The 144,179-nt window shown below is 41.2% G+C and overlaps 3 protein-coding genes, 1 long non-coding RNA gene, 3 other non-coding genes and 1 pseudogene across 12 annotated transcripts; 3 read left to right on the forward strand and 5 right to left on the reverse strand.

Moving 5' to 3' along the window:
• The first annotated feature begins 4,803 nt into the window (after positions 1-4,803).
• LOC117962983 (zona pellucida sperm-binding protein 3-like) lies at positions 4,804-9,037 on the forward strand (annotated as a pseudogene).
• Positions 9,038-23,457: 14,420 nt separating this feature from the next.
• LOC131702049 (zinc finger protein 883-like) lies at positions 23,458-35,890 on the reverse strand. Its single transcript, XM_059003614.1, has 2 exons — positions 35,251-35,890; positions 23,458-26,465 (listed from the first exon to the last, which is right to left on the reverse strand). The coding sequence occupies exon 2, from the start codon at positions 26,427-26,429 to the stop codon at positions 24,618-24,620; it is 1,812 nt and encodes a 603-aa protein (XP_058859597.1). The 5' UTR covers positions 26,430-26,465; positions 35,251-35,890; the 3' UTR covers positions 23,458-24,617.
• A 5,361-nt stretch (positions 35,891-41,251) lies between these two features.
• On the forward strand, positions 41,252-48,689 carry LOC117971410 (uncharacterized). 2 transcript variants are annotated; one of them, XR_009309259.1, is made up of 7 exons: positions 41,252-41,458; positions 42,497-42,724; positions 43,882-43,978; positions 45,854-45,958; positions 46,318-46,406; positions 46,821-46,922; positions 47,202-48,689. It is a non-coding gene; the product is annotated as an uncharacterized LOC117971410 (long non-coding RNA). The 2 variants fall into 2 exon arrangements; XR_004663144.2 differs by having other exon boundaries at positions 41,252-42,724.
• An 8,606-nt stretch (positions 48,690-57,295) lies between these two features.
• LOC117432369 (oocyte zinc finger protein XlCOF26-like) lies at positions 57,296-94,540 on the reverse strand. 5 transcript variants are annotated; one of them, XM_059003616.1, is made up of 2 exons: positions 94,315-94,529; positions 57,296-60,759 (listed from the first exon to the last, which is right to left on the reverse strand). In XM_059003616.1, exon 2 carries the CDS (start codon positions 60,722-60,724, stop codon positions 59,630-59,632), a length of 1,095 nt encoding a protein of 364 aa, XP_058859599.1. In that variant the 5' UTR covers positions 60,725-60,759; positions 94,315-94,529; the 3' UTR covers positions 57,296-59,629. The 5 variants fall into 5 exon arrangements, 4 of the variants coding, with proteins under 4 accessions (XP_058859599.1, XP_058859598.1, XP_058859600.1 ...); XM_059003615.1 differs by lacking the exon at positions 94,315-94,529 and adding an exon at positions 73,541-73,703; XM_059003617.1 differs by lacking the exon at positions 94,315-94,529 and adding an exon at positions 73,406-73,534.
• A 1,397-nt stretch (positions 94,541-95,937) lies between these two features.
• Positions 95,938-106,536, reverse strand: LOC117971397 (zinc finger protein 501-like). Its single transcript, XM_034919646.2, has 2 exons — positions 106,453-106,536; positions 95,938-98,808 (listed from the first exon to the last, which is right to left on the reverse strand). The coding sequence occupies exon 2, from the start codon at positions 98,752-98,754 to the stop codon at positions 97,426-97,428; it is 1,329 nt and encodes a 442-aa protein (XP_034775537.1). The 5' UTR covers positions 98,755-98,808; positions 106,453-106,536; the 3' UTR covers positions 95,938-97,425.
• Positions 106,537-134,976: 28,440 nt separating this feature from the next.
• On the forward strand, positions 134,977-135,058 carry trnas-uga (transfer RNA serine (anticodon UGA)). Its single transcript has one exon. It is a non-coding gene; the product is annotated as a tRNA-Ser (tRNA).
• A 165-nt stretch (positions 135,059-135,223) lies between these two features.
• trnai-aau (transfer RNA isoleucine (anticodon AAU)) lies at positions 135,224-135,297 on the reverse strand. The gene has a single exon. It is a non-coding gene; the product is annotated as a tRNA-Ile (tRNA).
• Positions 135,298-136,657: 1,360 nt separating this feature from the next.
• Positions 136,658-136,872, reverse strand: LOC117971413 (small nucleolar RNA U3). Its single transcript, XR_004663146.1, has one exon. It is a non-coding gene; the product is annotated as a small nucleolar RNA U3 (small nucleolar RNA).
• Between the last annotated feature and the right edge of the window lie 7,307 nt (positions 136,873-144,179).

Consider the following 144,179-nt stretch of genomic DNA (forward strand, 5'->3'; position numbering starts at 1 on the left):
TAATACCTTCGAATTTCATGCAGTCCAACTAACCTCTCCCTGTCAACTCCTGCTAATTGTACTGTACCGTCCCCCTGGACCTCTCGCTCACTTTCTAGATGAACTCGACTATCTACTCTCCTCCCTCCCCTCTCTGTCTACCCCAACTGTCCTGTTGGGTGACTTCAATATCCATCTCTCCAACCCCAGCCACTCTGCTGGATTCCTCCCTCTCCTTCACTCCTTCGACTTCTGTCTCTCTCCATCCCCTCCTACCCACAAAGCTGGCCGTCAACTGGACCTCACCTTCTCCAGAGCCTGCTGCCCCTCCACCCTCTCTGTCACCCCCCTGGACCTCTCTGATCACTATTTCATCTTTTACTCTGTCTCTCCCCCCTCTCCCTGCTCCTCCTACTCCCACTTTCATCTCTCGTCGTAACCTCCGCTCTCTCTGCCCCTCTGTCCTTGCCTCCACTGCTCTCTCTCACCTCCCTCCTATCGACTCATTCTCACAACTCTCCGTAGACTCTGCTACCTCCACCCTCTTCTCCTCCCTCATCTCCTCCCTCGACTCCCTCTGTCCCCTCACCTCCCGACCTGCTCGCCCCTCCCCTCCCCAACCCTGGCTCTCCTCTGCGCTCCGCTCAGCAAGAATCACGCTGCGATCTGCTGAAAAGAAATGGAAGAGAACCAAACTCCCTGCTGCCCTAGACCTTTACCGCACTCTCCTCTCCTCCTTCTCCTCTACTCTCTCCTCTGCTAAATGTACTTATTTCCAATCTATAATCCAAGCCTCCACTAACAACCCACGTAAACTATTCTCTACCTAATCCTCCCTCTTAAACCCTCCCCCCTCCTCCTCCCTCCTCTATCTCCCCTGATGACTTTGCCTCCTTCTTCTCTTCTAAAATCTCAGATATCCGCAAACTCTTTAACACCTCTCCATCCCCCGCACCCACTCCTGTTCCAACCCCTACACCCACTGCACCCCCTACTAACTCACCCTCCTTCTCCACCTTCTCACCCCTCTCAGACTCTGACCTCTCCTCCCTGCTCCAGGGTCACAAACCCTCCATGTGTGCCCTGGACCCCCTCCCCACTCACCTCTTTCAAGCTGCTGCTCCTGCTCTACTTCCCTTCATCTCCTCCCTTCTCAACACCTCTCTCCTTTCTGGTCTCTTGCCCTCTGCCTTCAAAAAAGCCTCTATCACTCCCCTCCTCAAAGAACCTACCCTCGAGCCCACCTCCCTCCAGAGCTACCGTCCTGTCTCCCTCCTACCCTTCCTCTCCAAAACCCTCGAGCGGACTGTACGCCGCCAGCTCTCTGCTTTCCTGTCCAACCACTCTCTGCTCGACCCTCTCCAATCTGGCTTCCGCTCTGCTCACTCCACTGAAACCGCCCTCCTGTCTGTCACCAACTCACTAAAGTCTGCCCGAGCTGCCTCTCTCTCCTCTGTCCTAATTCTCCTCGACCTCTCTGCTGCCTTTGACACTGTCGATCACTCTATCCTACTATCTTCTCTTGCTGACCTGGGAATCTCTGGAACTGTTCTGACCTGGTTCTCCTCCTATCTCTCCAACCGCACTTATCAGGTAACCTGGCGTGGAGCAACCTCCACAACTCGCCCTCTCTCAACAGGAGTCCCCCAAGGGTCTGTCTCTCTACACCCACTCCCTGGGTCCCCTCATCGCATCTTAAGGTTTCGAACACAATTTTTATGCTGATGATGCTCAGATTTTCCTCTCCTTCCCCACCTCTGACTCCACCATCCCCTCCCGTATCTCTAACTGTCTGTCTGCTATCTCCTCCTGGATGCACTCGCATCATCTCAAACTCAACATCTCTAAATCTGAACTTCTTTTCTTTCCCTCCTCCTCCTCCCCCTCCTCTGATCTCTCTATCTATCTCTGTTCCTCTGGAATCTACCACACTCTCTCCCTCTTCCTCCGCTAAGAACCTCGGAGTCACCCTGGACCCCTGCCTCTCTTATTCCCAGCACATCTCCACTCTGGCACGCACTTGCCGATTCTTCCTGAGCAACATCCGAAGAATCTGACCCTTCCTCACCAACTACGCCACCCAGCTCCTGGTCCAGGCCTTGGTACTCTCCTGCCTAGACTACTGCAACTCCCTCCTGGCTGGCCTCCCTGCGTCCGCCACCCGTCCGCTTCAGCTCACCCAGAACTCCGCTGCCCGCCTGGTGTTCCATCTGCCTCGCTTCTCCCACGCAACTCCATTGCTCCGCTCACTCCACTGGCTCCCGATCAGCGCTCGCATCCAGTTCAAGACTCTTGTACTAGCCTACAGATGCCTTGACCAGACTGCACCCAGCTACCTCTAGACCCTCATCTCTCCCTACACCCCCACTCGACCTCTCCGTTCCGCCTGCACTAGAAGACTGGCTCTACCTCCTCTACGCTCCCCTGCCTCCAGAGCCCGCTCCTTTTCCACCCTCGCCCCGCAGTGGTGGAATGACCTTCCTACAGATGTCAGGACTGCCCAGTCTCTGACCACATTCTGGCGCCTCCTCAAGACTCACCTCTTCAGAAAGCACCTGTAGAACTCCTCTGTTCTTCGCCTGGGACACTTATCACCCTTTCTTAAATGCGCTTTACTTGCTCTTATCTGCCCCCTATTTTACTGCATTTAATCCTGTTCGTCAGAGTACTGTAATCTGCCAAGTGTTTAATCTGTAGTATTTTGTATTTAATCATATCCTGATGTAACTATCACTGACACTTATCTGCTGTATCATTGAATTGTATTTTGTCACACTTGTACTTGCTTGAACCAAAGTCATTGTATTTATCTTGCTCTTATTGTATTACTTGTACTGTGATACTTGAAATGTATTTGCTTTCGATTGTAAGTCGCCCTGGATAAGGGCGCCTGCTAAGAAATTAATAATAATAATAATAATAATAATAATAATAATACGTCCATCTTCCGCTAAACTCTCAACAAGACTAAACTGCCCGCCAACTTACAGCACACGTGTCCCGCACAAAAATGAAACGTCACAAACACCAGCCTGACGTCCCCCGTTTCCCTGGAGATGGTGTACAGTCCTGGCTACCTGCTCAGTTTGCATCCCCAGAGTTTTACACATCGCCTCTTCCCTAACTTGAGAAAATACTTTTAGTTTTGACACGTTTTAAAGCAGCATATTGTTCCAGAGCAGACGCGTCCGGTAGCTTTTAAACACGCCATCGGAGAGTTTCTGAATCCCGACCTGTATACAACCCGTCCGTGTCACAGCTCCTCAATGTCTCCTACTTGAATTACATGCACTTTTCATTTGAAATGAGCACAATATCGTTTCTGCACCTTTTTAACCCGGGCTGCATGCAATAACCAATGTCTTTTCATCAGAGAGTATATGAGCTATCCGCGGTCCTGACCGTTTCGCAATGTGAACTAACACTAGGAATAATGCAGGAATCTATCTATCTATCTATCTATCTATCTATCTATATATATATATATATATATATCTCTCATATCAAATTAAACGTATCACTTACAGTATATCTGAGCATCCATTTATTGTGCTGATTAACAATTGACATCACGAAGATGCTGTAAAATGATCTGTCGATCTTGGGCAGGTGTTGGGACTCTTGCTCTCCCAGTTCGTGGCCTGTCATTGACAGAGTGTGTCTGGTTATACCGTCTCACCAGGTTTGAAATTGCTGGCTGCGAGCACCGAAGAAGGCGAGTCACAGTACGCTTCCCTAGTCCATCCTCCAACATGCCGATTGCACGAAGGCGCTGCTCTTTTTCTGTGATTTTCTTTATTGCTTTTATTCAAGCTTGCAATTCAACAGCTGAAATCACTCCATATCCAGCGTCTCACTAATTAGGTGATTAAGTGAATATGCTTCAGTCATAGTCACTCAAGCGTGTCATGGTCAAGGATGAATGATCGAGTGATTTTTTTTCGAAAATGAATGTGTTATAACACTGATAAGTTTATTTTGATGCTACAATATATATATATTAGTGATCTTGGTTCTCGCAGGCAGGCGCATCACACAAAGCAAGGCAATCCACACACAAATGGAGGGCGGGCGCAAACCCGGGATCTCTCGCACTGAAGCATAGCGCCGATATCGCTGTACAAAAGAGCCGGCTCCCTTGCAAGGAGCGTATACGTCACCTACCAGCATAATACAGACATAAAACAAGCAATGAGAACTAACACACTCAGTGCACAGTCCAGGCCACGCCCCCCTGATAACACAAGCAATGAGAACTAACACACTCAGTGCACAGTCCAGGCCACGCCCCCCTGATTGTTTTGCAAACTCCTATTTTCAATACATGTTTCATAGCTTACATGACAAAACCGAATGTCACCAAGTAGATAATATAGAGTCCATGTAAGAAAGGTTCTTAGAAGCACCTAAAAAGGTCTCCCCACAGCGGCAAAGCAAGGTCCTAACGAGAGCCTTTACTTCTAGAGTGTAGGCATCATTCAAAGAAAGGTGGAGGATCCTGCTCGCTACTGCGTATGCGCAAATGCTCTACGTTTCGATAAAAATAAATCCATGTAGGCTACCCAGTTGAATTAATCAGAATTGTAATTGGATTATCTTTTCCAAGTCATGTAAACACAAAAAAGTGTCGTTTTCACAAAACCAATTTGCTGATTCAGTACCCGAATATGCCCTACATTCGTTTTCTAAAGACTTGATCTCATGTAACCGAATGCGTGTCCGTGTATAATTGTTTAATTACCCAGCCAGGTTTAACACTTTAATTAATTCCGGGGAGTATAAAGGTGCTGGCTACGCGCTTATCGGTATGCAGCTGCAGTGTTTGATTCTGAACTGAAGAGTTTACAATGGGGACGCGCAGTGTTCAGACAGCGCTTTCGCTCGCTTTGATTTTACTTGTGCAGCTCCACGGAGCGTTTGGATGGAAATGGTCGGATCAGCCGGTTTATAACCCAGTGCTGTTTACCGCGCCGAGAGCGGTATTTCAGCCGATGCCCACCCCTCTCTCCGTGCAGAGAGCTGACCTGTCGCTGTTGAATTCGGTCACCCTGGACTGCAGGAAAGACGCCATGGTCGTGACGGTGAACCGGGACTTGTTTGGGATCGGCTACCTGGTGAACAGCGCCGACTTGAGCGTGGGGTCTGCGGGCTGCTTGGCCACCTCCTCCGACAGCTTTGCCAACACGGTTTTGTTCAGCATCCAGCTCCAGGACTGCGGCAGTATTTTTCAGGTAACCCTGCGTGTCGCTCGCATTTGTTACTGCGGTAGCCAGTAAAGTGAACTGTCAAGAGGGTAGCCTAGCTTTCCTTATTGCTTACACTTCCCTGTGAATGTCTCGCGTACAAGTAGTGCGCACATTTATTACATTAACTCAAGACTTGTTGTTTGTATTCTGCTGTACATACCTACTTGCATGAACACCTCGGTCTGTGAAGTTCAATTTAGTCCCTAATCCTTATAGGTGCTGGTATGTGGAAAGTGTTAGGCTACTTTAGGCATCTTGAAATTCTGGAGTTGTGCATTTTAATATTTCTGTGGTTCTCATTTTAAGCTAACTACTTGTGTGGCCTATTGTCAATTAACTTAATCACTAATTTAGCCCTTGACATTTCTCCAAGATTTTGTGAGGTGCATGAAATGGGGGTTCAGTTTTACTGACAGGTTGGAACTTGTCATCCAAGTTATCAGTTTCCTTGTAACATTCAAGCGTATTAAACTGCTTTAACAAGCGCTCAATTCCTTGTGTGCCTTAAAGTGTTAAAGCACAAGACCACTTCACATTTTTTTTTTATAATCAAGCATTGAAGGGTCACATTTTTCAACTTCTCTCCCTAGGTATTCCCAGACTTCCTGAGCTACACAAACCATCTCTATTACAAGCCTGCCAGCGTTGGCATCATCACCAGGGTTAATATGGCTGATATTCTCCTTGAATGCAGATACCCGAGGTACTGTACCAAGCAAACGGGGACCTGAGGGGCCGTATCTTTGAACTTCACACAATCACTTTGCTGCTGGTCACTCGCTTGTACCAGGGTTCTCAAGTCTCTGCTGCTGTAGTATACGATTTGGACTCGATTCTATTGAAGCCAACATTTCTTTTATTCCTGTGTTCTCTTAAATAGGATGCCAGTGATGCATGATATCACTTACAAGGATGTAGTTTTTATTTCTTTCAGAAGGTGGAATGTCAGCAGCAGCCCCATAAAACCAACCTGGGTGCCCTTCACTTCAACAGCCTCTACAGAGCAAATCCTGGACTTCTCCTTGCTGCTCATGAATGGTATGAAGGAAAGGGCTGGGTATGTGTAGTGGGTGTTTTTTTATTTTTATTTTTTTAATGCTGGTCTGTCTCCTTGCTTCCTGTTCCAGATAACTGGAGTGGTCCCAGAGTCTCCAATGTCATCTACCTGGGTGACATCCTACACGTCTAGGCTTCTGTTGACGTTGACAACCACGTGCCGCTACGGCTCTACGTCGACAGCTGCGTCGCGACCCTGAGCAACAACAAGGACTCTGAGCCCAGATATGTTATCGTGGACAAGCTTGGGTGAGAACTGGAGTTACTTCAAACACACTGGCTCGTGCTGCACTCTGCTTTATTGAACCTGTTTCAATGCTGTGTGTTGGCGGTGTAACCCTCTCCTCATGCTTGTCTCCTGTCTCTCCCAGCTGCATGATGGATAGCAAGTCTCCAGACTCCTCCTCTTCGTTCACTAGACCTGCTCTGAACAAGCTGCGCTTTGACATCACTGCTTTCAAGTTCCAGGGGGATTCCAGGAGCATGGTAAGGCTTGTCTAGACCTGGGTCCATCACTAACTTTGTCTTGTCAAAGTGTACTATAATGACCCCTGTGCTTTTCTGGTACGTTGGTTTGCTGTATGGTGTGTTTAACTGCATTCCCATTGTGACTCCTTCCCCTCTTGTTTCAGATCTACATGACTTGCACACTGAGAGCAGTCAATGCTGACAAACCAGCTGATGCCTCCAACAAGGCCTGCTCCTACCAGAAGCAAACCTACAGGTAAGCTCTTGCAGTGCAAGAGTGATCAGATCCTCTATGCTGAACAGATTAGTCTTAATGTGGACCCTGCCCCCTTCCACCATGCTATTGTTAGCAATTGGCTTTGGACCTTGGTCTACCTTGTCGAGCACAATTCCCAGTTATCAATCCAGATGAGCATGTGTGAGATGAACTTTGCCACTGCAATCATGGCAGCCTACCTCTGTGGCCCAGTTGCAGCTCTTCTGCAAGTACAAACCCTGCAAGACTCTTGATGTCTTGTGGAGTCTCGGCCTGGAATCAGAATTGCTGTCTTATTGTCCTAAGGGGTTTAGCTTTATTTTTCCCTCCTCGGTCTGCTTTTAATGTTAACGTCCCTTTCCCTGCCCATGCCTCTGCTTGAACCTGTGTGAAACTTTGCATTTAGTGGCTTCCTACAGTCCTCTTCATATTAAGTTTCATATCCCCTTGCAGAAATACTTGCTCCTCCCTGTGTACTGGTTGATGGTACTGATTTTTAGTGGCGGTTGTGTAGATCTCGTTGGCTCTGCACAGTCCTCGTATCCTAGCTGGCTCTCCTGTCTCCTGCCCCCTCATGCCATGCCTCCCTTTTTTCAGGTGGGTCTCTGAGGACGGTTCCTCTGCAGTGTGTGGGTGCTGTGACGCTGGCTCGTGCTCTGGGACACCCCGGTTCCTCACAGGCCCTCTTCCTCCCTGGCAGAGTAAGAGCTACAGGATTCCTGCCGAGATCAACCAGCCCAAGTGGAGCGGAAAATGGCCGCAGAAGAGAGCTGCTCCTCTTGATCCAGGTACTGTCTGAACACCCAGCCTGGGCGAGGCCTTTTCGGAGGACTGGAACTCTAACCAAGCTGTATAAGTACTGTCACACTTGTACTTGGCAACTCAAATTAATTTAGTCTTAATCCTTTGCTGCCAGTGTACAATATGATGGACAAGCATTAAATGGGTATGGGAACTCTGGGCATTTGGAGTTCTAACCAATGGTTCAAAATTCTCTTGTTGCCATTGTAACATTTAATGGATGACCTTTGCAGTAGGTCAATTGGTCTGATTGGATAGACCATTGGTGTGAGTTTTCACATATGAAGTGATTGGGTACCAGGAAACAGCAGCACCTTGTGTTCCACAGCTGCATGTACAAAGCTTGCAATGATACTCTATGATACTGATACTCTTCAATGGAAGAAAATGGGGACCAGTGACTTTCTAGTGCTAAAGCATTTCTAACCTCATTTTGCCCTCCTTTTTCAGTGGAGAGTTTGACCATGTGTGCTTCCCTTCAATGGAGTTGCATTGTGGAGTAGCTCAATCACCAGTGCATTACTTGGCTTCAATGACACTAACCTTGCCCTCCTGTCTCTTCCCCCCTCTGTGTAGCTGGCCTGGACCCCCAAGTGCATGTAAAGGAGATCACCATCGGCCCCCTGACCGTGGTTCATGTAGTCCGAGACCATGCTGTCGTGCTCAGTAAGGAGTCCCTGTACCACCCCCTGCAGCTTGTGGAAGAAGTGCAGGGTAAGTAGCATTGAGAGCTGCACTGAGCTCTGAACCAGCTTGCTGTCAATGGAGGGTTAATCTGTTTTATCGAATCTCAAGAGTGTAACAGTTGTCTGTCACTTAAAATGAAAGACTTTGTTTTTAATACTTGTAGTCTGCATTGTTATCTACTGTTCCATCACTCCTGTAAGAATGTTAGACTGTACTTTTAGCAGGACCGGGAAACTGAGCCTTGAATGACTTTTGCTATAGCTGGTTCATTGGACTACAATATCCTCCATTCCCAATGTAAACCCCTACTCCTGAGTCTTCAATGGGTGTAGCTTCCCTCCCGTGTTGTCCTGTTAACCCCTCTGTCTCTCCCGTCTCAGACTCTGCCTCCTCTGTCCCTGTGCTGGCAGTCTCTGCTGTGGCTCTGGCTCTCTCCTGTGCTGTCCTGTTGGCCATGTTCCTGAAGAGGCGCTCCCAGTCTAGTGACAAACTGCTTGCTGTGTCTTCATGATGTGTTTGAATAATAAAAGCCTTGTTAAGCTAATGGAGTTGCTCAGTGGTCTTGTGTTCAAGGTGTTTTTATTGTGTTTCACAATATCTGTTTGAAGATCCATGTCCTTTAACCCAAGGTCTCATCTCTTGTATAGTGAGACATGCAATGTGTTTCATTTATATTTTTTTTTAGATGTGTTTATCCAGGGTGAGTTTGTTACAAATGTGAACAGTAGTAAATGGGAGTGAATTCAAGTAAGAGAAAATAAATACAATAACATTTAAGAGGAGTTAAACTTGGTAATATTTGCTTGAGTGGATTCCATTAAGTAGTAACTACAATAAATGGATAAGAACGATTTCAAATGTGACTGGTTACCATTTTAAAAGCAAAATAAAGTACAAGATGTAAAAATGATAATTGAGTAGTAGCAGAATACAGCAAGTTTGTGGAGGCCTCTTAGTACAAGGGTGATGCAAGTACTGATAGAATTGAATGCTGTAGTCCAGGGTCAAAGTTTTACAGGTGTGTGTTGAGGAGGTGCTGGAAGGTGGTCAGGGACTGAGCAGTCCTTATCCATGGGCCAGTTGTTCCACTGTTGAGGGGCAAGGATGAAGGAGCGAGCTCTGGAAGTGGAGAGGGGGTACAGCTAATCTGCCCATGTAGGGAGAAATAACCTAGAGATAGGAGGCAGCAGAAACATCAAGATGGTGATAGAGTACAAGAGTTTCATGTTCTGTAACAACTTGCAATTCTAGATTGTAACCCTCCCTTGTAGCCAAACTCCCTATAACTATCACTCCAGTTCTTCTAGTTTCTTAACCAGTAGGAGGGTGTAACTGAATATCCAACTGGCATATTAAATTGCACGCAGACTACAAAGTGCTGTAACTTAAATAGAATACTCTATTTGTATTGTCTTTACCTGAAAACAAACATTTTAATTTATCGTATCTGAAGTAATCTCCATTCTTGGTGCTGAAAAGCAATCGGATTACTTGTCTTAAACTGCACTCTACATGTTGAGATGAAGTGGTTGCCTTGGCTTCATCCGCTGTTCAGACCTGTGATTGTGCCTTATACAGGCAGAGTGTATTAAAGGCAGCCCTACAGACACATGTGGCCAAGGAAAATGAATCCAGCGCTGCAGTAGACTGTTGCAAAGTGTTGCAGCCAAATCCAGTCAGTTTAAAAAGAAGAAACATTTTGAGGGGTAATTAAAGTATTAAACACCAACAGTGGCTTTCACCATTTGCTTCCCTTTCCTTTGATCCATAACCCCTTCAGTCACTGTGTGTAGTTGTACCGTATAAAGGTTTTTTTTATCTATTTTATAATACATATGTTTCCTTCAAAGTTCAAGCAGGGCAACTTACTATACTCCATAGAGCTCACACAAGCTGTTTGAAATATTTTAAATAAAAATAAACTGACTGTGGGATAACTATTAAACACACCACATGGTACAGAATTTAAAAATATTAATTCAAACTCAAATGCAGTGACAAATGTTTTGACAAGATTCAGGAATCCAAGGTCAGGAAAAGTGGCTCTCTATATCTCTCTATCGCTATATTAATTATATACAGTGCCTTGCAAAAGTATTCAGACCCCTGACCAATTCTCTCATATTACTGAATTACAAATGGTACATTGAAATTTTGTTCTGTTTGATATTTTATTTTAAAACACTGAAACTCAAAATCAATTATTGTAAGGTGACATTGGTTTTATGTTGGGAAATATTTTTAAGAAAAATAAAAAACTGAAATATCTTGCTTGCATAAGTATTCAACCCCTGTGCTGTGGAAGCTCCCAGTTTACACCGATGAAAGAAATTGCCCCAACGACAGCCGACCGTGGACGGGAGCTCCGAGGGGGCGGCGCTCAATTGGCCGAGCGTGGCCCGGAGGGAGGGAGGGTTAGGTCGGCCAGGGTGTCCTCGGCTCACCGCACACCAGCGACCCCTGTAGTCTGGCCGGGCGCCAGCGGGCTTGCCTGTAAACTGCCCAGAGCTGCGTTGTCCTCCGACGCTGTAGCTCTTTGGCGGCTGCACGGTGAGTTCGCAGTGTGTAAAGAAGCGGGCGGCTGACGGCACACGCTTCGGAGGACAGCGTGTGTTCATCTTCGCCCCTCCTGAGTCAGGGGTGGTAGCGGTGAGCTGAGCATAATAAAATAATTGGGCATGTCAAATTGGGGAGAAAATAATAAAAACGAATTGGCAGTGACTAAATTTAAAAAAAAAAAGAAATTGCCCTAACGAGGACACAATTACCTTACCATTGGCCTCCACCTGTGAACCATTAAAGTTTTCTGTTACATTTTCTGGATAAAAACCCCACTGTTGAAGGATCATTGGTCAGGCTGTGAATCTAAAGGAAAATGAAGACCAAAGAGCATTCTACAGAAGTTAGAGATAAAGTAATACAAATGCACAGATTAGGGAAAGGGTACAAAATAATATCCAAGTGTTTGGATATCCCAGTGAGCACAGTTGGATCAATACAGAGTTCAGTGGCTGGGAGTGGAGTAATGGTGCACTAGTCAACCATATCAAGAGCTCTGCATAACACTGGACTGTATGGGAGGGTGGCAAGAAAGAAGCCGTTACTCAGAAAGTACCATCTGAAAGCACGTCTGGTTTGCCAGAAAGCATAAGGGTGACCCAGCTGCGATGTGGAAAAAGGTTTTGTGGTCAGATGAGACCAAGATAGAGCTTTTTGGCCACAACTCAAAGCGCTATGTGTGGCGCAAACCTAACACTGCCTATGCCTCAAGACACACCATCCCTACAGTGAAGTATGGTGGTGGCAGCATCATGCTGTGGGGATGCTTCTCATCAGCAGGGACTGGGCATCTTGTTAAAATTGAAGGAAGAAAGATGGAGCAAAACACAGGGAAATACTGCAAGGGAACCTGCTTCAGTCCGCTAAAAAACTGAAACTTGGGAGGAAATTCACCTTTCAGCAGGACAATGATCCCAAGCACAAGGACAAAGCAACATTGGAGTGGCTTAAGAACAAAAAGGTTAATGTCCTACAGTGGCCCAGTCAAAGTCCTGATCTCAATCCCTCAATTTCTTTCAGATTCACAGCCTGACCAATGATCCTTCAACAGTGGGGTTTTTATCCAGAAAATGTGACAGCAACTTTAATGGTTCACAGGTGGAGGCTAATGGTAAGGTAATTGTGTCCTCGTTAGGGCAATTTCTTTCATCGGTGTAAACTGGGAGCTTCCACAGCACAGGGGTTTAATACTTATGCAAGCAAGATATTTCAGTTTTTTATTTTTCTTAAAAATATTTCCCAACATAAAACCAATGTCACCATACAATAATTGATTTTGAGTTTCAGTGTTTTAAAATAAAATATCAATCAGAACAAAATTTCAATGTACCATTTGTAATTCAGTAATATGAGAGAATTGGTCAGGGGTCTGAATACTTTTGCAAGGCACTGTGTGTGTATATATATATATTTAAATAAAAGTGAAATGTATCACTTATTTTAAGGTTCGTAGCCCTTTAAAATCAGACCAAGACACAAGAATTTGAAGTTTAGCACTTTCAAGCCATTTTATTAATCACAGAAATCAAAGCCAAATGAACAAAAACAAAACAAAACCGAACTCCGTTTATGGAGCGCTATCTAAACTGTTCAGGAACCTAACTAACAACCTGAACAGCTAACCTGTTTACCAGTTACAAAACCACTTTTACACGATTACACATGACAACAATACACAACCTGTTTACACAGTACCTTTTCATTACTGACAGCCTCTTTTCAACACTGACTGCAGACTGCCCAGAACAAACATTTTCCCTGTTTTAAATACCTGCAGGCTAATCACAGGCAGGTGGCATTTATTTATTATTAGAGCCAGGTGTACCCCATCCTGGCTCCCTCCCGTGGCATTCTGGGGGATGTAGTCTTTTGGCCCCTCCTTGACTACATCTTTTCCCCTTCCTCCCCCTGGTCTGTTACAATATATACCAAGCATCAAAAGAAACTTATCACTGTTATAACACATTTATTTTCAAAAATAAATAAGGTATATAAATGATGGACATTGACAAAATATTTCTGGTTTCTTTTTAATCACTCGATCATTCATCCTTGACCATGACACGCTTGAGTGACTATGACTGAAGCATATGCACTTAATCACCTAATTAATGAGACAGTTGATTGGACACTGGATATGGAGTGATTTCAACTGTTGAATTGCAAGCTTGAATACAAGCAAGCACATTCATGATGTCATTTGTTAATCAGCACAATAAAAAGTCACTGCACCTGTGCTAAAACAGAGTTTGTCATTTTTCGATCACATCTATATATATATAGTGATCTTCTAGGGGATGTCTAGTGTCAGCAGATCATACCGACACCATTTCTATAGAAACAGAGCAATCTTTCCAAAACACACGACACTTACTCGCAATATTATCAGGAAATACCAAGGAGGATTACATGGGTTATTTTTCTTTATGTAATTAGTTGTGGTTAAGTAAACACAAGTATCAAATGTGAAACAACTAAATACGACTACTAATAAATAATAAAATCAATACATAGTTAGAATACATAAGCTGTGTAACAATATAGGTAATATTTCCCATGTTGATTGCGGTGTTGCTTCATTGCAGAAATCCCAGAAAACTTTATTCAGAAAAGCGTGTACTCAAGGTATTCTAAAAGGTCACCTGAATCACAATGCAGGATCCACATAGTACTGTGACATTTCATCAAGTATGTCAGGGTTATTGAAACTGAAACAATGGGCCTGTCATATAATAATTAACATTGAATGTAAAGGTCCACTATTTCATTGACTTACTTTGAATGGAAAATTGTGACGCATGTCTTCTTAAAGTCTGCTTCTGCTGCTTGGAGTAGGATTGTGGATAATTGTTACCAGAAAGGTAATTTTACATTTGAAGCAATCTATCATCCATGGCTATCTGTGCTTTAAAAAACAGAGACATAACGATAGATTGCGGATGCAACCCCGGTTCCCTGAAAGAGAAAATAACCATCAAGGTATGGGACATTGCCGTCAGGCAGTAGGGATTGGCTGAGCTTTATGTCAAAGCTGCCGATAGGCCTCCGCGCAAGCTGCCGTGTAAGCCCGCCCCCCTGGGAGCTTACTATACGCAGTGCGCGGAGAGTCACTTCCTCTTTTGCCCTTCAGGCCGTGAAGGCCTCCAGAGCGACCTCGCGGCTTGATGGTTATTTTCTCTTTCAGGGAACTGGGGTTGCATCCGCAACCTATCGTTCCCTTTCAAGTCGAAAATAACCATCAAGGTATGAGAACAGTGTACCCAAGCCGTCGCGAGGGAGGATTCTCGGCAGTAGGACAGCCTTACGTCATAACGCAACTGCGTAGGCAGTACATCTACACATATGCGGAGCTGCGCCTCAGCGTCTATGCTCGCAATGACACCTGTCCCAAGGTGGAATAGTCACACCATATTGTCAACCACTCTAGACGTCCGCAACCTGAGGCGTCATAGAGTGCAACACAGATGCTCCAATGACGGAGCAGAGGATTCCAGTACATTTAAACGGTAGAACCTCGTAAATGTATGCGGTGTAACCCAACTGGCTGCAGCGCAAATGTCAGACATCGGCACCCCTCTAAAGAGGGCCCAGGATGTTGCCATACCCCTAGTGGAATGTGCCTTCAACTGCCCTGGTGGCGGAAGGCCCATAGAATCATATGCTAACTGAATAGCATCCACTATCCAATGAGAAAGGCGTTGCTTAGACAACGGCTGACCTAAAGTTCTAGAACCATGGCATATGAACAGCTGTTCTGTTTGCCTCACAGTCCTTGTGCGATCAATATAACACCTCAATGCCCGCACAGGGCAGAGCATGTGTAACCGCTCTTCCTCTGGGGAAGAAAAAGGAGGAGGATGGAACGCCATCAACTCGACTGGTTGGTTCATGTGAAACGGGGATATGACCTTGGGTAAAAAGGCCGGATTTGGATGCATGGAGACCTTAGAACCGTCTCCTGCGAAACGAGTACATGATGGATGCACCAAGAGTGCATGTAACTCGCCCACACGCTTTGCTGATACCACTGACAGCAAAAACGCAGTCTTAATAGACACGAACTTCATATCCACACTGTGGAGAGGCTCGAACGGTGCCTTGGTAAGGGTTTCTAGCACCACATCAAGGTTCCATGGCGGTAAACTGGTCGACCTTGGAGGCCGCAAGCGTCTTGCGCCTTTTAGGAACTGAGATGCCAGGAAATGGCAACCAGGTGATAACCCGTCAATGCGTACATGGCAAGCCGAAATGGCGGCTAAATACACTTTAAGTGTAGAGGGAGATTTCCCCTTATCTAGCAGCTTCTGCAGAAACTGTAATATCACTGCCATAGGGCAGGAGACCGGGTCATGGCCCTCAGCCAGATACCAACTCTGAAACAATTGCCACTTATACGCATATTGCGACCGAGTAGAGGGCGCTCTCGCACTCTGAATGGTGGATATAACCGCCGTCGAAAGCCCTAAGGCTGACAGGCGCTCCCGCTCAGGGGCCAAGCCCATAGCTGCATGAGCTTGGGGTTCGGATGCCATAGCCCTCCTTGGGCTTGGGACAACAGGTCCGCTCGCAGAGGGAGCTCCCTCGGGCGACCGTGCAACAACTGCACTAGACTCGGGAACCATATCCTCCGAGGCCACCGAGGAGCGATCAGGATCACTGTCGCTTGCTCTACCCTGACCTTCTCCAAGAAGGCGGGGAGCATCGAAATCGGTGGAAATGCGTACAGGAGCCCTGGCGGCCATTCGTGAGCCAGTGCATCGACTCCTAGGGGGCTGTCGAGGTCCTTCACCGAGAACCATAGGGGGCAGTGCGTGGTCTCTCGCGAAGCGAAGAGATCGACTTGCGCTGTGCCGAACCAGACCCAAATGCGCTCTACCACCCGAGGGTGAAGACGCCATTCGCCTGCAAGAGGACCTCCTCTGGACAGGAGATCCGCTGCGTAATTGACTCTGCCCGGTAGGCGAACCGCCCGCAGAGAGGCTAAACGCGGTTGAGCCCAAAGCAACAGCCGTGTTACCAACCGGTGAAGACCGGGGGGCCGCAAGCCGCCCTGGCGGTTGATATACGCCACTACCGTGGTGTTGTCTGACCGCACTAACACGTGCTTGCCTAGAAGCACTGGCAAGAAGTGCCGCAGGGCAAGGTCCACGGCTCTGAGTTCCAGAGCATTGATGTGGGCCGACCTCCAGGGTCCTGACCACACTCCGCGAGTCCCCGACCCATTCCAGACTGCTCCCCAACCTTGGTTGGAAGCGTCGGTCGTAATAACCTCCCTTCGGAAGATGGGACCCAAGCGTACGCCCTGGCGGATGTTCGACGGAACTTTCCACCAGCGCAGTGCTTCCCAGCAGGTTCGGGATACCCTCAACCTGCGGTGTTTGTCTCTCCGCGGATGCAACGCGAAGGCATTGAACCAGGTCTGCAGAGGTCTCTGGTGTAGTAAGCCCAAAGGAAGGGCTTGCGAGGCGGCAGCCATCAACCCCAGCATGCGCTGACACAACTCCATGCTGACTGTTTCTCTCAACCTGAATAGGGAGAGACACTGCTCCAGTGAGGCAACTCTTTGTGTCGACAGGGTCGCTTCCATGGACACAGAGTCCAGATGCAGACCCAAGAATTCGGTCTGTTGGCTCGGCACGAGGCGGCTCTTTTCTGAATTGACCTTCAGACCTAGCCGCTGAAGATGGTCTGTAACCATCACTGTGTGCTGTGCCAACTGCTCCTTTGACTGCGCGCAGACGAGCCAGTCGTCCAGATAGTTCAGCAGTCGGATGCCTTGAACCCGCAAGGGGGCTAAAATGGCGTCCATACACTTCGAAAAGGTTCGAGGAGCTAGAGACAGGCCGAATGGCAGGACACAAAACTCGTAGACCCTGCTCTGAAATGCGAAACGTAGGTACTTCCTGTGACCCGGACAGATGGGAACGTGAAAGTATGCATCTGTGAGGTCTACGGTGGTAAACCAGTCGCCCTGCCGGACAGACTGGACAATGTGCCTGTGCGTAAGCATCTTGAACGACAACACCCGTAGGTATTTGTTCAGTAGTCGCAGATCTAAAATAGGGCGGAGCCCGCCGTCCTTTTTTGGCACTAGGAAGTACTTGGAGTAGAACCCCTGGTCGGTCAGAGCAGGGTCTACTAGTTGAATGGCACGCTTCTTGAGCAATGCCTGTATTTCTGCATTTAGAGCTGAGGACTGAACCGAGTCCTTCACTGCAGTTACCACCACTCCCCTGAAGGGGGGGGGGTTTAACCGGAATTGAAGGGTGTACCCGGTGAGTATAGTCTTGCGCACCCAGATGTCGTTGGTGCATTGTTGCCAGAACAGAAGCTGTGGAACAGTGTAGGGGTGGGTTAATGGCTGCCGGGGTTTCTCAGGGCTGCTTAGGCTGCGCTCGCTCACGAGGGGCCTGACCAGAGCCACGAGGGCGTGGTCTGCTACCTCCTCTGGGGCGCCACCCTCCGCGCTGCGGTCTTGCAAACGCGGGTTGGCTGCGTGCTGAAACCCCCAAAGGGGCGGTTTTACTGCCCTGTGGGTGCGCTTGCTGCTGCGGCGGCGCCCTGCGCCATTGGCGCTCCTGCGGCCGCCTTGGCTGGAAAGGCTTGCTTGGCCACATCTTAGCCAACTGCTGCGACGCCTCACGCGCCTTGACGGAGCGTTGCAGCATCTCCTCCACCGCTGGGCCAAACGTGTGCCCCGGGGATATAGGAGCATCTAGCAATGGGGCCTTATCAGGCTCCTGTACCCTGGCCTGAGAGAGCCAGAGCTGTCTCCTTGCCACCACAAGGGAAGCAATGCTCCTGCCCTGTGCTCGCGCATTCAGCTGAGCCAGCTTAACCAAAAGCTGCGCAACTGCACCCAGCTCGGTCCTAAGTCCGACAGATGGGGACTCAGGCAGATCACGGATCAGCGCCGCCTGGTAGACTGTCAGGAGGCTGGCCACATTAGACAGCCTAACTGCCTCCGTAGCCGCGGCATAACCCTTTTTCAGATGGGCCTCCGTAGTCCTACACTGCCTGTTAGGGCAGGAAGGGTCCTTAGCCAGCCCCGATAATGTCGGCGCCTTTACTAGCGCGGCGAACGCGGCGCCCACTGGCGGAAAGGACGCTAATCCAGCTTCGCTCGCCCGTGCATGGTAAAAGCCGAAGCCTTGCGAGAAGTCGCCGGGGCGGAGGCCGGGGCTCCCCATGTGGACTGCACCTCCTTAATAAAATCCGGGAACGCCGGGAGCATCCTGGACTGAAGGGGCGGAGCTGATGGCAACTCAAATAAAGAGCGTCGTGTTGGCTCTGACGCAGGCCAGTCCATGCCTAAGTGACGGGCTGCCCTCTCCACCACTGACCAGATAGGGTCATTAGTATCCAGCACTTCAGGGTCGTCCTGCCCAGAGTGCTGGGATGCCACCTCAGGCTCTGTGTCCTCAAAGAGCGGGTCTGCATCAGATGCGTCCCTTGAGACAGCATCGGCGTCCCACTCTACTTCCTGGGGCACTGGTGGAGGAACCATCAGCTGACTAGTGCTGGGTCCGGTTACTAGCTCTGGGGCCCGAGGCGCCACATTTGCTAGGGTCATAAGGAGGGATTGTTGTCCCATCATGAGCTCCATAAATTGTGACATCTTGGAGGTGAGCTCAGCCACCCCAGATGTGTCCTGGTAACACCTACCCCTCCGAGGGGAGCGAGAGTGCCTTCTCCGGCGAGGCGATCGAGACCTGGATCAAGACTCCCGACGGGGGTGAGCCCCGCGAGAGGAGGGACTGCGGGAACGTTCCCGAGCACGCCTGGCTGGAGATCTCTGACCAGCTGTAAGCTGGGAAGATGGGCTCAGAGGGAGCTGAGACGTCGCCAGCAGCGACACGACCGATGACGGTGGGGCCGAGACGGTGTGGGACGAGCCCGAGGATGGGGAACGACCTCCAACTGCCTTCCTCGCTCTCTGGCGAAGGGTGCGTGTCTGAAACCCCGCACATAGCTGGCAGTATGCCCTATCTGCCAGGGCAGATGCGGCATGGTCCGGCCCCAAGCATGAGAAGCAGTCTTCATGAGGGTCGCTGGCAGGCAACTTGGCCTGACAGGTCACGCAACGGTGGAACCCAGACATAGTAGAACGCAGAAGCGTCTAGTATTGACGTCAAGTACCAAAGAGTGTGCGTCGAGCACTGTCGCGTCAAACGCCGAGGTGCGCGCGTCGAACGCCTAAGCGTCGGACACCAAGCGTCGAGCACCTGAAGTGCGTGCGTCAAGCGCCGCCGCGTCGAGCGCCGAGGTGCGTGCGTCAAGCGTCGAGGGTGCGTGCGTCGAGCACCGAGCGCCGAAGCGTCGAGCACCGAGGTGCGTGCGTCGAGCGTCGAGGGTGCGCGCGTCGAGCGCCGAGGTGCGTGCGTCGAGGGTGCGTGCGTCGAGGCGCCGAGTGCCGAGGTGCGTGCGTCGAGGGTGCGCGCGTCGAGGTGTCGAAGCGTCGAGCGTTGAAGCGTCGAGCACCGAGCGTCGAAGCGTCGAGTGTCGAGCGTCGAGCGCCGAGGTGCGTGCGTCGAGGCGCCGAGCGCCGAGGTGCGTGCGTCGAGGCGCCAAGCGCCGAGCACCGAGTGTCGAGCGCCTAAGCGTCGAGCGTCGAGCACCGAAGCACGGAGCACCGAGCTGCGTGCGTCGAGCGTCGAGGGTGCGTGCGTCGAGGCACCAAGCGCCGAGCACCGAGCGTCGAGCGCCGAGCGTCGAGCACCGAGCGTCGAGCACCGAGCACCAAGCGTTGATGGAACGTGCACCGAGCGTCGAGCACCGAGCGCCGAAGCGTCGAGCGTCGAGCACTGAGCCCCAAGTGCAGAAGCACTAAGCTGCACAAAACGCCGAAGCGCTGCACCAAGCGCACAAGCGCTGACATCAAAAGCGCCGGAGCGCGAGCGCCGAAGCGCGAGCGCCGAAGCGCGAGTACCGAGCGTAGAACGCTAGCACAGACGCCTAAGCGTCAGCTGACCCGCCAAGCGGAGACGCTAAGTGCTGGTACAGTGTCTGATGCTGTGCAATACCTACCTGAAAGGTGCTGGGGATTTTGCACGTTGGTGGTTGTCTTACTCTGTATAGTGAAGGGAAATTTTTTTTTTTTTTTTTTTTGGAAGCTGCAGAAGGTAAGGGAGTGTAGTGCAATACCACGTGGCGGGAACGCGCCGCGGGGGGGGAACACTGCAGAGCAGACTACCCGCACACACACACATGCAAAATGCGCGTGGGCCAAGGCCAACGCAACACGCGTCCGAAAGACAAATATAACAATATATATAAAAAATATATATATACAATAATACAAAAACCCAACACAATAATAATAAAGAACAGAGGAAAGACGGGGAGACCACGAAGAACGCGATGCCGAAGCAAAGCGAAAAGGAATATATAATGTTAAACAATATATAATCGTAAATAATAATACAATAACAATAATAATAAACAATAATAACTCCGGAGAGTATAACTGAAATAAACTCGGAGAAGGGGATAAACCAGCTTCTCAAGCCTAAGCTTTAGTGAGTACAATCAGTTAAATAGCTCTAAGTCCTACCGCTACTGATGCTGAAGGCAAAAGAGGAAGTGACTCTCCGCGCGCTGCGTATAGTAAGCTCCCAGGGGGGCGGGCTTACACGGCAGCTTGCACGGAGGCCTATCGGCAGCTTTGACATAAAGCTCAGCCAATCCCTACTGCCTGACGGCAATGTCCCATACCTTGATGGTTATTTTCGACTTGAAAGGGAACTTATAATACAAGAGCCCAGTGGCGGATATAGCGGTAGCAACTGTAGGCATTGCCTATCAAATTATTCCACTTGCCTACCAATTTCCCGGGGTGTTGAAAGCGTTTTGAACAGAGTGCACACACTGGAAAGCATCAGTGTTGCTGACTGCTGCTCTGCTCGCTCCCATTGTATTGCAAAACAGGCACGTCTTTTTAGAATCAACTGCACCTACTTATCCTATAATAGTCCTATAATGGTAATAATGGGCATTCCATGATATTTCCATACATGTGGAAATACTTGAGGAGTCTTGTGTCATTACGCATGTCCTATAATAGCCACTAGCACCCCCCCATTCGCCGCTGCAAGAGACCCTTTTCTTAAACATCTACTTGGTTCGACAGAACTAAATAACCTACATCCGAGGGGTAGTAACTTGCCTGAGTTACGCGACAACAAAATTCGGTCCCCTGGTCTCCAGGCTGGTCCTGGTCCCTGGGCTGGTCCTGGTCTCCTGGGTTCCTTCTGAGCTGGTCCTGGTCCGCTGGGCTCCCTCTGAGCTAGTCCTGGTCCGCTGGGCTCGCTCTGAGCTGGTCCGCTGGGCTCCCTCTGAGCTGGTCCTGGTCCGATGGGCTCCCTCTGTTAAAAATAAGTAAAGCTTTGGGAGGAGAAATTATTTATTTTTCTTTAAGCATTTCAATGATCCCAGGTGACACAACTTGTCATTTTATAGCAAGAAGTTTAAGGGTTTATTTATTTATGTTTTTATAATAATACTTCTGCTTTTTTTCTGCTCTCAATTATATTCATACATTTTTGATCAATTTTTTTACATTAAATAATTCTTCCAGATTAAAAAAAAAAGGAACTACCCGAAAATCAGAACCCCCACATAGGCCTCCATTATATAGCTACTTACGTCAATTCGTTTCTCAGTTGGGGTCCGTGATTAGTACTGGGTTTGAAAAGGGGTCCGATAACAATAAAAGGGAGACCCTGAGACACTTGGTTTAAGTTCACATTTATGTATTTTTTCATTATTATCCTGAGTGGAATACACAATGACGATTGCAAATGATTGTACTTTCTCTATGGAAACTGAAACTTTTTTTTCAATTATATATATATATATATATATATATATATATATATATATATATATATATATATATCTCTTATTATTATTATTATTATTTATTTCTTAGCAGACGCCCTTATCCAGGGCGACTTACAATTGTTACAAGATATCACATTTATTTTTACATTACCCATTTATACAGTAGGGTTTTTTACTGGAGCAATCTAGGTAAAGTACCTTGCTCAAGGGTACAGCAGCAGTGTCCCCCACTGGGGATTGAACCCACAACCCTCTGGTTAAGAGTCCAGAGCCCTAACCACTACTCCACACTGCTGCCCTCTTAAAACACAAATTATTGTACCTTGTTATGGGAGCGCAAATTCTGAAATTCTGGAGGGGTGCCATATGACGTCACAAAATGGACGTGCACATGCACAGTTTGTGAAGGTAGCCCATTTGGAGGGGAGGCTCAGATTTTCAGAACACCGTCCGGGTTCATGAAGTGTATAAACAATGTCGAATCGAGGTATTTTCTTGGCACAGGTTTGTTGCTTTTGGTTACAACAGTAGAATACACAGATGAGACACTTGCTCAAAGTCCCCCGTGGCAGCGATCTCTCTCCCTGGTCCCCAGACATAACCTAACTCAAAACAGTCCAGCAGCCACGTCACAGTGCAGGAGGTCTTTTTTTGCTGTTTTAATTCTAACAACTAATAATTAAGAGCCTTTGATTCTGCTAAAATCAGAACTGTATTTTTACTTTCAATATTTGTATCTGTGGTGGACACATTAAAACATAAGACATAAAACATAATTAAGACATTTGCCTCACAGGCTCCACTAAATGTCTTCAAATCCCTGAATAGATAATTGTCTACAAATATGCAAAATATTTTAATGAGCAGTCTGTCCCACAAGTGCTGTGGTAAACCAGATATGATCTGCCTATTAAAAATGCAGAATGACTCGATATTCTTTCTTCATTTGACCCTGAAAAATAGGTTTGTGGCTAAAGACTGCCAAGGACAGCACTGCATTGAATATTGTACCAGTCTTGACAGTCATCAGTCAGGAAAATCGTGTTTGGGTAAAATAGAGAACAAATGCACCACATGGCCATTCAGCATTGTAGTAAATTAATCAGATTTAAGGTACCACTGAAGCATATTTTTAAAGAAGAGATGAATATCGATTCAGGGACAATAATTTATTTAGCAAGTAAAGGGTATGACTGAGGAAAGATAGGCATCAAATTGTCACCCCCAGTTGTTCTGTAAATCATTTGTTGTTGAAATCATTTGTGTTGGTACTTTGTTTGCCATTACCTTGTGAATAATGGTCCAACAGGCAAAGAAATCCACACCTGCACAGAAAGCTTACTTTCCAGTGCTGCAGAAACAAGAAAGGGAGTTGTTTCAATCACAAGTCACAGCTCCTCTACGCTTTACAACCAGTGAGTTGTTTTTGACACAGAGAACTTAAACCATGTATTATTTGTCTACTATAATTAGTGTGGTGTTATGGTACTAATATGATTAATTTTGTACATGAATTGTACAAGAGTGGAATGGAATCCCAATCAAGCATACTCAAGAAACAGGAACATTTAAAAAAAAGTTTTATTAATACGAGCTAAACGAAGACAGAAATCATTAAATGTATTGGCCAACTAATAATACATGTATATTAAATCTGTATTAAAGACAACAGCTCGTAACAAGAATGCAAATAAAGACTAGCTCTCTACGTCTGCAATGTGAACTTAGTCTGCACTTTAAAAACGACATATTACTGTCATATCATAGAGCATTGTAAAGAACTGCTCCATTATTTGCAAGTCATAAACAAACTTTTTAACCTCGAACACCTTCACAGGTAGCAATCAGTCACTTGTAGCAGCTGGACGGACACCTAGACTTGCCACACCACTTGCTCTCAGTTAAACAGTGTACACTAAATCAGCCCCATAGCCTCACGCATGTGAAAAGCAGCAACTGGCTAATAGGAAGTGTGAAGACTCTAGAATTTCAGAAAGCAGCTTGGTACCTCAGTAACCAATCACTGCTTTGCAATGTCTTTATGTAGAATGCAGGAAGGTGGCAGTGGAGGTGCAGCATTGAGATATCTACAAGGAAGGTCATGACTTTAAAAAAAATCTAATCTACATTAACTAATAAAACCATGGGACCAGCAAAATTATACTAATGAGATTCTCATACGAGGTAAGATCGATGTACTTTAAGAAGCAACATGCAGACTTGAGTTAAGATCAAACTAAAATTTGAAAGAATTTTTTTTTTTTTTCCTTCAGGATAAGCATTATTTGCAATCTTCAAACATACACAAAATATTTATTCTGGAACCAACTCTGGTTCTTCATTGAGGCACCATGAAGCCAGTTGCGGCTAGGGCAGAGATAGCCAAGCTCAGCAACTGCTGAACAAATACATGTCAGTCATGAACAAGTCCAGAACAAAGTTTATATTGAAGTTCATACTTATTGATCTTAAGGAATGTGTAGTGTGTGGCGCTGGAATGATGATTCTTGTTGGATTAGTATTGTATTCGTTTGACATGTTCTGCTTTTGAACCTGTGATTAATCAGCTGAATGAAGAAACAGAAATACTGTAATGTGTGGGTTCTGAGCAGCAAAGGGAGTCTTCCCTGAGCTTGTCATGTGCAGGAGTGCTCACACAAGTGATTCATGGATCACCTTTCAATAAAGTGTATGCACCATGCCCTCGGTTCCTGTGGACTTTGCTACAGCACAGGGGCAGGGTTCTCATCTGTGTGAACGTGCTGGTGTTTTTCAAGTTCTGCTAAACCAGTGAATCTCTTGTCAGGTGCAGTACAGTTGTATCGCTTCTCATCTGTGTGAGTTCGCTGGTGTTTTTTAAGGACCTCTGAGCGAGTGAAACTCTTTCCACATTCCATACAGTGATGAGGTTTCTCTCCTGTGTGTGTTTTCTGGTGTCTTTTAAGGGAACTTGAGTCAATAAAATTCCTACCACATATAGTACAGTGATAAGGTCGAACTCCTGTGTGAATTCGCAGGTGTGTTTGAAGGTTTCTGAGCTGACTGAAACTCTTCCCACAGTCATTACAGTGATATGGTTTCTCCCCTGTGTGAATTCGAGAATGGTTTTTAAGCTTTGATAACTGACTGAAACTCTTTCCACATACGGCACAAAGATGCGGTTTGACTCCTGTGTGAATCTGTTGGTGATCTTTAAAGTGTGATGAGCGAATAAAACTTTTCCCACATTCGGTACACAGATATTTTTTTTCTCTTGTGTGAATTTGCTGGTGACTTTTAAGGGTTCCTAAGTTATAGAAACTCTTCTCACATTTAGTACAGCGGTAGGATCTTTCTCCTGTATGAGTTTGCTGGTGTGCTTTAAGGGAGGCCAAGTCATAAAACGTCTTCTCACATTCAGAACAGTGATGCGGTTTAATTCCTTTGTGAATTCGCTGGTGTTTTTTAAGATGCCCAGAGACCCTGAAACGACTCTCACATTCACTGCAGTGATATGGTTTCTCATCTGTGTGAGTTTGTTGGTGATATTTAAGGTGTTTCGATTGTCTGAAACTCTTTCCACATTCAGTACAGTGATAAGGTTTCTCTCCTGTGTGAATTTTCTGGTGTTCTCGAAGTTCTGATAAATTAATGAAACTCTTTCCACATTCAGTACAGTGATGAGGTTTCCCTCCTGTGTGAGTTTCCTGGTGTCTTTTAAGGGCACTTGAGTCAATGAATTTCTTCTCACATATGGTGCAGTTACAAGGTCTTACTCCTGTGTGAAACCGCTGGTGTTTTTGAAGGCTTCCTACCTGATCGAAACTCTCCCCACACTCAATACAAGTATAGGGTTTCTCTCCTGTGTGAATTTGCTGGCGTACTTTAAATTGGGATGACTGACTAAAACTCTTCCCACTTTCATTACAATGATAAGGTTTCTGTCCGGTGTGCATTCTCTGGTGCCCTATAAGGCTACCCATCTGTCTAAAACTCTTCTCACATTCACTACATTGATAAGGTCTTTCTCCTGTGTGAATTCGCTTGTGTACTTTAAGGTGTCCAGAGCGACTGAAACTCCTCCCACATTCATTGCAGTGGTATGGTTTCTCTCCTGTGTGAATTCTGTGGTGCTCTTTAAGATGTCCTGAGCGAGTAAAACTCTTCCCACATTCATTACAGACATACTTTTTTCCCCTTGTACCAAGTTCCTGGTGAGTTGAACCTGGGTCAGTCCCCTCTTCAGTATTAGTATATATGCTTTCCTCTTCTGTATTTAATATAGGTTCAAGCTCTGATTCTGCAGGTTTATTGTGGACAGGTTCTAAGACAGGAAACTCCTCTTTAATGTGGACAGGTTCCTCCTCTTTAATGTGGACATGTTCCAGGACAGACTCTTCGTCTTGAATATGGACAGGATGCTCCTCTTTAATGTGGACAGGTTCCTCCTCTTTAATGTGGACATGTTCCAGGACAGACTCTTCCTCTTTAATATGGACAGGATGCTCCTCTTTAATATGGACAGGATGCTCCTCTTTAATGTGGACCGGTTCCATCTTTGATCCTCATTAAGATATGTCAATTTGTCTACCCTGACAAAACAAAAACAGTAGAATCTTTACATCTACAGTTAAAAAGAACCTATTTACAACTGAGTAATTCAAGTATTTATACATGTAAACAGGTTATCCAATGTCATTTTTACACCACATTATGAATTTATCAATATCAAATCTCACACCTGTACCAAGTCTGTATTGACTTTAATTGATTTACCCTTTCAAAGAGATCCAGGCAACCATAAAAGGAAAACAGTTTATCCTAATCAGTTCACTGCATATTTAGCAGGGGCTTGATGCTCACATTGCTGGCACATGATTATTTTATTGTATTATTTCTAAAATGGTTGACCTAGAAATACCTTTCTGTACTGCCATAGGGACCAGCCTCCTAAAGAGATGGTGTGGCAGCCTGACACTCTTCTGTCCTCTGAATGCCTTTTATTTTGTTTGTTTTTTAAACCATTTAAAAAGTAAAACCATAACAAAACATGTATTAATGAATTTATTTTTATTGATGTATTTTAAATGGAATAATAATTTGAGCGTGTTCCTAAAAACAATACTGCGCCGGAGATTTGTTTCATGTTCTCACCTCGAGAAAGAGAAAAGATCGATCTTCTATTGGTCACACTCGACTCGAGCACGACGCAACCAATGAGCTCAAGCAATGAGAATGTGTGCACTTTGTTTATACTAGGTAGCTAAACATCCAGCAAGGTAGGCAGCTCCTCAGACTGAAGCGCTCTCTGCTAAGAGGGAGTTCAATAGAAAACGCTACTGTGGCACTCTGGCTATTGAACGCACACCTGGACATGGCTGCGAAAAACATATTGCATTTCTTTACACCTTTAAGGTAGTTTAGCTATTAAGTCATATGAACCTAAAATGAAACCTTAAAGTTAGTTTTAAAAAAATGTAGGCGCCAATGTATCAGCTGATTAGACCAGAACAAAATTATGTTATTAATAATTTCTGTGACTATGTTGTGCATATGAGACTTTCTTTCTTTAACAAAACCTTTTCTTAAAAGCATTTGAAGACAGATTCCATGGCCAAAAATGGCTGTTTAGGCATATTACTTCTTACCTTTTTTGCATATTATTTTAGATTTAGATTTAATGTTTAAACACAATTCTGGAATATATTAAGAGTGAAATTACCGTGGTTTTCTCTTAAATTACTGCACACCCATACTTACAGTGTTATACTTTAACATTATAATGTTTCCAGAAAACACTGCCGCAAATTATAATATGTAAAAATATATAATGATACAAATACTAAATAAAATACTTGTTTGATTGTATTATTATTTTTCAAAATAAAATACATACTGTAAATATGATGATATTTTTATTTCTGTGTTTTTCAGTGAAAGTGCAGGGAAAGAATGTTGCCCTCCCAAAAAAACAGTGCCCAGCTGCTAGCCATTGTGAGGACAAGAGCTCAGGTTAGTTAGATGAGGATAAATATAGCTGTATAATTTACTACAATGTTTTTTTTTTATAAAATAAGTAATAATAGAAGTAAACAAAAGAAAAAACAAACTTGTCTTTGCAGAATTAGATGCTGAGAATAGCCATCTAAATGACATTGGACTACATAAAAACACACTTAAACTTGAACACATACAAAGTTATGAAGTTATTCAGCAGTTGATGATTGAACCTATTGCAAATACTGGCTGATTTTTGGCAGAACAGGAAAAAATGCAGAGAAACTTGACAGGTTCTACACAAGTCCTTTAAACATCTGGGGATCAGCTGTTACAAAACTGAAAGAGCAAGAAGAAAAATCACAATTCCACAAAGCAGCAGTAATATCTGGCAACGATTTCACATCTGTGATGCAACAAACTACAACACCTGCACATCAGCAGTTGAATTCAGCTTATAGAGAACATGTGGAAAAAAAAATAGACAGAAGATTATAGTGAAAACAGTATCTTTAAGGGGTCACAGAGATGATGCAACATGTGATGCAGAGAATGCATCAAGCAATACTGGAAATTCCCATGCCCTGATAATCTTTAGAGTTCACACAGGTGACACAGTCCTGGAGGAGCACTTCAAAACAGCCCAGAAGAATGCCACGTATCAATCCAAGACGATACAAAATGAAATCATTAGTGGATTTTGGATTCAAACAAAACTGGCCAGTGATATACAGAAGTGTGGCCCATTCTCAATTCTTGCTGACGAAGCCACGGATTCAAGCAATTTTACGCTACGTTGACCAAAACAATGATATCAGAGAAGATTTTGTGGGATTTTTGGGAGTGTGAAGATGGTGTCTCAGGGTAAGCAGTTGCAAACTTGATTTTAAAAATAATTAGGAATCTTGGCCTGGACATGACATGCTGTGTAGGTCAATGCTATGATGGAGCTGGAAACATGCAGGCAAGTACAGAGGTGCCTCAGCTCTCATTGAGAATCGTATCCACATGTTTTATACACACATTGTTTTATACTCTGTGCTGTGTAAGTGGTTGCGGGGAAAAGAAAATCAAGACAGAGTTGTTCTCATTTCCAACTAATGAAGGGACCTGCCCACAATTATAGCAGCACTGTGTTATTTCAATATACGTCCCCAAAGCCTTAGATATATCTCCAGCTGATTCAGAATGTTTGCAGAATGGACATGTATCAAATAAACTAGCAAATGAGATCTGGAAACAATGCATTTCCTTTAGGAATGAGGTCTTTGAGGATGATCCGATCTAAAAAAAATAAATATTGCATTTTTTCTTCCTTTGTATTGGGATTTAATTTACATTTCCTGACAACACATGCACAATCGTCTACACACCGTTGAGTTGGAAAGTCAAATTTGGCCACAAATTCCATCTCCCTATCAGTTTCTGAGAACCCACATGTACATTTAGAGGAAAGAGAACCATTGGCTTACATTTGAAGTGATTTTTAAACCCAAAAGTAATGACTAAAGCGAAGGTTTACAATTTTAGAAAAGCAAACTATGAAGGTATGAAACAGAGACTAAGAGAAGTAAATTGGAGTAAAATAGAGAAAACATCCACAGAAAAAGGATGGCTGTTTTTTAATAAATGTAGTACTAGAGGCGCAAAACAATTACAAATCTAAATCTAAAACAAAATGGTTTAATAGATCAATTAAAAAAAATATTCATCGAAAAAAGGCACTTTACAGAGCGTTTAAAAGGGACCAAAAACAAAGTACACAGAAACAGTACATGAACTGCAAACACAAGTCAAAAAGGAAGTTAGAAAGGCCAAGAGAGAGATAGAAATCAATATTGCTAAGGGGGCTAAAACCAATTCCAAAATGTTTTTTCCAATATTATAACAGCAAGAGAACATTCAAAGAGGAGGTTAAATGTCTAAGAGACACAAATGGCAAAATCATAGACAAAGAAAAAAAAATAGCAAATATATTAAATGATTACTTTTCACAGGTTTTTACAAAGGAGGACACAGACAACATGCCCCACATGTCAACCTGTTCCTATCCAGTTTTAAATAACTTTAGCATGACAGAGGCAAAAGTGTTAAAGGGACTAGGAGCTCTTAAAATAAACAAATCCCCTGGGCCGGATGAGATCCTCCCAATAGTACTAAAAGAAATGAAATAAGTTATTTACAAACCGATAACCAAGATCATGCAACAGTCTCTTGACACAGGGGTTGTACCGACAGACTGGAAAATAGCAAACGTAATACCGATCCACAAAAAGGGAGACAAAACCGAACCAGGTAACTACAGACCAATAAGCCTGACTTCTATTATATGTAAACTTATGCAAACTATAATAAGATCCAAAATGGAAAATTGCCTATATGGTAACAAAATCCTGGGAGACAGTCAGCATGGTTTTAGGAAAGGGACATTGTGTCTAACTAACCTGCTTGACTTCTTTGAGGATGCAACATTGACAATGGATAATTGCAAAGCATACAACATGGTTTATTTAGATTTCCAGAAAGCTTTTGACAAAGTCCCGCATAAAAGATTAGAGGTAACCTCAAAATGGAGGAGAAACCTCAAAATGGAGTGAGGTAACCAGTGGTGTATCACAGGGATCAGTATTAGGTCATGTGCTATTCCTAATCTACATTAATGATTTAGATTCTGGTATAGTAAGCAAACTTGTTAAATTTGCTGACGACACAAAAATAGGAGGAGTGGCAAACACTGTTGCAGCAGCAAAGGTCATTCAAAATAATCTAGACAGCATTCAGAACTGGGCAGACACATGGCAAATGACATTTAATAGAAAAAAATGTAAGGTACTGCACACAGGCAATAAAAACGTGCATTATAATTATCATATGGGAAGAAGGAATCTATAAAAACGACCTAGGAGTTTATGTTGACTCAGAAATGTCTTCATCCAGACAATGTGGGGAAGCTATAAAAAAGGCCAACAAGATGCTCGGATATATATTGTGAGAAGTGTTGAATTTAAATCAAGGGAAATAATGTTAAAACTTTACAATCCATAAGTAAGATCTAATCTAGAATATTGTGTTCAGTTCTGGTCACCTTGTTACAAAAAGGATATTGCTGCTCTAGAAAGAGTGCAAAGAAGAGCAACCAGAATTATCCCGGGTTTAAAAGGCATGTCATATGCAGACAGGCAGAAAGAATTGAATCTATTCAGTCTTGAACAAAGAAAACTACACGGTGATCTGATTCAAGCATTCAAAATCCTAAAAAGGTATAGACAATGTCGACCCAGGAGACTTTTTCGACCTGAAAAAAGAAACAAGGACCAGGGGTCACAAATGGAGATTAGATAAAGGGGAATTCAGAACAGAAAATAGGAGGCACTTTTTTACACAGAGAATTGTGAGGGTCTGGAACCAACTCCTCAGTAATGTTGTTGAAGCTGACACCCTGGGATCCTTTAAGAAGCTGCTTGATGAGATTCTGGGATCAATAAGCTACTAACAACCAAACAAGCAAGATGGGCTGAATGGCCTCCTCTCGTTTGTGAACTTTCTTATGTTCTTGCTTTGTAAAGATAGAGCCTTTTCTTTTTTGGGGGGACATGTTGCATCCATCCCGCCTTGCAGTGCTGTTCAGGTGTCTCATCCATATTTGTTTTTGTGTTTGAAATAATGTAGTGAATGTGAACAGTAACATTAATAAGGTGATTGTACTTCTAGCATTTGAAGATAAAGTTCTAATGTCCATGATGCAAGCTTACTATTCTTTACTTTCTTATACTGTATTATCCATCGTAGGAGTGGAGTATTACATTTAAACCTTTCTACCACTGCTACTTTTAATTTCAGTAGACATTCCCCAGGTTTATTACTATATAGAACGTCCTGAAAAGTTAAAAGTGCATCTGTCTGTTTAACCTCAATGCAGTAAAACCACAAATCCACTAAATTAATAGGATTCTATCTGTCTGTTTAAACTCAATGCAGTAAAACTACAAATCCACTAAATTGGATTCTATCTGTCTGTTTAACCTCAATGCAGTAAAATCACAAATCCACTAAATTAATAGGATTCTATGTCTGTTTAACCTCAATGCAGTAAAACCACAAATCCACCAAATTAATAGGATTCCTTACTTTTTTTTTGTAAAGATTACATCGCTCACCCTGACAAAAAACAAAACAAACTGATCATCCATTAACCACGTAAGATGTTCAGCTGTGGCCAAAACCTTCACATCACTTAGCATTTTAGGGTCGAGACAATGCGGTGTGTAATTCAACACGTAACGTAACCTTATTCAGCAGATTTCAATCGATTTTATGAAGCAGAATTAGTTCATTCTATAGGGTGAAGCAAAACGTTTGGCCAGCGCTGTATGCATAAAAACATGTCCTCAACAGATCCATGTTTTCACTGTTTCAAGATAGATTGTAAATCACATTCTGGCAATTATTAATATTCTTGTTACTCTTGTAATTATGACTCATTAAATTAGGATTCTATTCTATTGAAATTGCCACTCATAGTCACACATTATCATAGACCAGCCCATAAGGAAACAACAGCTTTTAAATGAAGGTACGATGTATAAATATATAAATGAAAATGTGCTTCATACCTATTGCACCACCCACTCGATATATCGTGGGTGTCGGGGTCCAATACAAATCAGCTATATATCGAGGGCCGCGATATAGCGAGAGACCCATAGAAAAACAAATAGGCTAACAAATACTGTACAGCCACTCCCTCGTTTTATCGGGGGCGTCAGGGTCCAGTATAAATCCTCTACGCAACCCGCTTGTTCTCATTTTTTTGTATAAAAAGCAGCACACCGTTTTAGTTTGTACTGTGGAGGGTAATTGCTTCTCTTCAACTTCAGTCTCCAGTTAATTTCATGAGTCTTCCTCTCCTTTCTCAAATGCACAGAACCAACTAAAAGGAAATGTGGGATTACATGACCTTGACCCTTGTAATCTCTCATCAAAATTTAAACTAGAAATTAAGAGTTCGGGGACCATCTTTGATCCTGATCTCTCATTTGAGAATCATATTAGGGAAGTTACTAAAATATCTTTTTACCATTTGAGAAATATAGCCAAACTTAGACCAATTATTTCAGTATCTGACGCAGAGAGACTAATGTAGAATTGATTATTGTAATGCACTTTCTTCTGGTGTCCCAAAACGTGTGGTATCCCGCTTGCAGCTTGTTCAGAATACCACTGCTAGAATTCTGACTAAAACCAGGAAAAGGGAACATATTACCCCTGTTTTAGCCTCTTTACACAGGATCCATGTGCAGTATAGAATTTTAAGATTTTGCTGTTAATTTACAAGGCCCTGAATGGATTAGCACCTAGTTATTTGCAGGAGTTACTGAGCCCATATCTTCCAAACCGCACTCTGAGATCACAGTGTTTCTTGGCCATCTTCCCTAATAAAAACTTTTATAAAACATCTTACCACTAAAAATATTTTTTCCCCCAGCTTGCCTCATAAAACAATGTAGAATACCCAGCAAACAAGCTGGCATATTCCCACAAAATAATAATAAATGAAATAAAATAAAAACAACTTCTTCTTCTTCTGGTTAATCTATAGGGCGCATTCCATCTATTATTTTAGAGGATTAGCGCCCTCTATCTGTAATCCTTTGTCTGTCTTTGTTTTATTTTTCTGTCATCTTTATTTATAATAACTTTCCTTCTTTTCCTGTTTCCTTTATATATTTCGTCAGTACCCTTTCTCTATTCAGTCTCCCTTCCTCTTTCCCTTTTCCCAACAAGTTCTTTATATTGACTTCATATACCTCAGTTTCTCTTTTTCCCCAGCAAGTTTTTATATTGACTTCATATACCTCAGTTTCTTTTTCCCAGCAAGTTCTTTATATTGACTTCATATACCTCAATTTCTCTCAGCCTCCTCTCCATTTTCCTTCTGTGCTCCTTATATTTCTCACACTTCAATAAATAATGTTCTGCTGTTTCAGCTACTTTACATTTTTCACACTTTCCATCTTCATGTTTCCCCAGTCTTAATAGATGTTCATTTAAAGAACTATGCCCAATCCTTAACCTATCCAACGCTCTTTCCTCTTTCCTTCCCAATTCTTTGTTCACCCAACTGTTGTTCACCTCTTTCTGGATATTATGATAAAACCTTCCTTTTATGCTTTCATCCCATCTCTTCTGCCTTTCTCTTTTACTATCATTTTTTTCACATGGCCTCCCATTTCCTGCGATCCCAGAGGAATCACCACATCAATTTCCTCTCTTTTTAACAGATTTTTTGCTGTCAGATCTACCATCTCATTGTCCAGAATGCCAGTGACCAGGAATCCAAACTAAAATCACTTTGATCCCCATTATTGTACATTCCTTATATCGTTGCATTATTTCAAACATGATATCTCTTCTATCATTAAACTCCCCTTTTAATGCAATAAGAACACTCAATGAATCTGAAAATATGACTGCTTTTTTAGGCTTTATTTCAGCTATTTTAACTATTGCAAATAGTATAGCTACCATTTCTGTTACATATAATAAAAACTTATACCCATGTTCCTAGTTAAAATAGCTAGAAAACAGTGATTTCAGTAGCTGTAGTGTTCTTTGGCATTGACAGAAACTAGGCATTGCCATCTAGTATATGGAGGATTTATTGCAGGCAATCATCCCATCTTCCTTTTAGTAGGACCCCAGTTTACTGTACAGTATTTGTCCATGCGTGTAGCTGCCACAGTAAGTAAACAAAATGATTGTGTCCAATGGGTCCTCTTTCAGCAATGATAAAAGGCAGATTTTCTGACTGAGGTCAAGCAATTGCAGTTCAATATACATTATTATACCGACAGAAATATTATTATTATTATTATTATTATTATTATTATTATTATTATTATTGTGGTTTCGAGTGCGGCATTACGCTGCGTAGCATTTTCAGCAGTTTAAAGGCAGCTAATACGGTTTACAGGCATAGTGTGGCCAGGGCCTTTATGAATTGAGAGCGTCAGAGTGTTTTGAAAGTACTAGTGTGTTGTTTTGAACGTAGAAGTTGCGTATTATGAACGTGACTTGTGTTTTGAAAGTGACTGGTGGAGTGTTTTGAGCGTACTACACCTGTACAATCTAATAAATCACACTCCTCTCACTGGAAATAATAATGACAACAATAGTAATATTAATAATACTGATAACACGTTTAATATAAATTAAAATGGAAACAACGCTTCACATATTGCTTACTGAGACCAAATACAATTGAGGCTTAGCTACCATCAGATAACTAAATTAATCAACGAAACAGAGCAATTACATCCGTCCAAAAGATTAAAAGCAAAGCATAAAGCAATCATTAATTAATGTTCCACTGCAACTCACCAACTCGCGCCCTCCAGAAGCTGCTAATAACAACGAGGCGTTCTTAATTACCGGAAAGACAACACGTTCTACTACATTTCCGGAAGCCAGACTGTACACGGGAAGGAGCCCGCATCACGTGATGAGGTAGGATTTATTTTATTTTATATTTTTTTAAATTTCTAATGTAGTCGGTTCTATATAGGGGACGATATACACCTTTATAAAATGGGTTGAGAGATATCTGCGTCCTGGTTGGCTGATAGGCATTCCAAGCCTTTGAATTATTACAGTATAACCAACGGGTAAAAACAAGTCCCACGTCAGCAACCTCTTTCTAAAAGAAAAGAAAAAATAAACAATGCCATACAAAGTATATTATCTGCTACTAGTCTTTTAAATAGTTATTTTACAAAATGTAAAAGCAGTATCTATGTTTTATGCAGCGGTATAGTCCTAAATCTGAAAGTAGCACAACGCCAATAAAATACAGATTTTCTTGAACAAGCGGGAGACTCCCAGGTGGGCCGCTGGTCTACGTTTGATTTATAATTATTATTTTTTTCTTCCCATTACATGCTGAGAATTGTGCTGTTATTAAATTAGCAGTCTCGCTCTCTGTCGCGCGCACACATCACCACACCAGTCATCTCTTGGGTAGATCCAATATCGCAATATCTAAGGGGGGGCGAGGAGTGGCCACTCCCTGATTGGACTTGCCCGGATTTTCTTAGAACGTGATTGGTCAACCAGATTTTGTCTTTCGTTTGAACCTCTTGTATTGATAGTGGATGAGTGTCAGTGTAAAAAATTGAGAGAAAAAGAAAAGGTGAGGCAGAAAAGATTAGAGACAAACGGCAACAGTCTCTCGAGGCAGATGCCGCAAAATGCACAAAAATAACATAAGTTATATAATAAATAATAAATAAGGAGGCTGTGTGGTCCAGTGGTTAAAGAAAAGGGCTTGTAACTAGAAGATCCCCGGTTCAAATCCCGGCTCAGCCACTGACTCATTGTGTGACCCTGAGCAAGTCACTTCACCTCCTTGTGCTCCGTCTTTCGGGTGAGACATAATTGTAAGTGACTCTGCAGCTGATGCATAGTTCACACACCCGAGTCTCTGTGTGTCGCCTTGGATAAAAGCGTCTGCTAAATAAACAAATAATAATAATAATAACAGACATGTTCTGCAGGCCGGCTGGAAGTAGGGAGAGCGAGGGACGTCAGGATGCCAGTAATCAGCCGACTCTGCCTAGGGAGCCCACTGAAGAAAATGACACTGGCAGAGTCGACCACAGCAGGTACAAGGAGTAGAGTTCATGGTTGCATTAAAATAGATTAGACTCGGCTGTGCCTCGTACCTAATAATGCCCTAGCTGTGATTATATACACAATATATCACGGCCTCTCGTACCTTATTGCTTTTATAAAACAGTTACACCAATATTTGTAACGTTAGTCATTTTTTGAGGTCTAGTCAGCTACGTATATCTATGCTAAGCTCGGCTAGCAAATCGACTAGCCGTCCTATGCTAGCTAGCTGGGTTACTAAAAAAAAAAAAAAAAACATTAGCTCAAACATTTACCAGGTTGCTTCTCTCTCTCCACCATTTAGCTGGTTACCCCTGATATAAACTGAAACAAAATCATGGCAAGCCGAGCTGATGGTGGTATTAGCCAATTTTTATTTATATAACTATTGACATGTCATTTGGCTATAGTATTGCCCCCTACTGGACACTCGCATCGTAGATTTCACATTGCATGTATTGTATCACACTAACAAAATCCCAAATTTTAAAGCAATCGTTTCACATGAATTTGATTGGGTTTGATATTTAAACCGATGTTGATTAGGTTGCTGCGCAAAGATATAGTTTATGGAACAGTGAGAAGGCCTAACAGCGGCCTATGGTTGAATATAGCACGGCTGGATTGCTGTTTTGACCAATCAGAGAGGAGGATCGGAACTATCCGTTTTATAAATTAAACAAGCCATGTTCTTGTGAGTATTCTTTCAAATTATAATAAAGTTTGCTAAAGGTATTCATTAAATTGATTGCTGTTGTTATTTTGTGCATATTAAAGCTGATGCAGCTGAGTTTGAGGAGCGAGAAAGGGACAGAATGGATGTTGTTGCAGAGTCCAGTGCAGAGAGAACAACAGCTGAGGAAAGAGAAGGAGAGAGAGAGACAAGATGCAGGCATTTGAAGTGAATGCGGGGGGCGGGGGGGGTGGGGGGCGGGGGGGGGGGGGGGGGGGGGGTTGGGGTCAGCTAGTAGCTTTGATTACTTCACACGCCCTCAGTCCAAAGAGCTGGACACATTTTTGTTATCACCCTAACACAGTGGGACAGACTGAAGATGTCAGCTTTGGATAGATACAGGGTCAGAACAACAAGTGAGATGCCTGAAGAGGATGGAAACAGTGGACCATGTGAAGAAGAGCTGGAGCTAGAGAACAAAACTTGCACTTCATGCAAAACTGCACAATATGTTGCTATTTGATTCTACCCCAATACAATTTATTGACTGATGCCTATCATGTAATTGGTTTGGGCTACACATTTCTCCTGAATTTGTCAGTAACACAAGTAGCATGTCAAAGGTGTTTCTCTACTGTGAAGTTTGTCAAGAATAGACTGAGAAGCACTATGTCCCAAGACCACTTGGAAGGGTTCATGCTAATGTCTACAGAGAAAGAGATACTGATGGCCCTGGACAGTGATGGAGTTATTGACAGGATTGCAGAGAAGTGTGCACTGCTGCGACGTCTGCTGGCGACGTAAGGTAGGACAGTCTCGTTTACTTGTATTTGAGTGAAGTAGTTGACTGTATTTTGAGATATAATTAGGGGTTCTGATTATATTGTAATTTTGGGTTGCTATTGGCGCTGAGTGCTGCAAATGGTTTATAGAATTGCTAAATATGAGCCAACGTGTTTAGAATTTACAGTTTTTTTTTTATTAGGCCTATTGAGAGACCGCAATCTGTGTGAGGTCGGTGATGGTTTATAGAGTTGATAAATAAGATATGTGTTTATACTTTACAGTTTATTATTAGGCCTACTGAGGTTGGTATTGGTGTGCGGAGAATGGTTTATTTCTGCTTGATAAATGGGCTACTCATGTTTATTTGCTTACAGTAAATACAAATACTAAATAATAGCCTACCAACTGTCGGCAATCTTGTGTTTAAAATAGTCTGATATGCAATTAGATCTTAGACCACTGATTACTGTAAACAGAAAATTGTAATTGCATACAGCAGAGCCATCAATGAAATAATCCGTGGTGCGTAAACTGGACAAATTGGCAAAAGAATCTAGCTCTGATACAATGTTGCATTCACTGAAGGCAAAGCGGTGGCAGACAGAGAGACGTGAGGAGACAAAGAATAATGAATAGAAAAATATTTTGTAGACGGAAAAATCTGATATTTTCAATAGGATAGCCTATTATTTGTGACTTCTAGATCATGAAGCCATGGTATGGCAACTGCCATAGCCTATACTTTGCCATACCTAAATCGCCCCTAATATGTCTGAAAACCTGGTAGTAGCTATAGCCTAGAAGTTTTAACCTAACAATTTAAAACTATTTTTTTTTTTTTGTTTTGTTTTGTTAGATACTTCATCATGACGGTGCGCTGCGTTATTTCATTTTTATTATTTCGGTATGTTGATTTTGACATAAAAGTGGGCCGGTGGACCCGAACCCCGGCCGTTTAATCCCAGTCCGCCCCTGGGCTACTCCCCCAGTCAGTGCTGCCAGATTGGCGGTTTTCCAGCCAAATGTGTTTGTTTGGAAAGCATCTTGGGGGGTAAATACTGTTTGGTTATTTTTGTCGTGCATGTTCTTTTTAATTCTTTTTCTATTCCTTTCGATTATGAGGCCATCACCAGGTCTGGGTGACCAGACATCCCGATAAAATCGGGATCGTCCCAAAATTAAGGGCTTTGACCCGCGTCCCAATTGAGGTACTGTCGGAACGCCATTTGTCCCGATTTTGAGAGTAAACGTTGAAAACCCAGTCGTAAAATGTGAATTTTTTTATTTTCTCGTTAGGAAATTCCGTATGCTGTACTGTCTCGCGGTGCAACAGCATACTGGTTATGGGCGTGTTGTTTGAGTGAGTTGTTTGCATTGCATCTATGAGTCTATCCAATCACGTTAACCTGCAATCATATGATGCTTTATGCCTCATGTGTTTTACTTGGTGCATCTATGAGGCGCCGTTCAGGAAAAAAAAAATCATTCATTCAATGGTCATTCATATTGGTTTGCTAGCATATGTATTGGTTTAATATGGCATATGTATGGGTTTACTGTGGCATATCTATTGCTTTAATGTGACTATATTGGTTTGCTGGCATAAGCATCGGTTCTCTCATGCATGCATTGATTTGCTGGCGGATTTATCGGAAAATAACTCTAAGCAGGGACCATTTAGACAGCCTCTGGTCCTGCTTCATTAGCACAATTTCGCCCTTGTTTTATTTATTTATGTACTGTTTTCCTGTGGGACATACTGTAAAACTGAAATCAATATTTCACATTTATTAAAAGACACTGAGGTTTTTTCTTTTTAAAATATTATTTTCCTCAGGCAAACACAATGGACATCGAAAGCCGGTGCACAATTAAAGCGAAAGGCACCACTTCACGTTTGCGGCTGGCTACCGGCTAGCACAGGGGAGAAGTTTGCCCCGAACTTCGACTGGCAGGCAGGTCTGCCTATTAGGCAGATAACACTATGTAACACAATTTTTGTTCCTGGGTAGTAAGTGTTATTTCCTAATTGCTTATGCCTCAAAAGTATAGAAAATGGCTATTATTCCCCAAAAACTTTGCTTTTGTGACCAGGACAGTGATATTTTGAAATTTACCTATTTCCAATGAGAAAACGGTCGAATTTGTGTCTTTTCGTTCACATAAAGTCAGAAAAAACAACATATGAATCCAAATTAACATGTATTTATACTAAAGTAATACAAAAATGACTACAAAAGATTTAGAAGTGAGTAGTCTTTTTGGTTGGGGTAGTATGGGTTTCTCTCCTCAGCTCCACCTCTGAAATTGTCATCTGGATCTACAACGTCTTCCTCGCTCTCTGACTTGCTGCTCTCTTCTAAAGACGGCTGCTCTCTATCCGGAGGAGTGGGTACGGGGAGCTCATGGCAGTGTGGCACCGGGGTGATGGATGAAGGAAGGTCCGGATACGTGATAGCAGGTGCATTCTTGCCAGTCCGACGTTTGGAAGGGTCCACCATGCAGAAGTAGCAGTTGCTTGAGTGGTCAGTGGGTTCCCACCAAATTCTTGGGATAGCGAACTTCATGGCTCTCTTTTCCCCTCTGTACCATCCTACAAAAATACATTTATTTCACCCATGACTAATGTGTAAGAGATTCTCACAACATTTTTCATATATGATATATTTTTTCAATAACATTGAAAATTGTAAAACATTTTAAAATTAAAAACTTTTACAATTTAAAAAATTTTAACAAATTTTATAACATAAAATTCCGAGCAACAATTGTCCATCTTACCTTCCAGAGTTTTTTTGCAGTGCTCGCAGGTGAAATGAGGTGCCCAGGGTTTGTCTTGATCCCCGACAGGCATGCCGAAATATGCCTTGTAGGCCTCACACATCTTAGCAGATGCTTCCACGGAGTACTTTTTCGTACTTGTCTTGATAAATTGGCCGCAGACATAGCAAAATGCGTCAGCCGGATGCTTGCAGCCTCTTGATGCCATCTCAGAAAAATGCAGATATGTATCCACTTAGGCAGCTGGAACTAAACTGAACTTGTGGGCTTAAGGCCCCTGTATTTATACTACTATTTATATTACTGGAAAGTTCTAGAAAGTTCTAGAAGTTACTCCAAGTTTACTCAGCACTGAATCTATCTGGAATGTTCTGGAAATTTCAAAATATCACTGTCCTGGTCACAAAAGCAAAGTTTGTGGGGAATAATAGCCATTTTCTATACTTTTGAGGCATAAGCAATTAGGAAATAACACTTACTACCCAGGAACCAAAAAAAAATAAAATAAATTGTTACACGGTGTAATAAAACACCTCTCTGCGAAAACCCTCCTCCTCAGTTACATCACAAAGGACACACGCCTTCTAAGGGCAAAAGCTGCCTGTTTCCACGCCCTCACATTCAAACTGAAAACTGCGCGCCAAGGTTTTGCAGCAGAATAGATTTGGAATGAAAAAGGTAGGATGTTTTATTCATCTTCTCAAAATACACCGTTTTTAGCACAACGTATGCACACAAAGGCATTAAAATATGTTGAGTTACGCCTTAAATATGAATATGAATATCTTCTTCTGTTAAGTTGTATTATATACTGTTTTTTTTTTTTAAGTGTAGCTATCATTTCAAATATTAGTGATGCTTAATCTCTACCTTTGTCTCGTTTTGTTGTTCAAACGTATATTTTAATTATTCACTTTATGTGCAGCGTAGTATTTATGCTGTACTGTGTGTGCAAGTTGTTCACAGTGAACATTCAGTTACACATAATTTATAATTGATTTGCTGTTAAAAATGATAATACAAAATATAATAAACTTACCAGGCATGTCAGCTGAAGTTATGCTACTGTACTATGTCTTAAGCAAATATTGGTAACAGAATAACAAGGTTGGTTACTCTAAACTAAATTATTAATTTACCAGCTGGTAAGACTACTGTAGTTAAAACACAGAGGCCTTAAAGGCAGATTTACAGTGGGTGTTTATAATGGGCACTTGCCTGGCAGGCTGGTTTATAATGGGCACTTGCCTGGCAGGCTGGTTAATAATGGACACATGCCTGGCAGGCTGGTTATAATGGGCACTTGCCTGGCAGGCTGGTTTATAATGGGCACTTGCCTGGCAGGCTGGTTAATAATGGGCACTTGCCTGGCAGGTTGGTTTATAATGGGCACATGCCTGGCAGGCTGGTTTATAATGGGCACTTGCCTGGCAGGCTGGTTTATAATGGGCACATGCCTGGCAGGCTGGTTTATAATGGGCACATGCCTGGCAGGCTGGTTTATATTGAGCACATATGTCTGGTGGCATTTGATGGGCACTGTGTTAATGTTTGCATAAGGCTATTCTCTATGTTTTATTCTTAGGAGGTGAATTGATGATGTACGTTAGAAGGTTCCTTTAAATGTGGGTCGAAATCCAACTTTTCTGAGTGATTTGTTACGGAATGACACACATCACTGAGAAATTGTTTAACGTTTTTTTTTCTTCCTTTTAGTGAGATAATGGAACGTTTCTGGATCTCATCACTTGAAGACTCTCTGCGCAAGGAGTCTGGCGCACGTGTGCAGAGAACGATACATATTGTAAAACGAGATTCAAGAGAGGATTTTATGCAAAATCACTTGACATGTCTTAAGGAGAATGGAACTGGCACATTTGTAGCTATCAAAAAAAGGGGAAAATCACTTTCAGTGGCGATGTGAAAGGTCCAATAAACCAAAAGGTAAATCCTCAGGAGCACCTTCAATAACTCGTGCCAATAGATGTGGAGCGTACGTTTCTTTTACATTTGTGAGCAACAATTCTACACAAGGGTGCATTGTGCGTTTAATGCAAGAGCACTCTGGCCATGATCTAGAAGACCCTAAGGAGAATGCAGTGAATCGTATTGATGAAGAACTAATGGGTTACATTCATATGTGCATATCCCAGGGTCTATCAAATGGCGAGATCATGCTCAAATGCAAAGATTGGTCACAGAGTTTACAAAAAAGTGACATCACAGACAGAAGATTCTGTGTGGCACCAGAGGACATTAAAGTAATAAAGAAGAGCTTTTATGCACACACACGAATGGATGGAAATGACTGCATAAGTGTTGACAAACTGATTAAGTCCAATTTGCAGGATAATGTTGTGTACTATCAGCCTCTCTCTCACAATTAAAAGCAACCCTTGATAATAGTATTTAGTTCTCAGTGGCAAATTGAACAGTTGAAAAAGTATGGTCCAACAATGATTTTCCTTGATGCAACATACAAAGGCATAACTCAGTATGATTTTGCATTTTATGCTATGCTAGTGAAGAGCAACCAAGGCCGAGGAATACCTGTAGCATTTTTTATTGTGAGTGAGGAATCCAGTGACAGCTTGTCACTGTGTCTGAAAAAAGTTCAGGAAGCTGTTAGAGAGTTTCAGCCAAGGTATTTTTCAAAATTCATAGTTGAAGTTTATGTATGAAATGCAAAGGATAAACAGATTAAGATGAGTAACTTACATGGCAATGGTATTTCATGATTGCATAATTTACAGCTTATACTTTAGAATGTTTGGGGTGGTAATGTGTCGTTTGATATAAAAATTATTATGAACATAAAATGTGATATTTGAAACAACATAATGCCAATATAGGGTTTAATTTAAAACCGAGTTTAATCTGGTTTATATAGTTATCTTATTATGTAGAATTTTGTTTAAAAAGAAAATTAGCAGCCCATCCAGTAAAACTACAAGTATGGCAGCAATCAACCACTCCCCCCATCTCACGCTACCCGATTTGGCAGCCTTGTAGCGGTACAATCAGCTTTGTATGCAGCTCTCTTAATTTACAAAGTGATAGACAGATTAAGTACTACTTCCTTTTTATATTTCTCTTTGCAGGTGTGTCATGGTAGATAGGGACATGAAAGAAATCAATGCAGTACACACAGTATTTCCTTATGCAAAGGTGTTGCTGTGCTGGTTCCATGTTCTTCAGGTAAAAAAACAAAACCACTTTCGGTTAGGGGTCATTCTGGGTTGATTGCAGTGTAGCAATGACTTTGGTCCGCACCAAGTGGATTAAAATGCAGTCTAGCAAATGCTGCAACTTAGACCTGATTGCACCGTACCAAAACAAAATAGTTAATCATGTGAACTGGTTCAGCTGATGTGAACATGCAGAACACGTTAGACCGCCCATGTGGACCAATATCAGAAGCAATGCAGAAGATAAGTCACATCAAACTTTTAACAGTTTAAAAACCCTACAGTAGAATAAATGTCATCTAAAAGAGTTCCAAAATTTTCAATAGAGGAAAAGATGTATTTAGTACACCTAATTAAAAACTACATTAACGAAGTTGACAGCACCAGCAAAGAAGACGAGAATGTTGTATTACGTACAATGGCATGGAAAAATATTGAACAGAATTTCAACTGTAGTCCAAAATCTCCTCATTCCACTAGTTCAGGGGTGGCCAACCCTGGTACTGGAGAGCCACAATCCTGCAGGTTTTATAGGTCTCTCTAAATCATCAAACACTAATCAACTGGCACCCATGGGAATTAAGACCAATTAAGACCAATTAATAATGTCAATTAAGTTATCAAGGGCTCGGTTAAAACAAAAACCAGAAGACCCTGTGGCTCTCAAGGACCAGGGTTAGCCAGTCCTGCACTAGTTAGATTAATCAAGTGGACTAACTGGTACAGTGCAATCGACCCTCAATGTCTAATTACTTAAATATATCTACAGATAACCTACTGATTTCAATTACACTTGGTATAAAAGTACTTGAGAGTGGGTATTTATATCCATAATGTAGAATTCACATATGAGGTCTTAAAGCCTTATATCAGGGGTAGGCGACCCTGGTCCTGGAGTGCCACAATCCTGCAGAGTTTGTAGGTATCTCTTAATCATCAATTATTAAATCCCTGGAACAAATGGTAATTCTGATAAATTAAGCTAATCAATGAGTCAATGAATTTATTAAGGGTCTTGGGGTAAACAAAAAACTGAAGTGTTTGTGGCAGTGGTTCCCAACCCTGGTCCTGGAGGACCACCTACCCTGCTGGTTTTTGTTCCAACGAGTTCTCAATTACTTAATTGAACCCTTAATTTAAATCATGTAACTTATAAAAAGTTGGATAATTCAAGTTCCTTATACAATTTTATGCCTAACTTGGAACCCCAACTGTTTAAAAGAATTAAAAGGCTCTGATTAGGCAAATTATTAGTTCAATTAAGTAATGGCAAGCTCGGTTGGAACAAAAACCAGCAGGTTAGGGGGTCCTCCAGGACCAGGGTTGGGAATCACTGGTCTGTGGCACTCCAGGACCAGGGGTGCCTACCCCTGCCTTATATATTCAGAAAAATATCTGCCTCCTCCCAGACCAACTTTTGGCAAAATGACAGAATGCAAACTTGTGTGCATTATAAAATAAAATAAAAAATATGGTAGAAATTTGGTATCTCCTAAGTCTGAAGGTTACAGGAAGGGAATTGAATGACAATCTGATTGATAAAAAATGAAAACATTGTTCCTTAATGTGATCTAACAAAAGTGAAACAAAGTAGCAGAGTCAGAAAACTGTTCATTCCAATTGCATTTTACATGTGTCTTCATACTTAGATTTGATTATACTTGATTTATTATAATTTTCATTATTATTATGTAATTTACACAATCCATGATACATAGCAAATTCAAAACTAATTAAAAAACGAATATACAATAAGTTTTAAAGAATCAGTCTACAATTGTTACAATTTTGAAAGCAAACAAAAAACAGACCATGTGCTATAGTACTTTCTAACAGAGACTTAGACAGTGATAATTATCAACATTTAGTTTTTTGTTTTTTAAAGGCGGTACACAGTTGGATTGTCCGACGTGATGGAGGATGCAGTCAGAATCTGTCTGCAAAAAATGAAGTGATTAGGTCTATGATTGCCTTAAAACAATGCAGTACAGTAAGTTTCTTTTTTCTTTCTTTCTTCCACGTTGGCAAATGTCATAAGGTGCTGATCTTTATTGATGAGTTCAAAGTTTGTTTTTTAATTTCCTTCTCACCACAGTAATGACATACTGTTGCTCATTCATGGATAATCCATTTACCATAATTAAACTACCCATCTTTTAAATAGAATTTGTATATTGACAAACGTGTATTTGTTGAAAAAAAAAATATTTGGTATGCATATCTTTCTGTAAACATTTTTTAATTTATTTTTATTCATTTTATGCTGCCGAGTTTGAAAAGATGTCAAAGGAAGTGATTGTCAAAATAGACAGAGAAACTGGCAATTCAGTAATTTCACAGTATCTACAGGACCATTGGTTTCGAAATGCAGACATGTGGGCCAATTTTGGATGGAGAGTTTACCACCAAGACAGTGAAACGAACAACCTTGTTGAGAGGTATGCATTATTCAAAAATAGTGATTAAAACAAAAACATAAGTTGAAGCACTATAGGCAAGAGACAGACTTGTCTCGAATCCTGCCTATGCCATTGCCAGCTTTGGCCAGGAGTTCTGAGAGGGCGGCGCACAATTGACAAGGCGTCTGCAGGTTCAGGGCGTTGGCATTTCTAGCTGCATCGACTCCTCCAAACGATGTGTACGCTAGGGGGTGGGCGCTCTGGACTTGTAGTGCGAAAAATAGCATATGGCTTTGACAGTGCTCGTATCGGAGGGTGCATGCTTCGTCTCATCCCTCCTGAGGAGGCGGGGAGTTGTTGCGGTCAGCCAAGTTGTATTGCTGATAAAGTGAAAAAAATTGGTGATACTAAATAAAAAAAATAAAATAATTGCTTTTGCTTTTTTTTTCATAGATTTTTTTTCAGCATGAAGTATCAGTTTCTTCATGGCTATGCAAACAGACGAGTTGATGAACTACTTCTACTACTTAATACCAAGGTGGTCACTTACTACAGGTTTGTGTAACATTTCCAATACTAGCATTTTTATGTGGTCTAGTGTTGCAAATGAGTGTTGAATTTCAAAAAATAAATACATTATACTTTATATTTGTAATTTTCTAGAACATAAAGTTGTTGTGTACATTTATTTCAGTATTTGTTCAAATAAGGAGATAGTGTACCACAGGTAAATGCATTTTTGTCATGTATATAATTTACACAACCCATAACTTTTAGCATGTGAATAATAGAATATTGCTCTACTAATTGTATTCTGTCTTGTATATGGTGCAGGTATCTGGAAGATCTTCATGGTGCTCAGAGGATTTCTGATTCCAAAACACAGGATACTGCAGAATCTGCATTACGTATGAACAACAAAGGCCTTCAAAATAATTTTGTTTACAAATCAGGTGGCCATTGCACAGTGCCTTCAGAAGCAGATAAAGCAAAATGTTATGCTGTGGATTTAATTAGCATGAAATGTGAATGCGCCGTTTCTGAAAGGGGTAATTTGTGCAAGCATATTGAGTTTGCAAAAATTATGTGCAAAGAACAGGGGATTGATATTGATGGAATTCGAAAAGAATTAGCCAGTTCACTAAATGAACAGCATTGCTATGAGTGGGATGGAAAACATTTAATTGTACATTGTGCTGGTAGTTTTGGAGTAGTACACATGCTAAACCAACAGCGTACCTGTCTTGCCAATAGTCTTGGAGAAATATGTGTCTGTCTAAGACTTTCTGAGTAAATTGGTACACAGAACCCTAACCAAGAGGTAACTGACTGCTTTGCGAATACCACAGCAAATTGTCAATCACACAATAAACAGCTGTGTGTAAAGAAGATGATTTCAGACTTATAGGAGTGGTGTGACAGCAGTGATTATAAGGAATCTCCAGAGTTGAATGCTGTAGTAAAACGTGCACACCAACTAGCATCTGGACAGTATAGCATGGCCAGCAATAAAATAAAAATGATAAGGCTGCATGCTTACAGAAAACGCATTGAAAGAGCAAGAAGCTATGCTATAGACATGCATTCATATCAGCTCAAAGAACCCCTTAATCGAGCTTTATATACCCATAGACCTGATTCCAAATTCAAAGTCTGTTCCTTTAGAAAAAGAATAACTGGTAGCAGAACAAAGAATCAGATACTAAAATCGAGCTGAACGTGTGCTGTTATGAGCCCGTGCCTTTATTTTTGAATTATAGAAAGCACACAAAACTGGACTAAGTATAGAGGTTAATTACAACTGTTAAGGACCTCAAAGGTCTCTTCAAGTAAGAGTGAAATAGCTATTTATATTTATAGTGGCAGCATGTTATCAAAAATAAAATATATGTTGCATAGTTCCAATTGCTGATGATTGTATTCTGGCCAAGTTGGTCGATATTTGATATGGTATGTCTCCCTTTTCTCTCTTAATCAGATTACTTAAATAAAACTTAAAATATGCATTATTGTAACACTTTGTAAATAGAAGTTGTAAAAATATGATTTGTAGTACATAGAAAGTGCAAGTGCAATCTTTTAAGTAGCGAGTAGTGTAAAAGCCAATTGTTAACATAAAAATCTAAGCCTGAACTGAATTTCTTTCGAAGGGGGAACATATCAGGGTGTCATTACAGCTGAGAAGTCGGGAGGGTTCTTCTGTACAGCACTTTTTTCCACAATTGGGCCCAGTACTTTGTATTGCTCTGTATCAGTCTGCTGAAGCATGTATGTGCAGTTTTACATTTTAATACTGGTAATATTTAAACCATAAACAAATAAAACAAGAAACTATAGCTATGAGATGTTGTACAGTACCTTTATTTATGTATTTTTATGGTACATTTTTAAATATATATTTAAGAGGGTGTATAGAAAAGAAAAGAAAATGTCTTACAGAAAATGCTATTTTAGGTTTTCTTTGCTTAGAATTGTTCTTAATGTTTTGAACAAGCCCTTTTTAAAAATAATGAACATATATGCAAAGGATGCCTTATTTTCAGTGTCATCTAAAACTACACATTCTACAGTTTTTCTATCTGGGAATCAGCACATTTTTGAAGTACAGAACTGTAAACATCAAGCATTTGAAAGCCCAGTCCATGAGTAGCCATGTCAAAGTCCGTAGCACGTTCTTTAATTTGGTCTGTTGTATTCTTGATGGTTTCCCTGCCATTGAGAAACAAAAAAATAAATATATATATATATATATATATATATATATATAATGTATTTTTTAAAGAATGAATAATACAATTCACACTGCAATACTCAATAAACCAGTCATGTGGTTTTATGTAAGCTGCTTTTAGCCTCAGACACTGATTTTACCCAATATTTAATGAGGATTGTTTTTAGCTCCTAACATTTTATCTTGCAATGGTATGTAAATAAAAACAAAAAATATTGAGATGCCCAGCAGAAAAAATCATCCTGAGAAAATCTGCAAGTCTATTTAGAAGTTTTAATGTGTACCTTTAAACTTTAAAAATAATAATTTGGGGCTCAAGTGGCATAGCGGGTAAAGGCAGAGTGCAAATCCTGCCTTCTATATTTAATATGATACAATTGTGCTTCCACAAAATGAGTGACATACATAAAAAAACTGGAGAGGTAAAATATATAGTTTAATTAAGTCTTTTTACAATTTTGCACATTTGATTGAATCATATCTTTCTCTGGTTGACCCCTCTTTCTAACTTTATTGTTTTGTACATGGGAAATATTTTGGTCTGATTTTACTTTTTCTATATTTCATATTCATAGTGTATATGTTTTGTTACAGATTTGATGTAATTTAAAGTTTTGGTTAGACTACACCTGCGTTTTTCATCACTAGTGTAAAACTGTAAAGAAACATACTTAAATTCATGAAGCTTTCCAATGGCAACATCTTTGGTTGTGATCGAGCCCTCCAGAACTGCGATCCTGTCAAAAGGAATCATCCTTACTGCCAACTTGCCGATGCCCACACCTAAATCACAGGCTTCTCCTGAAGACAGAAAAGTGTTACTATTATTGTAACAATCAACTTTTAACGCACAATAAGACTGACATTACATTTTTCTATATTCACAAATAATGGATTTATTTAATGATAAATATAATGTTTACTGTTTGCATGTTACATCTGACTTAAGCTGGTGCCTGAATGCAAGACAACTTAGAATGGAAACATATAATTAGATTGTTAGGTTTTAAAAACAAGGCTACCCACACTACACTATTGAGATAAGGTATTTTGAAGCTGTTGAATGCAGTGGTCTGTAAATTTTACCATGTGTTATAATACTGATTGATAAAATATATCAATGTTTTAGTGTGTTGACATTGCACTGGACATTTACTAATGTACCCTCAGTCAGTTTGGAACACAGGGAAGTTACAGTGGTTGTTGGGCCAGGACTAACGCCAACTGTCTCTTCAATCTTCTTTTTAAGCTCACTCTTTTTATTTTTATCTACCCTTAGATATGCAATCAGGGAATTGGCTGACATATTCTCAGGTGGACCTATCCTTCTCCTGATCTCCTCTGCTGTCACATTGTATCTTTGGGGGAAAGGTATAAGAATAATAAGATACAAAATATGGCAACATTGCAAAATTGATACACAAATGTAAATTTAATGAAACCATAAAAAGGTATTTACTTAATTCAGAATTAATTTAATTCTGCATTAAGCCTTTATTTATGTTATATTACCTTTTCTTTCTCTTGTTGAAAGAAAGAGGGAGAAGGCTCTCAACTTCAGCAAATACTTGTGGTGTATCCATGCTGTCGGGTATTACAGCTGGGCAAAGCCAGTGATACAGGTGGATGCTGAAGTAACACAGCGACTGTGCTGGAGGAAGGAGGGCATGCCTGTGGCAGTGGGGAAGCAGTGTCGCTTTCTGAACAAGCAGCAGAGGTTGCTGATGTAGCATGAGCTTTTTCAGCATGATTTTTCACTGAAGGAAAAAAATACAACACCTTACTTGCATATAACACTACGTTACTACTTGCTTTAAAGAGCCACTATCGTAGGTTGTAGAAAATGCTGGTATATGGCCTAATGTGTTGGTATATGGCCTAATGTGTTAGTCCAACTGCATCAGTAAAGTACCTGATTTTTTCTCTTTCATTGTTAACATCCTGACACAGATCCTAATGTGTTGGTATGACTCTCAGTAAAGTATCTGATATTTTCTCTTTCATTGTTAACATCCTTTCTAACAACTTATAACACTTTAAAATGTATGCGCCAAAGTGCTGTCCATGAGCAGCAATATTGAAGACATTATTGTGGAGTTTACATTTCAAAGTGTTATAAGTTGTTAGAAAAAAAAAAAAAAAAAATCAGATACTTTACTGACAGTCATACCAACACATCAGGCCATATAACATTTTCTACAAACTACGATAGTGGCTCTTTACATAAACTATTCAGTAATTTGATAAAATATAATTATTTATTCACAAACAATAATTCATACTTACCAGTGACCGAAACCAGCCTGCCAGCCATGTGCCCCTTATAAACCAGCCTGCCAGCCATGTGCCCCTTATAAACCAGCCTGCCAGCCATGTGCCCCTTATAAACAAGCCTGCCAGGCATGTGCCCAATATAAACCAGCCTGCCAGGCAAGTGCCCATTATAAACCAGCCTGCCAGGCAAGTGCCCATTATAAATCAGCCTGTCAGGCAAGTGCCCATTATAAACCAGCCTGCCAGGCATGTGCCCCTTATAAACCAGCCTGCCAGGCAAGTGCTTATTATAAACCAGCCTGCCAGGCATGTGCCCAATAAAAACCAGCCTGCCAGGCATGTGCCCAATAAAAACCAGCCTGCCAGGCATGTGTCCATTATTAACCAGCCTGCCAGGCATGTGCCCATTATAAACCAGCCTGCCAGGCATGTGCCCATTATAAACCAGCCTGCCAGGCAAGTGCCCATTATAAACCAGCCTGCCAGGCATGTGCCCATTATAAACCAGCCTGCCAGGCAAGTGCTTATTATAAACCAGCCTGCCAGGCATGTGCCCAATAAAAACCAGCCTGCCAGGCATGTGCCCAATAAAAACCAGCCTGCCAGGCATGTGTCCATTATTAACCAGCCTGCCAGGCATGTGCCCATTATAAACCAGCCTGCCAGGCATGTGCCCATTATAAACCAGCCTGCCAGGCAAGTGCCCATTAGAAATCAGCCTGTCAGGCAAGTGCCCATTATAAACAAGCCAGCCAGGCATGTGCCCAATATAAACCAGCCTGCCAGGCAAGTGCCCATTATAAACAAGCCTGCCAGGCATGTGCCCAATATAAACCAGCCTGCCAGGCAAGTGCCCATTATAAACCAGCCTGCCAGGCATGTGCCCATTATAAACCAGCCTGCCAGACATGTGTCCATTATAAACCAGCCTGCCAGACATGTGCCCATTATAAACCAGCCTGCCAGGCATGTGCCCATTATAAACCAGCCAGCCAGGCATGTGTCCATTATTAACCAGCCTGCCAGGCAAGTGCCCATTATTAACACCCAATGTAAACCTGCCTTCCAGGCCTCCGTGTTTTAACTACAGTAGTCTTACCAGCTCGTAAATTAATCATTTAGTTTAGAGTAACCAACCTTGTTATTCTGTTACCAATATTTGCTTAAGACATAGTACAGTAGCATAACTTCAGCTGACATGCCTGGTAAGTTTATTATATTTTTAACAGCAAATCAATTATAAATTGTGTAACTGAATGTTGTGGATCACTGTGAACAACTTGCACACACATTACAGCATAAATACTATGTTGCACATAAAGTGAATAATTAAAATATACGTTTGAACAACAAAACGAGACAAAGGTAGAGATTAAGCATCACTAATATTTGAAATGATAGCTACACTTAAAAAAAAAAAAACAGTATATAATACAACTTAACAGAAGAAGATATTCATATTCATATTTAAGGCGTAACTTTGTGTGCATACGTTGTGCTAAAAACTGTATTTTGAGAAGATGAATAAAACATCCTACCTTTTTCATTCCAAATCTATTCTGCTGCAAAATCTTGGCGCGCAGTTTTCAGTTTGAATGTGAGGGCGTGGAAACAGGCAGCTTTTGCCCTTAGAAGGCGTGTTTCCTTTGTGATGTAACTGAGGAGGCGGGTTTTCGCAGAGAGGTGTTTTATTACACTATGTAACACAATTTTTGTTCCTGGGTAGTAAGTGTTATTTCCTAATTGCTTATGCCTCAAAAGTATAGAAAATGGCTATTATACCCCACAAACTTTGCTTTTGTGACCAGGACAGTGATATTTTGAAATTTACCTATTTCCAATGAGAAAACAGGCAAATTTGTGTCTTTTCGTTCACATAAAGTCAGAAAAAAACAACATACGAATCCAAATTAACATGTATTTGTACTAAAGTAATACAAAAATGACTACAAAAGATTTAGAAGTGAGTAGTTTTTCGAGATTTACGATTATACTGTAAATCACTTTCACGAATCAGCCCCCAAATGTAGTCTCCCATCATGTTCTCGTTATACTGTCCTTGGTAGCGGAGTTCAAAGTCCAGTATATCCTGGTGGAAGCGCTCGCCTTGCTCCTCCGAGTACGCTCCCATGTTCTCCTTGAATTTATCAAGATGAGCATCAAGGATATGGACTTTGAGGGATATCCTACAGCCCATTGTGCCATAGTTCTTCACCAGAGTCTCAACCAGCTCCACATAGTTTTCGGCCTTGTGATTGCCCAGGAAGCCCCGAACCACTGCGACAAAGCTGTTCCAAGCCGCTTTCTCCTTACTAGTGAGCATCTTGGGGAATTCAGTGCACTCCAGGATCTTCTTTATCTGTGGTCCGACGAAGACACCGGCTTTGACCTTTGCCTCAGAAAGCTTAGGGAAGAAGTCTTGAAGGTACTTGAAGGCTGCCGACTCCTTATCTAGAGCTCTGACAAATTGTTTCTTAAGGCCCAATTTGATGTGCAGTGGTGGCATCAGCACCTTCCGGGGGTCCACCAGTGGCTCCCACTTGACGTTGTTCCTCCCCACAGAGAATTCGGTCCGCTGTGGCCAGTCCCACCTGTGGTAGTGCGCCTTGGTGTCCCTGCTGTCCCAAAGGCAAAGATAGCAGGGAAACTTGGTAAAACCTCCTTGGAGACCAATCAGGAATGCCACCATTTTGAAGTCTCCTATGACCTCCCAGCCATACTCATCATAATTCAAGGCATCCAGCAAGGTCTTGATGCTGTTGTAATCCTCTTTGAGGTGCACCGAGTGAGCCAGGGGAAGAGACGGGTCCTTGTTACCATTATAAAGCAGCACGGCTTTGAGGCTCCTGGATGAGCTGTCATTGAAGGACAGTATAACGAGAGAGACTACTTTTGGGAGACTACATTTGGGGTCTGATTCGTGAAAGTGATTTACAGTATAATTGTAAATCTCGAAAAACTACTCACTTCTAAATCTTTTGTATTCATTTTTGTATTACTTTAGTATAAATACATGTTAATTTGGATTCATATGTTGTTTTTTTCTGACTTTATGTGAACGAAAAGACACAAATTTGCCCGTTTTCTCATTGGAAATAGGTCAATTTCAAAATATCACTGTCCTGGTCACAAAAGCAAAGTTTGTGGGGTATAATAGCCATTTTCTATACTTTTGAGGCATAAGCAATTAGGAAATAACACTTACTACCCAGGAACAAAAAAAAATAAAATAAATTGTTACACGGTGTTATCTGCCTAATAGGATGCAGCAGAAAAGATCTCAAATAAATAATTTGTAGCGTGCACGGGGGAAGGCAGCAGTAGGCCTGGTAGGTGACGTAATCACACACAGAGACATAAGCCCGATATACGCTCCTTGCAAGGGAGCTGGTTCTTTTGTACAGCGGTATCGGCGCTATGCTTCAGTGCGAGAGGTCCCGGGTTCGTGCCCGCCCTCCATTTGTGTGTGGATTGCCTCGCTCTGTGTGATGCGCCTGCCTGCGAAAACCAAGATCGCTACAATATAAACTGAACAAAGACTTTTCCAAACTTTAGCCAATACGGTTATGATTATTATTATAACATGCATGGCCTTGGAACCGGTCCAAGGATGCAGGTTGTTAGGTGCTGTTTACAGCTCTAGTGGTTCAGACCTAACAAGCTGAATTGAGATACCAGCGGTCGAATCCATGCGCCGGCTCCCATTTCCTAATTAAGACATTAAACTGACAGGGATTATCAAGAAATAATAATACAATCTACTATATAATAATACAGTGTCAAAACTTCAAACCGTAACAAATGCAGCCATACACACCAGTGAACATAAACTAAGTACTACCAGTACAGAGTGAATTTAATGGAACGTAAGCAAAATAAGCTCCATCACAAACTTGCACCTGCAGCCCAAGCAGGTGCCCTGTATTGTATACCTCCTTCTATATTTGATGTACGCCAGGACAGTGTAATAATACAGTGCAATAATAATAATAGGCTTAGTTTAAGTAATAATAATATGTATAGGGCAGGAAATCTAAAATAAATATCAACTTAACGCCTTTTGCAGACTTCAGCCAATGCATAGGTTAGCAAATAATTCATAATCTAGTGAAGCTTGGAGCTTCTGAAAACAAATAATTTATTAGTACTATTGTTAGTCAATTTATAGATCCTGCAAAACATTAGGTTACCTACCGTAACCCTGATTCCCTGAAAGAGAAGACGACCACCAATGACATTACATATGAGATATGCCTGCCCATTGGGTAGGTATCGCTGAGCTCTCTATACCAGAGCTGCCGATAGGCCCCTTCCTGGGATGATGCATTCTGTCCCGCCCACCAAGGGAATAAAACATCCTAAGGAAGCCATTTCTCTTTTTCTATCAAACCCGTGAGGGTGACCGATGCGACCTCGCAGTTGGTGGTCGTCTTCTCTTTCAGGAAACCAGGGATATGGTAAGTAACCTAACATTTCCTTTCAATTCAAAGATGACCACCAATGACATTAAGTATGGGATAATGTATACCAGAGCTGTCGCAAGGGAGAAGGAACGGCAGCATATGAGGGACGCACAACACTGTCTAACCCAAAGGTTAGCGGTGTGAGCTTACACCCTCAAGGACCCTCAAGTGACAGACGAAGAGCTGGTCAGATTGACGCAGAGCTCTTGTCCTATGCACGTAGCATCTCAATGCCCGCACCAGGCAGAGGAAATTCAATCTCTCATCCTGCGTTGAAGCAAACAGAGGTGGATGGAAGGACTCCAGTTCCACAGACTGATTAACGTGGAAGGCTGTGATCACCTTGGGGAGGAAAGCGGGGTTGGTGCGCAGAGACACACTGCTGCCGTCCTCCCAAATACGCATGCAGGAGCTGTGCACAGACAGGGATTACATTTTCAGTCATACATGCACACAAAAACAGTATTGATAGCTTTCATCAGTCAATAATTCATGCCTTTTTTAGCTGACACAAACTGTTTCGTTCCAGTTAATGATACAACACTCATTTGTCCTGTACAGTAAACTACATGCATGTGTTTAACTGTAAAGAACGACTAAACATAGTATTAAACACTGCTCTTTAATTCAGTTCTTTCTTTTTTCTCTCACTCATAACGTGTTCATGACACGCTTTATATCATGAATTATGCCTGCACGTTAGTCATGATATAAAGCGGATTCATCTGCACAGGCAAACAAGCCATATTTTCCCCAGAAGGAAAACAGCTAATGAAGCTTAACGACGGTATCTTTCGACTCCCATTTCAGCCGACAGTTGCAAAATCTGCACATCATTATTTTGTCAGCTGCATACACCCCCCCAGCGTTGTTTAATTGTTAAAAAAAACATGACTATCAGACTTAAAATGACCTTGACTAGCAAAATTGAAAAAGTGAGCCTGCCAGGATTCAATGCACATGGAAACAATGAGAATGTGGCACTGGACAAGCCCAGTTCTACAAATATACACTATAGTCGTCTCATTATAGGTGATGCAAAATACATAAACATTTCATTTCTGTCTGTCAATTCCAGGCAAAATTCCCATCTTACAGCCCCTTGACCTGAGCATAAGCAATCGGTTTACTGAAACACAAGCCCCTCACAGGGCCACTTAACAAACCTGTGTGGGGTATTTCATGTAAACGTAGTGCAGCAGAGTGGAGTGGACAGCAGGGTTTTGGTGTATTTCATGTAAGTGTAGTGCAGCAGAGTGGAGCGGACAGGTGAGATTTCTCTGGTTTGAAGGGACATTCAGGAACAGCATCTCTCTGTTCAGAAGCCTGTATTCCCAACAGGTACTGAGTTTCCTTCAGTCCACATAAGCAAGTCTTCCTGTAAAGAACGTTTATTCACTGTAGGATGAATCAATTGTCCTCACATTGACCATTTACTTGACACAGCCTAGGTTCTCTGGTGTAACTGCTTTATTAGGACATTCACTTTTTACATACATCTTTATGATTAATCTGATGATTACATAATTAAAGTGGAAGTTTTTTTTTTATTTAGGATAAATATAAAAGATAAATGTAAATACATTAAGTATCTCGCTGTATTTCATTGGTGAAGCCTGTACAACATGGATATGCTTCTGCATCTAACTTCCCCACAATCAGCCTTGATGTGTCTATTCAGAAACAATTTGTTGCTGTAACAGTCAGAGCATGGCAAACAAAACAGAAACAGAGAATGTGCAGAACACATAAGATATACTAAACTATCCTTTTAAAAGGAGTGCTAAACAAGGCTTTAAAACACATTTTCTTACCTTATTTACACAAGCAATATTATCACTGATCCCACTTCCTTCTACCTGCTGCTTCCTGGTACCGTATCACTTCATGTGTTGTAATGGAAAGTCGCTGCAATCCAATCACACCACGTGTACCAGCAAGCATGTCCTGAATGCATGGAGTGAGAAAATGGATTCTAAAGTATTGATAAGCACTCCTTTAAAGTAACTGTTAAAATGCTGAATTTGGCATGAGAGGCAAGCGCAAGCTTCTTTAACACCAGAACCGCCCGGGCAGTCACTGTGATGTTAAAGATACACGGTTGTCCGTTCTTGACTTTACTTAAATACATGTATTAAATACCCTGATGGCGTTTGAAAGGCATGATCGCAAAAATAAAGTTATAATCTACTCTACCTAGAACCGCCAAAGCCATCACCGACTGCCTTTTACAATACGTTTTTATTATGAATATAACCTACAATATTCGATTTAATTTTTATATTTAAGCCTGTTGTTATCTCTACTGCAGCCATCAATTCCTTTGTTTTGTACAAGGAATGCACTGGGGAAAATATCAGTAGGAGAGATTTCATCTTGAAGCTAGGCACAGCGCTTTGGCAGAAACTTTTCGATCAGAAAACTGCCAAGCTGCAGGCTGCAGCAGCTCAACCTGGATTCAGTGCTGCACCGAGTGACAACACGCAAGAGAAAATGTGTTACTTTTGTTTTAAAATAAAAACAACTTTCGTTTTTACAGTTTTGTATGTACATATACTTGCTTGAATAAAACATTTTAATATTGATGTTGTTTCAAATGTAAGTCATAATCACTGCCGACAGTGATTTTAGGTAGGAGTATAACCGCGGTGGTTCTAGTGTTAAATTAGCACCCAAGGATGCAAGCGTTCTCTTTCTGCCCTCTCGATAGCTCGAAATGTGGCTCGTCCCTCAACACACTGGCTGCATTGCTTTGTATTTATTTTAAATAGATTTTTAGCAACTTGAATATATAATGCTTATTGCGATATTTACTTCTCCTTACTAAACTAAACATTAACAACATGTTGCACACACACCAAAAAAAAAAACTAAAAAAGAGCAATTCATTTTCGTATAGCCAGCAAGGTACTGCATTCCTGCGACTTTGTAGGAGCTGCCTTGACAGCAATCTAGACAGTACAACAAGGGGGGTGCTCCCAGTCCAGGCATCTAGACAGTACAACAGGGGGGTGCTCCCAGTCCAGGCATCTAGACGGTACAACAGGGGGGTGCTCCCAGTCCAGGCATCTAGACAGTACGACAGGGGGGTGCACCCAGTCCAGGCATCTAGACAGTACAACAGGGTCGTCCCAGTACAGGCATACAAATACACATCCATTAGGAAAAATACGGACATTACAACACTTAGTAAGTGACAATACAGAATACAGTTTCATAGTGAAAATATCAATATATAATAGCATAACAATATTGATTTATGTTTAAAATAGAACGGCTTGCAAGCCTGCCCTGCAGAGGTAAGAATAAAAAAAGTCAGGATTATTCCTTTCTATTACAACTGTTGTGCTTGGTAGACATTTTTTCCAGAAATGTATTAAGTTTAATAAATGACATGATCAGAAGTGACAAACTACAGAATTATGCAGCATGGCTGGCTAATTTCATTGTACAACTTACAAACTGTAGTGTGCAACAGGTATTACCAGAGTTTGTATTAATGAGAATTGACTATTTGAATATAAAAAAAAACTATTTTATGCAGGTGGCATGTAGTTTGCATTATATTTCCAACCAACAATTTGTTCTGTGTTCAAAATGCGCGAGTTAAAAATGCGAGTCCTGCAGATTGTCCCTTTCTCGCAGCCATCCCTTTATTGATGCCATTTATCTTGTTCACAAGTTCAATATTCAGAGTCTAAGTTGTCTTTCTGATATTCACTCAATGAAGTCCTCTGTATAAACTTGAGTAGCCTCATGAGTGATTTAAGAGTTCAGTTAACCTTCTGGTCTAGTTACTTCTGTGGACACGTTTTCTCTTCAGCATGAATTTGCTCATGCTTTCTAAGAAGATACGTCCGCCCGAAACTTGCATCACATTCCGTACAATGGTATGGCTTCTCTCCTGTGTGAGTTCGTAGGTGTATTTTAAGGCTTCCTAAATGGTAAAAACCTTTATCACACTGAGTACAGTGAAATGGTTTCTCTTCTGTGTGAGTCCACTGGTGAGTTTTAAAGTGCCCTAATGCATTGAAAGTCTTCCCGCACTCGTTACACTGATAGGGTTTCTCTCCTGTGTGAAGTCGCTGGTGTGTTCGAAGGTGTCCTAACTGAATGAAGCTCTTCTCGCATTCAGTACACTGATATGGCTTCTCGCCTGTGTGAATTCGCTGGTGATTTTTGAGGGTTCCTAACTCGTTAAAACTCTTGCCACATTCAGAACAAGCATATGGTTTCTCCCCTGTGTGAATTCGCTGATGACTTTTAAGGGTTCCAAACTGATTAAAACTCTTTCCACATTCAGTGCAGTTATAAGGTTTTTCTCCTGTATGAATTCTCTGGTGTTTTCGAAGGACTCCTAACTGACTAAATCTCTTTCCACATTCATAACAGGGATGTGGTTTAACTCCTTTGTGAGATAGCTGGTGTCTTTTAAGGTATCTTAATTCACTGTAACTCTTGCTACAGTCGGTACAAGTATATGGTTTCACTCCTGTGTGAACTTGTTCATGTGATTTCAGGTTTCCTAAACGACTGAAACCCTTCCCACATTCAGTACAGAGATGTGGTTTCACTCCTACGTGAATTTGTTGGTGTCTTTTAAAGCTTCCTAAGCGACTGAAACTCTTCCCACAATCACTACATATAAGACAATTGCTTGTGTATTTGGAATGGTCAGACACAGAACCCTGAAGCCCTGCAGTCTCTTGTGAAGGTTCCTCTTCATCAGACTCTTCAGGCTCCTCCTCTTTAATTCTGACAAGCTCCACTTCGAAGACCTCCTCTTTAACATGGACAGGTTTCAGGTCAGGCTCCAGGTCAGGTTCCTCCTCTTTAATTCTGACAAGCTCCACTTCACATACTTCCTCTTTAACATGGACAGGCTCCATCTTTGGTCCTCGCCTTACACCAATATAGGCCAGTTCTGTAAAACATAAAACACAAGTTTTAGTGCAAACCTACCGAAAAACTAGGTAGAATTTAACCTGCAGCCAAACAACCACTGGGCCAACCACAGGATGAGAATAGAACAAATGCAACAGCACTCCAACTAAAGACACAACATGCATGTCCATGAGTGTTCTAACAAGGTCCCGTCCTGAGTGCAATTATGTTTACAAATTATATACAAATGCCCTTTTATTTTGCTGTAATACATGCTCATTTTCAATCTTGCTTAGTTAAATTTGTATTGTACTCAATTATTTAAGGATGAATCTGTTGATTTGTAAGCAATACAGTACACCCTCGCTATACGCCCTTCACTATAACGAACCTGGCCCCCAAATAAAAAAAAACTAATTAAAAAACAAACACACTGTCACCATCCCGGTCTGTACGCACGGGATGCCCCTCCGCAGTGAACTCAGCTCTTTTGCCTTAATAAAAAGCACATGCTGTGAAACTATGCCTCCAAAACGAAAATCATTTTATGTTGCAACAAAGCTGGAAACTATCGTTTGGTTGTTTGAAAAAAGGGGTAACACAGGCACATCTCTGTCATGAATATGGTTGTCAAAAAGCACTCTTTTTAGCTTGTTCAGCAACCATCTGGCACAGCAAAATTGATTAAAGAAGAAAAAACAACTTAAGGATCTGAAACTTTTGAGGTCAGGTTGATTTAGAATAAAAGCTTGGTTTGGGATTCTTGCATGTTGGATTAAGATTTGGTGCACTGTGAAACGATTCATGATTTTGAATAAAGGTTCATCTTCAATTTGGATTTTTGCTTTTGTGCTGCATTTTAATTCTTTAACAAATAGGATAAAGCAAAGGCAGAATACTGCAGACATGAGACAAACAGGTACATGTAATTCTGCTTTTATTCACAATCTCATCTCGTTAACTTACTCCAACAGTTTATCGTTCATTTTGATTGTCCTTTTGCAGGGGTGTGCATAATTCATAAATCGCCCGACACAAGATGTGTGTGAGGGACAACAAGTTTTACCGTTATACTTTGACATCAGACAAGTACTTTCTTTTCTTCTTTTGTCAATGCTCTGTTGCTAGAAAAACTCCCATAGATTTCTATGGAGTCGAGCAAGGTCCTGAAAACTCTAAACTGCGGAAGTCTCGCACATACAAAAGAAAAAAAAAATGCATAACTCTAAACCTCAAAGCAAAAATATATACAGAGTACACAAATACACATATCATTTTAATTCACAAACCCTCAGTCACCCACAGCAAGACACATTAAATACAGAACACAGTAAAACATCGCAATCCAAACGTCTAGGGAAGCAGCGTCTTTGAAAACAGGAACCATTTATTAAATACCAGCAGCAAAGTTCGTTCCGCCTGCAGCGGAGGTGTTTTGTAGAATGCTTTAATTCAGCTCTACAGGCAGTGTTCTGAAGCACCAGTGTTGTGCTGGGAAATCACAGGGGCATAAACTTACTGACGTTCGGATTTGTGATGTTTTACTGTATATGAATACTAGTTCACTTTGACCTGTAGGAATACATTTATTTAGAAATAAGTAAATTGATTAGACTTTAGATTTAGTATAGAATGAAGTAATGTTTTTTGTTAATCATGGAAAAGACAGACAAATGGAGATCTGTGAAAGCTAAGATGTCTGGTTGTAACTTTGCAACTCAGAACTTTTATCTTCAATAAACTACACTTATCTGGACTCGAAAGCAAGAAGCCCGCAACTTCTCTTTCGCTTCTTCTTTTATTGCTTATCACAACATGACCCGATTAATCCAACACTTCATTTGTCAGAATTGAAATCCGACATAGATTTGAGATATTAATGTTCCTTAAATACATCACTGCAAAACATGTCTGTATAAGACAAAGAATGCACTCTTTAAACAAAAGCTGTTTGTGTCTATTATTATTATTATTATTATTATTATTATTATTATATACAATGACCCATTTATACAGTTGGGTTTTTCCTGGAGCAATCTAGGTAAAGTACCTTGCTTAAGGGTACAGCAGCAGTGTCCCCCACCAGGGATTGAACCCACGACCCTCCGGTCAAGAGTCCAGAGCCCTAACCACTACTCCACACTGCTGCCCACAAGAACAATAACAATATTAATAATCAGGGGTTCATAACAGAAAACTGCTACTGATGTTAACCTGACATGCAAAGTGAAATTCATGCATTTGAATATGTTAATTAGAAAATGCACAAAATACCTCAACTTATGTAGGAGTTTAAACTAAAACCGACTTGTTACACTTAACTTTTAATTCATTGCTACATCGGTTTTAAGTTATTTTCTGCATTCAATCATAGTAAGTTACTTACTCTCTTGCCACGGATTGTATGTATATACACAAAGTATGTTTATGAACATACATCAGAGACATTGGGCAAGTGAATATAGATTCATATTCAATATTAAAAGTAAGTGATTTTTAATATAGCTAGTAGTAACAGTGAAACAGCACAAGGCTCTTGGTCTGCAGGCTGCTTTACTACACTGGAATAGTAACACTAGGTAAACACTCTAAATAACACAGAGACAGGTACACTCACACTGTTAATAAAATAGAACAGAAATCATGTTTTTTATAATTTAAATAAAAATACACATTGTTTACTTGCATGTAATTGATGATGCTTTCAATCTATACAGTAAGCTTGCATTGCACAACTGCAGCAGACTGAGGCAAAACAAAGCTTTAGTTAACAGTCACCGCTCCAAGCAGGTCATCAGTCACATTTTACTACCAATAATAATAATCTTAACACTACTACTACTACTGCTAAATAATATGAACTTACGCTTGACCCCAGAGAGTCGCTTGTGCAGTTTGCATTCACCATTTTTTTTTTTTTTTGGTCATCTGGGCATTTAACAAAAAAATCCCAAACAGCAGAGGGGTTTTGAGACATTTCATTCAATACAGCGCTTTGCTGTCGAGATGGTGAATGAAGAAATTTGCCTCTGGTGAGGGGGGAGGGACGGACGAAATTAAAATTTAGTGTTAGTGTATATTTTGTATGTTTCAAACATATCCTACCATAGCACTTCTCTTACACTGTCTTGTACACAAGGTATCCAGTACATATTTTACTGAAGCACTACAACCGCTAGTGGTACCGCCCCAGTGCTTTGGCATAATAATATACCGTGCTTCATACATGACAGCGGTGCCAAATAGAGTTGGTAAGTATAATGATTTGGTAGAGGATTTTAATACAACAACTATTGTTAAGTAATATGCATTATACAAATCAAAAGATCAAATTTTGCATGCGAGTGACATTTAATGTGTGATTTATAGTATTCACACAATGTGAAACGATTTCTGTTAACAGAAAGAAAAAAAAAACCCATACAGTGCGTGAATGGTGTCTGACAAACCTTTGCAGGTTTAAAACAATCTTCTAATTCCTGGCTAGAGAACGAACCCTCAAACCTTCTAATACAGCCCTACACAGAACTGAGGCAGCAGGGGGACTAAAGCTCAGTGAAACTGACATGAGTTAGTCAAAAAACCTAAAAACAAAACAAACGTGTGTATCGGGCACAGGATTTTAAAAAAAAAAAAAATCTAAAAAAACATCCAGGCCCTAACTAACAGGATTCTTCAAATTAGTATCCATCAACCTTACCTAATATTTATGCAGAGTGACAGATAACCTACAGGAAGTGTGCTTTCTCTTATGCCTTACTGCTAGAACTAAAAGGTTGCTGCTCAAAAAATTTGAAAAATACCTTACTAAAAAAAAAAAAAAAAAGTCATTTTTCTGCTGGCTGGTAAGGGAACTTCATGTTCAAATCAACAGGACGTTACAAAACTCCAACATAAAGACTCCACTTCTAATGATATGATTAAAGCATACTGTACCGTTGATGGCATCCCTGCTCATCACTAATTGCATTGGTCTAACAGTACTGTAAATGAGCATCGAGGATAAAAAACACACTTTGAGAAGCCATTCCTGTAATTTCAAAACAAAACTTTCACCCCCACCCAAAAGGGGTTTTAAACAAATGTTGTGTTTCCAGTTACAAAAGCAGTAACTTGAGTCACAGATTGAACGGCAGTAATTGGGTTCCTTGGCCTTGCAGAGCTTCACAAAGACCTGTCCAGACCCTCAATCAAATCGGTGCAAACACTGGCTTTTTCATTCTAACTTGCTGTATTTGAGCTTAGTTCACATCTAAAATCGGACAGTAAATACTAAAAGACATAATTGGTCCAAATTAATTTTATCTACCAAAACCAGCTAATAAATACTTTGCACAGAGGAAAGCAACCAATCCCATACCTGTAACTGCCGAGTCAGCCAATCACAGCCTGTCAGCTCGACTGGAGCTCAGACAGCTTCTTCCATGGCTACTGATTTTCCACAATCTCTGAATCACGGACAGAATCGTGGAATTAAGCATTTTGGGAATGGAATTCTGCTTTGCAACTGCACTTTAAAAAAAAAAAAAAAAAAAAAAAACTGCGCAAAGTCTTTTGCCACTGTTATTCTCCTATAAAAAATAATGGATTGCTTTGAAAACGACACTACCCAGAAGCCCAGCGATGACGCTTGTATAAAACGTTTTTGTATGTTTATTTGGATCATTGAATAACGAGAAAGCGGGTGGTTTTGTGGGCGTAGCAACTAGCTGTTTTGTGAGTTCTATGGAATAATTTCTGAGTTGTATATACAGAAAAGTGAAAAGTACCTGAAAAAAATGATAGTCAATAATAAGAATAATAATATTACATACTCAAAGTGATTTTTAGTTCTTTTTACTCCTGTTGCTATAACATGGCGCTCTCTACTCTAGCTACAGTAGTAAGAACAGAATTGTAGATTCAACAATGAATGGACCAATAAATATTTATTTTACCAACTGTATCGAATGCAAAGCCAATGTGTTTATTGTGCAATGAATGTGTGTCAGTAGTTAAGGAATACAATATGAAAAGGCATTTTGAAACCAAACAAGGCTTTTGGAAATACGTATCCAGAGGGTGCTGATCTCTTCTTAACAGTTATACTATTGATATGTCACATACATTTTAAAATGCTTGTAATGACACACTCTTACATTCTCACACTGTTCTGTTATTAAAGTACTATTCATATGGTAACATGTGTAAGTCTTCTTCAATATATGAACATTAAGTTATGTAATATTTATTATTGCTTAAAAATGTGCAAAGTAAAATACTCTGGCCTACCTACTCCTAATGTTTTCCCCCCCCAATCTGTCCCCCTTTAATTAAAAAAATTAGTTGAAGAGCCCTGCTCTAACTAAGGTAATTCTGTCTGTCCAGGTTAATACAGAAACACATGCAAGCAGCTTTGCAGTACAGCATAAACCAGTCTGCGTTGTTGCAAATGAAACTACACATGAAGTGTCCTGAACATTGTGGTTAGTTTGTAATTTTATGGAAATGGTATATTTATTATTTTCCTGGTACCCCTTCAGTTGTAAGTGGCGAATCACGTCGAGCTGCAGGTCATGGTTTTTTAAATTTAAATGATTTAAATTAACATGCTGGCTTCAAAGTGCCAGTTTCTGATGAGGAAACACTTCTGATTTAAAATGTCACCTAGATTTATGTCTGCAAAAAACTAAAGTACCCTAAAACAGCCCCCTAAAAATGTGAAGTTTTTATTCAAGTTAAAAACAAATGTTATTACCTTATGAAAACATGTCTATGGCCACTTTGTTTACTGCGAAGACACAACAATGGTATTATATTTATTTATTTTTAAAGCGTTGTCTAGTTTGGTTTTGCTTGAAATACACAATATTTTTTGTAGTGCATTCTGTGAAGCAAGGCCTTTCTTACTTCTGGGATATTTTTCCACTTTAATAGAGTGTTACATACAGAGCTCCAGATAAGGTTTTGGGTTGTTTTATTTCAGCACTGCTCACAGCAAAGCAAGATCAACAGTAAAAATTGACTTCTGGAGCATCAAGGCCCCTGCAATACAAGACTGGCTGAAAATGTGTATGGAATTGGTGCCTGCACCTTTATTATGGTACAGTTGTAATATGGTAAACAGCATGCTGCAGCTCCCATGCTCAGTGTTAGTCAAGTCCTGATCTGACAGCATGTACTGTAACACAGACAGCGTTTATGATTACATGTTACTGTTTATTTCAGTAAAAACAAGTTTAAATTGCAGTGTGTTCGTTCTGCTATTTTAGATATTAAATACACCACAGCAAACACATTGTCATATTATTTCACTACTTCTCATATTTTCAGGAGTACAATCGGAGAGCTAAATTTAGTGAATGTCAGTTTATTTTACTACAGTCAAGCAAGCTGCAATACATTTCATCTCTATCTAGCTATCTATCTATCTACATCTACATATATAATTTATTATCAGCAGTGCACTTCTTAATTACAGTCCCAAGTATTTCTATGTATTTAGGCACTCTACGATTTGACTGGCGAAAGACAATGTAGGTTTATGTTATCTTCAATATCAAGCCATACAGATAAGTAACATAAGGAAAAGCATTAACTTATAAAACAGTTCACTGAATATCACAGGCACTTTTTTTTTTTTTAGCGGTTGCCTCCGACAATGGTTCCAGTTGGATTTGTAGCTGCACTGGGGTGTTTATGCTTCAACCTGAGTAGCTTTGAATTTCTTATTCTTACTGTGATTGGCTGCAAAGACAGCAGGGCTAGACAGAGACAGGATCATGTTTGTTGGGTTGTTTTTTCTTGTGTACAGTTCCCTAATAACGGAAGACATTGTATTGTGGGAGATGTAGTTGTTAGTGAAAGTTTTATGGGAGGGGAGGCAGACAAGCTGTGAGAGAAATTTGCACATTAAAATTTAAGTTCAGTGCGTATTTGGGATTTTTTAATGCGTAAAAACAGCAGGTACGCAGCTTAGCTGGACCGCTGGTTACATATAATGACTTTGATAACGTTTTGAAAATGAGCGAATATCCAAACATGAAAATTCCATGCTCATCCCAGCACTAGATCAAAAGTTTGCAACATTATTCTAAAAGGAAAAAATAAAGCTATCAATGTTTCAAAACACAAATTACCGTTGTGTTAATTGAAGTGCTCTTACTTACACGCACCCACGGTATTCCTAATTTTTTGTTTGAGAAAAACCTCAGTAAAAGCTATTACTATATTCAAAGTTGATTTAGAATGTTGTTGTTTTTTTTTTTTAAATCAAAGTTTATCTTTCAAATTAGACTTGGTGACTATTTGGTTAAAAAAAGAATGCTATATATATATTATATCTATCTATCTATCTATATATATATCAGTATTGGTATTTAATCAGTGGCGCTTCATCTTTCCTGTCTTTTTAAAGCACCCTTTTCCACATCCCGTAAATCTCAAGTCAAGTATCGATACTCTGTGTCACCGTTACAATTTCTGACACCACCACTCTTTATTGATGTTAACAGATTCTATCGGAGACTTGAATTTGACACACTGAAACAAGGTCCCCGCTCTGCTTTGCAATGCACTCAGGGAGTTGCAGTCTAGGCTACAAGGCTGAAGTAAACCTTGCTGCATAGACACATACAACATGCTGCAGAGACGCACACATGCTGCAGAGACACACACAACATGCTGCATAGACGCACACATGCTGCAGAGACACACACAACATGCTGCATAGATTATTATTATAATTATTTATTAGCAGACGCCCTTATCCAGGGCGACTTACAATTATTACAATATATCACATTATTTTTTACATACAATGACCCATTTATACAGTTGGGTTTTTACTGGAGCAATCTAGGTAAAGTACCTTGCTCAAGGGTACAGCGGCAGTGTCCCCTACCAGGGATTGAACCCACGACCCTCCGGTCAAGAGTCCAGAGCCCTAACCACTACTCCACACTGCTGCAGAGACACACACAACATACTGCATAGACACACACAACATGCTGCATAGACACACACAACATACTGCTTGCTTCCGAGTTTTACTTGTCCACGTCATTTAGATGTACAGAATATAATGTAGCGAGAAAAACCTATTTTTTATTTGATGATTTAATGATGCATTTGATGCATCTGTAAATACTATTTTTTTACAAAAGGTTCCTGTGGACAAAGGAAATGACATTACTTCTTATTCGAAGCAGAATAGAAATGGATGAAGCATTTCAACATCCTTCTTGCAGGAAGCAGAAGTTGTGGGAAAGAGTTGCTGCAGTAATGAAGAACACGGGGGGGAGGGGGCGACACAGTAACTAGAAATGTATGCGACGCAAAGTGGAGGAACCTCATGAGCACCTACAGAAAAAATAAAGACACAAAAATAGTAGTGGGGAGGGTTCTGTTAAGTGGGATTTTTTTGAAATTATTGATGAGGCCTTTGGGTGCAAGGCTAGTAGCGATCCCCCAAGAGAGAAGCTTGCTTCATCTTTATCAAATGATGATGCCAGTTGGTTTACCAGTACTTGCAGCTCTGGTGAACCAACTGACAATCAAGTTAATTTCACGTATTCTCCTTGCAGCACACCCACACTCCCTGCAGCACACCCACACACCCACACTCCCTGCAGCACACCCTCTCTAGTACACTAACTAGCCCCACTCCACTAACAAAAAAAAAGAAAACAAAACAATAATAACGAACCACCAGAATGGTTCAAAAAATTTGTCGAAGAAAGAAGAGAATCTGATTGTTTAAGAGAGGAAAACCAAAAAAAAAAAAATCGAATGATCAATAATTTGACTTCAGTTAAAAAAGAATTGGCGGGTAGACAGAACAGCTAATATATAGTGATTAGAATGTGTAGCATAAATATACATTTTGCAAGTATTGCTATTGTTTTAAAAAAATATATATTGTGTAAGGAATAAATAACTGCTCCACTGTGCATTTTGTATCTTTCATCTTTATATATTATATATATATATATATATATATATTAGTTTAATTAGGGGTTCAATTAATTAATTGAGAGCTCAGTTGGAACAAAAGCCAGAAGACACTGTGGGTCCCCAGGAATGGAGTTGAGAACCACAGGGGCTCTCAATCCTGGCTCTGGGGACCCCGTCTCTTGTTTTTTGTTCCAACATTGAATTTCTTAATGGAATCCTTAATTAATTTGAGATTTGCACTTATGTATACAATTGTATAAGGAACTTGAAATATCTAACTTTTTATAATCTAAACCATTTAAAAAGTCTAAGCAATCAAACACCTTTCTACGTTAGTGTATTATAAGGTCTGCTATTGCATCTCGTTTAAGGGCTGCTTCACTGTACTGGTCGTTAAGAGTGTTGTTTATGTCATCATTGGGATCATTTCTGGGGGTTCACTGCCAGAGCAAGCAAATATTGTGCAGTACGCAGCATACTAAAATGACCTTTGCCATTAAGTCAGTCCTATACTGTAGCAGGGCAGAGCCCTGCCTGTAAATAATATTGTTATGTGGTGATTTGGTGGTGGCTGGCAGGGATGGGGTTAATTTCCTATCCCTGCCAAAATACATGTGAGAATGTGGCTGGAGCTAATTGAATCATTGATAATTAGGCTCCAGCCACATGCTATAAAAAGGGGAAAAATCCTTTGTTTGGGAGAGGTGTTTTGGGTGAGTGGTTGTTTGTTAGTGCTGTGTTTATTTTTGGGAAAGAAGTGTAGTGAAGGCTAATGCCCAGCCTACCTTTGTGTATTTTGTTTAAACCTTTTGTTTTGGCCCTTGCGCCAGTTATTTTGTGATTTGTTTTATTGTGAAAGTTCTGTTTTGTTTAACTGTTTTATTTTTGCTCTGTGAGCAGTGTTTTGTGCAACTTTTTTTATTTCTTTTTGTTTATTAAACTGCGCAGAAGCGCGTTAACTGCAGTTCCTTGTCTCTGAGTCTCTCTGCCTGCCGAATAACATCTGGGCCCACGACGCTACCCTGTCACATATACATATCTAAATATTTAAGCCTCCTAAAGCGCCCTTTGAGAATTCCAAATGCTTGTTCAATTACTACGCGGCTGGAACTCAAACACCGGTTGAAGCTTTTCTGTGAGTTTGTGAGATGAACGTTACCTCTGTATGGGGTCATCAAAAAGGTGTCAAGGGGATATGCTGAATCGCCAAGAAGATGCGTATTTGGCCTCAGTATTGTATCGGTGTCATTTGTTAATTTGTAATACACTGGACTACGTTTCAACATTGTGGCATCATTCGATGACCCTGGCCAGCCAGCAAACACATCAGTAAATACCATGTTAGCATCACAAACGCCTTGCAACAAAATGGAATGAAACCCCTGGCGGTTGTAATAGCTAGCACTATCTGTTACAGGCCCTCTAATTGGAATATGTGTCCCATCAACGCATCCAATTACATTCAGGAAACTTCTTGTCCCACAAAGTTCTTGAAACTGTTTGCAGACTTTCAAAGCATTGTTCCCAGTGGGAAAAACAATAGATTCTTTTTACAAAAATGAATAAACTCCCTATGAGCGTGAGCTTTCCCCAACCCAAATCTATCCGCTACCCCTCTAAAAGATTCTTCATTCGCTAATGTCCATATGGAAGATAACACAGTTGTCTCCAGATTCTCTGCTGGCTCCTTGCTATTCTTATCAGCCTATTATCTGCCTGATTGCCGAGAAGTTTGATGATGAGCTGAAATAATGAAAGAAATCGAATAGTAAAGAAGTAGAATAAGTAACTACAATGTGTCGATGTTGAATATTATATAATATTATATAGTGGCTTATAGAAGTAGAATAAGTAACTACAATGTGTCGATGTTGAATATTATATAATATTATATAGTGGTTTAAATCGGCAGACCTCCGCACCAATCACCGTGAGGCAAAGAGCAGACCTGACTCAGAACACATTGACGACAAGCAGCACATTACACACACACACACACACACACACACAGTACAGCAATACACAGCAACACACTGATCACAGCCAAAATAGTAATCCCGGTCCCCTCCTAATTTACTACAGGAATTATCAATTGCCACCCCCTGGGCCATATAATTTTATTCAGACTGCACCCAGCTACCTCCAGACCCTCATCTCTCCCTACACCCCAACTCGACCTCTCCGCTCCGCCTGCACTAGAAGACAGGCTCTACCTCCTCTACGCTCCCCTGCCTCCAGAGCCCGCTCCTTCTCCACCCTCGCCCCGCAGCGGTGGAATGACCTTCCTACAGATGTCAGGACTGCCCAGTCCCTGACCACCTTCTGGCGCCTCCTCAAGACTCACCTCTTCAGACAGCACCTGTAGAATTTCCCTATGGACACTCTTTCTTAAATGCGCTTTAATTGCTCTGATCTGCCCCCTATTTTACTGCATTTAATCCTGTACTTTAGAGTACTGTAATCTGTCAAGTGTTACTTAATCTGTAGTCTTTTGTATTTAATTATATCCTGATGTAACTTTCACTGACACTTATCTGCTCCGTTAATGAATCGTGTTTTGTCATACTTGTACTTGCTTGAACCAAAGTCATTGTATTTATCTTGCTCTTAATTGTATTATTACTTGTACTGTGATTCTTGAAATGTATTTGTTTACGACTGTAAATCGCCCTGGACAAGGGCGTCTGCTAAGAAATAATAATAATAATAATAATAATAATAATAATAATAATAATACATAACTGTTATATAAAGTGCCTAAATCAACAATACCCAGATACAGTAACGTATTCTCATTGTATTAACATTAACAATACATTGTATAACACATGGGGTAGCCTAATTACAATATGAAAATACCGTACCTGCACTAAGCTGCGATAAATCTTGAAATGGTATTTCAAATCAATTTCAGAGTACAGTGTAAACACTTCCACATATTTTCGCACGAATCTCTCTATTTTGCGTTTGTAAATAAGCTGCTACTGTAGCTACACCATCTAGCGTTGAGTCATTTATTTCAGGAATACACAACACTTTTTCCTGCGGTGAAAATATCATTAAAAGCTGCTGCAACCACTGTAATCGCTTCCATTTTTAAATGTTACCGTTTAGTTTAGGAATGCAACGAAGCGTTCCTAAATACCCGTTAGTGTTGTGATAATATTGACGTTGAATTTTGGTACCCACACATGTGACATAGTAAGATGAAGTAGGCAGTTCGCACTTTCTAAAAAAACGTCACAAAAATAATTTCGACTCGTATTTTAAGCGTGCCAGTTGTAATATGAGAATACATAAAATAAACCAAACAAGGAATCAACAACCAATTCACTTCAGTCTGTTCAGGTCTGAATAAGGTAAGGACACGAGAATTTTGCCTAAATTTGTTTACCTATCTTTGCTCTAAATTCTTACGAGCTGCGTCAAAACTTTAAAGTTCAAATGTTTTAGAAATAGAGCCATCAGTTAACTAAAGACACGCCTAATTTAACATCCAACTATTTAAAAGAATATAGATGTGTATTTTTAAAGTAAACAGCACGTACAAACGCCAGGATTCCTAACATTGTACATCAATTGATTGTATATTCAAAGGATTCTAATACTGGACAGCTTACCTACACAGAGCTCCGTTTAGCGAGCAGACTCCCGAATAAACTCCAACAGCAACAGCCAGACCCAAAGGCATTAAAGACAAGATAATTATGTAGGGAGAAAAAAAAATTGTTAGCTGCTTCTCCTCAACTTACACCTTCGCCGTGGCTTCTTCCTGTTGAGTTACATGAAATTAACCCCTCCACGGCTCCCTACACATTAGTTCCGCCTAAGGTCGAGATAAGCAAATAATATATTTCGGATAAGGATTACACAGCTGCCCAAAATACCTTGCAGTGGGGTTCTTTTTTTGAAAAACGTTCATGGCCGTTACTGTGCAGGGACCAACATCTCTAAGCTAAAAGGTTGTGTTCTCATATCACAGAGCCTGCTGTGGCTGCTGTCTGTCTGACGTCACACGCAGCTTCTAGAGAAACGCCTTCTCCAAACCTTGCAGAGTGAAGCGCTTGAAAACACAGCGCTTTATAAAAGCATCTGACCACTGCCAGTGAAAGTTGTGTCATACATTGAACATGATCTATGGTATGTATAGGCTGGGTCACTACCACTGGTAAAAGGGTTTTAAAAGATTGTATTCATTGTCTGCTGTGCATCATTGAAAACACGTCTGGTGTATACATTACTATAAACACTGCCCCCTTTCAGTAGGAAATGACTGATGTGAATAGCCCATTGTTAAAACAACCAACTTAATAAACTGCGTAACCCAAGCACAATGTGTGTGTTGAATCATTTTCACATCAAATTAACCATTAAAGCTGCGGGTGGAGTTGAGTGACCTCACGCAGCAGCACTCGAAGAACGCGCATCTCCGCGATTCTGTGCAGAACAGCCAAGGGCCGCCGAGAGCCGTCATGGGCCCCGGGGAAGGATTGGTATGTCCCTCAGCTTTTTGGTGTAGTAAAATATGAAATGCGAAAGTTCAAATCATTGTGTGAAAGGAAGTGTTTGACAGCGCCTGGATACACAATCACTACACCACAGAAGCACATCGGCGCGGTGTGCAGTACGGCAGTTTTTCTTTTTAATGTGGTTGGAAAGCAAGGGGTCTTGTGCAGGGCTAGTTGTTTTTAAAATATTTTATATATATTAAAAAAAAATTCCCCCTTCATCAGGGCCCCTCTTCGGGGCGTTGGGCGCCGGGAAAATTTCCCCGTCCTCCCCGCCCTCTCAGTGGGCCTGAGAACAGCGGTAAAGTGCACTCTTAAGAACGCGACCAAAAAAATAAAATAATAATAATAGTAATAAAAAAAAAAAATTAATTTTTTTTTTTTAAAAAAAACCCTTTCGCCTCCAATATAAAAACAGCACTGCACATAAGAAGACAGGTTATACAGGTAGTGTGCTCGGAAAAATGAAATACATCGCTTTCATATCTTATGCACACGGCCTCTCAAAGATTAATTTGCTATTTATTTGCCAAATATTGCCATCTTGTGGCGTATATGTGAAACTCGTTCTGTATTTATACACAGGGTGCGATTTGATATGGGGAGGAGGGGATTTCCCTGGCGCTGCTATTTTTTTTTACCTGACTCTCTCTCTCTCTCTCTCTCTCTCTCTCTCTCTCTCTCTCTCTCTCTCTCTCTCTCTCTCTCTCTCTCTCTCTCTCTCTCATATTAGGGTACGGTTCAATTAACTCCCACGCTCAAAAATAGAAAATTCTGCCAAATGTTTGATTGGTAAGCATGAATAGGTTATGTAAACAACAATAAAGTGAGGAAAATACACAAACCTAACCTAACCTCTACCCAAAACCCTAAACCTAACCCTAAACCTAACTTCTACCCCAGCCCCTAAACCTAACCCTAAACCTAACCTCTACCCCAAACCCTAAACCTAACCCTAAACCTAACTTCTACCCCAGCCCCTAAACCTAACCCTAAACCTAACCTCTACCCCAAACCCTAAACCTAACCCTAAACCTAACTTCTACTTCAGCCCCTAAACCCAACCCTAAACCTAACCTCTACCCCAACACCTAACCCTAACCCTAACCTCTACCCGAACCCCTAAACCTATCCTCTACCCCAGCCCCTAAACCTAACCCTAAACCTAACCTCTATCCCAACCCCTAAACCTAACCTCTACCCCAAACCCTAAACCTAAACCTAACTTCTACTCCAGCCCCTAAACCCAACCCTAAACCTAACCTCTACCCCAACACCTAAACCTAACCCTAACCTCTACCCCAACCCCTAAACCTAACCCTAAACCTAACCTCTACCCCAAACCCTAAACCTAACCTCTACCCCAAACCCTAAACCTAACCCTAAACCTAACTTCTACTCCAGCCCCTAAACCCAACACTAAACCTAACCTCTACCCCAACACCTAAACCTAACCCTAACCTCTACCCCAACCCCTAAACCTAACCTCTATCTCAACCCCTAAACCTAACCTCTGCCCCAACCCCTAAACCTAACCCTAAACCTAACCCCTACCCCAACCCCTAAACCTAACCCTAACTGTCACTATCAAACTAACTCAATTTCAAAAATGAGTCTTATGAGTAATTCTTATCAGGAGTCTAAGCCAAATGCATCCTGTCGGTTTTTACTGAAGTTACAGTAACACTCAAGATGTTTCCAAAACTGAAAGTCTCTTTACAATGTGAGGGCTGTCATCAGATCTTCTGAGAGGTATTTAATTTATTGAAAGTCTCACTCAAAGATTAACAGGTAGGAATACTTTCCCCCTTCATGTCTGTATACATTTACAGACACAGGCTGGCAACCTCTATGGGATCCAGCACATAAAACAAGCAGCAGATACTGATCAGGAACAAACGGGACTCCACAGCATCGCAGCTTCCACACGAAGGGTGATAGAAAAGGCTGATTTATGAAAAAAGCCTCACATGTCCCATGTATTGTCGTTCTCACAGGAGAGGGAATTCTTCATACCATGCTATCCTTTGTACTCTACTGAGAATGCTTGTAACCTCAAGGCCAGCGTTCCAGTGTCTCCAATTTAGACACTTCAATAGGCGAGGAAAATGTATTTTGGGTGAGTAAAATGCAACTCTGAGTACTTTCAATAAATACTGTACTTATTTTAATGCTGATTTATGAGGTATGCATTAACTAGAGACTTACATTTTAACTCCAATGTTACTTTGAACTACTGTACAAAAACTTGGTTTACAATAAAAACAACAATTATTCTTATTTGCTTTATTGACCACAAAGAATATGGCTGTGAAGCAGATGGAATATACTTAATGTCTGCATGCACATACTATATATTTCTAATATTAAAAAATATTATTATATTCCTTATGGATCGCCTTGCTACAGCAATATAAAGCATCCTGCCTCTCCAAACACAGACAATTGTATTTATTCAATAGATTTCAGGTGACAGATTGGAAGGTTAAATTGAAGTGGAGAAGACAGTTACTTATTCATCACAAACATGCACTGGTCATGTGTTTCTGGCAGTTCTGAGGTTCATTCTCTAGCTACCAGATGCAGGATATTCACAATTGACTATTGAGACGCTGGGAACCAATGGAGTACAAGCAGATTGATAACATGCACACTCAAGCTGTGTTCTTGATGCTTTCAATTGAAACATCATGCAGATTTTTTCAATGTATAAAACACCCGGCAGCAGAGTGGAGGGGACAGCAGACACACAACCCTGGTTAATACAGCGCAGCAGAGTGGAGGGGACAGCAGACACACACCCCTGGTTAATACAGCACAGCAGAGTGGAGGGGACAGCAGACACACACCCCTGGTTAATACAGCGCAGCAGAGTGGAGGGGACAGCAGACACACACCCCTGGTTAATACAGCACAGCAGAGTGGAGGGGACAGCAGACACACACCCCTGGTTAATACAGCGCAGCAGAGTGGAGGGGACAGCAGACACACACCCCTGGTTAATACAGCGCAGCAGAGTGGAGGGGACAGCAGACACACACCCCTGGTTAATACAGCACCGCAGAGTGGAGGGGACAGCAGACACACACCCCTGGTTAATACAGCGCAGCAGAGTGGAGGGGACAGAAGACACACACCCCTGGTTAATACAGCGCAGCAGAGTGGAGGGGACAGCAGACACACACCCCTGGTTAATACAGCGCAGCAGAGTGGAAGGGACAGCAGACACACACCCCTGGTTAATACAGCGCAGCAGAGCGGAGGGGACAGCAGACACACACCCCTGGTTAATACAGCGCAGCAGAGTGGAGGGGACAGCAGACACACACCCCTGGTTAATACAGCGCAGCAGAGTGGAGGGGACAGAAGACACACACCCCTGGTTAATACAGCGCAGCAGAGTGGAGGGGACAGCAGACACACACCCCTGGTTAATACAGCGCAGCAGAGTGGAAGGGACAGCAGACACACACCCCTGGTTAATACAGCGCAGCAGAGCGGAGGGGACAGCAGACACACACCCCTGGTTAATACAGCGCAGCAGAGCGGAGGGGACAGCAGACACACACCCCTGGTTAATACAGCACAGCAGAGCGGAGGGGACAGCAGACACACACCCCTGGTTAATACAGCACAGCAGAGTGGAGGGGACAGCAGACACACACCCCTGGTTAATACAGCACAGCAGAGTGGAGGGGACAGCAGGGTTGTCACCTTCACACTTTGTGTTCGTTTTTAGAGTTAATGCTGGCGCTGGTGTTGGTGAAGGTGTGTTTTGCGGTGCTTTTGATAAATTCAGAAATATCATTGGTATTTAGGGGAGTTGTGAAGCAGTGTTTATTTGGAAGCAGTGGCTCGGTATAAAACCACAGATTTGAAATGTTTAGTATTGTTTTTGTGTAACTGTTTTGGTCCTTGTGCCTGTTTGTTTGTTTTGGCCCTTGTGCCTGTTTGTTTGTTTTGGCCCTTGTGCCTGTTTGTTTGTTTTGGCCCTTGTGCCTGTTTGTTTGTTTTGGCCCTTGTGCCTGTTTGTTTGTTTTGGCCCTTGTGCCTGTTTGTTTGTTTTGGCCCTTGTGCCTGTTTGTTTGTTTTGGCCCTTGTGCCTGTTTGTTTGTTTTGTTTGCTGTTTTATTATTAAACATGCTCAAAAGCGCTTGACCTTGCAGCGTCTGTTTCTGGGTCTCCTTCCTGATCTCCACCAGCCTGGGCTGTGATGCTATCCTTACCACAACATGAAATAAAAACGCAGTTAACATGAAAAACTAGTGCACACCAAGACAACAATAAGACAGTAGAAACAATAACATCATGTGCAGCAGTCATACTCTTCTGAAACACAGCTGAACACAGGGGTTTTCAATCTTTAAACGGTACCACTTCTGTCTGGCGGGTTCAGCTCACGCACCCCTTTACAATTGTTGCTCTACTGAATCGCACCACAGTTGCAATGCTATTTTTTTATTTAATATATCATTCTTGTCACAGCAGTTTGGGACTGACAAACTGCTGTTTTAGGACAGAATACCAAGCAGTAATTCATTAACACTTTGCGGTCCATTGTCGGACTGGGTCCGACATTGCAATTATTCCTCACAGGTCCTTTGTCGGACTGGGTCCGACATCATTATAGCAACGCAATAAACGGGTGTTTAGTCGTTTTTTCTCCGGAAAAAGCCGAGAAAACCATTCAATTGCCGAGTGGGAGCGACAGGAGCCGAGACAAGTCGAAAAAAAAAAAAAGGCTTATCTCATGAATAGTCATACATGGTATCAGGTATCAGATAACGGGGCGTTCATAGTAAACAAGCTGGCTGAGTGCGTCAGCGCACAGAGACTATCATGGACATTTGCAGAGCTTTTTTCAGATGTTATAGTAATAAAATAATGACTTGGATCGCATTATTGAGGAGTTTGGTGATAAAACGAGTGATCCAGAGATGGTCGATCGGTATGTACGACTATTATTATTATTATTATTATTTATTTCTTACATAGGTGAACGCTATAGCAAACGAAAGGGTGGGTCGGGGCTGGAGATGCCTAGTGAGTGCTTTGTTGATATGCAGGGCCATTTAATCCCGTTTGACTGTGAAAAAAAATACTTTTAAACAGCGCGTATCAAATTAACTTAATTAATAAATGGACTGCAAAGGGTTAAACTTTTAATTACAGGTCGGATGCACAGAATAAAAAAATCTACTTCAGAATCTCTTTGGAAACATAAAATGTATACATTTCTGACTTGAGAAAAATCCACAGGATAATCTGGATGTCCTTTATCAAACATCGAAAACATTTCAACCAATCGCTGTTACTGTTACTAAAATACAGCCGCACCTACAATGAGTGGAAATCCTCTCAATCGAAATCACGCATGCGTACAGTGGATGATAACTTTGAATATTACAGGTGGATGATAATATACAGAGTTATTAGAAAATACGTTTGCCACATGAACGCACCATATCATTGATGAGGTCAACTTACTTTCTAATCACCCTGTATAAATACAGTTTATTCAAGATCATCATTTTCTTTTACTTTCATTTTTGAGTCATTGTCATGCACATTTAGGAAGCTATAATATTTAACATTAATACCTCAATATCCTAGCCAACACCCCCACTATGCTGGTAAAATACAAGCATTAGTTAATATTCATTTCTCAATATAAAGGACGATGCCTCCATTATGTGATTAATATTTAAATATAGATATAGTCCTTAAATGTTTCATATTCATTATAGAATTATATTCACCATTCTACTTATCAAATACAGTCAACCTCGGTTAACTCGACACCCCACAGGGGATGCCATTTAGTATCAACTTACCCAAGGTGTCGAGTTAACCACGGGATGGCATTAACATGCATAGAAGTAACAGAACTCACATGTTTACAGAATTACAAGTTTATTTTTAGTTAAATGTCCTTATGAAAACAGTTGAAAGAACTGTTTTCAATTAAAATAAGAATGAACAAAATAACGACAGTGTTATTTTTACAAAAACAATTCAACCACAAACTGTTGACTATACTTTTAGTTACTGGCTTGTATGGTCTAATTTGACGGCTTAAATAGCAATAGTTAACAAATGTACATTATACAGAATTAACTCGGTGAACAAAAGCAATAATAACAACAGTTTCACACAGAAATCAAGCAGTCGATTGTTTCGCATGTAAAAACACGCACTTTGAAAGTTGTGCTGACAAGCTTGTTATCCCGAATAACCCAAGCTTTAAGCCAACTGAAATTTTTCACTTCTCACTCATTATGAACTAACACTGTAACCAGCAGCACTTGGTAGTTGTGAATGAATGAATGAATGAATGAACAAACAATCTGTTTCCAGTCAGAGGTCAGTCAAGTGAAACAAGAGTCAAGCAGAGTTCAGACACAAGAAACGTCAGTGTCAAGTTATCCACTAGTCTTTTTAATAGCTTTTATCCCTTCGGTACGGGCAATAAATGTCGAGTTACGAGTAAAGTGTGGTGTCGAATTAAAAAAATAAGAGGCAGGATGCGTATATTTTATATGGAGAAAATCCGGGACCAAGACTGTCTGTCGAATTAAGCGAAGGTGTCGAATTATCCACCAGTCGAGTTAACCGAGGTTGACTGTATCAAAAGAACTAGGAACATAACAGAAAATAAATATGAGGCTAGGCTATAAAAATATGCTTTTCAGATTCTAGATCAAGAGCGGTCAACCAGTCAAATAACTATGTCAATAAACTAACATTCGTATATACATTTAAGGATCTCAAATTAATCATAAATGCTTACTTTAATACTCATAATGGGCAAAAAGAAACTAACACATAAAAAATGATTAAGTTTATTAAGCTAACAAAAATAAGTAGAATATATAAGTTAGGAATCATGGTAACAGAATTATAATTCTTGACAAACAAAAATAAAACATTTCCATAAACACTGTCTGGTTACACGTGCGCGCAGGACTCCTAGCACGCTACGTACAGTAACGGGTTAAGCAGTGTCTGGTTACATGTGCGCGCAGGACTCCTAGCACGCTACGTACAGTAACGGGTTAAGCAGTGTCTGTTGTATTGGAAGGAAGACTGCATTTTTGTTACATCAAGTTGAGAGAGAGAGAGAGAGAGAGAGAGAGCGAGAGAGAGAGAGATAGATAAGTAACTTGAACTGCAACTGTTTAAGATCTGAAAACAAGTAAAAATGTCTAATTAAGAATTATTTTTTGCAGCGATTGCTAATTTGAGTCAAATTAACCATGAGAGACGGAATCGGTCCTTCCAAGGTTCAAAGATGTCCTCTCTGAGCTTGGTGTAGAGAAGTTATTTATGGCATCCTTTTTGATTTTAGGTTGTTTCAAGGATTCAGTTTGGCAGATGACTTTTAACAGTCTAATTTCTTACTCTTTCCCCCCACAAGGGCTGATGTCCTTACAGTTCAGGATTGTGGTTATATTCCTCTGTGAATTTGCTGGTGTTGTTTAAGGAATCCTAACCGACTGAAACTCTTCTCACATTCTGTACACCGATATGGCTTCTCTCCAGTGTGAATGCACTGGTGTGTTTTAAGACTTGTTAAATGATAAAAACTCTTGCCACATTCACTACAATGATGTGATTTCTCTCCTGTGTGAGTTCGCTGGTGTGTTTTAAGGCTTGTTAAATGGTAAAAACTCTTCTCGCATTCACTACAGTGATATGTTTTTTCTCCTGTGTGAACGCGCTGGTGGTTCTTGAAGTGCCCTGATTCATTGAAACTCTTCTCACATTCAGTACAATGATAGGGTTTCTCTCCTGTGTGAATTCGCTGATGTGTTCTAAGGTGTCCTAACTGACTGAAACTTTTATCGCATTCAAAACAGTGATATGGTTTCTCTCGTGTGTGAATTCGCTGGTGTGTTTTAAGGCTTTGTAACTGATGGCTTTTCTCCAGTGTTTCTTCAAAATTCGTAACTGACAAAGTCTTTCCACATTCCGCACAGTGATGTGGTTTAACTCCTGTGTGAACTCGCTGGTGTCTTTTAAGGTATCGTAATTCATTGTAACTTTTCTCACAGTCAATACAGGGATACAGTTTCACTCCTGTGTGAACGTGTTGGTGTCTTTCAAAGCTTACTATAGAAGTGAAACTCTCCCCACACTCAGTACACTGATGGCAGCTGCTTGTGTGTTTGGAATGGTCAGACACAGAATCCTGAATGGCCTCGAATGATGAAGGTTCCTCTTCATAGACCTCCTCAGGTTCCTCCTCTTTAATTTGGACAAGTTCCACTTCAAAGACCTCTTCTTTAATATGGACAGATTCCAGTTCAGGGACCTCCTCTTTAATGTGGACGTGTTCCATCTTTGATCCTTGCCTCAGACCAAAATAATCCAGTTTATCTTTCCCACCTCTGAAAAGCAGAACAGAAGCTTTAAAATGTAATCCTACATTTAAAAAATCACTGCATATATATTACAGTGACATAGATGTAGATTATTTTCATATTTTAGTCTTTTTTGTAAATAGAAATCTGTGGTCCGTATTCATTTACCAGGCGTTTAGACGTGGCTAAGAGTTACATGTGTGCAAATTGGAGTTAAACACGTCTGGCTCAAATGGCTTTCAATGAAACTTCAACCAATACTCACAAACCGACTCAAACACCCTTTCAGCTAAGTGCATCTAAATGTGATAGGCAGGGTTTAGCTGTGAATACTTTATTGAGGCACCCTACGATTTGACTGGCAAAAGACAATATTGGATTAGTGGAGGTCACAAAGAAAACTCTTTTCAGCTTGGTACGGTTACCTTTTCACTTTAGTTTTTTGTTTAATAATTTACCTTTCTGAGGCATTTCAGCCCTTCATTAGAAGTATTTTCTTTATTTTGTTTTCAGGGGACCATTTTTAATGGCATGTGTGCAACGTTGCACTAAATTTCTTGAATACAATGTTTAACTTTAAGGTACATTTTTACACAACAGTGCTCACACATGTTTGGTCACCATCACAACTGCTGCATGTTAATACAGCACCTCTGGATTTCCAGGCATTTGTATTCCATCAGATTGTTACAGTCCTTGTGATCTACAAGTGCAGTGATTTGTCATGTGCCACCTTCTCACCATACACAAGCTGATTGTGTCGCCCAGTGAGAGACCATGGCGGATGAAGAACTGGCCGTTTTATGTGCTTGCACAGCTGTTGCTCTGATTTTAAAGAGAATGAAAAGTAGAATAGGAAAATCTGGGTAAGAGAATGGATTCAAAACAGGGAGGAAAGGGGGGCTTTTCATAATTTAATGGCACAACTGTGCCATGAGGATTTGAGTGGTTACAGCAATTTTGATGAGCTGCTGGGAAAAGTGAGTGGTAAAATCACTTACTGAAACACATGAGAGGAGCCATTCCAGTACTACACATTCTAAAAGGGATGAATATGCAGGCTGTGTGCTCATTCACTTAACTGTCACTTTCCAATAATAAACTCTGTAAATGTAATTTTACTTCTAGGTCAGCAGTGTGGAGTAGTGGTTAGGGCTCTGGACTCTTGACCGGAGGGGCGTGGGTTAAATCCCCAGTGGGGACACTGCTGCTGTACCCTTGAGCAAGGTACTTTACCTAGATTGCTCCAGTAAAAAAACCCAACTGTATAAATGGGTAATTGTATGTAAAAAATAATGTGATATCTTGTAACAATTGTAAGTCGCCCTGGATAAGGGCGTCTGCTAAGAAATAAATAATAATAATAATAATAATAATAATAATAATAATAATAATAATAATAATAATAATGAGTTAATTTGAGAGCTTTCACAAGTACCTGTTTGTTACTTTGTAGTTCTGGAACATTAAACAGTTATGTTTCCCCGATACAAAAAACACTGCAAACTTTTCGCACTGGGGTAAATGCTTTCTGAATATGGCCTTAGAGATGATTTTATTCATGAAGTGGCACAAATATGATACATTTAAACTGGAGTTCCAAAAACAGTTATTTTCTTAAATGATCATTAAAGGACAGTAGAAAGGATTCATTTCATTTTTCATGCTCCCATGAATTTTAGGCTATATAACAATGAAGCATTGAATTTCAGCTGAAATAAATTAAAGCAAAGTAATTATTAGGCATTAGGTAACTATTAATAAGACATTCCTTTAAATTAAAATATACACTAAAATGGTGTATAGCAAATAAGTTTGATGCTAAAACAACATACAAGGCAGTAAATAGTTTCCAATATATAAAGAAAACGTTGCTTAACAGTAGTCTTAAAGTTGATGGCAATTAATGTGAATGTGGGGGGGTGACAGGGAGGACAGATGTGTGCAGCTGGGATGCGCAAAAGAAGACATGTTGCTAGGCAACCAATTGAGCAGGTAGGCTGGCCCGACGCTGATCTGATTGGGATGTCCGGATTGGCTGGGGGGCGTGTCCAAGGGGCCTGCGCGCAGCTCAATAAGCGACTGCACCACAGCTTGAGGCGACTGCACCGCCATGCTACACAGAGGGGCGCTTTGTTTACATCGAGGAGAGTGCCCGCTCTGCAGGATAAACTACTACAGAACCCGAGATTTGAACAGAAGCGATATTAGTTATTTATTGGACATGCACAATCCATTGATTTGTGAAACTATTAAAACATGATAGTTGACAAACATGTTTACAATGATATAAATGAAATGTTTATATATGAGAATATCTGTACATTTTTTTTATTATTTTTAAATAAAATACAGACTGTAAATCGCATGGCAATGTGTTTATTTCATTCATTTATGTATTTATTTTTCAGTGAGAGTAGTGCAGGGAAAGAATGTCCCCCCTCAAAAAATTATATATATATATATATATTTTATATACACACACACACGCACACACATGCACGCAAGCAAGCACACACACATACTCAAAACACATTCACACCCACACTGGCTATATTTGCATCCTGAGCCATTCGAAAACAAAAGGCATAATACCACAGTAGTGACGTCAGAAACTAGAGGAAAATATACTTTAACTTTGACCCATTCGACTCCTTGAGACCATCACTTTCAATTCAAACACAATACGTTAAAAAAAAAAAAATGATGTAAAGCTGGTACATTCATATCTCAGAGAATCTGGAGAGGAACGGGAAATTAAAACAAGGTAAAGGCAATCATCCAAATAAAAGCTGAAGCACTAATGTATAACGACCTAGAACGTCTGTACAGCACTGAAACACTACGTTTAAAAAAAAACAAAACTGTACGCTGAACCTCGTCTTCTTTAATATTAGCATCACAAGGGTATCCATGTATTATAAAATTAATAGATGGGCCTCTTCAGTGAGTTACGGGAAAACAACTCCATCTCGAGTTTCTGTGATAGTATATAATAGAAATAAAAGAAAACTATAACATTTGATGGAGACTACAGGAGGCTGTGTGGTCCAGTGGTTAAAGAAAAGGGCTTGTAACCAGGAGGTCCCCGGTTCAAATCCCAGCTCACCTCACTGACTCACTGTGTGACCCTGAGCAAGTCACTTAACCTCCTTGTGCTCTGTCTTATGGGTGAGACGTAATTGTAAGTGACTCTGCAGCAGATGCATAGTTCACACACCGTAGTCTCCAAGTAGCCTTGGATAAATGTGTATGCTAAATAAACAAATAAAGAAATAATACTACTGTAAATATTGTGTGCATTTTGGTAGAAAAACAGAGAAACTTGACAGGTTCACACAAGTCATCTAAAAATCTGGGATTCAGCAGTTACAAAACTGAAAGAACGTCAAGAAAAAGCAGAATAACACAAAGCAGCAGTAATAGCTGGCAATGATTTCATATCTGTGATTCACAAACTAAAACACCTGTACATCCAGAGCTGGATTCAGCGTTTAGAGAAAAAAAACTGCCAGAAGCTATTTTTATATTTGAATGACTTCCAAGAATTGCTTATTATAGTTGATTACACTAATTGATTGATTGTGTTCACTGTTAAATAAAACCACAATCCTACAAGTTATATTCTACTTTTTTGTGTGTGTTTTGTGCAACGGGGAGGGGGCAAGTATATTTTTAAGAAGGACAAGCAGATTTTTCTACCATTTGGTCCCTTGGACAACAAGTTTTTTTGTTATTAAAAATACAGTACTGAAAAAAACTAATTCATTAAAATAAGTAATCGGTAGACTTGTCCCTCGCTAATGCAAACACCATTATACCATACATTCAGATATCCCGGAGACAAGATATGTCCCCCAAGGACATCCAGTGAGTGTGACACTAGGTCACTGAATTGCATGATCCCAAGAGACACACTGAAAGACAAAAAAGGCAGCTACTCTGATACCAAAGACAGGACAGATACAGGCAGCCAATGAGATCACTAAAATGAAGTACATGGTTAAAACGGGGCATAGAAACTCATACTCCGAGTTTAAACTAACTGCAATCCATCAGGTGGAAAAGGATGTGAAGCATTCACAATTACATAAAAACTCCAGTGGTTCCAAATGCAAGATGTGGGCTACAGTATACCAACAGAAAACAAAAGTAGCAGATAGGCATACACTGTAAAACAATTATGAAAATGTAAAAAGTATTGTGTAAAGTGTGTGCAGTATATGTAAGGTACGGTATAGTATCATACTAGCTACTGGAGAACTTCAGGACTGCTCCTTCTCTCACTGCCTTCCACCGCATCCTCAAGACTGCACTTGTAGATCTCTTGATCGACCCCTCCTACCATGTACTGTATTCACCTGACCTCAGCACAAGCACCACGTCACTGGATACTCATCGGATGCACTATCTTTGCGCTATTGCACTACTATTATGTCACTGTAGAGGGAATTGTTGTATTCCTAACTTGTTGCATTATTTCATAATGTATTTTAGTGGTATAATTTGCACTTGCTGTAAACTATACTGTGTTTAAATATTGATTTTGAACTGTAACCCTGTAATCCCTGTAACAACGTGATGCCCCCTGTAGCACACACCATGCCATCGCACCTGAGCCTAAAGGCTACAGTAAAAAGAAAGTGTGCTACAGGTATTCATTTCACTTTACTACTGCTGTACTGCAGAGGCCTACATATTTATATTTTTACATAATGTAATGTGTACATAAAATACATTCATGTTATTTCAGCGCAATGACTTACGCATTTAAAATAAACTGAGCACTAGAAATGTATGTGTGATGTTTTTTTTTTTTTTTTTAACCGGACACCTTGTTATTTTGGACAACTTGTCTGTCTCCCGACACGTCTGGTTTATTGAGAGACTTCTGTATCTTTTTTTAATTTAAAAATGTAATTTTAAAGTATTGGTTGATTACAAGCGATTTGTGGCCAGGTATAGAGAAGAGCTCTATTCACTGACAACCTGTCATTCCTCACAGGTTGTAACAATTGTAAGTCGCCCTGGATAAGTGCATCTGCTAAGAAATAAATAATAATAATAGTATATAGTCATAACTTTAATTACAACCATAAATATAAACATTTCAATATATACTTTGATGTGTATGTGTTTTTTTTTTTTTTTTTTTTTTAACTTTTGTAGTAAGTCTTTGCGATGTTAAAATGTTATTTGCTTATTTGAGGTTTATTTGCTTAGAAGATACTAACCAGGGCTGTGAGTATCAGCATGTAATATAAAGAGTGTGTGTGTGTCTGTAGATATGGTTTAAACACTGGCATTGCAAACAGTTTAAACATTCATAAAAAATTACCAAAAGCACATCCCTAATATATATATATATATATATATATATATATATATATATATATATATATATATATATATATATATATATATATATATTATGATGGTACTGGCATGAGTGTTCTTTTTTGCACCACACCCACAACTGAACTTGAGAGAATCATAGAATACAGCTGTGTACTGCATAAGAATATTTCAAAGTGTTACATTTATCTTAGAACACGGGTCAAAGTGAACAGTGCAGTTATATTTTACCAACAGTTCCTACAATACAGAACATTTGAATTGCCAGCTTTAAAAGGGTTATGAGAATAGCAGTAAGTTATGAAAATCTGTTTCTATTATTATTCATTCGAAAAATGTGTGAAGGCTATTAAAGATGAACTCATTGTTAACGACTGCATCAGACCATTCACATTTATCAAGAAGTGTAAACGATCAGTTACACTGAGCTGGCTTCCCTTTCAGACTAGTGCTGGGATCCGAATGAATATTTTTGACATGTATTCGGATACAAAAATCAGATGTTTGTATTCGCTACAAATTACACAAATACCTTGCACTTATTTACCATCTCATCAGAATTTGCGCGACAATTAAAAAAAAAAAGGCAAATGAATGAGATACGTGTGATATGTGAGATGAAATTTATATATATATATATATATATATAGTAGACAGCAAAAAGTAAACAAACCAGACTTTGTGCACACACGCATAGAGTGATCTCAATGGAAAGCCATCTGGGACAAAAATTCTTTGTGCTGCTTTAGAGGAGAAATCTCATGGGACAGAAAAAAGGTAAGCACGTCATGCAGAAATGCCTCGATTAAACAGTACCCAACTTACTGAAAATGTTGTGTAGTGATTTTTATATAGATTGTATATATTATATATATATTTTTATTGTAACTTCCGGTTATGTGGAATGTAATAAACGAGAAGCAAAATGGTGAATTGTTTTCCCCTTCACTTTACAACACCATTTCCACGTTTGTTTTATTTGAAGTGTTTAAAGTTAAATTTCAGTTTGTTTGCTTGTTCAGCTACAATAAGGCACAAGTAAACCTCATGTTATTACTTTATGAAAACGAGTCGATGGCCACTGTTTAAAGTGAAGAAACGGCAAGGAATGAAAAAAAGAACGTTATGTACTATTTATTTCGGGAATAAACAAAACAATGTTTAACTTTAGCTGCTATTTGGCATCCTTTGTTTTGTAGTTAATTTACTGGAGTAAAGTAAGTCCTACACATCTTATTCTTTACTCCTAGGATATTTCTCTATTTTAACGTGTTACATATTGTAAGGTCTTGCTGTAAAATAAAGGCAGGCACACACATAGGGGCCACGGCAGTTCCGTAGCGTTAGCTCAGCCTTCAGCTGCCGAGGAGGACACGGACAACATGCCCCACATGTCGACCTGTTCCTATCCAATTTTAAATAACTTTAGCATAACAGAGGCAGAAGTGTTAAAGGGACTAGGAGCCCTTAAAATAAACAAATCCCCTGGGCCGGATGAGATCCTCCCAATAGTACTCAAAGAAATGAAAGAAGTTATTTACAAACCGCTAACCAAGATCATGCAACAGTCTCTTGACACAGGGGTTGTACCGACAGACTGGAAAATAGCAAACGTAATACCAATCCACAAAAAGGGAGACAAAACCGAACCAGGTAACTACAGACCAATAAGCCTGACTTCTATTATATGTAAACTTATGGAAACTATAATAAGATCCAAAATGGAAAATTACCTATATGGTAACAATATCCTGGGAGACAGCCAGCATGGTTTTAGGAAAGGGAGATCATGTCTAACTAACCTACTTGACTTTTTTGAGGATGCAACATTGAAAATGGATAACTGCAAAGCATACGACATGGTTTATTTAGATTTCCAGAAAGCTTTTGACAAAGTCCCGCATAAAAGATTAATTCTGAAACTGAACGCAGTAGGGATTCAAGGAAATGCATGCACATGGATTAGGGAGTGGTTAACAGGTAGAAAACAGAAAGTACTGATTAGAGGAGAAACCTCGAAATGGAGCGAGGTAACCAGTGGTGTACCACAGGGATCAGTATTAGGTCCTCTGCTATTCCTAATCTACATTAATGATTTAGACTCTGATATAGTAAGCAAACTCGTTAAATTTGCAGACGACACAAAAATAGGAGGAGTGGCAAACACTGTTGAAGCAGCAAAGGTCATTCAAAATGATCTAGACAGCATTCAAAATTGGGCAGACACATGGCAAATGAAATTTAATAGAGAAAAGTGTAAAGTATTGCATGCGGGCAATAAAAATGTGCATTATAAATATCATATGGGAGATACTGAAATTGAAGAAGGGAACTATGAAAAAGACCTAGGAGTTTATGTTGACTCCGAAATGTCTTCATCTAGACAATGTGGGGAAGCTATAAAAAAGGCTAACAAGATGCTTGGATATATTGTGAGAAGTGTTGAATTTAAATCAAGGGAAGTAATGTTAAAACTCTACAATGCATTAGTAAGACCTCACCTAGAATATTGTGTTCAGTTCTGGTCACCTCGTTACAAAAAGGATATTGCTGCTCTAGAAAGAAGAGCGACAAAGAGTACAAAGAAGAGCGACCAGAATTATCCCGGGTTTAAAAGGCATGTCGTATGCAGACAGGCTAAAAGAAATGAATCTATTCAGTCTTGAACAAAGAAGACTATGCAGCGATCTGATTCAAACATTCAAAATCCTAAAAGGTATAGACAATGTCAACCCGGGGGACTTCTTTGACTTGAAAAAAGAAAAAAGGACCAGGGGTCATAAATGGAGATTAGATAAAGGGGCATTCAGAACAGAAAATAGGAGGCACTTTTTTACATAGAGAATTGTGAGGGTCTGGAACCAACTCCCCAGTAATGTTGTTGAAGCTGACACCGTGGGATCCTTCAAGAAGCTGTTTGATGAGATTCTGGGATCAATAGTTATGAAACAAAAGTATAGAAAATTATTCCCCACAAACTTTGCTTTTGTGACCAGGACAGTGATATTTTGAAATTTACCTATTTTCCAGAACATTCCAGATAGATTCAGTGCTGAGTAAACTTGGAGTAACTTCTAGAACTTTCCAGTAATATAAATAGTAGTATAAATACAGGGGCCTTAAGCCCACCAGTTCAGTTTAGTTCCAGCTGCCTAAGTGGATACATATCTGCATTTTTCTGAGATGGCATCAAGAGTCTGCAAGCATCCGGCAGACGCATTTTGCTATGTCTGCGGCCAATTTATCAAGACAAGAGCGAAAAAGTACTCCGTGGAAGCATCTGCTAAGATGTGTGAGGCCTACAAGACATATTTCGGCATGCCTGTCGGGGATCAAGACAAACCCTGGGCACCTCATTTCACCTGCGAGCACTGCAAAAAAAAACTCTGGAAGGTAAGATGGACAATTGTTGCTTGGAATTTTATGTTATAAAATTTGTTAAAATTTTTAAAATTGTAAAAGTTTTTAATTTTAAAATGTTTTACAATTTTCAATGTTATTGAAAAAATATATCATATATGAAAAATGTTGCGAGAATCTCTTACACATTAGTCATGGGTGAAATAAATGTATTTTTGTAGGATGGTACAGAGGGGAAAAGAGAGCCATGAAGTTCGCTATCCCAAGAATTTGGCGGGAACCCACTGACCACTCAAGCAACTGCTACTTCTGCATGGTGGACCCTTCCAAATGTCAGACTGGCAAGAATGCACCTGCTATCACGTATCCGGACCTTCCTTCATCCATCACCCCGGTGCCACACTGCCATGAGCTCCCCGTACCCACTCCTCCGGATAGAGAGCAGTCGTCTTTAGAAGAGAGCAGCAAGTCAGAGAGTGAGGAAGACGTTTTAGATCCAGATGACAAATTTCAGCAGTGGAGCTGAGGAGAAAAACCCATACTACCCCAACCAAAAAGACCTCAATGACTTGATTAGAGATCTTGGTCTCACCAAGTCCAATGCCAAGCTTTTGACGTCTAGGCTCAAGCAGTGGAACTTCGTGGAAAGTCGCAGATAAGAGGAAGCGTCACCAACCTTTTTCCAGCTTCTTCACCCGTCAAGATGGGCTCTGCTTCTGCCACAATGTGACCAGTCTGTTCGAGGCAATCGGAATCGCCTGTAACCAGAATGAGTGGCGCCTCTTCATTGACAGCTCATCCAGGAGCCTCAAAGCCGTGCTGCTCCATAATGGTAACAAGTACCCGTCTCTTCCCCTCGCTCACTCGGTGCACCTCAAAGTGGATTACAACAGCATCAAGACCTAGCTGGACGCCTTGAAGTATGATGAGTACGGCTGGGAGGTCATAGATGGTAGATGGAAGTCGGTCAGTTCGGAAGGGGGCGGAGCCATGGCACCCGAGCTCAGTGACCCAGACGGTAAGCGGCGTGGCATCCGAGGACTGGAGGAGCGGATGCGCTCGTTAACCTCGGGGTCATGGGCGAGGGTATAAATAGGGGGCATGGCTTGAGTGATCTGTTCCTTTGCATATGGTTAAAACATATAACCGAGAAGGAGCCCGAAACGTGAAAGCGACCGTGAGTGTTTTGTGTCTGTGTCCTAACACTGTGTGTCTTGTGTGTTGTTGTCTCACTAAGATTACTGAGCACGATCCGGAGCTGCAGCCGCAGGCCAGTGAAAACCCGGACTTCACCACTCACCTGTCTCACTTTCGGAACTGTCTCTGTGTTTGCACCTTTTAACACTTGTATCACGCACTGTCTTTGTGTTCGTGTTTAGTGTGGGTGTCGGAACGGGACTTTGGGGTTGCGGGTCAAACCCGTAGGATTACAATTAGAAGTGATACACGCCGCTGTATCACTTCCAGCACTATTATTATTTACAGGTTTTGCCTTGAGGCTCTGGACATTTATTAAATTAAATAAACACCCTTGCACCTGTACCAACGTCTGTCTGTGTGATTATTCTGCACTGCACTCACCTGCACGTCATTACCACTTTGCCACAGTCTCCAAGGCGGTTTTACAAAGTTTCCATGCTATCTTTGCCTTTGGGACAGCAGGGACACCAAGGCGCACTACCACAGGCGGGACTGGCCACAGCGGACCGAGTTCTCTGTGGGGAGGAACAACGTCAAGTGGGAGCCACTGGTGGACCCCCGGAAGGTGCTGATGCCACCACTGCACATCAAATTGGGCCTTATGAAACAATTTGTCAGAGCTCTAGATAAGGAGTCGGCAGCCTTCAAGTACCTTCAAGACTTCTTCCCTAAGCTGTCTGAGGCAAAGGTCAAAGCCGGTGTCTTCGTCGGACCACAGATAAAGAAGATCCTGGAGTGCAATGAATTCCCCAAGAAGCTCACTAGTAAGGAGAAAGCAGGTTGGAACAGCTTTGTTGCAGTGGTTCGGGGCTTCCTGGGCAATCACAAGGCCGAAAACTATGTGGAGCTGGTTGAGAGACTGGTGAAGAACTACGGCACAATGGGCTGTAGGATATCCCTCAAAGTCCATATCCTTGATGCTCATCTTGATAAATTCAAGGAGAACATGGGAGCGTACTCGGAGGAGCAAGGCGAGTGCTTCCACCAGGATATACTGGACTTTGAACATCGCTACCAAGGACAGTATAACGAGAACATGATGGGAGACTACATTTGGGGGCTGATTCGTGAAAGTGATTTACAGTATAATCGTAAATCTCGAAAAACTACTCACTTCTAAATCTTTTGTAGTCATTTTTGTATTACTTTAGTACAAATACATGTTAATTTGGATTCATATGTTGTTTTTTTCTGACTTTATGTGAACGAAAAGACACAAATTCACCCGTTTTCTCATTGGAAATAGGTAAATTTCAAAATATCACTGTCCTGGTCACAAAAGCAAAGTTTGTGGGGAATAATAGCCATTTTCTATACTTTTGAGGCATAAGCAATTAGGAAATAACACTTACTACACAGGAACAAAAATTGTGTTACATAGTGTTATTTTTTCTATAGTTTAGCACCTGTGTACTCTACTTAATCAAAACCATGTGGACAGTCCAGTTCGTTTACATTCTTCAGTGTTAGCTGCAGGGGGATCACATAGGCCCCTTTAAATGATAAGACATGCATTGTTCACTTTAGGTTTTCTTCAAAAAACATTATTGGTCAACGAGTTTGTTTTTTATATACACACACACACACACACACACACACACACACATATATATATATATATATATATATATATATATATATGTGTGCATATAAAATCCCAACACGCTGACCAAGTGTTTATATAATGTTTAGGCCATAACCATAGGTTCCGATGTGATACGACTCAGAACATGAAAATAAAGCATAACTAATTTTTATCTGCCTCTCTTAATACTTACACATTTTAAATATAAACACTTTAAAATGCATTTCAAACAGTTTGAATGTTTTGTTTACAAGTGACCTGTAGTTATGCAGTCCATATGGAGCGCTTACCGACAATTTCGCTTCGCTTCTCGAGTTATCCAGCACTAGCAGCCAAGAACCATAGCGGTTAAAAAAAAGACAATCATGTAGACAAAAAAAGGGAGAGAAATAAAGTTCAACTGCAGGTTGATTCTCAACAACTAATTTCATCTGTGTATGTTACTTTGGTAAACAAAGAAGCTTCCGTTTCCTGTGGGTGTCACATAGAATAAAGTCACCACGACTTCCGCGTAACGTTGCTTTCCACTGTGATAAGGCGAGGTACAGGACAGCAGGTGCTTTGTCTACAAAAAAGGAAAGCAGTGAAAAACAAAAAGCCGGTTGTGGATTTGTTGTTTTAAAAAAGAGAAGTCTGTCCCACAAGTGCAATGATCTATTCAGCGATACCAAGATATTTATTTAGTGAGCAAGCAGCCCGAGTGAGGTTATCCAGCAGTTCTCCATACCCAGGCACCACTGTACCCAGAACCTCCCTGGTAATACGCACGAAACAAGCCCTTATTTTATTTATGTATTCTAGGTTTCGTGACTTCTTAAGCTGTTTTTGTTTGGCTGGGATGGTTTCTTTTTTTTGAGGTGGGGATTTTGCTGAATTTTGGTTGATTTGATATGGAATGACCCAATAAAAAAATATATTAAAAAAATGTGGTGATTGTGTTAAAGCACTGGATTATGGTAATTATGAAAAGTATGCATTTTCAACACAAACTGGTGTGGTATGTTACATATCCTGATATTGACTCCAAGGTGGAGTAGGTAATTAACATGTTCTTATTTTTGATTTGAATATCTTATATTTGGTGATAAACTCAAAACGTGCACATTTTATAAAATAATTTAAATATGTAATGCATTCTGAATGTAGATATAAAATATAAAATATGATTTTTCTTGTAGTGTAATTATTTACATTGTGTAACATGCGAAACCCGTATTGTGATGATCTGTAATTTGGAGACTCTAGATTATGTGCATATTCTTATTTTAAAATGTTGTAAACAGATTGTTTTCCTTAAAATGGTGTTGCCAAACATAATTAAATCTGCTCGACAAAACATGTGTTGATTCTTTAAGCCAGGCTAAACTAACACGGTACTAACTAGACTAAGTAAACCACCTGCCTGCTGCTAGGGCAGCAGTGTGGAGTAGTGGTTAGGGCTCTGGACTCTTGACCGGAGGGTCGTGGATTCAATCCCAGGTGGGGGACACTGCTGCTGTACCCTTGAGCAAGGCACTTTACCTAGATTGCACCAGTAAAAACCCAACTGTATAAATGGGGAATTGTATGTAAAATAACAATGTGAAATAATGTATAATGTGATATCTTGTAACAATTGTAAGTTGCCCTGGATAAGGGCGTCTGCTAAGAAATAAATAATAATAGCTGCTTACAAAGCAGATTAATAAGCTACACACAAGAAAACCTTGTCATGTATGAGCTACCAGATCAACCAGGATACAATGCATGATTGAAATGTCTCCAACAATTTACTAACCTTATACAATGTTACCTAGTTCATACTATAAGCATTTACTTTGGTTCATCATGGTTTTTACCCTGGTTTTACTTGCAAATGACTTCAAGCACAAACAAAAAAAAACCCAAAGCATTAATAAATGATACAAAATGAACAGGATTTCTGGAAAGTTTATTTGCCCTTAACACAGAGCACAAAACACAAATATTTTACATTGGAAAGTCATATAGATTGAATTTAACAAAACAACTGTAAATTACATACCAATGTCTATGTTCACTGTTATAAATGTAATATAAACATGATGGATATACAAAATATAAAAACAAGTATCTGTCCTTTTAGATTAAAACCATTGCACTGGTTCAGAAGCTTAGTGGCTTTGTGTGCAATGTGTTTTGCTACAGTCTTTTTTTAGGTTGTCCAGATGAGTAGGCATTTCTAGTTTTGGTATGCTGAGAGCAGCAAGACAATGCTGAACTATCAGCTGGCAGACCTCTACAAAGCACTACAAGGTGTTTTTAGGAATGGGTACAAATCCCATTCCACAGTGAGCAAAACAAAGTGTGAAAGTTAGTGAAACTGACAGTGTGTCATTAATCGTTAGTTACACAACGTATGGTTAGTATTGAGCCTGTACTCTACATACTCCAATTGCAAAGCTGTAATAGTAAATAAACACATGTTCTCTTGTCTGAAAAAGCCTGAGGATAACTCGATTTAAGAATTTGAGTTTGATTTCTAAGCCACTGTTTCTGGTGCTCCTTCACTATCACTTTGCATTGGTGTTCTTTTTGTCATTAAAATGCATTCTGCCACTGTTTGGCTGGGTAAATCATGGGAATTCAGCTTTACAAACCAGGTACAAGTACATGTCCAAATCTAAGCTTTTTGGCTGGAGGAGGGGTGGAGGGTTAGGGGTGTCTTGAAATGAGAACGCTGTGTATGTTTTCTGTAATTGATGATCATTTTGGGAGGACCCCTTAGTAAATTAGAGGTCATCCAAATGTAATCTAGTAAAACCTGTCTAATCTGGCGTGGCTCAAGACCTCGGGACGCTTGGGGTTATACAGTGTGCTAGTTTACTGGGAAATCTAATACTGTACCAAAAGGTATAAATGGCAAACTATTTGAACACTTTAAGAACTTTATTGCAGTTAATACAGTAGAAGTGCTGTGCAGGTATATTGCTCTGTAATTTAGTGTTTTACTGCAGATATATATGATACCTGAGGGACATCTGTGAATGTATGCAACATACTTGATTATACATTTAAAAAAAAAAAAATCACATGGTGACATACTGCACAGTAAGCTTCACATTGATTACATACAGATAGACTTACAAATCATACCGGATTCCAGAACAGACAGGATCGGGATTGTATAGAGGATCATATGAGAGGTGATGTGCTTGAGAGATGCCCAGCAATAGGCCTGCTTGTGCTTCATTCTCAACTCTCTAGCACAGTGCTTCAGGAGTGAATGTTTTTCTTGGTTATCCTGGACATGCTTCTTTTAAATCTACATAAAGAGAATTCAACACTTTAGTTCCAGCTCTCTTGGGTTTGTTGGGGATCCTTTCTTAAACAAGTCACTTTCTTGAAGAATGACATCCTCATGGGGGCTCAGTTAACAGATTTCACTCCTGTCTGTGCATCTGCTTGTGTTTTTTCAGGCTTCCCAGCTGATTAAAAGTCTGCTCACAATGGGTACAGTGATAGGGTCTGTCCCCCGTGTGAGTTCGCACATGGCTTTTAAGGGTTCCTAATTCATTGAAACACTTTCCACATTCAGAGCAGTGATAGGGTTTCTTTCCTGTGTGAATTCGCTGGTGTGTTTTAAGGCTTCCTAGCAGATTGAAGCTTTTCCCACACTCAGTACAGAGATAAGGTCTCTCTCCTGTATGAATTCGCTGGTGATTTTTAAGGTGTTCTGATCGATTAAAACACTTACCACAGTCTGTACAGTGAAACGGTTTCTCTCCTGTGTGAATTCGCTGGTGTTTCCTAAGGTTCCCTAATACATTGAAACTCTTTCCACATTCAGAACAGTGATAAGGCTTCTCTCCTGTGTGAATTTGCTTGTGTTTTTTAAGGGTTCCTAACAGATTGAAACATTTCCCACATACAGAACAGCAATAGGGTTTCTCTCCCGTATGAATTTTCTTGTGATTTTTAAGGTGTTCAGATCGGTTAAAACTCTTCTCGCATTCTGTACAGTGATATGGTTTCTCTCCTGTGTGAATTCGCTGGTGTTTGTTCAGGTTCCCTAATTCATTGAAACACTTTCCGCATTCAGAACAGTGATACGGCTTCTCTCCTGTGTGAATTCGCCGGTGTCTCTTAAGGGTTCCTAATTCTTTAAAACTCTTCCCGCATGCTGTACACGGATAGGGCTTCTCTCCTGTGTGAACTCTCAGATGCAATTTAAGCTGCCAGAACTGACAGAAAATCTTTCCACATTCGCTACAGTGATGGCCGCTATGTATTGATTTGGAATTACCTGGCAGTGGACCGTTAAGATTTACAGTCACAGGGGGTAAGGAAGAGATTGGTTTTTGTTCATATGAAGGGTGCATTTTGATAGCTTTCCTATAAGGGATGCATTGTTTCTGCTTATTGGACTCTTTTATTACTAAAGGGTCAGGCTTGGACACACTTGGTTCAAAGTGGACAGGTTCCAGCTCAGGGAGAACCACTTTAATGTAGATAGGTTCTAGTTCAGAGTGCTCCACTTTAATGTGGACAAGTTCCAGGTCAGGGGCCTCCTCTTTAATGTGGACAAGTTCAAATTCAGGGACCTCCTCTTTAATGTGGACAAGTTCAAATTCAGGGACCTCCTCTTTAATGTGGACAAGTTCAAATTCAGGGACCTCTTTAATGTGGACAAGTTCAAATTCAGGGACCTCCTCTTTAATGTTGACAAGTTCCATGTCAGGGACCTCCTCTTTAATGTGGACAGCTTCCATCTTTGATCCTTGTCTTATAAAAATAAAAGGCACTTTGTGCTCAGTATCTCTGCCCTGAAAAACAGAACAGAAGTGTTACAACGGGAAAAAGAAAGCAGATATTGTATTGTGGCATATATCTGGTCAATTGTCTCGTATTAACTTGTTTTTGAATAACAGTGTATTGGGTCACTAATGAATGGTGTGTGGGGCAATGTATTAAAGATTCAGTTCAATTTTGTGTTGGCATCATTTCTGTAAATGATTCCCATGAGTGTATACAGCAGCACAGCGTGACCTCTAGTGCTGCAATCTACCTGCTGCTGCACAATCGGCTGGACGCTGTGATTCATGTAAGAAGCTGGAGGGGACTGGAGTTTATTATTTATTTTTTAATGATGCCAATGTTTTGACAAAACATTGGCATGTTTGCTTTTCTTTGTTCAGCATATCTGTGAATGTCAGCCTCTTGTAAGTTATTGGAATTATTTGACATGAAAGTCCCTCTCAGACATCTTTTTATGTATTTGTAATTTGTTTTTGCACTGTATTTTGTCCACACTATTTCCAAAGCAGGCCAGGATTACAGAGGTTCAGTCCATGAAGGGCTGGTACTGAGCTGGTAGTTTATCTAACTCGACTAAGAAGACATTTCAGAATAAAATTCATCAACATTTGTATTTGGGGTTATTTTCTTTTTATTAAAAAAAATGGCACTTTGGAGTAAATAGCTTTGAGACTCTGGTCCATGGCCATTAAATCCCTTATTGCAAGCGTTAACCAAATACCAACATCAACTTCAGAACCTGTAGTCTTTTACTTGTGTTTATATACAGGCTGATTAGAAATAAGTTTAACACATCAACCCACCATACCACTGATGTGGCAAACATACTCTCTAAATCACCCTGTACAGTCGCCTCCGCTTAGAACAGGCGTGTTTGTGTTAACGTGATTTTCCCACAGTAAGCGATGGACGGTATAAACTCCCACAGTACAGTAAACAAAACAAACATGCGTGTACGTGGTTAAAAATCTTTATTAAGACACGCATTACACTAATAAAAAAAAATGTATTAAAACCTCTGAATGTAATAAAAAGTAAGTGCAAAACAGTATAGTCTGCAGTTTGTGCTTGACAGACCGGCCCCTCCATAGATAAGCAAAGCTGGGCGGCCGCGATCGGGAGAATGAGATGAGGGTATTTATTTCTTTGATGTTACAAGGGGTTGTAAGGAAACCTGGTCAGGATTGATACTGGTCAAAACAACCGATTTATTCTGCTGATGGAGTACCTACACTTCACATATAATAATACATATAACAGCGATTGATAAATGGCTGTGTTACTTGCAAGCGTATCAGCTATTGAGAGGAACAGTAGTTATCAGCGAAGTGCGAGAACTGCCAGACGCTCAACACAGCAAGGACAGTTTACGTGTTTTCAGGGTATTAGCACAGCAAAAGCAAATCAGCCAAAAACACCATTTCACTTTTAATTTGTAGTTCCCAACACTCTCAGGTTAAATGTAGAAAAAAAGTCAATACCTGTGTGACAGAAATATAAGAGTTCTGGTTGTAAATCTCCCTCCTGACCTGTGAGGGCGCTAAGTAGAGAAAGAGAAAGGCTTTCATTTCCTGGGTCGGGAAATCAGTCAGCCTGGAAGAAGGCGAGACTCCATTGCAGGAACGTATTGACCCAGAAGGTAAACGAGGTAGCAGCTGCAGGCAATAGAATCAGCTGCAATCGTTTACCAAGGGGTCATGCATAATAGCATAAAGGGGCCGGAGAATCGTAAATCTTTTCCTTCGTTTTTGGTTTCGAAATAGACCCGGAAGGACCCGTGCACTGTGTATTAAGAGTATTGTGAGTGTTTGTTTTGTTTGTCTTGTCTATAATTGTTACTTGTGTGTTTATAGACGGCTAACACGTTCCGGAGCTGTCGCTAAGAGCCAGCACTGAACCCGGAACAGCACTGCACTATTTGTCACTCTTTAAACTGTATCACCCACCACGAGCACTACAGCACGCACCCAGGACTGGTGACCGTGGTTGTATATGGTGGGAGAGATACTGTGTTTATTGTTTAGGGCTGCAATCCCTGTTACTGTTCTCTGTGTTTTACACATCGCTGTGTATAACCAGAGTTTATTATTTGGTCACCAGACCTGGATTATAACAAAAATAAAATAACTATTTTCCAAACCGGATTACAAATCTCTGCAACACCTCTGCACCCGTTCATAATGAGAAACCACTTTGCCACAACCTGTCATACAATACGAGAAATAAGTCGCCAAAGTAAGGCAAACATGTCCTAATCCTTTTTAAAAAGGCACTTTTATCCACGCATATGTTTATTACAGGACATCCGAGTTTAATGAAAATGAACTTGTTTTGTCAAAGTGGAAATATACTAGGGAACACATTTATTGTGATGACTATATCATTTATATGAAATGATTTATTTCTGTTTAAAATGGAACATTTGCCTGCAAAAAATATCTTTTTATATAAATATAAATATAAAGGTCTGGTATACGTGGGATTTGAAACTATAACCTTCAGTTTGCAAGGGTGTTAACTGTCAGTGCTACACGATTAGTTGAGAAAACAAGCAGTATTTTGAAAGATGAAGTCAGCCAGCTGAAATTCTCGGGACTTTGTTATACTGGAGTCATCTTCACTATCAGATATAAACACTGCCATTTAATACTGTATAAAACGAAAATAAATACTCAACAGTTCAATTGTATACTACTGAAGATCTTTGTACACAAAGGTCATCATGCTTTCATATATTTTTACTTTCAAATTAAAAATATATATTTTAACGACCCGGACAACTGCTTTGTTGCAGGACTTGTTGTCTGTTCAGTTTGTCAGGAATTCTCTATAGTTTCAAATTAAACAAACATTTTGAGAATTCAACACCGCCTCCCTGAGTACTACTTCCTAAACATGAAAACGTTACAAATGTCAGTGTTTCCCCCTCCCCGGTTACTTATCAAGACCCGCCCACGCAGCATTTGACAGGCTGCACAAAACGTGACAATAAGCAGGTTTGTGAGATGATATTAAGAGAGGTCATTTCTCAAAAGAACCTCTGGTGCATGGCGAGCAGTTTTTCAAAAATGGTGATAATAAACGGGGTATGATATAAAACGGCTTCATCTGTATTTTGTATTAGTATGCAGATTCTTTGTTTTATTTCAAGTGGTGCAAACTTTGCACTGGAGCAAATGCTGTTTTGGTTTTGAATGGATTTGCTTTGCTTAGTGTTTAAATACTGAGAAACCCCAAGCTTGCTGTATACAGCTTCAGTGCAATGGGACTGAAATACAAATCTTATCTTTTTTTTTAATGGGTAGATTGCTGTATGTGCAATTATGACAGCCCCACAATAGTAGGGCAATATTTACTGTATGCTACCGTTACTACCGCTAATGAGAAAGTAACTAAATTATTTTTCTGTGCGAGGTCTGCTCATGTCAAAATGTTTTCTTTAAAAAAGCAGATAATGTTTAATAAAAAATATGTAAGTAATTAAAACTGTAACTATACTATTATTCATATATGTCTATTTGAATTGTTATTAATTTTTCTGTAAAAATGATATTTGAGAAAAAAAAAAAATAATAATAATAATAATAATAATAATAATAATAATAATAATAATAATAATAATAATAATAATAATAATAATTTCATGGGGCTCTAAGTATAACCTTTCAAACACCATGTCAGTACCTGTTTCAATACAATTTTAACTTAAAACAAACTAATATACATTATATTGGACTTGACATTATAACAAATGATCCATTAAAAATCACACTACATTATTAGAGCAAGGGTGTTAACAACAGTAAAATACATCTTAAATATTTTCATTATGTATTTTACATAGGAGCTCTGAAAAAAAAAAAAAAAAAAAAAACCTCACGTTTTCCTGGCAGTGTAGACACGCTCCGCACACAAACATATTATTAAACTGCGCTGCAGAAAAGATTACATTGAAAGAACACTAGGTACCTGAATTTGCAAAGTAGTTGCAGATTTAGGCTTCGGAAAGTTGGTAGCTTTATCCATAAATGCAACACAGTGACTCGGACTGTATGTTACACAGGGAATGAAATTTCTGAGTTTATGTTAAACAGAGTAGAATATATGCTATTACTGAACAAAAACGGTCTCATGGATTAGTGATAAAAGCCAATGCCTGGCTTCAACGCAGGGAGCTATGCCCTTGCAGGCTCCAAATCTACAGCTCTGGCAAAAGTTTGGCATCACCCTACAGAATGAACTAATTCTGCTTCATAAAGTCGAATGAAACCTGCTGAATAATGTTACGTTAACATACTGAATGACATACCGCTTTGTAGTTTTCTATAGCACTTAACGAAAAACTGACAAAAACTGACATTTCTAAATCTAACGTTAAATACTGTACTACTAATGGCTTCCAGTTGACTTTTGCAATATCATTTTGTAATTTCTTTGATTACAGGATTATTTATTATTATGTCTCAATCCTAAAATTCTAGTTAATGCAAAACTTTTGGCCACAGCTGTAGGCTGCTGGTTGACTAAAAAATAATCATTTTCTGAATCAATAAATTGTTATTATTAAGTAAAACTTTTTTTTTTGTTTCTGTGGTCAATAATTAGCTTTATATATGAATCCAACACTTTGACCTTGACTTAAGTTTCATGGCCTCGGTGCCATCTACAAAGTTATTGAACTCAAGGCCGTTTTGGCCTTGCCCTTTTTGTTGCCAATTTAAGCCCTGTTGCTGGAAGACAACCGGAGAGCTTAGCTTAGTTATATTGTTGATCATCATACTTCATTTAATGATGGGGGGGGCATTCGACCTGTGTGCCAGCATGTTTCAAATTAACGGTGTGGCCTTACTGGAGGTTTTTTTGCATCAAGGGCTTGCTTAAGGCTGTTACCCACCATTCATGATGCAACAAGCAAAACTGTACAGCGTTGTGACAAAATGAATAGAACGTATACTATTGAGAAGTATCTTTCACACCGCAGGTGACGCGGGAGCGACATGAAGTAAATAGAACTGAATCCTATATTTTGCAATTTGTCACACGACAACTAGGGAATTGACCAATCAGACAACAGCGTCAATGCACGTGGTCCTGAAACATTTCAAGGACATTGCTACTAACCAGAAATGAGTTGTTTGACTACCACCTTTTCAAGAACCTTTGCTAAGAATGGCAAGTTGGAAACGGGTCTAACATTACTCAAAACACTACAATCTAAATTAGATTTTTTGAGCAGAGGCTTAACCAAAGCAGTTTTGAAAGCAGTTGTATTACAGCTAAAACATCATTACACAAATAACTAAATACATCTTCAAGGGATCTAATTGGAATTGGATCTAAGGAAGAGGTGGAAGACTTCATCTGCATCATTCAAACTTTATAATCAAATAAAAATATTCCATAACAGAATCAGTCTAGTGGGCACATTCAAATAAGAACCATCCGAGGTTATTGCCATGTGTAACCTGAGCGCTAACAGACTTTACCAGTCCCCAGTGCAATTCACTTGTGTCCCTACAGTATTGTGGAAAACGAATGTATACACTAAAATAAATCTCCTTTTAGAGAACTCACTTTTTATTTTTAAATCAGATTCCAAATTGTTTTTGCAAAACTGATAGAATAACTGCTTTCTAAAACATTTGTTTCCAAAAATATTATAGATTTTTAAATTTAGTATTATTATTTACAGTATGCAATTCTTTTAAATAATTATCTTTTAAAGATTAAAACAGAAAACAAAAAGGTACTGCGCCTTCTTCAGGCCAGCAATGTGTTTTAAGAAACAGGTAATGTACTTACCAAGCTGCATCAAAATTGCACATACATTTGATGTTCAAAGACAGCTCTCTCTCTCTCTACTCACTGCAAGACCAATTTAAAATGGCCCAACATTCAACACCTATGGACTTTAAAAATGTATTTTTTCCAATAAACTGGCACTTTTTCAAAAAAGGAAGCCAATTCCAATGATGTACTTACTTGAATGTAACTTTGCAAAACACCCATAATGCTACTGCATTTCACTGTGTTATAACTACCTCCACAGTTACCTGGATCTTTTTATGCATCACTAAAGTAATCAAATGAGGACCTACATGCTCAATCTGTGACTCGACCTCCTGTAATAACTAAAGCACACTTATGGAACCTGACTGCTCATTTAAAAAGGTAGTTATAATAATAACCAGGGCTGGTTGGGTAGAGGGGCCAATAATACTGCCTTAAATCAGATTGGTTGGCCATTCTGATCTTAGCTGGCAATTGAAGGCAGCAGCCATGCGAGCTACAGAACGATGCCCAATTAGCACAACCTGTCTGTCAGGAGAGTCACCCCTGTAAAATGGATCTGTATTAATGGACACATTGTAAATATATGATTAGCATGGGAGTACACATGTTCCTTTGCTTGGCTATACAGATAGTATTAACCTACACAACTGTGCCACACCGATCATGACTGGATACTGGAGGCACGAGTGTGAACTACAAAATAATGCCTGGTTTTATTCGTATCCAGCAAGTGGAAGCTCGGAACACAAAACATTTTATTCCCTTCGCCTTGGTTGTATTAAGAATACTTTTAAGTTTTTAGGCCATAACCATAGGTTCAGATGGTATAATTTTCACACTATGAAAACAAGGCATAACGAATTTGGATTTTCACTTACTACTTATACAGTAGAACCCCAGAGCTACAAACACCAAACTTATGAACTGAACGCTCTACCGAACCCCCACTTTCAACCGGAAGTATGCAATCACTCAATCACGCATGCAATGCAACCAGACAGGCACTCCTACATACATTTAAATGTGTGTTTTTGCTTCAGTTACGATTAATGGTAACTTCAATTTAGTCTTTTTTCCATTTATAGTACTGTTTTAAAGACTTTATGACCATAACAATATGAGTATTGTATTACTGTGTTGTATCCCTGTATTATTCTTCAGATTGACAGTATAGCTAGCAGGTGTAAACATTTATTAAAACCATTGAAAACTAATTTTCAGAGTTACAGGCATTTCAGACTTCAGCACAACCTCCATTAACAAGGGGTTCGTAACTGTACATTTTAACTATGAACATTTTAAAGTTAATTTCAAACAGTTTAATCAGGTTTTTTTTTTTCAATTGAACTGTACTGTTTTCTACAGTCCCGGTTTGGTATTATTTTGTGGTACATGTTAAAACGTGGTACACGATGTACTGAGTTTTGCCCTTAAAGTTGTTTTTAATATAAATATCTTCACAATTCAGCACATGTATGTGACTAACCACTGATGAGCAACAACAAATGAGGTTATCTAAAATTGTAAACATATACGACTTGTTCGTAGTGATTTGTGGAGTAGTCATGCACAACATTGACATCGTACCATTTTTCAGCTGTTACACGGGTCAAGTTTTGTTAAACGTAACATATTCTGAGGATGTACCATTTATCTTACTGGCCCTACACTGGTATGGAGAACTTACCGACAGTTTCGCTCAGCTTCCCGACTCCCGAGTTTATCCAGCGCTATTAGAAGCCAAGAACCACAGTGGTTAAAAGAAAGATTTATCATGAACTTTAAAACAAAACAACAAAAAACAAACAAAGCGAGAAATAAAGTTCAATTACGGACTGATTCCCAGCAAATCACCTCACCTGTTTATTTTGGTAAACAAAGAGCTTCTGTTTCCTGTGGGGGTCACATAAAATAAAGCCACCACGACTTCCCACACACGAGTTCCGCTTAACGTTGGTTCCCAATTCTGGCAGGACAAGGTTTATAGTTCTTAATTCAGTGTTGATGTTTTTCACGTTTTATTTCTCTTTTCTTGTTTTGGGTTATGTAATAAACACAATCTTGTACCATCAATCGTTATCTGCGAAGGCTTTTCTAATTCAAGTATTATATTTTTTCACTTCTGGAAATGTATTAATACTAATAGAACAGCTGTCTTAAAAGAAAACAACTCATTGTATTTGCTTTTGCTTTAACTCCAGAAATGGCAGGTAAGCAAAGCAAAATCTGATTAATAAAAAACAAAGCCAGTGCAATGTATAGCAGTTTTTACTTCAGCTCGCTGTGCTTGAAATGTAAATGTACATTATTATTTTTAAACGAGACGTTCCCTCAGACTGGGCTCAAGTCTTCGCTTCTCTCTCACCCTTCTACCCCAAAAATCTTAGCTGTGCTCTCTAATTGCAAAAACAAAACACATTTCTTGTGCTCTCTCAGCTATCTATCGTACTGCTGACCAGAGGACTTGCCGCGGATCAGGGGAAATTAGGTCTGTGTTTTTAGCAAAACTGAAACTTCAGGTGGCTGCCAGCACTGTGGTTGCAAAGTAATTTACAAAGTCATTTATTATTAGATATTTTAGATTCAAATGGTACACTCACTAGTGTGCAATGTGTTTTGCTATAGTCTTTGTGCAATGTGTTTTGCTGTAGTCTTTGTGTGCAATGTGTTTTGCTGTAGTCTGTGTGCAATGTGTTTTGCTGTAGTCTTTGTGTGCAATGTGTTTTGCTGTAGTCTGTGTGCAATGTATTTTACTATATACAGTATATATTCAGACCCCTGACCAATTCTCTCATATTACTGGATTACAAATGGTACATTGAAATTTCGTTCTGTTTGATATTTTATTTTAAAACACTGAAACTCAAAATCAATTATTGTAAGGTGACATTGGTTTTATGTTGGGAAATATTTTAAATTTTTAGATACCATAGTAAAACTTGAAGAAGGTTCAATTGAGACTGACCTCTTCTGTAAACCTACTGACATGCACCAGTATTTACACATGTCCTCTGCACATCCGATACACACTAAAAGGGCAATCCCAAAGGGTCTAGGAATAAGAATACGAAGAATATGCTCAAAAGAAAGTGACTATGTAAAACAAAGAAATGTATTAAAAACAAATCTTAAAAAAAGAGGATACAAAGAAAGAATTATAGAGACGGAGTTAAGAAAAGTGGATAAACTAAAAAGAGATGATCTACTAGATTATAAAAATAGAGATAAAAAGGTCAAAAGAGTCCCATTAATAATGACTTACTCTAAACTTTTGCCCAATATTTCTAAGATAGTTTGGAAACACTTGCGGATTCTACATAATTCAGAAAAATTAAAAAAAGTATTTCTTAAGGCCCCAGTTGTAGCATTCAAAAGAGAAGCTAATTTAGGTGATATTTTAGTTCACAGTAAACATAAAAGAATAATTGACAAAATAGGTTCTACTAACATATGCACTAGTAGATGTAAAGTGTGTAAACACATAGACAAACGTAAAAATATAATTAAACATAAGAACACCACATATCCACTAAAAACTAATACCTACTGTAAAAATAGCAATGTTGTTTATGGAATAGCCTGTGAAAAATGTGATGAAATCAAATATGTTGGAGAGACTGGAACTACTTTATATAAAAGAATTCAGAACCACCTTTCGTTAATTAGAAATAAAAAAATGAATGAACCAATAGTACAGCACTTCACCAGTCAGGGACATGACATAAATGATGTAAAGTTTGTAGTATTAGAACAGCTCAAATTAGACAATGCGACATATAGAAGAATAAAAGAAAGTAAATGGATAAATAGACTGAACACGATTATGCCAGCGGGACTCAACAGAAAAGAATGAACTAATTAACTTCAATAAATATATAACATTTAAATAAATAAACAAAATTCATTCAAAAGTTGTGCATGCTGATGCGCTGGGGAGGCCAAATCTAGACTGATCCTCAGAGCCAGCATTGCATGACATAATAAAAATATAAGTTTATGTAAAGTAGTGTTAATTGGAATTAATACAGATTCAAAGATAGAAGTAAAAATGATGTCACAATATATAGAACACCATTACATCATGTAAGAATAAATCATGAATTTGAATGTAAACAATAACAAGTAGTTGTCATGCCGTCAAAAACCTATAAATACCTCCAATGTTTGGATTCAAACACAGGCTCCCTTGAGAAAGATATGTACAACATATCGAAACGTTGGGCAGCTGGCTCTTTGAGCTAAAATATATATATATATATATATATATATATATATATATATTGTGAGGAAAGGATAGCGTCGCCTTTAAGAAATGGCAGCGCTAAGGAAGAAACTACACAACCCAGAAATCCGAGTGTCAATTAATGGGGTGGGGTTTCTGGGTTTAAAAAGGGAACAGGGCAGAGCCATAGGGGAGAGTGTGGGGAAAACGGCCCGGTTGTCCTGAAAGGAAATAGCATGCAAGCTCCAGTGTGTTGGGAAAACAACTAAAAAGAAAGAGAGCACAAGGTAAAACTATCGTTTGTGTTAAAATATAGTCGCCGTTTAGTTTTGTTTAAAGTGCGGTTTTTCCTCTTGTTGAGGTAGCCTTTTGTTTGTTAAAATTTATTTTTATTTTTATTTTCTGTTGTCGGGGTGAGACTTGAAGACAGTATACTCCGTAGCAATTTAAAAGAGACCCGCGGTATTCTGTGTTATGCGGTTGTGCGCCGCCACAACCATAGCGTGTTGTGCTATATGCTTTATAACCCAGAGAGGTATTGGTTGTTTACGTGTTGCTGAGACAGTAAATAATAACCAGAAAGAACGGGCTTGCGAGACTGGAAGTGCAAGACATTGTTTATTCATAGACACAAGACACGTTGCATATAAGGAATACAAAAAAAATGGACACTGGCTTTTAGAAGAGACACCATTTGCTTTTGTGGATGACCGGGAGTTGGCTGCAGGGGTTCTTTCTCCACAGCCCGGATATAACTTGTTTTATCCTTGTTCATTTCTCTGGACGTCTGGGGTCATCGCTGTTGTTTTTCTGGAAGTCTTCATTAAAAACGGATTCATTCTTCCACTTACCTGTGTCCCAGGATTACTCCATCAGAGGGAGCTTGTCTTGTTCTTACTTATGTTACAGGACTACTCCAGCAGAGGGAGCCTGTCTTGTTCTTACCTGTGCTACAGGAAAACTCCAGCAGAGGGAGCCGATCCAATACTTACCTGTGTTACAGGACGACTCCAGCAGAGGGAGCCTGTCTTGTTCTTACCTGTGCTACAGGACTACTCCAGCAGAGGGAGCCGATCTAATACTTACCTGTGTTACAGGACGACTCCAGCAGAGGGAGCCTGTCTTGTTCTTACCTGTGCTACAGGACTACTCCAGCAGAGGGAGCCGATCTAATACTTACCTGTGTTACAGGACGACTCCAGCAGAGGGAGCCTGTCTTGTTCTTATCTGTGCTACAGGACGACTCCAGCAGAGGGAGCCTGTCTTGTTCTTACCTGTGTTACAGGACTACTCCAGCAGAGGGAGCCGATCTAATACTTACCTGTGTTACAGGACGACTCCAGCAGAGGGAGCCTGTCTTGTTCTTATCTGTGCTACAGGACGACTCCAGCAGAGGGAGCAGATCTAATACTTACCTGTGTTACAGGACGACTCCAGCAGAGGGAGCCTGTCTTGTTCTTACCTGTGTTACGGGACTACTCCAGCAGAGGGAGTCTGGTGGATTGTGACCTGTGTGGCAGATATACTCCAGCAGAGGGAGCTCAACCTACACCTGCCGGTGACTCAGGCCAGCTCTAGGGAGGAGAGCTGGCCCTGTTCTTGCCCGCGGGCTAACCCACTTCGGTCAGAGGATCCTTGGACTTCTTTCGCTATCTCTCTATCCTGATATAGCTAGAGAGGGTTGAAGAAGTGAGTTAGTCAGTGGCCCGTACAGGGCGAGAACCGTGACAGAAACTGTTTATTTTATGTAAATATTGTAAATAAAAATTACTTGCCTGCAAACATATTGAGTCTGTGCTAGTTGGTGGAACGGGAAAGAAACAGTTCAGCAGCACGTGTCTACGGGATCGTTTACATTTGGTGTCAGAAGTGGGATCCAGATCGACGGGAAACATACTCCAGTCGGCCCACGAAGTTCAATAAGATGGAGACCACGGACATGTTAATTCGGGCTCTTTTGCACGCTACGGCTGTGCAACAGGACCATAGCGCTAAAATGCAGGAGTTTCAACAGACGGCTGTGCAACTACAGCAAGAGACCAACCGGTTAAATGCACAGCAATTGGAGGTAACCCGACAGGAGTTAGCAATTTTAAAGGGACGTACGGACCAGTCGAGGGAACCTCCATATGTGTTGCCAATTCGACCCTCCCACGTCTTACAGAAGATGACGCGGGAGGATGACGTAGAAGCGTTCTTGCTGGCATTTGAGCGCACCGCCACCAGGGAGGGATGGCCGTCAGAGAAATGGGCCGGGATTCTGGCACCGTTTTTGGTGGGAGAGGCACAGAAGGCCTATCACGACTTGGCCCCACAGGAAGCTGAGAGCTATCCCCATTTAAAGACAGAGATCCTTGCTCGGGAAGGGGTGACCTCGGCTGTCCGGGCACAGAAATATCATGCCTGGGGTTACACCACCGGAGTTCCACCCAGATCCCAGATGTATGATCTGATTCATCTGGCCACTAGGTGGCTCAAGCCGGATATAAATAACGCAGAGAAGGTAGTGGAGATCCTGGTCATGGATCGGTATCTGCGGGCATTACCAGCCCCATTGAGGAAGTGGGTGGGGCAAGGAGACCCCACTACCATTAATGAGTTCGTGGATCTTGTCGAGCGACAGTTAGCCGCTGAAGAACTCTCCCGTCAGCCCCAGATCACGGCCGCACGGAACCCGAGACAAACGTCATGGAGGATTCGGACGCCTATCAGGTCTCGCAGATTCAGGGAGTGCTATTACGTTAATTACGCCAGAATTATTGGCAGACAGTCCAGTGGATTATGATTTTAAGACCGGAATTACTTGTATCCATGGGGATATTAAACACTATCCGACTGCGGTAGTCTCCATCGAAGTTGGGTCTCAGGTGGTAGACTTCCGAGTCGGAGTGGTACCTCGTCTTCCCCACCAAGTAATTCTTGGACGAAATATTCCAGGGTTTGACACCCTGGTTAAACTTGGCAGGCCATTGGTGAAACCGGAAGCAAACAATAAGGCAGGAAATACGCCGGTAGAGAGTCCCTATGACATTTTCCCATTTTCTGACCCAGATATGTTTATTGAAGGCGGTTGTGTACGAGTGAAGAAGTCACGCCGGCAGCTCCGCCAGGAACGTGACACTGTTACCCAAAGTTTAACGGGGGTCTTAGCAAAACGCAATTGTAAGGGAGGTGGCATTAGAAAACTCAAGGGAGGGGCCCTGGGAAGATTGTCTTCAACTCCAAAGTGGAGATTTTGCTAGAGAACAGGAACAGGACCCAACTCTTGTAAATATCCGAGAGCGGGTGGTGTCAGTAAATGGTACCAGAGTAGAGAACACTGTAGTTAACCCACTTGAACACTTTATTGTAAAGAATGATTTACTGTATCGTTGTACGCAGCTTAACCAAGAACCAGTAGAACAGTTGTTGGTTCCCCGGGCTTACCAGTCACAAGTGTTATACTTGGCACATACACACTTGTTTGGAGGTCATCTAGGGTCTGAGAAAACCTTGCAACGTATACTAAAAAGGTTATATTGGGTGGGGATTAGAAAGGCTGTAGATCGGTATTGTAAATCATGTCCCGAATGTCAGATGGCTAGTCCAAATCCAGGATTACGAGCTCCGTTACAACCTCTTCCGATTATTGAGATACCGTTCGAAAGAATAGCTATGGATCTAGTGGGGCCATTAAATAAATCGCCTCGTGGGCACGAATATATTTTGGTTATATTAGATTATGCTACCAGATATCCCGAAGCTATTCCTTTAAGGAACACAACTTCCAAAACTATTACTAAAGAGCTGATACATTTGTTCTCTCGAGTGGGTATCCCTAAGGAAGTGTTAACGGACCAAGGCACCCCGTTTGTGAGTAAATTAATGAAGGATTTTTGCATAACTCTTAAGATTACGCCGATTAGGACATCAGTTTACCATCCTCAAACAGATGGGCTTGTGGAACGGTTTAATAAGACCTTGAAGTCGATGCTAAAAAAAGTCGCTTCAAAGGACGGGAGGGATTGGGACCTCCTATTACCGTATTTGATGTTTGCTGTTCGAGAGGTTCCACAGTCCTCTACAGGGTTCTCACCGTTTGAATTGTTGTATGGGAGACAGCCAAGGGGAATTTTGGATATAGCCAAAGAAACGTGGGAGGCTCAAACATCTTCAGGTCGTAATGTGGTTGATTACATCATGCAGGTCCGAGACCGGATTGATAAGGTAACCCCCATCGTAAAGGCCCACATGGAAGAAGCGCAGGCCCGACAAGCGGGTCAGTATAATAAATCAGCAGTACGCCGTGTATTTAACCCCGGAGATAGAGTTATGGTGTTAGTGCCAACTCCAGAGAGTAAACTATATACTAGATGGCAGGGGCCATATGAGATAATAGCTCCAGTAGGAGAAGTGAACTATAAAGTGAGACAACCGGATAAGAGGAAAAGAGAACAGGTGTATCACATTAATCTTCTTAAACCATGGATAGATCGGGAAGAACTGGTAGCATTGGTGGTGTTGGGTAAAGAAGGGGAGACAGGACGAGAAGAAAGGTTCGTTAATATAGGCCCCTCACTCAACCCCCAGCAAATTCAAGAAGTTCAGGAATGTGTTAAGGCAAATCAAGATGTGTTTTCTCCCATACCAGGAAGAACTGCGGTTATTCAACATGAGGTCCAGGGTTAGGCCCTATAGGATCCCAGAGGCTCAACGGAACAAAGTGATTCACGAGGTCGAAGCCATGAAATGGATGGACGTGATCGAGGAGTCCTCGAGTCCATGGAACAGCCCTATTGTAATGGTGGCCAAACCCAATGGAACTTGGCGGTTCTGCAATGATTTTCGGCAATTAAATCAGGTATCCAAGTTTGATTCATATCCCATGCCAAGGGTAGATGAGTTAATTGAGAGGCTTGGTTCGGCCAAATATTTAACCACCTTAGATCTTACCAAGGGATATTGGCAAATCCCTCTTAGCCCCGAGTCTAAGGAAAAAACAGCTTTTTCTACACCTCTAGGGCTGTTCCAATATAAAGTGATGCTGTTTGGATTGCATGGCGCTCCTGCCACTTTCCAAAGGCTTATGGATATAGTTTTAAGACCTCATGCCCAATATGCATCAGCTTATATTGATGATATTGTGATATTTACAGATTCCTGGGAAACACATCTTGAAAAAGTCAACGCAGTACTACAGTCCCTAAGAGAAGCAGCGCTTACAGCAAATCCAGCCAAATGTTTTGTGGGTTTGCAAGAAGCCCAGTACTTAGGGTTTGTGGTTGGGGGTGGTAGAGTTAAACCCCAGGTTAGTAAAGTGGAAGCTATTACTAATTGGCTAGTTCCGAAAGATAAGAAACAAGTTAGAGCCTTCCTAGGTTTGGCAGGTTATTATAGAAGGTTTGTGCCTGAGTTTTCCTCCATTGCCGCCCCCCCTTACCGATTTAATAAAAAAGACAGCTCTGGTTCGTGTGAGATGGAACCCCGAAACAGATAGGGCATTTAAAGCAATCAAAGAAGCCCTATGTAATACTCCGGTATTAAAGGTACCCGATTTCTCCCAACCCTTCGTGTTACAGACAGATGCTTCAGAAGTGGGTTTAGGGGCTGTGTTGTCACAGGTCATTGATGGAGAGGAACATCCTGTAGGCTATCTCAGCAGAAAGCTCCTACCCCGAGAAAAGAAGTATGCTGTCGTAGAGAAGGAGTGCTTGGCTGTAAAATGGGCAATTGAGGCCTTGAAATATTACCTGTTAGGCCGGGAGTTTACCCTAGTTACGGACCACGCACCCTTAAGATTTATGAAGGAGAATAAGGAGAAGAACGCTCGGGTAACACGCTGGTTTTTAGCTTTACAGCCTTATAAGTTCAAAATCGAACACAGAAGGGGAACACAGAATGCAAATGCAGATGGGCTGTCAAGGAAACATGTGGTTAGTTGGTCCGCTCAAACCGATAGGTTAGAGCTGGGGGGGAGGATATGTGAGGAAAGGATAGCGTCGCCTTTAAGAAATGGCGGCGCTAAGGAAGAAACTACACAACCCAGAAATCCGAGTGTCAATTAATGGGGTGGGGTTTCTGGGTTTAAAAAGGGAACAGGGCAGAGCCATAGGGGAGAGTGTGGGGAAAACGGCCCGGTTGTCCTGAAAGGAAATAGCGTGCAAGCTCCAGTGTGTTGGGAAAACAACTAAAAAGAAAGAGAGCACAAGGTAAAACTATCGTTTGTGTTAAAATATAGTCGGCGTTTAGTTTTGTTTAAAGTGCGGTTTTTCCTCTTGTTGAGGTAGCCTTTTGTTTGTTAAAATTTATTTTTATTTTTATTTTCTGTTGTCGGGGTGAGACTTGAAGACAGTATACTCCGTAGCAATTTAAAAGAGACCCGCGGTATTCTGTGCTATGCGGTTGTGCGCCGCCACAACCATAGCGTGTTGTGCTATATGCTTTATAACCCAGAGAGGTATTGGTTGTTTACGTGTTGCTGAGACAGTAAATAATAACCAGAAAGAACGGGCTTGCGAGACTGGAAGTGCAAGACATTGTTTATTCATAACACAGACACAAGACACGTTGCATATAAGGAATACAAAAAAAATGGACACTGGCTTTTAGAAGAGACACCATTTGCTTTTGTGGATGACCGGGAGTTGGCTGCAGGGGTTCTTTCTCCACAGCCCGGATATAACTTGTTTTATCCTTGTTCATTTCTCTGGACATCTGGGGTCATCGCTGTTGTTTTTCTGGAAGTCTTCATTAAAAACTGATTCATTCTTCCACTTACCTGTGTCCCAGGATTACTCCATCAGAGGGAGCTTGTCTTGTAATTACCTGTGATCTAGAACCACTCCAGCAGAGGGAGCTTGCCTTGTTCTTACTTATGTTACAGGACTACTCCAGCAGAGGGAGCCTGTCTTGTTCTTACCTGTGCTACAGGACTACTCCAGCAGAGGGAGCCGATCTAATACTTACCTGTGTTACAGGACGACTCCAGCAGAGGGAGCCTGTCTTGTTCTTACCTGTGCTACAGGACTACTCCAGCAGAGGGAGCCGATCTAATACTTACCTGTGTTACAGGACGACTCCAGCAGAGGGAGCCTGTCTTGTTCTTACCTGTGCTACAGGACTACTCCAGCAGAGGGAGCCGATCTAATACTTACCTGTGTTACAGGACGACTCCAGCAGAGGGAGCCTGTCTTGTTCTTATCTGTGCTACAGGACTACTCCAGCAGAGGGAGCCGATCTAATACTTACCTGCGTTACAGGACGACTCCAGCAGAGGGAGCCTGTCTTGTTCTTACCTGTGCTACAGGACTACTCCAGCAGAGGGAGCCAATCTAATACTTACCTGTGTTACAGGATGACTCCAGCAGATGGAGCCTGTCTTGTTCTTACCTGTGCTACAGGACTACTCCAGCAGAGGGAGCCGATCTAATACTTACCTGTGTTACAGGACGACTCCAGCAGAGGGAGCCTGTCTTGTTCTTATCTGTGCTACAGGACTACTCCAGCAGAGGGAGCCTGTCTTGTTCTTACCTGTGTTACGGGACTACTCCAGCAGAGGGAGCCGATCTAATACTTACCTGTGTTACAGGACGACTCCAGCAGAGGGAGCCTGTCTTGTTCTTACCTGTGTTACGGGACTACTCCAGCAGAGGGAGCCGATCTAATACTTACCTGTGTTACAGGACGACTCCAGCAGAGGGAGCCTGTCTTGTTCTTACCTGTGTTACAGGACGACTCCAGCAGAGGGAGCCTGTCTTGTTCTTACCTGTATTACGGGACTACTCCAGCAGAGGGAGTCTGGTGGATAGTGACCTGTGTGGCAGATATACTCCAGCAGAGGGAGCTCAACCTACACCTGCCGGTGACTCAGGCCAGCTCTAGGGAGGAGAGCTGGCCCTGTTCTTGCCCGCGGGCTAACCCACTTCGGTCGGAGGATCCTTGGACTTCTTTCGCTATCTCCCTATCCTGATATAGCTAGAGAGGGTTGAAGAAGTGAGTTAGTCAGTGGCCCGTACAGGGCGAGAACCGTGACAGAAACTGTTTATTTTATGTAAATATTGTAAATAAAAATTACTTGCCTGCAAACGTATTGAGTCTGTGCTAGTTGGTGGAACGGGAAAGAAACAGTTCAGCAGCACGTGTCTACGGGATCGTTTACATTATATATATATATATATATATATATATACAGTGCCTTGCGAAAGTATTCGGCCCCCTTGAACTTTGCGACCTTTTGCCACATTTCAGGCTTCAAACATAAAGATATGAAACTGTAATTTTTTGTGAAGAATCGACAACAAGTGGGACACAATCATGAAGTGGAACGAAATTTATTGGATATTTCAAACTTTTTTAACAAATAAAAAACTGAAAAATTGGGCGTGCAAAATTATTCAGCCCCCTTAAGTTAATACTTTGTAGCGCCACCTTTTGCTGCAATTACAGCTGTAAGTCGCTTGGGGTATGTCTCTATCAGTTTTGCACATCGAGAGACTGAAATTTTTGCCCATTCCTCCTTGCAAAACAGCTCGAGCTCAGTGAGGTTGGATGGAGAGCATTTGTGAACAGCAGTTTTCAGTTCTTTCCACAGATTCTCGATTGGATTCAGGTCTGGACTTTGACTTGGCCATTCTAACACCTGGATATGTTTATTTGTGAACCATTCCATTGTAGATTTTGCTTTATGTTTTGGATCATTGTCTTGTTGGAAGACAAATCTCCGTCCCAGTCTCAGGTCTTTTGCAGACTCCATCAGGTTTTCTTCCAGAATGGTCCTGTATTTGGCTCCATCCATCTTCCCATCAATTTTAACCATCTTCCCTCTCCCTGCTGAAGAAAAGCAGGCCCAAACCATGATGCTGCCACCACCATGTTTGACAGTGGGGATGGTGTGTTCAGGGTGATGAGCTGTGTTGCTTTTACGCCAAACATAACGTTTTGCATTGTTGCCAAAAAGTTCGATTTTGGTTTCATCTGACCAGAGCACCTTCTTCCACATGTTTGGTGTGTCTCCCAGGTGGCTTGTGGCAAACTGTAAACGACACTTTTTATGGATATCTTTAAGAAATGGCTTTCTTCTTGCCACTCTTCCATAAAGGCCAGATTTGTGCAGTATACGACTGATTGTTGTCCTATGGACAGAGTCTCCCACCTCAGCTGTAGATCTCTGCAGTTCATCCAGAGTGATCATGGGCCTCTTGGCTGCATCTCTGATCAGTCTTCTCCTTGTATGAGCTGAAAGTTTAGAGGGACGGCCAGGTCTTGGTAGATTTGCAGTGGTCTGATACTCCTTCCATTTCAATATTATCGCTTGCACAGTGCTACTTGGGATGTTTAAAGCTTGGGAAATCTTTTTATATCCTTTAAACTTCTCCACAACAGTATCTCGGACCTGCCTGGTGTGTTCCTTTTTCTTCATGATGCTCTCTGCGCTTTAAACGGACCTCTGAGACTATCACAGTGCAGGTGCATTTATACGGAGACTTGATTACACACAGGTGGATTCTATTTATCATCATTAGTCATTTAGGTCAACATTGGATCATTCAGAGATCCTCACTGAACTTCTGGAGAGAGTTTGCTGCACTGAAAGTAAAGGGGCTGAATAATTTTGCACGTCCAATTTTTCAGTTTTTTATTTGTTAATAATAAACCTCCTGTTTACAAGCCTGTTTCTTTAACCACTGGACCACACAGCCTCCTCTTCATGATTGTGTCCCACTTGTTGTTGATTCTTCACAAAAAATTACAGTTTCATATCTATGTTTGAAGCCTGAAATGTGGCAAAAGGTCGCAAAGTTCAAGGGGGCCGAATACTTTCGCAAGGCACTGTATATATATATATATATATATAAAATATTATTTTTTTAGGTTGTCCAGATGAGTAGGCATTTCTAGTTTTGGTATGCTGAGAGCAGCAAAACAATGCTGAACTCATCAGCTGGCAGACCTCTACAAAGCACTACAAGGTGTTTTTAGGAATGGCTACAAATCCCATTCCACAGTGAACTAAACAAAGTGTGAAAGTGACTCTCAGCGTGTCATTAGTTTGTTATGGATTTACATGGAATTACAGTACACAATGTATGGTTAGTATTGAGCCTGTACTGTGCATACTCTATGAAACGTATGGTGTGTAATAATAAATAAACACATTATCTCAAAGAGTGAACCTAACACATGAGTGTATAGAAGGGAAGAACAGACAGGATCGGGATTGTATAGAGGATCATATGAGAGGTGATGTGCTTGAGAGATGCACAGCAATAGGCCTGCTTGTGCTTCATTCTCAACTCTCTAGCACAGTGCTACAACTAGTTGTTTTAAATATTACTAAGCAGTTTTCAGCAGCTTCAGTTCTAGCTCCTTTGGTTTTGTTGGGTATCCTGTCTTAAACAGGAAATTGGAAGATGGCAAAATACATGTTGTTATTCCATTTTCTTCCGTATGACCATTGGATCCAAATTATTTCAGGAGATAGAGTCAGTTCTTCCGGGCTTCAGTGCAGGGATGTAGTTAATTTTTTTTTTTTTTTAAGGCTCCCCATTTCCTTAAAACTCATTCAGTGCAGAGATTAGATTTCTCTCCTGTGTGAATTTCCTGGTGTGCGATTTAAGGGTTTCTGACTGAGTGAAACTCTTCTCCCATTCAGTATAGCTAAATGGTTTCCCTCCTGTGTGAATTTGCCACATTAGTAAACATCCAAAAAAGCAACCTAAATCTTAGAATCGATTTGCCAGCGCCTTGGAAAATATTTTATAATCTGAGCACATCAGTGAAACGGGACGCCAGTTCTTAAGGTTGCAGAGGTCTCCTTTCTTGGGTAGCAGTGTGATTACTGCCCTGCGGCAGCTCAAAGGCAGCCCCCCATCCCGGCTACACTACTGAAGAACCTTGTAAATGTCCTGTCCGATACAGTCCCAGAACCATTTATAAAATTCAGTTTGCAGCCCGTCGATCCCTGGCGCTTTCTGTTTGGAGAGCAGCCTGACGGCAGCAGTGAGCTCCTGGAAGGTCAGCGGGGTGTCCAGCCTGTGCCACTCCTCCTCACTCAGACTGGGGAGCCCCTGATGAAGTTGCTCCATCTCTCCCAGGTCACAGTTCTCAGCCTTCTAGAGATAACTATAGAAAACCACTGCTGCATGCCTGAGCTCCGCAGGGCTGGAGACCTCTCTCCCACAGGGCAACCTCAGACTAACAAGAACCTACGATGTGATAGGTGTTACAGAAACTTGGTTGTCTGAGAGTGATGGAAACGAATATAATATTAGTGGGTATACACTGTATTGGAAAGACAGGCAGGACAGAAGAGGCAGAGGGGTAGCGCTATACATAAGAAATAGTATTGAAGCCCAGGTGTTAAATCTGGATGAAGAAAACTACGCAGAATCAATATGGGTCAGAACAATGGACAAAAATTCAAAGGGCATAATAATAATAGGAGCATGCTATAGACCGCCAAATTTGCTTAGAAAAGCAAACTATGAATGTATGAAACAGAGACTAACAAAAGTAGATTGGAGTAAAATAGAGAAAACATCCACAGAAAAAGGATGGGTTTCTGGGCGCCGGGGCTTGGGGCAGTCTGGAGAGCTCCTCTGCTGCTATTTGCCGTTACTCGTTAACGTTGGCCGGATTCCCTTGCCCCACCCACTTTCTAAGAGGGGCTTGTAGATACCGGTCCATGACAGGATCTCCAGAACCTTTTCTGCACTGTTGACATCCGGCCTTAGCCACCTGCTGGCCAGATGGATCAGGTCGAACATTTGTGACCTGGGTGGGGTTCCAGGAACAAAAGCCCAGGTGTGGTATTTTTGAGCCCTGACCGCGGGAGTAACTCCGGCCCGGGCCAGGATCTCAGCTTTTAGATGCTCGTATTTCTCAGCTACTTCCGGCGCTAAATCATGGTAGGCCTTCTGGGCTTCTCCCAACAAAAACAGTGCCAGGACTCCAGCCCACTTTTCCTTGAGCCACCCCTCCCGGGAGGCGGTCTGCTCGAATGCAAGCAAAAAGACTTCCAAGTCGTCCTCCCGCGTCATCTTTTGTAACACGTGGGAAGGTCGAATGGAGACCGTACTGGCACTTCCATGGGGTGGCAATTGGTTGTCCAGCAGTATCTTCAGGGCAGTCATTTCTTCTCGGGCCATCTCAAATTTTTGTGCCTGGACCTAGTTGGTTTCCTGTTGCACCCTCGTGGATTCCTGTTGGATTGCCATTGCCGAAACAGAGCTCTTATCAGCTTGTCCAAGTCCGTATTACGCAGGGTTAAGTGGGTCCAATGGATCTGTCAGATCCCACTCTGACACCAAGTGTGAAAGAAGCTACTCGTACTCGCCACTAGGGCGTGCTTTTTCCCCAGGTATGAGCAGAAGGACATGCTGCGTTCACAGGTAAGTTGCTTTTTATTTACAAGTATTTACAAACAGCACGTTTATAGTCAGGACACACCCTGTACGGGCTACTAACTAGCTCACTTCTTTGACCCTAGCTAATTGTAGGTGATGAAGAGGATGGTAACGCTGGTCCCGGACACTGGATCCCCCTCGTGGGAAACTCCGGCCTGACAGGTAAGGCAAGGTTGGAGGCTCCCCTGGATGATGTGTACAGGAACACAGGTAAGGGAAGGTAAGTTGGGGAAATGGTTCCCCCCTCCAGGAACAGTAGAGCACTGGCAAGTTGGGGAAATGGCTCCCCCTCCAGGAATAGTGAAGTACAGGTAAGTTGGGAAATGGCTCCCACTCCAGCAACAGTGAAGTACAGGTAAGTTGGGGAAATGGTTCCCCCTCCAGGAACAGTGGGGCACTGGGTGATGAGTGTGGTACAAACAATACACAAAGTGCTAAACCAATACACAGTCCCCCTCTACGGTGTCCTAGTTTTCTTTTCCCGTTCTTCACACAACACAAACAAAAGGTTTTCACAGGTTCGCTCCGGCCCAAACAAAACAAACACACAACGTTTGAACCTGACTGTATTTTTACAAAAACTGATAAATATACAAAAGCGAATGCACAAAACAGTTCTTCAAACTAAACTATACTTTTCAAAACTAACTACAGTGTGTCAGCAGTACTTAGAATACAAAAGTAACAGCAGGAACTCCAGCAAACTCCGGTATGCAGCAAAGCAATCTGGCGGTGCTTCCCCAAACAACACCCCGATTGCTCTGCTCTGCTCTCTTTTATACTGCCTAAGCCCACCCTGTAGTTAACCCTGGTGCTAGGCAGTCTGGGCCGTGTAGTTTTTTGTTGCGGCCACCATTCCTTAAAGGAATATTGCCTATTTCCATCACTATATATATATATATATATATATATATATATATATATATATATATATATATAATTGTGTTTCTTTATTTATTTATTGGTACTGCCAGTGTGACAATTAGTTACTTGGTCCTATATATCTGTGTAATCACATAAACGTGTTTTGTTTAAATACTAACACATTGTTCCATGACAAATGTTTTAGCAAAGGAATATCAAAGATGAAAGGGAACCAAGCTTCAGAAAATCCAGAAACACCTGAAAGTGATGGGTCATTGGTAAGTTTTAATTCAGATATATTCTGCAGGTTAAAAAGCAAACAGCTATGCAGAATGTATGTGTTCTGTATATGAAACACATAAACATGCATACTAAATATAAGTACTGTATATATATACACACACACAATTATACATTTCCATACTTTGGATAGTTACTGTATATGGACATGTCAAGGTACACAAAAATGTTCAAATACGTAAAGTAAAATTAAATGTTTAATGGTGCAGCAAAGGAGTACTATTGTTTTGTATGTTATAATTGAATGGCACTCTTTACCCACATTAACAGTGATTGATGCATTTTTTGTGTTTAAGTTTACATATTTTATTCTTTACACATTGTCATACAAACTTTTTTAAAAGTTCAAAATCAATTATTATATATATATATATATATATATATATATATATATATATATATATATATATATATATATATATATACAGCTCTGGAAAGAATTAAGAGACCATTGCAAAATTATCAGTTTCTCTGGTTTTACTATTTATAGTTATGTGTTTGGGGAAAATGAACATTTTTGTCTTATTCTATAAACTACTGACAACATTTCTCCCAAAGTAAGTTTTCTTCCAGGACAACCTTGTACTTGGCTTGATTCATGCCAAAGCTGCCCGATTCCAGCCTTGCTGAAGAACCCCCAGATCATCCGATCCTCCACCACATTTCACAGTGGGTGCGAGACACTGTGGCTTGTAGGCCTCTCCAGGTCTCCATCTAACCATTAGACGACCACGTGTTGGGCAAAGCTGAAAATTGGACTCACCTGGGGGTGCTTCAGCAAGGCTGGAATTGGGCAGATTTGTCTTTGTGAAGGACGCATGAATCAAGCCAAGTACAAGGTTGTCCTGGAAGAAAACTTGCTTCCTTCTGCTCTGACAATGTTCCCCAACTCTGAGGATTGGTTTTTCCAGCAGGACAATGCTCCATGCCACACAGCCAGGTCAATCAAGGTGTGGATGGAGGACCACCAGATCAAGACCCTGTCGTGGCCAGCCCAATCTCCAGACCTGAACCCCATTGAAAACCTCTGGAATGTGATCAAGAGGAAGATGGATGGTCACAAGCCATCAAACAAAGCCAAGCTGCTTGAATTTTTATGCCAGGAGTGGCATAAAGTCACCCAACATCAATGTGAAAGACTGGTGGAGAGCATGCCAAGACGCATGAAAGCTGTGCTTGAAAATCAGGGTTATTCCACCAAATATTGATTTCTGAACTCTTCCTAAGTTAAAACATTAGTATTGTGTTGTTTAAAAATGAATATGAACTTATTTTCTTTGCATTATTCGAGGTCTGACAACACTGCATCTTTTTTGTTATTTTGATCAGTTGTCATTTTCTGCAAATAAATGCTCTAAATGACAAAATTTTTATTTAGAATTTGGGAGAAATGTTGTCAGTAGTTTATAGAATAAGACAAAAATGTTCATTTTCCCCAAACACATACCTATAAATAGTAAAACCAGAGAAACTGATAATTTTGCGGTGGTCTCTTAATTTTTTCCAGAGCTGTATATATATAGTGAAGGTAATAACAGCGACTCCTTTAAGGAATGGCGTCGCTGGAAAAGAAACTACACGCCCCAGAAGGCTCAGCATGAATTGGAAAGGCGGGGTTACACTGTTTAAAAGGAAGCCGGGCAGAACAATGGGGGGGTCGTGATCGTGGGGAACACTGTCGGATTGTTCTGCCTGTGCAAAACCTTGGAATATATTCTGTTTACTCTCCCTGTGCACCCTTTGGGATTTATTCTATTTTCACTGTCCCGTGCAGTTGAATCGTAAGTACGTGACTTCCCAGTCACCGTGATAATTAGAAGTGCAAGTATAGTGCGTTTTTACCTCTTGTTGAGGTCATATTCTTTGTTTTGGTTTAATCCTGTTTAGTTATTTGCTTTCTACGTTGTTTACTGTTTGCTACGCCACCATTAATAGGCGTCACCCACTGGAGAATAGGGTGCTTATTGCTGCATATTCATGGCAGCCTGTACTGGATTACTAGTAGGGTTTGTAAACGAAGAGAAATAGACCCGGGACTGGTTAGGGTCAGATTCATGTCTTATGAGTTAATGAAACAGCAAACGGCAAGAAGCTGGGACAGTACACAAAGAACCAGAGACTCAGACACGGGACTGTGATTTAGTAAAGTGTTTATTTACTGCTTGGAACTGGTTTATCCAGACCCCAACCATTCCTGGGGAGGGGGCACCAGTACCCCACTAGTCTGCTGGAGAAGACAACATTGCTTGGTGGAGGTTCTGGATTATTTCAGTGGCAAGAACCTTGCCACGCATTCCTGCTCCCACACGGTTGTGCTACTGGCCCACTCTAACAAAAGGGGGCCCGTTGTTATCTCTTTGTCTGTGTTCCAGGCGATTACCATCGGAGAGAGCTTTCACCTTGCTTACCCGTGTTCCCAGTTCATTCCGCTGAAGGGAGCCCATACCTTGCTTACCTGTGTTACCAGCTCACTCAACCTGAGGGAGCTCACGCCCTGCTTACCTGTGTTAACGGCTCACTCCACCCGAGGGAGCCCATACCCCGCTTACCTGTGTTACCGGCTCACTCCACCAGAGGGAGCACGCACTCATTTTAGCTGTATTCCCAGCTCACTCCACCAGAGGGAGCACGCTCTGTACTTTACTTGTGTTCCAGGTAATTGTGCGCCAGCGCTGCAAAACTCAATTTCTGTGTCCTGGGTCAGTGTTTTTAAAAGGGCAACGAACCCGAGTGGGTGCAGTTCTTTTACTATATACATATATTGTAACAGAACAAAGGGTAGGGTCATTAATGGGAGGTACGTGAGGGCAAGTTTGTTGGCAAACTATGGCCTCACATTACCTGAAACAAGGTGGCCGACCCGAGGAGACTGCATTTCCCAGACAGCCCCATGTAAGGAAATTATGTCACAATGACTGGGCGTTTGTATGCTACAAAAAGGGACAGCCCCATTCAGATATTGAAGGAGTAGGAGACAGCATTGGAGAGAGAGAGAGAGAGAGAGAGAGAGAGAGAGAGAGAGAGAGAGAGAGAGAGAGAGAGAGAGAGAGAGAGAGAGAGAGAGAGAGAGAGAGAGAGAGAGAGAGAGAGAGAGAGAGAGCGCCAGAGCCAGACTCAGACTGAGTTACGGATACCTGTGAGTTTTGACCTGGACTGTTCTGATTACCTGATTTGTGGACAGACCCTGGTTTGTGTGGATAATCTGCTACGTGTACCTGACCCTTGCCTGTTTACTGACCTGCTTTTGGAACTGTGGAACTTTGTTGTGTTGAACATATTTGTAAGTGCCCCTACTGCTTTACTGTGCACAAGTTTAGACCAACCTCTTTATTTGTCACAATATATATAAAATGTATTTTTTAGCAGACACCCTTATCCAGGGCAACTTACAATTGTTACAAGATATCAAATTATTTTTACATACAATTACCCATTTATACAGTTGTGTTTTTACTGGAGCAATCTAGGTAAAGTACCTTGCTCAAGGGTACAGTAGCAGTGTCCCCCACCTGGGATTGAACCCACGACCCTCCGGTCAAGAGTACAGAGCCCTGACCACTACTCCACACTGCTGCCAGTATAGTAGATATATACTGATGCACAATTAAAACGCAACAGTCTAAGTTTTACATCAATAGCTCATTGGGCACATGCATAATGTTATTTACATTAAATAGTGAGCAGATATGTTTGGTGATTGTTTGAGTAGTATTGTTCCTTGTGATAAGAACATAAGAAAGTTTGCAAATGAGAGGAGGCCATTTGGCCCTTCTTGCTTGTTTGGTTGTTAGTGCCTATTTTCTGTTCTGAATGCCCCTTTATCTAATCCCCATTTGTGACCCCTGGTCCTTGTTTCTTTTTTCAGGTCGAAAAAGTCTCCTGGGTCAACATTGTCAATACCTTTTAGAATTTTGATCAGTTTGCTGCGTAATCTTCTTTGTTCAAGACTGAATAGATTCAATTCTTTAAGCCTGTCTGCATATGACATGCCTTTTAAACCCAGAATAATTCTGGTCACTGCTCTTTGCACGCTTTCTAGAGCAGCAATATCCTTTTTCTAGCGAGGTGACCAGAACTGAACACAATATTCTAGATGAGGTCTTACTAATGCATTGTAAAGTTTTAACATTAGTTCCCTTGATTTAAATTCAACACTTTTCACAAATAACAAAATACTGAGCTCAAGTCATGTGATTTCATAAAAACGCCAGGTGCTCATTGTTTGATATTTAAGTTGAGTTAAAATTGCCAAAATGAGTTGATTAAGAATCTGTATAAATAGCCATTTTAATTAAAGCATAAACCGCGAAAGACACAACCATGCCCCGCTTGAGTAATGATCGCCTGGTAGCTATTGGCATGATTGAAGGCGGCCTGTCTGGGAGAGAAGTTGCCCAGAGAATGAAATGTTCTGCTTCAACAATCGGCAGACTAGTCCAGAGAAACCAGGAAACCAGCTCTGTGAGGGACAGGCCACGTCCTGGAAGGCAATACTTCTAGTATTGTGGCTTCGCCCCCCTTTTGGATGGCTGACTTCCGACTGACCCTGAAATGAACTGTCAAACCATTCAGTTCCTGTTATACCGTGCCCTCACAGGTCAGGAGGGAGATTGTTAACTCGGATTAATTCACTCTCTGTCACACAGAGGTACGACTCTTTACATCCTAAAGCTTGTCATGACTCCATTCCGTACTCCCAATTAAGACTGAGGAGCATTTGCTGTGATGACACTGATTTTTTAAACAAAACAAATGAAATGTGTGCATTTTTTAGAAACTGGTTTTCCAGACACAACCATTGGAGAAGCTCAGTTACGTGTGTCTACGATAAACAGAAAGGATGCTTTGTACAAAAGCAACACAGAGAGTACTAGTAATAGTATCCCCCTAGTTCTTACCTATCCCCCAGTGACCGAAAAATACAACATATCATACAAAGAATTTTAATATTCTGCAACTAGATCCCTATACAGCTCCTATTTTCAATAATTCACCATTGATGTCTTACAAAATATACAAAATCTAAGAATATTTAGTCCATAGTAACATGCAACCTAGTTCTTCAGTCTTAAAGGCACACTTCCATGCAATTGGCCGTGCTGTGCTACTTGTAAATACATCCACAACAACACAGTAATCAAAGGGGCAAAATCTTCATTCACTATTCATGAGACATTTGCTTGCACCAGTAAAGGAATAGTATAGTGCATTGGTTGTGTGAAGTGTAACAAACTGTACATCGGAGAAACTAAACGGCGTATAGCTGATCGCTTCGTGGAACTTCTACGAAGTATAAGAATTAACACCTCCAGAGCTCCTGCTGCCAGACATTTGAACACAAATGACCAAACTGCAGAAGACATCACAATGTGTGGGATAAATCACTGCTATGGGACAAATGCAGCCTGGAAGCAAAAAAGAAAGAATTCATTTTCAAATGAGGCCCTTTGGAACCTATTGGAATGAACATTCTATTCTGAAGTCATCATGACATCATCCTCTGGAACTTTTCTTTTGGAAAACAACTTGTTTTAACAACAGCTTGTCTACTAACTGCTTTTTCCATCCCGGTGAAGATTATTATTTTTTTTTTTTATCAATTTACATTGTGTACCTACATTACCGTTTTCTTTTAAATTTTGCACCTTTTGGTACACAGCAGTTTTCCTTTTTAACATTTTAAATATTTATATAAAAAGATTTAATATTTAAATATAAATATGTCATTGAAAACTTGACACTGAAAGACTGGGATGTATCATTCTAAGTGTAAAAGACAAAATAGACGTCTCCACATCACCTGTTGCCAGACATTTAACACAAATAACCACACTGCAGAAGACATCTCAATGCATGGGAGTTCACTCTTATTCACATTAAAATGTAGTTAACATGACAATACGTGATGCAATTGTGGCGACCACCCCATATGTGCTGCAATAAGCGCAGCCTCTGCTATATTCTTAATTGAATAGCAGTAGGCCTGGCCAGGTTAGTTCGATTTCTTATATTCAAATTAAAGTTGGTAAAAGTGGTCTCTGATTTTAATTTTCGCCAGATTGCCTGGTTTTATAAAGAAACTCTTTAGGCATTAGTTTACATGCATGAGAAAAAATTAACTGCCCCTTAACTGTCTTTTTATATTGTGATGGTTAGGAGTATTTTTCTAGGGCTGCTATGCATTGTTTTTTGTATGTTCTTCGTTTTTTCCCGCTTTGGGCTATCCGTAGTTGGGGGCGGGGCTTATGCTCCTTTTGCTAATTGCCGGCCAGTTCAAAAAGGGAACCATTTTGGGTGGGTTGCCGTTTCTCTCTCCTACTCACTCTCGACGTTCTGATTTTTTATCAGAACTTTTGGTAGATGAGGAGTTTATTAGTCTGTGTTTTAATGCATGTCTCTTCATTTGTTCAGCTGTATGTTATTTTGGTAAACGAGTCAAAAATCTTCTGCTGCGTTTAGATGTTGTTTTTTTTTTTCTCTCTATCGTGTTTTTTTTCTTGCTTGGTTATTTTGTGACCGTTCTATCGCTGCTTTGGATCTTCATTTTTTTCCATGAAGAATACAGTTGGCCTGGACTTTTAAAACTACATAGTTTTAATGGAATCAAAGGGAACACGTCTGTACAGCGGATTACAAACATCATCCGGGTGAGATCAAACCATTTTGTTCTTTCATTTTTTGCTACTGTGTTTGCAGTGTTTTTTGTGAATGGCCATCCTGGTTTTGCATTGGATTTTTGATTTTTTGAAGTATTATTATTTCTTGAAACTTTTTTCTTTTTGGATTTGTTTTTCATGAAGGGGACTGAACTATGATTTAAAAACCTGTTGGTTGGGTTAATTACCCTTACCTGTTTACACTGTATTGTCAATTGCTGGTTAAACTAATTTACACCTTTTATAGTGAGCCTCAGTGTTGACATTATTGTTTTGCTTGTATTTGGTCTATGCTCGTATGGTTTTTATATCTCTTTTACATTCTAGACTGACTCCTAAAACATTTTCTGGGTTAAGCATATTCCTCAGGTCCCCTTTTAAATCCCTCTTTTATGCTGTAACTTATTACTTGCTGTTTCCAATAAAATTAAATGTTTGCTTATGGAATCAGTATACGCTTATGGTCTAAGTGTCTAGTAGGAATACTAAGGAAGTTTGTTACACAATAATAATGGTTGTGATGAAACCCCAGAAAGTCTTTTTAGAAGGCAAAACATTTTGTAGTTCACATTTAGAGGATGCCATAATGAGAAATAATTTATTGTGTTTATGTATTCATTTAAGATTGAGTTGGTTTGGTATGTAACTATTTATTTACAAACCACCATTTGCAACACCCTAAGAACATTAAAGTTACAGTATTTGCAAGTAAAGCTGTAAAGATTTATTTGCAAGTAATTCTAAGCCTCTAGTCCAGGGACACACAACCTGCAGCCCGTGGCCCATTTATTATATGATTGCGGCCCATCATATTACTTCCATTTTACTCATGGTTTTGTATTTTAGAATGAGAAACTAAAACTGTCAGTTCTTAGCGAGTGACGTCACTACAATGTAATTCGTGCGCGGACGGTCGAACGAACAACACGACTCAGACTTGAATTAAAAGTTGTCCTGAACAAGTTTATTTTCAAAAGAAAAGGGGGTACTGAAACAACACAGCAGAGGTCAGTGAAAAAGAAAAGGGGGTACTGGAACAACACAGCAGAGGTCAGTGAAAAAGAAAAGGGGGTACTGGAACAACACAGCAGAGGTCAGTGAAAAAGAAAGGGGGTACTGAAACTGAAACAACACAGCAATGTCAGTGAAAAAGAAAAGGGGGTACTGGAACAACACAACAGAGGTCAGTGGAAAAGAAAAGGGGGTACTGAAACAAAGTCAGTAAAGATTGGGAAGAATCGTTTTGTGTAACTGAAAAGCAGGGTAAGCCATATTGTCTGCTTTGCCTATCTTTCCTGTCAGTTTGCAAGACGTACTGTATAACATAAAACGACACTTTGAAACTTGGTATGCAGAGTTCCACAAGAAATACAGAATCTTAAAAAAAGGAATCTGAAATGGGATTTAGAAATGCAAAAATCATCACTCACTGCTGCCTTGACTGAGTCTCAGTTGGTGACTTTAGCTTCATTTCATATTTGCTGGCTTATAGCAAGAAAATGCAAGCCGTTTAGTGACAGGGAACTAATGGGCTACAAGAAATCTGTTTTAATTTTGGAGTTGAATTAAAAAACTTAGTCGCTGTAACAACAGATGGCGCTCGTTCCCTGACCGGTAAACACAAAGGTCTGGTCAGTTCAATCCGAAAAGAGAAACCAGGCCTTATTGCTATCCACTCATTGATCCACCAGCAGGCCCTGTCCTCAAAACTTGGAAGTGGTTGTTTGAAGGAAGTTATGAACACAGTTGAAACCGTAAACAAAATCTGCAAACATTCGCTGCAACATCCTTTGTTTGTTAAACTTGTTTCATGTGAACAGGATAGAGACTACGAAGACCTACTTTACCACACAGAAGTACGCTGGCTCAGCAGGGGGCGGGTCCTGCAGAGATTTTCTGAATTGCTTCCAGAAATATGCAAAATGCATGATATGGCTCAGTTCAGTGATGACAAGTGGCTGCTGGATTTGTCGCTCCTCACAGATTTTGAATTTGGAACTCCAGGGAAAAGACAGGCCTCTGAACATTATTTTCCAGAAGATTTTGACCTTCATGAACAAACTTGATTTGGTCATCATGCAACACACAGATCTAACATACTTTCACAATTTTTGTTTAAGTGTGGAAAAGTTAGACATTGAGGAAAACCTGGACATTTGTGGTTATGTTGTGTTTGCTTACTGAGGTAAAAGAAAACTTTGATTCCAGATTCACTGAGTTAGAGCGGCTGAAGAAGAAATCATGCTTGTTTGTTGTTCTGCTGCTCCTGGCGATGCTGAGCTAGTTTTAGATTTTCTTGCGCCAAACGACCAACCAATGCTAGACGGCCTCTTAACATGATTACATACTTGACTAGGTTTTTAGAAGTTTTTGTTTGCTCCTCCCACCCTTCTTTTACAAGATCAAGGATACCTCATGGTTGCCTCCCATACAGCAGCTCAAAGGGAGAGATCCCGGTCGAACTCTGAGGCACCTCTCTCACTGCAAACATCAGGTAGGGGAGGAGATTAGCCCAATGTTTCTGTTCTTGGTTGACAAACCGCTTCAGCATCTGTTTTAAAGTCTGATTAAAACATTCCACCAAACCGTCCGTCTGCGGGTGGTAAACGGAGGGTCGAATGGACTTAATTTGCAACAATTTATACAACTCTTTCAAACATTGTGACATAAAGTTTGTTCAGTGATCAGTGAGGATTTCTTTTGGAATCCCTACTCTCGCTATAATCTGGAGTAACTCACGAGCAATTGCTGTGGCACTAGTGGATCTCAATTGTACTGCCTCTGGATATCTAGTCGCGTAGTTCACCACTACCAAAATGTGCGTATATGCAGAGTCAGACTGGCTCAATGGACCCACTATGTCCATAGCAATGCGTTCAAAGGGAACTGAGATCAGGGGCAGTGGGACCAACGGGGCTGGGCGAACCCGCTACGGCGCTACTTGCTGACATTCCGGACACTCCGCTACATATCGTGTCACCTCAATAAACACTCCCATCCAATAAAACCGAGCCAATATTCGTTCCGAATGGTCTGAACAGGGGACATCGTGAGCCAACCACATGATCTCACGTTAAAAAGACTGAGGAATGAGTAATTGTGTTACAATCTGACTGAGTTCATGGCTTGGGATGCCCTATACAGCAAATGCCCGACAATAATGTGGTGAGGATATGTAAGTGGCCAGTTGTCCTCTACATGGTTCTCCTCGATAGACCGAACCTGCCCCCAGATGTCTGCCAGCGAAGGATCCAATGCTAGGTCCACACCTCGGTCCCATAATTTCGGGATATCGAGCGGAGCTACAGTAGCTTCAGCACTGGGGGCCTCAGTAACCCGCCCCCGCAGGTCACACTGAGTCCTGATCCCCTTTCCTTTGCATTTAACAGACTCTAAAGTTTCCCCCAACAAACCCCAGCCTTTGCTCTCTTTTTGGTTTTTTTGGGCAAAATCAGGAATGGAACAAATCGGCTTGCAGCGGGAAGATTTTCCCAATAGTTTCCCCCGCTGCTCCCATGGTCTTACCTGAGACTGGTTTTAAAATACGGCTAGTCTTGACCTAAAATAACTGGATAGGGCAACTTTGCAGCCACTGCCACGATTACGCGGCGGGTATGACCTCCAATAGTGAAATCTAATTTAGTGAGGGGGTAGTCCTTGTTATTCCCATGAATACAGGAAATGACCACTACCCCATGTGACCACCAAGGTACCCCCGTCAACAGAGCCTCCTCAATTAAAACTTGCCCACATCCTGAGTCCACGAATGCGTGGGTGCTCACATCACCAACCTGTACATCAACAATGCAAGGCCCCTCCCAATCATTACCCCTGGACTTACCTGGTGCTGTTGGTAGGTAATGGGAGGCCACACCACATTCCATCGCCGCCGGACAATTCTGGACGAGGTAGTCGACCTCATGGCACCGGTAACAAGTGAGGTGAAAGGGCACCCACGGAGCTTGTATGTCCCTCTGCCAGTTTGGGTAAAGTGCTGTGGGGGTCCTGTCCTTGGACCCATCGTCCGGGGTCGGTTGGAGGGAGGAGCGGGGGTGACGACCACGGGAGCTGATGCCAATGCATCCTCATATCCCTCAGCCAATCGGACTGCTGCCTCTAGCGTGGTGGTTCGATGCCTGGTGACCCAGTTCTGGGTGTCCGGCCCCAGCACCTTCATGAACTGCTCTATGGCAATCAGCTCGGTGATCTTTTCTGCATCATTGGTGCCGGTGCAGAGCCACCAGGTCACAAGATCCACTAGTTGCTGGGCCACCACGCGGGGTCGCAGTCCTGGGGGTTGCTGGTATTCCCGGAAACCGCCAGTGGTGCATCTCCTCCGTGATGTCAAGCTGCTGGAGAATGGCCTGCTTCACCTGGTCGTACACCAGGGCTTGCTCATGTGTCAGAGCTTGGTAGGCTGCCTGGGCCTCTCTATTCAAATTGGGGCCCAACTGGGTAGCCCACCACTCCCGAGGCAACTGAGCTGCTGTTGCCTGCCTTTCAAAGGCAACCAAGTAAGCCTCGGGGTCATCCTCCAGCAACATCTTCACTACCATCACCCTTTGTAGGGGTACTGCTGGTTGAGCCGCCGGTTCCATCCCGCGATTATCCTCCAGGAACAGGTTGAGCATCCTCTCCATCATGGCCGTCAATGATTCCTGATGCCTCCGCTCCTGCGCCTCCAACAGCGCTGCCAATGCGGTTGGGTCCATTTTTAATCCCTCTTCTGAACACCAAATGTTTTCAGGTACAGTGAATAAAAAGAATGTCCAAATAGCATTTCTCCCACAACAGTCTGTGTATTTAATAATAATAACACAAATAATCCGCCTCTTTACTAACGATGGTATTGGGGGATACACGGCAGGTTTCAGTCCACAAACAAAAATAAACAAACTGGACTTTGTCTGTCCCGCTGTCCTCCGTGCACAGCAGTCTGCGCGCTTGGGTCCTGGGAAGCATAGTGCCAGTGAGTGTGGTGTGGTGTGGTGCTGTGCTGTGCAGGGAAGTGCTCAAGACTGCCGGTCTGCGGCTCACTCCTCCTCTGCAACGGAAAAAACACAAACCACAAAAACAAAAGGTAAACAGTACAGGCTCCAGCCATCTGTACACGTCAGCGCAAGGCGGCGTACTGACGTAGCTGCTTCCCCTTTGTACTCACAAAGCCCTCCCTGCAATCAACCTGTCGCCATGGTTTCTTCAATAGAGAAATAGATTATTGAAATGGAGTCTTTCTGGGTATGTGCAAATACATGCTCCCCCTAATATGGTCACCTTCCAGTTTCCGCCTATTGTCAAGGAAGTCCATCTAGGATGCAGCATACCACCGACCTTACACAGCGTCCTTTCTGATCGGGAGGGAGATTTACAGCATTGATCCTTTCTCTGTTTATCACAGGAGGATTAAAACAAAACTTAGGTCTTTAGTACTACCAAATGTGCGCTTCGTATGTCAGCCCTAGTGGCATAATGGATAAGGCACTGGCCTCCTTAGCCAGGGATTGTGGGTTTGCGTCCCATCTGGGGTGGGGGTGTTATAAAAATGAACGTAATTGTGTTATGTTTTCTTGGCATGTGATATTTTGTAGATCTTGTTATCTGCTAAGTCCGCTCACGCTAGCCACAACGTGCTTGAGTGCTGTGGCAGCAGCCATGAAACAAGTCAGTTTTTCAGTTGAAATAAAGATCTACTTTGTGTATGGGTGGTTTGAAAAGATCACTTAAATAGCTATGTATTTTGAAATAAAGATGTATTCATTATTATGAACGTTGACAGAAAGGACATTGTATTTACATTTCCCACATGTGCTTGCCTTGTATAAATCGATGGAGTTTCAACAAAGGCATTTGACTTTGGTTCATTTGTTAGCCTATACTGCCATCTACAGCATTACTGCGGGTGTCATTTACTTCTTTTGACAATAATATGGATCATTTCACAGAGAAATGTAAGAACATGTAGTCTTGGCTGAGTGGTTAAGGCGATGGACTTGAAATCCATTGGGGTTTCCACGCGCAGGTTCGAATCCTGCCGACTACGTAAGCGTTCTTTTTAATTGTATGTGTTCATTGCTAATACATGTTTAAAGATGAGGAATCTGAAATACTACTGGTTGTACTTCATATCGCACCGGTTCATTTTGTCAAAGAATGTTCATTTTGGCACCTTTACAAATGCTGTGGTTTCTTTAAAGAAGAAAAGCCATGACCCGTACGGGGATCGAACTCGTGACCTTGGCGTTATTAGCACCACGCTCTAACCAACTGAGCTAACCGGCCACACACACGAAACTTGTTACTAAAACCCAAGAAAAAAAAGTCCTGTGGACATTATGATTACCAAGATGTTATGAACTGAACAACACATTCAAAGTATTGGAAAGGCATAATTAGAGGCCTCATCTTTATGAGGCAGTTTAACAGTGTGAAGAAAGTGGCGAGGTGCGGGCTTGCGGTGACTTTCTCTCATTTAAAAACCTGGGATTTGAATACTAACAAGAAAAACATGTAAAATTACCAAGCATTCGGTGGACGTTGACTTTGCACAACACTGCAGCACACTGCTGAACCTCCAATGTCTGACGCTGCAGTAAATTACCTGGCGTGTGCGTGTACTTATTCTTTTTCTGTTTCTATTAAGGAGGGCGACCTGTTTCGTCGCATTCTATATGGGACCACAAGGACACTCCTCTTACAGAAAGAAAATATACGGCAAAAAGAGCGATCGCTTCACGGTTAGAAAAAAAATCAGAACAGACTGTTAGCAAATGAACTTCATTAAAAAACCACAAAGGCATTACATAAATGTTACAGAAATATTTCGTAGACAGAACAGTTGTAACATATTTGAGTACATTTCTAAACAATCTGCTAATAACAGACATAATCTCAAAGCGCTATAATTTATTTTCAGCTCTTATGAAAGACAAGTATGGTTGCGCATTATATCACAGAAAACAGGATAATCCTAGCTCTTTATTTAATCCCTCGGGTTGTACTGTATGGATATAGAAGATCCATTTTGATTCACATTGTAATAGTTTTTGATCGAGATTATCACCTCCTCGTGCTTGAAATATTTTTTCGTATGCCACGGTATTTCAGATCTGAAATGGAATGTTTGGCATCTACAAAATGTCTAGCTAGTGGTGAATGGATCTCTTTTCTCCTAATTGAACTTTTATAGTCGCTCATTAATGCGCAATCGTAAGTGTCTAGTAGTTTTACCAACATATTGCAAATGGCAAGGACAACAAATCAAATAAATGACATGCATTGAAGCACAGGTCATCACTTGTAAGACACTGTACTCTTTTTTCGTTGTATGGCTTGTAAAACGCAAAAGCATTATCACAGGCGGCACAATTACGACATGGAAAAAAATCCAGTAGATTTGTCCAGTACACCTAGATCTCTCGAACATGTCAATGAGTCAGCCCTTAATAAACACTGTCTGTGTTCATTTCTGTGTACATGACATTGTCTATAAACAATACCTGTTATGTAAGCCTATTGGTATCAAACCAATCGCAATTAATGCAATCTGTGTTTTCAGTCAGTTTGATAGTTTTAATCAATCATCGAAAAAGCAGCAGTGCTTTGCAACTGTAGTTCATCTTTCTTACGTTTTGGTAAGATACCCACTCAGAACGTGTTCGCTTCCTCCAGCCCCCTAAGGAACACTGGAGCGGTCATCAATAACAGCGAGCAGTTAGCCAAAAACAACACTCGCTGTCTCCTTCACGCTCAAAAACGAACACTCTCACTCTTCCTCGTGGATAGCGAGTCCAAACACTTTAGAAATGCATTTCGCTAGCAAATAACTATAGAAATGATCCCTGAAAGTACTATTTTATGTGCAACTGGACGACCGTCTCCCTCCAACTCTGAGTGGCACCGGTAGCTGTGCCATTGACAAATAAACAGGAGCACTTTCATATAATGCAATTATTTTAACACCTCACTGGGCTACAGCAACATTTCAAACTCATTCCAGACTGCAGGCGGTTAAAAGCTTAATTGGGTTCAAGTTTTTCGTATGATTTAAAAGTACGAGCCAGTTGCCTCATTTGCATTTGTAGCGCCCCCCTCCAAAACACAGTTAAATATTTAACCAAGGATAACCCCCTAGGTTATCCCTATAATTAAATTGACTATCTTAAATAACCAATTTAAGTAGAATTAATGATTACGCCAATTTGAAGCTAATATAACTCCAAATAAATAACAGGTTCTTTAAAAATCAAGACAGCACAGTGTGTAAAGTGAGGAGAACAAGGTATCCAAACAAAAAGAATTTTATTTAAACAAACTGTCACAGCTTTTACCTGTAGCATCAGATTTGATAGCAACAACCTTTAAACTATAGCAGCAGATTTTTAACCAAGAGCGATCCCATTAGACCCTAAGCACTAGGATACTTTAAACTAAGTCATGTCACACCAACGCTTCTAAATAAAAAGATAATTCACAGCACAATAACACTTTTAAATAACAGCCTTCAAAGCAAATAGTGGTTTCCACAAACACAATTCCAAACAATAAAATAAACCTTAAATAACACACTTTAAAAAAAACTAATAATCAGTGATTTTCATAGAAAAACAGAAAACGTCATGCAACCTAAAAAATGCCTAATGCTTAAACACTCCAATAGCCGCTATTTTAGTTAATACACAAGTTGATAAAGTGCAGGTGTGTAATCAACAGTTAACAGGCCTTTTATAACTATACATTGTAAACACATACACCATTACAGTGAGGATAATCAGGACAAAGACGCTACTCTAAAAGTCTAAAACAACCAATAACACAGAAAAAAAGTTCGTAAGCAGCACTCGGATAATTACATCAAAATTCACAGGATCGTAATTACCAACGCAGAATACAGACCATGCACATTCTCTTTTGTGATCAACCCCATACAATTGCGACCGACGTCTAAGAGCATGGGGGATACTTCACTGAAACCACTCCAATATAGAGCGGACCAAACTATTCAATATGAATAGTAGTAGTTTACCATTAACTTCTAGCGCTTCAGCCAATTCACAGCGCCTCAGTATTACACTTGAAAAGTTACAATCCTTACCAAACAGTAGTTCCCCGACCCGTGCTCTCAGCTCACAAATCTCTCAAACCCGATCGCTCTCTCGCTGATTAACCCCACCTGTTTTTATACAGTTGGCCCCATTACAAATTAGCACTACAATTACTATGGCGACAGATAGTCTCCCTGGGGTTTAAAGGGACAGTGCAACAGTAAAAATAATAAAAATCACACAATAAAACTCAATCTTATTACATCCAAAAAAATAAACAATACATCCGTTACAACTCTCCCCTGAAATTTAAAATGTGTCCACACATTTGATCAACCAGAACAAAGCGATATCTCCATCCTTACTGGTATCCTTGCAGCAACGAGGGTGTAGAAGAAAGTCTCCATTCCCTTATCTCAAGAAAGTGATTGAATACTTAAGCACTTACAACAGTCCATACTTTTAGATTTGTAGTCCTGCATAGCACAAATTAAAAGACATCAGCCCTATATCGAAGGGGCATAACTCCTCTGGTAGACCTCAAGGGCCTAGCATGGCTTAATCCAGATTCTGGTTGTACAGCGGAGTCATCACTGATGGCTGGTCCGATTGAAACAATTGGAGTAGAAGGGGTAGCCAACGCCTCAATGGCATCAGAAGCCCCGAAATCAGCATAAGCCAATTTAGGGGCTACCAATAACTGACCTTTAAGTGTCTGAAAGGTCTGCTCTTGTTCCACCTCCCACTTCCAGCTGGCAGCAGATTTCTTGGAGCCGGACCGCTGGTATTTTGACGTCCCGCAAAGTAAGACATGCAAGGGAGAGGCAATCTTGGCAAAATCAAAAATGAAACGGCGGTAGTACCCAATCATTCCAAGAAAAGATCTCAGTTCTTTTACATTGGAGGGTGCTTTCCATTCTTTGACAGCCCGTATCTTCTCAGGGTCTGGTTCAATCCCTTGTTCAGAAACCACGTGCCCCAAGTAGCTCACCTTTTCCTGTAACAGGTGACACTTGGCTGGCTTTAGCTTTAAGCCATGTTTCTTCAAACGTCCAAACACCAGGTCTAAGCTGTTTAAATGGCTGTCAAAGTCAGGAGAAAATACAATTATATCATCCAAGTACAGAAGGAGAGTGTCGAAGTTCTGATCCCCTAGGCATCTCTCAATTAATCTTTGAAAAGTCCAAGGCGCATTACACAGCCCAAAGTGCATGCGCTTGAATTCATACAGTCCCATGGGCGTAATAAAGGCAGTCTTAGCTTGATCATCCGGGTGCATTTTAACTTGCCAATAACCTGAAGCCAAATCCAAAGTAGAAAATATCTTAGATTTTTTCAAAGAGGCCAAAGACTCCTCCTGGGACTAACACCATTCCACTGAGCCTAGGTAGGACGTGTTGTCATTAAATACCATTCTTCTGGGATTACTATAATACGCAGGAGCCAATTACCCCATTCTGGAATTCATTTAGCATACATAGAAAGGAGACCCGGCTGTCGATTTTGTATGCAATATGATTATTTAAAAATAAAACAGTAACCATTATTGACTCTGAAGAACTTTTTGTGTTGAGAAACGAACCCTTAACAAAAGTGTGGTTACAACTGGCGCCCAACGTGGGGCCTGCGTTCAATAGCGATCTGAGAAAATAAAAGCGAGAAGCAAGAAAAGAAAATAATATAAAAATACATTTGTTTGTTCATTAAAACTAACTTTGCTTGCTTCACTGGACAAAACCGCTGGTTAAAAATAAGAAAATAACCAATTCTTACCGTGTGTTGTGAAGTAAACACTTCCTGTATTTCAACTGACATGAATACGTCCGGTTCAGCCATGGAAAACGTTGCTAGTGTGCGAACAGTGGAATTGCTGCCTGCAGCGACCTCTGGTGGTGGCAGTATAGCAACTACTTGTCAAGCTAATCCCAAAGTCATTGAAAGCAAAGCAGCTGAGTTGGAACTGGCAATGTTAGATGAGGCACGAGAAGCCGACCCCCTTGCGAATTTAAAGGGGCAAAAGCATACTTACAATCAAGAAAACGAACCAAATTGTTCTTTTTTCAAAGATATGCTGCAATGTATTTTGGATAGAATGGAGAACCAAAATCAACAAATAAATAAGAATTTAGGGTCGGTGCAAAACGATCTCCATAAGGTTACCAATGGCCTTAATGACCTCCAAAACGTGCTTAGAAGAGAAGTTAGTGACATTGGGAAGACTACAGATGATCTTATGGCCCAAATGGCATCTTGTGAATGTGTTATTTCCAAGCATGATGTTGCTTTGGAGAATATGCAAGCTGACGTAGGCTACATGCAAAAAGGTCTTCAGGGAACACAGCAGGACGTAGATGCTTTGAACCAGAAGGTAGAGAACCTGCAAAGCAAGGTTGACTCTGCTGTGATTGGGGACCTGAGAAGCCTTCACCTAGAGGTCCGACACATTCAAGAGACCATGGCTTGTGGGGGTGACATGCCTAAACGACACACCCAGACCACAATGTCTCAGACTGAGAATGCTGTAGCTGATTCTCCTGCACTAAACCCCAGAGTTTCTGAGCTCCAATTCAGCACCCCTTTACCTCCATCACATGAAAGGTCTTCACTATCCACATCATGGTGCGCAAGCCCTGCACCATGGCTTCGTCCTCCATCTGTTATGCAGCCCCCTGAATATGGCAGTAAGGGAGGCCCCAAACCTCGTGAGTTTGTTGCTCTTTTAGAACGATACTTCCAAGCACAGTGTATTCCAGAGAACCAGTGGCTACTGCAGACTGATTTCCATTTTAAAGGGAGTGCACAGCAATGGTGGCGTTATAAACGGCAGCAGGTTCGCAGCTGGGAACAATTTAAGAAGGCGTTTCTGACCTACCATGAAGGTCTCATGAGCAGAGAACAGACACAAAGGGACCTGGAGGTCCGCCAGCACGCTGATGAGCCACTAGAAGCATTTGTCTGGAGAAAGTACGAACTACATTCTCAGATATACCCACAATGCTCTGAGGAGCAAGTGACTCAATATATTATTGGTCTCCTGCATCCTGATCTCAAAGTTTTAATGCGGTCAATGGAACTGAACACCCTTGAACAGCTAGTGCAGAGGGGCAAGACCTTACAACAAGACCTGAAGGAGGAGAGAGAGTATAAACGGCAGCAAAACTCCTTGTCAAAACCCCTTGCATTCAAAAGTACTAACACCAGTGACAGACGGGAATCCCCTGAAGGGAAAGGCCAACAAAAAAAATATTACTCTGAAAAGTCTCAGTCCAGCATGGATGTTCAATGTAGGTCATGCAATAAATTTGGACACTATCAGAGGAACTGCCCGAGGAAGTCCCAGCGTACCCCACCTGATAAAGTAACTGCTGCTGTTACTGGTATCTCTACAGACACAGACAACCATCTGGACCAGGGAAACGTCAGAGGGGAGGCCGTGAAGCAGGAGCTGGGGCCTTCCTATTAGAACAGCATGCTCCTGCAGAAGGCGTGGCAGCAATGTATTCTGCCCACCAAGACCTACAGCACACATCTGAGCACTCAAGCAACGATCAAAACGTCCATGAAATCATGCGCTCATTCGAATGGCACCAATCTCTCTGCTTGGTCAAGATATGGAGGCCTGCCTCTCCTTGAGGTAGAAGTAGGTGGCCACAAGACTCAGACATTGGTTGATACTGGAGCGACCAAATGTTTGATGTCCAGTGAACTAATGCGGAAACTTTCCATGCCACCCCACATGTTGTCAGCGTGGGAAGGGAACGATGTCACCTTGGCTACCGACATCAAGTGCTCACCCTTGGGGTTGTTGAAGGTTTGACTGAAGATGGTCGGAAGGTTATGGGAGGGAACGGTTTTAGTGATGGAAGATCTCACAACAGAGCTGATCATTGGAGTTGACTTAATTCGTGAAACTGGATTGTTAATAGACCTCCAGCACATGAAGGTGTGGTATTCTAGCTCAGCCAAAGGGGTGCCTATCCCACCTACCAAGACGACACAAGAACTTCCAGTGCTTGTGGCAGCGGGTGATTCTCCAATTCTGGAAGCGGAAGGAACCACCTCCTTGCAAAATAGTAGCACAACAGGCTCATCCTCCAAGGAAAAGCACAGTCAGCTACAGGATGTACTGCAACGGTTCTCAGAAGTTTTAGGGGACCATATGGGCAGAAGTGACACTGTTCAACACCATATTACAACAAATGGATCCCCACCCTGTCGGCAGAGACCTTATCCATACAGCCCAGAGAAGCGAATGTCCATCCAGCAGCAAGTTGAAGAAATGCTGAAGTTAGGTGTGGTTGAGCCCTCTAAGTCATCCTGGGCATCTCCTGTAGTCATCGTTAAAAAGAAAGATGGCAGTGATCGCTTCTGCGTAGACTACAGGAGACTTAATCAGGCAACCCAAACAGATGCCTTTCCTATGGTGAACATGCGGGAGGTCCTTGACAGTCTTCATGGGGCAGTCTACTTCAGCACTCTAGACTTACGCTGTGGATATTGGCAGATAGCTATGTCACAAGACAGTCGGGAAGCGACCGCTTTCATTACGCACATGGGACTGTACCAGTTCAAAGTCATGCCTTTCGGGCTAAAGAATGCTCCAGCCACGTTCCAGAGGCTTATGAATGAGGTACTTCGGGGACTAGTCCATCGCAATTGCTTTGCTTATCTTGATGACATTGTCATCTTCTCGTCAAGCTGGGAACGGCATCTCCAAGATCTAACTGAAGTATTGCAGGGACTCAAGGATCATGGACTCACCTGCAAGCTTGAGAAATGCGTGTTCGGTCAGAAAGAACTCAAATATCTAGGACACATTATTTCTGACAAAGGTGTAGCCCCTGACTCAAAAATGTTGGAAGCAATGAATCAGTATCCCAGACCAAGCAAACCAGAACATATTCGACAGTACTTGGGCATGTGTAACTGGTATGGAGGATTTATCGAGAGACTCTCTGACATTGCTGAGCCACTGACAAGACTGTTAAAGAAAAATACCTGGAGTACAGAAGCAGAAACAGCCTTCCAGCATCTTAAAGAAGAGCTACAGAGTGCTGTGCATTTGAGCGATCCAAACTTCCATAAGCCTTTTGTCCTTCAAACTGATGCCAGTAGTGTAGGACTAGGAGCAATCCTTTATCAGATGGAAGGGGAGAGAAAGTGCATCATTACGTATGCAAGCAATACACTCAATGCTACAGAGCGGTGTTACCATGCCACTGAAAGGGAGTGCCTAGCGGTGGTATGGGCTGTAAAGAAGTTCCGTCCTTTCCTTGATGGACGTCGCTTTACACTAGTCACTGATAACAGTGCACTGAAGTGGCTAGCCAGTATGAAAGATGCCAGCAGTAAATTAGCACGGTGGTCTTTACAGCTTCATGAATTTGATTTTGAAGTGCAGCACTGTGCAGGAACTTCAAATCAAGCAGCAGATGCCTTGTCTCGGAACACTGTACTGGAAGACAGCTCTGATTATAGTTCTCTAGATGACAAGATGCTGCCTGAATTGCAGCTCCCACCGGAAGAAGCCATAACAGTCCTTGTCTCTACCGTAGTGGAGGGGAACCCTCCATGCCTTTTAAGCCGAGATACTGTTCAAGAGGAGCAAAAGAAGGATGGGTACCTGTTGCCTATCATTGAGTACCTCAGTCATGGAACTCTTCCCCCCTGCAAAGAGCAAGCAGCAAGAATCAGAGGTACTCACCGAAATTATGCACTTGTAGATGATGTCCTCTATCGAATGGATGGGGATCCTTACCGCACGGAATAAGAAGAGGATTGGAAGATGGTAATTCCTCATTCTCTCAAGCAGGAAGTGCTTAAGTTATTTCATGACTGAGAGACAGCTGCACATTTGGGGTTCCACAAGACGTTAAATCGTCTTCAGCAGCGGTACTTTTGGAGAGGCATGGTGTGAGATGTTGCAAACTATGTCAGAAGTTGTGACATCTGCCAAAAGGTCAAGCCAGACAACCAGAAACCAGTAGGTTTGATGGTACCTCAGAAGCCTGTCGAACCCTGGTATAAGATAGCTGTTGCCCTCATGGGACCACTGCCAAAGAGCTGTAGTGGAAATGAGTATCTTCTGGTTGCTGTGGATCAGTTTACTAAGTGGGTGGA

This window comes from Acipenser ruthenus, chromosome 29, assembly GCF_902713425.1.
Source record: "Acipenser ruthenus chromosome 29, fAciRut3.2 maternal haplotype, whole genome shotgun sequence".
In the NCBI taxonomy this organism is placed as follows: Eukaryota; Metazoa; Chordata; class Actinopteri; order Acipenseriformes; family Acipenseridae; genus Acipenser; species Acipenser ruthenus.

Bases quoted from the DNA above. Each gene is read 5' to 3' on its own strand.
- LOC117432369 (XM_059003616.1), bottom strand. From the start codon at position 60,724: ATGGAGCCTGTCCATGTTAAAGAGGAAGTATGTGAAGTGGAGCTTGTC.
- LOC117971397 (XM_034919646.2), bottom strand. From the start codon at position 98,754: ATGGAAGCTGTCCACATTAAAGAGGAGGTCCCTGACATGGAACTTGTC.
- LOC131702049 (XM_059003614.1), bottom strand. From the start codon at position 26,429: ATGGAACCGGTCCACATTAAAGAGGAGCATCCTGTCCATATTAAAGAG.